Below are 144,179 nucleotides of genomic sequence, written 5' to 3'. Positions count from 1 at the left end.
GGGTATCTGACCTCAAGGTTTTTAGACAAATTAACATACCCGTAACAGGAATTCAGCATGCAGCATAGCAATCATCATTAGTGACTCCAGCTCAGCAATTCTCTCTTTACTAATTGAGCCATAGATAGTTATTTATCTACTTCAATTTTAAACCTGTGTGCACCGACGAAAGCATTTTGGCCAATAAGGGTAGACTCAATTAGGGGGGATAAACCTAGTCCGGACAAATATACTGAAGTAAAGTGGTGTAGCGCACTGATTTATGTGTATACACTGTTATGCATTGAGATTGGTTAATGTAAACTGAATTATTTCAAGAAAGTGTAATGAGAGATACGATTGTAATGTTGCAATGTGTTTATGTTATATGTTACAGTGGAGAAAAATGAATTTTATTCGGATTGCTGTATTTGCAAAATACCGACCTTTCAATTCCAATAGCTCCAGATCCGGAGTTCCAGTACAATAAACAGGTTTATTTATTGTGGGAATGTATTATAAATATATAAACGCTTGTTAGTTAATGTATTTTGAGAAGTTGTTGTTGTAACTGTGGTTACCCAAACTATACTGAGGAATCATATTTTAAAATAAATTTAAATTTATTTGGTAGCAACAGGAATAATTCTTTGTGTCTGAAGCAATCCTCCTTACCTCTCTGGCAATTCAAGAGGATAAAGAGAACCTACCCAGAGTGTAATAATCCATCCTTACTCAGTAAGGTTCAAGAACATACTATCACACTCAAACATCTATTAGCGGGGTATTACATTTTGGTGTCACGAGGACAGGATACCAGAGTATCAAGGTGCATACACACGTAAAGATTTTCTGTCCAACCATCCAACTAGTTGATTGGTTGGAATGAAAATCTGGTAACGTATGGGAGTAAATAAGGATCAGCAATTTGTTCCTAAATGCCAGAAAACAGATAAATGGTCGTCAGACAAGTTTGTTAAATGTTTGATCTAAACAATTTCTTCAAACAACAGTTTTTGTCCATTTTCCGGCATTTGGGAGCAAATTGCTGATTGTCATTTGCTTTCATACCTTACCAGATTTTCATTCCAACCAATCAACTAGTTGGATGGTTGGACAGAAAATCTTTACGTGTGTATGCACCTTAAGCCTCTGCTCACTCTCTGTAGTCAGCAAGGTGGACTCTTCTCCAATCGCCTGGGTGTTTTTCTATCGACTGTCTGCTTAGAGTCACAAGGCAGACTGCAGCAGCCAGAGCAGTCTCCTAGGGCTGTGGGGGGAAGTGATCACACTGATCGCGCCCCCCCCCTGCTTAGCTCCAGGCTGGGGGTTATACATTGCTCCACTCCCCAGCATGCAGCGCTGCTTCGCGGGGCTGCAAAACCTATTTTATTTTTATTTTTTGATCAAGGGGCATGGCCACACCTCCCCAATTAGGCCATGCCCCTCCTTTACCCGGGCTCGCATGGGCTCTCTACGACCCTGCCTATGGGGGCTCCATAGCTAAAATTTTTACAGGCCCCCCCTCTCAGCCCGCGGCCCCCCCTCTCAGCCTACCGCCCCCACTCTCATCCCATGGACCCCCCCTTGGCCTGAGGCCCCCCGCACCGTCCTCACTCCCCCGACTTACCTGATCCATGGTCGCACTGTGCTGGGCAGGCGCACATTCTCTGCAGATCGGCTCCATTTCACTGACTGATGCTGGGAGGAGGCGACCACTCCTTCTCCCAGTATCAGTCAATGGGGAGAGTCGGCTGTAGAGCTGACTGGGAAGACACGACCACGGAGTGGGGGGGGCGCGACCACAGAGCAGGTAAGTGGAGTAGAGGGGTGTGAGGAGAGTGATGGGAGTGAGGAGGGTGTAGAGGGAAGGGCCACGGACAGAGGCCCGGCACCTTAGGTGCAGGGGGAGGGCCAGGCCCCAGGTTGGTCTGGGCCCCATAGCAGCTGCACCCCCTGTAGTTACGCCACTGCCTATTTGTATGCATGGGCATAGGGATAGCCATCAGTGGGGTGTCCATCAGTGGATGTCATCGATGGGCCCATCAGTAATAACCATCAATGGTTTGCACCCCCTCGATGGTCACCACTGCCGGGGCATGTCGGGCCAAGGGCCAATCATAAATGGGGGTGAAGCTTAGTCACTGCCAGGGATGGGGCTAAGCTCAATCCTGTACAGAGAAATAGAAAACCATCGTCTCACAGTAACCAATGGTTCTCTGCCATCGATGGTAAAACTAGTTCACATTGGCCAGGAACCATCGATGTTTTGCAAACATCGATGTCCATCCCTACATGGGAGTAACTAGCAACGTTGCAAGGGGTGCATATGCTATGGGGCCAAGAGCTTAGGTGGGCCTATCTTCCTTGTCAGAGTTACATGTGTGATATACATTTTTCACCATTTGGTGATACTGTACATAGGGGCCCTCACAAACTTTTGTCTGGGCCTTCAAATGCCTAGTTACACCCCTGTGTGTATGTATACGTATGAGTGAGTATGTTTACGTATGAGTGAGTATGTATACTTGTGTGTGTTTGTGTGTTTCCAGTGCCAGCTGTGTTACTGTGCATGCAAGGTCTTCTAATCATGCATATGCAAGCAGAGAGTGCTGAGGAAGGATCATAGGACCCCTCTCCTGGATACTTTTGTGCAGTGTACCCTACAATGTCTGACGCTCTATGTAGATGGAGTTAGTTACCGGGGCCAAGCAACGGGATGCTTCACATACCGGGGTTTGGTAAATTTGGCAATTAAGCAGTCCCAATTGAAAACTATAGGGGCTGCTTTTTCAATAAAAAATGAGTTCCCCCATAGATACAGTTAGGGGATCCTTAATATTTGTGGATACACCTGCAAACATTCTTCAATAAATAGGCCCCTGATTGAGCTCAGTGCCAATGATTAGGTCATATCAAGTTTGTGTAAATCTGTCCTGCCCATATTTATAGTATTGCACATTACAGCTACAGTCTGCTGTCTGGTTCCATTGCTAACACTGCACACAATGTATACTATGTGGGGAGAAAAAGGCAACATGATCAGAGCTGCCTCAGAGGATTTCAGCAATGCTGTCTTACTGAGCTATGAAGTGTCACATAAGGGAGACGTGTTCTTCATCACTATTTTGTTTGCTGTAAGTTAGTTAACAATTGTGGAAGCTCATACGGAAGGGTTTCATGGCATTTAAGGGGAATGTGGCATTTGTATGTGTGTGTATATATATATATATATATATATATATTATATATATATATATATATATATAGGGGTGTGCGGCTGCACAGAGCGCAGCACTCTGTAAGCTGCACCACCGCCCACCCACAGCTCCTGCATCTGGCTATCAGGGTGTCTGCAGCAGTTCCTCCTGGAGTGTCCTTAGCATGTTCCAGATGGTCAGAGTGCTGCCCTCACAGAGCGCATTACTATGGCACTGTATATATATATATATATATATATATATATATATATATACAGCATATATATATATATAGTGTGTGTATATATATATATATATATATATACACACACCACTCCCCCGGTGCAGACCACACCTCCACAGCACTGGTCATGCCTTTCTACATCATTAGTAACACCCACTGAGGCAGCACATCAATTACATTATAAAAAGTTTTAGGGGCCTATTCATCATCGAAGGCCGTATGGCTTCCGATGATGAAAACTTGCTGTGAGAGATACTTTAGTATGCAACTCGCAGCGGGGGAAGCCTGACACCGGAACAATTCATCATTGCTCCGGTGAGGGGACAACTGCTCTGAAAAGCAGTTGTCCCTGTGGAAGGTATCGCAGCTACTTCTGTAGCTGCGTTACTTACCTGCTGCGTCACCCCAGGGCATCACTCTAATGAGAAAGGTGAAGTGTAAAAAAGGTGTTAAATAGATAAGAGCAGCTGCTGCTGCATATAGTAAGGTGAAAAATAAAGACGTGAAAATAATACATATATATTAAACAAACAAAAAAGGTGCTAAAAGTGCAAGAAAGGAAAATTGTGTTTATAATGCGATGCCCTGAAGCAGCCCAACCAAAGCAATCCAGGGGACCCATGCCCCAAAAATCAACCTATGGCTGCACTACAGTATATAAATATTTGTAGGACTTACCTAGATTGTGCCTCTTTCTAAAGTGCAGTCAAAATGCCAGATCCCTGCTTAAAACCAATAAGGGACAGGTGGGAAGGGGTGCTAGCCTAGTTTGAAGTAGGGGTGAGCGGGTTCGGATTTCTGAAATCCGAACCCCCCCGAGCCCCCCCGATCCGAGTCCAATCCGAGTCAGGCTCGACTTTTCCCGCCTGACTCGGATCTGAAATCGAGGCAAAACATCATCATCCCGCCTTCCGAGTCTCGCGGGTTTTGGATCCTATATAAGGTACCCGCGTCGGCGCCATTTTCTCACTCGGCTGTGGACAGTGAAGAGGGAGGGTGGGAGTTAGGGCTGTGTAGTGTAGTGTAGTGCTGCTGTTGTCCACTACTTCAAAGTCCATAGGGGCTGGCTGTGTTGTGCTGTGCTGCTGTTGTTAATAGGGGCTGTGTCCACTACTTCAAAGTCCATAGGGGCTGGCTGGACTGTGTTGTGCAGTCAGTTCTCCATAGGGGCTGTGTCCACTCCAAAGTCCTGTGCAGTGTCCCAGTCCTAAAGGGGTGCTGTAGTGTTGTCCAGGGGGTGCTCTGTCCATCAGGGGTGCTCCCCCCAAGTGCTAAAAAAATAATATATTTTCTGTGTTTGTGAATTGTGTGCGCAGTAGCCGCACGTGCATCAACAAAGTAGTGCCAAGCGTGCGCCTGTGTTATAAGTAAAGGGCCGGCTGGCTTGACCGTTAAAGGGTGCTGTAACCCCCGAAAGTACACTCCAGTCCAAAGTCTCCAAACCAAAAAAAAATTATTTTCTGTGTTTGTGAATTGTGAGCGCAGTAGCCGCACGTGCATCAACAAAGTAGTGCCAAGCGTGCGCCTGTGTCATAAGTAAAGGGCCGGCTGGCTTGACCGTTAAGGGTGCTGTAACCCCCGAAAGTACACTCCAGTCCAAACCAAAAAAAAAATTATTTTCTGTGTTTGTGAATTGTGTGCGCAGTAGCCGCACGTGCATCAACAAAGTAGTGCCAAGCGTGCGCCTGTGTCATAAGTAAAGGGCCGGCTGGCTTGACTGTTAAGGGTGCTGTAACCCCCGAAAGTACACTCCAGTCCAAACCAAAAAAAAAATTATTTTCTGTGTTTGTGAATTGTGTGCGCAGTAGCCGCACGTGCATCAACAAAGTAGTGCCAAGCGTGCGCCTGTGTCATAAGTAAAGGGCCGGCTGGCTTGACCGTTAAAGGGTGCTGTAACCCCCAAAGTACACTCCAGTCCAAACCAAAAAAAAAATTATTTTCTGTGTTTGTGAATTGTGTGCGCAGTAGCCGCACGTGCATCAACAAAGTAGTGCCAAGCGTGCGCCTGTGTCATAAGTAAAGGGCCGGCTGGCTTGACCGTTAAAGGGTGCTGTAACCCCCGAAAGTACACTCCAGTCCAAACCAAAAAAAAATTATTTTCTGTGTTTGTGAATTGTGTGCGCAGTAGCCGCACGTGCATCAACAAAGTAGTGCCAAGCGTGCGCCTGTGTCATAAGTAAAGGGCCGGCTGGCTTGACCGTTAAAGGGTGCTGTAACCCCCGAAAGTACACTCCAGTCCAAACCAAAAAAAAATTATTTTCTGTGTTTGTGAATTGTGTGCGCAGTAGCCGCACGTGCATCAACAAAGTAGTGCCAAGCGTGCGCCTGTGTCAAAAGTAAAGGGCCGGCTGGCTTGACCGTTAAAGGGTGCTGTAACCCCCAAAGTACACTCCAGTCCAAACCAAAAAAATAATTATTTTCTGTGTTTGTGAATTGTGTGCGCAGTAGCCGCACGTGCATCAACAAAGTAGTGCCAAGCGTGCGCCTGTGTCATAAGTAAAGGGCCGGCTGGCTTGACCGTTAAAGGGTGCTGTAACCCCCGAAAGTACACTCCAATCCAAACCAAAAAAAAATTATTTTCTGTGTTTGTGAATTGTGTGCGCAGTAGCCGCACGTGCATCAACAAAGTAGTGCCAAGCGTGCGCCTGTGTCATAAGTAAAGGGCCGGCTGGCTTGACCGTTAAGGGTGCTGTAACCCCCGAAAGTACACTCCAGTCCAAACCAAAAAAAAAATTATTTTCTGTGTTTGTGAATTGTGTGCGCAGTAGCCGCACGTGCATCAACAAAGTAGTGCCAAGCGTGTGCCTGTGTCATAAGTAAAGGGCCGGCTGGCTTGACCGTTAAGGGTGCTGTAACCCCCGAAAGTACACTCCAGTCCAAACCAAAAAAAAAATTATTTTCTGTGTTTGTGAATTGTGTGCGCAGCAGCCGCACGTGCATCAACAAAGTAGTGCCAAGAGTGCGCCTGTGTCTTAGGTAAAGGGCCGGCTGGCTTGACCGTTAAGGGTGCTGTAACCCCCGAAAGTACACTCCAGTCCAAACCCCAAAAAAAATTATTTTCTGTGTTTGTGAATTGTGTGCGCAGTAGCCGCACGTGCATCAACAAAGTAGTGCCAAGAGTGCGCCTGTGTCATAAGTAAAGGGCCGGCTGGCTTGACCGTTAAAGGGTGCTGTAACCCCCAAAGTACACTCCAGTCCAAACCAAAAAAAAAATTATTTTCTATGTTTGTGAATTGTGTGCGCAGTAGCCGCACGTGCATCAACAAAGTAGTGCCACGCGTGCGCCTGTGTCATAAGTAAAGGGCTGGCTGGCTTGACCGTTAAAGGTGCTGTAACCCCCGAAAGTACACTCCAGTCCAAACCAAAAAAAAATTATTTTCTGTGTTTGTGAATTGTGTGCGCAGTAGCCGCACGTGCATCAACAAAGTAGTGCCAAGCGTGCGTCTGTGTCATAAGTAAAGGGCCGGCTGGCTTGACCGTTAAGGGTGCTGTAACCCCCGAAAGTACACTCCAGTCCAAACCAAAAAAAAAATTATTTTCTGTGTTTAGCCGCACGTATATATCAAATCGATATAACATAAATGGAGGACCAAACTTTCTCCGATAAAAATAAAATAGAGAAAGATCAAGAACCACTTCCTCCTAGTGCTGAAGCTGCTGCCACTAGTCATGACATAGACGATAACATGCCATCAACGTCATCTGCCAAGGCCGATGCCCAATGTCATAGTAGAGGGCACATACAATCCCAAATGGCAAAGTTCAGGAAAATGACCTTGAAAAAGACATTTAAATCAGCTGAAGAGAAACGTAAACTTGCCAATATGCCATTTACGACACGGAGTGGCAAGGAACGGCTAAGGTCGATCCCTAGTATGTTCATGACTAGTGGTTCAGCTTCACATGACGATGGAAGCCCTCCTCCCACTAAAAAAATCAAAAGAGTTAAGCTGGCAAAAGCACAGCGAAGAACTGTGCTTTCTAAGAAGATATCACAAATCCCCAAGGAGAGTCCAAGTGTGGTGGTGGTTGCGATGCCTGACCTTCCCAGCACTGGACGGGAAGAGGTGGCTCTTTCCACCATTTGCACGCCCCCTGCAAGTGCTGAAAGGAGCACCCACAGTCCACTTGCTGATATGCAAATTGAAGATGTCACTGTTGAAGTACAACAGGATGAGGATACTGGTGTAGCTGGCGCTGAGGAGGAAGTTGGCGAGGAGGATTCTGATGGTGATGTGGTTTGTTTAAATCAGGCTCCGGGGGAGACAGTTGTTGTCCGTGGGATGAAAAAGCCCATCACGGTCATGCCTGGGCAGAAGACCAAACATTCCACCTCTTTGGTCTGGCAATATTTCTATCCAAATCCGGACAACAACTGTCTTGCCATATGTACCATATGTAAAGGTGAAATAAGTAGGGGTAGGGACGTCAACCACCTAGGAACATCCTCCCTTATACGGCACCTGCAGCGCGTTCATAAAAAGTTACTGTCAAGTTCAGAAACTTTGGCTAAGACCGTAAGCAGTCCAGGGACACCTAAATCCTGTTGTATCCAAGCGCCTGCAAACCACACCGTCAACTCCCTCCTCGTCAATTTCCTCCTTAGTCAGGATCGGAAGTAGTCCTGCAGGCCATGTCACTGGCATGACTGACTCTCCTATCCGGGATTCCTCTGGAGGATCCTGCATTGCTACGCCTACTGCTGCCGCTGCTGCTGTTGCTGCTGCTGGGAGTCGTTCATCATCCCAGAGAGGAAGTAGGAACACCACTACTTTTACTAAACAATTGACCCTCCAACAGTCCTTAGCGAGGAGGATGAAGTACGACAGCAGTCATCCTGAAGCAAAACGTATAACTGAGGCCTTGACTGCTATGTTGGTGTTAGACGTGCGTCCGGTATCCGCCATTAGTGCAGTGGGATTTAGACAATTGATGGAGGTAGTGTGTCCCCGGTTCCAAATCCCGTCTAGATTCCACTTCACTAGGCAGGCGATACCGAGACTGTACAGAAACGTCAGAAAAAGTGTCCTCAGTGTCCTGAAAAATGCCGTTGTACACAATGTCCACTTAACCACGGACATGTGGACAAGTGGAACAGGGCAGACTAAGGACTATATGACTGTGACAGCCCACTGGGTAGATGTATCACCTTACACAGCAACAGCAGCAGCGTCACCAGTAGCAGCATCTCAGAAACGCCAGCTCGTTACAAGGCAGGCTACGCTGTGTATCACCGGTTTCAGTAAGAGGCACACCGCCGACAACCTCTTAGAGAAACTGAGGGAAATCATCGCCCAGTGGCTTACCCCACTTAGACTCTCCTGGGGATTTGTGATATCTGACAACGCCACCAATATTGTGCGGGCATTACATCTGGGCAAATTCCAGCACGTCCCATGTTTTGCTCACACAATAAACTTGGTGGTGCAGAATTTTCTGAAAAGCGACAGGGGCGTGCAGGAGACGCTTTGGGTGGCCCGAAAAATTTCTGGCCACTTTCGCCATTCAGCGACTGCGTGCCGAAGACTGGAGCACCAGCAAACACTCTTGAACCTGCCCCGCCATCACCTGAAGCAAGAGGTTGTGACGCGGTGGAACTCAACCCTCTATATGCTTCAGAGGATGGAGGAGCAGCAAAAGGCCATACAAGCCTATACATCCACCTATGACATAGGCAAAGGAGGGGGTATGCACCTGACTCAAGCGCAGTGGAGAATGATTTCCGTGTTGTGCAAGGTTCTCCAGCCCTTCGAACTTGCCACACGTGAAGTCAGTTCAGACACAGCCAGCTTGAGTCAGGTCATTCCCCTCATCAGGCTTTTGCAGAAGCAGCTGGAGAAAGTGAAGGAGGAGCTAAGACGGAGCGATTCCGCTCGGCATGTGGGACTTATGGATGAAGCCCTTCATTCGCTTTGCCAGGATTCCAGGGTGGTCAATCTGTTGAAATCAGACCACTACATTTTGGCCACCGTGCTTGATCCTAGGTTTAAAGCCTATGTGGTGTCTCTCTTTCCGGCCGACACAAGCCTGCAGAGGTGCAAAGACCTGCTGGTGAACACACTGTCAGCTGAAGCGGAACGTGACACGTCAACAGCTCCTTCTTCATTTTCTCCCGCAACTGGGGCTGCCAGGAAAAAATTTAGGTATCCTAAGCAACCCGCTGGCGGTGATGCAGGGCAGGCAGGACCAAGTTTGGACATCTGGTCCGGACTGAAGGACCTGGCAACAATTTCTGACATGTCTACTGTCACTGCATATGATACTGTCACCATTGACTGGTGGAGGATTACATCGGTGACAGCATCCAAGTAGGCATGTCAGACAGTCCATACCTGTACTGGCAGGAAAAAGAGGCAATTTGGAGGCCCCTGTACAAGCTGGCTCTATTTTACCTGAGTTGCCCCCCCTCCAGTGTGTACTCCGAAAGAGTGTTTAGTGCAGCCGGGAACCTTGTCAGCGAAAGGCGTAGGAGGTTGCTTCCACAGAATGTGAAGATGATGTTCATCAAAATGAATTATCAGCTCTTCCAGGGAGACCAGCCTCCAGAAGGTACAGAGGGACCTGTGGTGGTGGATTCAAGTGGGGACGAGTTAATACTTTGTGAGGATGAGGATGTACACACTGAAGAGGGTGAGGAATCGGTGAATGAGGAGGATGAGGATGACATCTTGCCTCCGTAGAGCCAGTTTGTGCAGGGACACATTAATTGCCAGCTTGTTTTGTGGGGGCCCAAACGAACCAATCATTTCAGCCACAGTTGTGTGGCAGATCCTGGCGCTGAAATGATTGATTTGTTAAAGTGTGCATGTCCTGTTTATACAACATAAGGGTGGGTGGGAGGGCCCAAGGACAATTCCATCTTGCACTTCTTTTTTTTCTTTGCATTATGTACAGTTTGGGGCCTAGTTTTTCTAACTGCCATCCTGTCTGCCACTGCAGTGTCACTCCTAGATGGGTCACGTGTTTGTGCCGCCCACTCGTGTCGCTTAGCATAGTCATCCAGCTACCTCGGTGCAACCTTTTGGACATAAAAACACTATTGTGAGGTGTGAGGTGTTCAGAATAGACTGGAAATGAGTGGAAATTAAGGTTATTGAGGTTAATAATAGCATAGGAGCAGAGAAACCAACAAATTCTGTGATTTTAGCTGTTTTTATGCTTTTTTAAAAAAAAATACAGATCCAAAACACAAAACCCAGAACCCAAAACACGGAAGGGTGGTTTTGGCAAAACCAATCCAGATCCAAAACACGAAGAAAGATCCAGATCCAAAACCAAAACACAAAACACGAAAAGTGGCCGGTGCACACCCCTAGTTTGAAGGTGTCTCATTGCCTTCAGATGTGCATAGGAGCACTCTAAATAGAATATGTGGAGAGGGGCCCTAGACTGAACACCCTGAAAATATATATATAATGGGAGGTGCTACCTGTGGGCACTATTGTTGCAAACACAAAAAGAAGAATAACAGATGCATAACTCCAACATTACTCATTATATATATTATTACATAATGCAATAGAATTTAGCAAATAATAAAATAGAGGTTTTGGCATAATCATGGCCATGGTTATGGGCTTAACCATGGTGCCAGGTAACCTCTGAGGGTAGGTCCCTAACATACTGGGGTTGAAATCCAGAGTGCAGGGAGGTATCAGTATGTGTGGCAACACACATACTGATACCAGGTGCGTTGATCGGGAAACTCATTTTCAAAGTCCATAGATTAATGCGGAGACCAGCGACAGGATATAGGTGAGTATGCAATCTTTTTTGCAGGGACAGTCTTTAAGGATTCTACTGGAGAAGAGGCTAGAAACATCTGGTATAGGTAAGTATGTATTTGGCACAGATTCTTGTGCTACATCTCAATTATGTTATCCATCCAATGTCCTGTAGCATTATGTTTCAAGTATCACAACCAGGGCCGCCATCAGGGGGGGACTGCCGGTACTCGAGTACCGGGCCCGGACACTGGCAGAACGGGAGGGGGGCCGGGCCTGCTCCTGCAACATAGTCCTCCGTACTACCCCCTTGAGTGAAAAGGGAGTGGGGCGCTGCTACCAATCTGAGAAACCCCTCCCTCTCCTACTTCCTTCACGATTCCCCTACTTCTCTCTTCAGTCGGCTTGAAATGGGGGCGGAGCCAGTGTCAAGCCCCGTCCCCGAACACCCGCTAATCGTGTCGTTCCTTAGGGGCGGGGCCTAATAATGCAAGATGCCTGCCACCCATTAGCAACCAGCTGGTGTGCAGAAGTGTAAGTAATAAATATGTTTGTATGTGTTAGTGTGTATATATGTGTATGTACTGTATATGTCTGTGTTAGTGTGTATATATGGGTATGTACTGTATATGTCTGTGTTAGTGTGAATGTACTGTATATGTCTGTGTTAGTGTGTATATATGTGTATGTACTGTATATGTCTGTGTTAGTGTGTATGTACTGTATATGTCTGTGTTAGTGTGTATATATGGGTATGTACTGTATATGTCTATGTGTTAGTGTGTATATAATATATATGGGTATGTACTGTATATGTCTGTGTTAGTGTGTATATATGGGTATGTACTGTATATGTCTATGTGTTAGTGTGTATATAATATATATGGGTATGTACTGTATATGTCTGTGTTAGTGTGTATGTACTGTATATGTCTGTGTTAGTGTGTATATAATATATATGGGTATGTACTGTATATGTCTGTGTTAGTGTGTATGTACTGTATATGTCTGTGTTAGTGTGTATATATGGGTATGTACTGTATTGTCTATGTGTTAGTGTGTATATAATATATATGGGTATGTACTGAATATGTCTGTGTTAGTGTGTATGTACTGTATATGTCTGTGTTAGTGTGTATATATGGGTATGTACTGTATATGTCTATGTGTTAGTGTGTATATAATATATATGGGTATGTACTGTATATGTCTGTGTTAGTGTGTATGTACTGTATATGTCTGTGTTAGTGTGTATATATGGGTATGTACTGTATATGTCTATGTGTTAGTGTGTATATATGGGTATGTACTGTATATGTCTGTGTTAGTGTGTATGTACTGTATATGTCTGTGTTAGTGTGTATATATGGGTATGTATTGTATATGTCTGTGTTAGTGTTTAATATATGGGTATGTATGTCTGTATGTGTTAGTGTGTATATATGCGTATGTATATATCTGTATGTGTTAGAGTGTACATATGTGTATGTATGTTTGTGTGGATGTATGTGTATGTACGTACGTTAGCGTGGATATATGTGTTATATATAACATGTACATGTGTGTTATGCTGTATATATTATATGTGTACAGTATGTGTGTGTTTAACAAAACACACACACACATATATATATATATATATATATATATATTTATTTTATTTTTATTTTTTTATTAGAAACTACCCCCCCTCCCCCTCAAAAAATCCTGTATTTGCCCCTGCACTTGCTTAATACATTTTTTTTTCCTTTGGAGTTGGGGTGCATGACATCACGCCACTAGATGGGAGATCTCAGATGAGCCGCGGCGTGTGAGGAGCAGCGCCAGCCAGCCCTGGAGGAGAAGAAGCCAGAAGGAAGAAGCACAAGGCGATAAGGTAAGTCATAATTAATTAGACCTAGCAGTAGCGGGAGGGGGGGCCCAGGGGCCCTGCCTATTTTGTCAGTCCTGGGCCCCACAATATCTGATGGCAGCCCTGATCACAACCAATAGGCTTTTTAGTCTTTTGGTTGATCCAGTGTGTATTACCTTTATATTAGGAAGAAGTTATACTCTACCTGCCTGGATATAAATGTTATGCAACTTTACACCTACATCTCAGAAGCTATTTCAGGAATTTGATTATTATTATTTTTTAAGAAAATTGTATTCAAAGGACAATAGACAATATTCAAGAGGTCAATTATAACTTCAACACATCCATAGAAAACTAACAGCCATAGGTCACAAATGTTGATAAATAGTGATAGTGTTTTACATATTTAGGACTGTGAAGTCTGTAGGTTAGAATACAGATCTCACGCTTTGTAGAAAAGAGATATGAAATTCTACTATTACAATTTTCATAGTTTCTTAGAGGAAGTTGAAAGAAGAGAAAAAAAGAGAAAATAAAAGAAATGAGGGAAAATAGAAAACCACCCACAAGGAAAGAGGGAGGAGAGTCGGGTATAAGCCCAGCCCGACCTGCCTGAAGGCTCCAATGAGTATCCAATGTTTACTCATTTATACATAAATGTACAGTATAAGACCATTGGCGTTGAAAATGTATTAAAAAGATGCAGGAGGGATGTTGAAGAGAGAGGTCCATGGTTCCCACGTTTTAAATAAGGTCTTGGAGGAGCCACGCAGGATACTAATGATGTATTTCATTGTGTGTTTGTGCCAGACTTTAGTTACAATATCTTTGGACTGTTTGCTTACAGTGCGCCGCTAATTGACATGTGGGAGCCGATGTGGCTAATCGGTTTATGCTGATGGTATGTTGCATCTGGAATGCTTAGGGCCGTATTCAATTAGGAGCGAAAAGTCCGTTATCGGCGATAGTTTACAGCTGATGACGTAATTTTCGCCATTTTCACTTATTCCCATATTCAATTTCAAAGACTTTTCGCAGGTGCGAAAAGTCTTTGTGAAAAAACGGGGATAACTTTTCACCATAGAATAGGTGGTGAAAAAAATTGCAGAATTGGGGTATAGGGGTGCAAACTTTAAAAAAGTACCCTGCAGCCTTTGGAATGTCCCCTAAAAGTAATCTTTGTCAAAAAATTTTAAAAAAGTAGCCTAGAACACCCCAAAAGAAGTGGTTTCGTTTTGGGGGCGAAAAAATTAAAGTTGGGGGACAAACTTAAAATCTAGCAAAATAGACTCAGGGGGGGTCCCCAAGTATGCGACAGGTGTTTTCTAGAATGCGGTTGGTTGCGGAAGGTAGATTTTTGAAGAATTTTAAAAGTTCACTTTAGGAACTTCAAAATATGCTTGCACCCATTTTCATGTACCCCAAATTTGAAGGGACTAGTTGGTTTCCCCCCCAAATTTTGCTAAATACTATTCTTCACCACCTTTACAAAGACGCATAAAAGCACCTGCCGACACCGTTTAAAAACCCCAAATACCTTTAGAAGTCTAATTTGGGGGTACCCATAGTGATCCCCCATGTCAGACCATCTTTTGGGGGGGTCAGGCTGATTTCCCCAAAAGTGACAGGACTTTTCGATACTTACCTTTCCGCCGGGTCCCGATTCCTAATTGAATATAGGGATATGCAGGCACGCGCCCGATACTTTATCCCCAGGAAAAATGGCGATGATGCTGATGACAAACTTTTCGCCTCTAATTGAATATGGCCCATTGTGATAAAAGGAAGTGTTTAGGGTGGAGAGGCATGTTTAGGTCCACTACTGAGTTGACTAGGGATCTAATTTCAGTCCAAAGGGGGAAAAGCACTGGGCAGCTCCTACATGTATGCAGAAATACTCCCACTGCTGCACTTCAGGGTTCATTTTGTTTAATCTAGATGAGACTATGTACCAGTCATAGGGAAGCTAGTAGGCATTCTCCTTGATATGTACAGAGATTGTGCCAGTTGCCACATTGGCATGTCTATCCTCCCAGTCTCCATTGTCTAGGGCTTCCCCTAGATCTGCTTCCCAGGCCAACTCCTGTGGATATCTCGGCAGAGCCGTAACTAGACTTTTTGGTGCCCTGTGCCAGAAAGGTCATTGGCGCCCCCATCATTTTTCAAAGGTACATAATGCACCCAAAAAAGGGGAATGGCTTCATGGAGAAAGGCCAGGGAAGAGATAGGGGAGGCCAGGAGATGCTGGGGATGAAATAAGAGGAAGCTACAAGTGAGAATGATAATAAACAGAAATTTGACAGACCCAAATAGCGCCCCCTGACCTGTGGTGCCCTGTGCAATGGCACTGGCCGCACTACCCTAGCTACGGCCCTGTCTCTCAGATCTGGCCATATAGTTTCAGTTCTGCACACAGGATGGGGATAAGACTTGGGAATTTAATCCTTTTAGGTAACAAGGCACTCTTAAATCTGATATTAAAGGCCAATTGTGCGGTTCAGGTCTCCAGAAATCCGAATCCACCTGAAATTCGAAAATCCGGGTAAATACGGGTCGCGGTTCTGATTTTTTTTTGCGGTTTGGAATTCGGATTTTAAATCCAAATTTCGGGTTTTGGATTGCATAAATTACATGATTTTAGCTGTTTTTAAAACTTTTTATCTATTTTTTTTTTTTATTTTAAATCCAGATCCAAAACCAAAACCAAAACACTTGAGGGTGGTTTTGCAAAACCAAATCCAGATCCAAAACCTTGAAGGAGATACAGATCCAAAACCAAAACACGGTGGTCGGCGCACATCCCTAGTTTTTATATACTAGTTTTCATATATTGCAACAAAGGTCTGAGAAGTGTGAATCACTGCGGTTGTGAACAGGTTCTGCTGAATCACCGAAGAAATAGGCAAAAACAAATCACAGAAAACTAGATATAAGAAATGTTGAAAATACGCAATTTAATAGGCAAAAGGCTATACACAATTAATGAGGAAAAATATAAAAAACACAAGTATTAAAATGTGCACATTAATGTGACACAAAATATACAATAAGTACTAAAACAATTAATAGATGGAAGAAAATCCCACTTTCAGTTGTTTCAGGGAAACATTATCAAGGTAGATATAATCAATAAAAATCAAAGGATATAATGAAACTGCAAATCAGAAACTGAAGCAAAACATCTCTGCTAGCTGGGAGCTGGTGAGCCAGTGTAGTAGAGAGAACTGGAAATGTTGCTGATTAGCTGTAAATTCCTGTATTGTATCCAAAAAAACATAAAAAAAACAGAGACAATGTATCCAGGAGTCTTACGGCATGACTTATATACTTGGCAATATATCGCTTGTGCTATCGACGAGCCATATATCGCGAGTGCATCGACGGATGTGTACACCCGACATCGTTCACAAACATATCCTAACAGCCCTGCAGCACAGCTGATGCCGATGTATCTGAAAAATATATTGGAGCATCTGCAGGTGTGTTGGGGCGACCCGCCGACCGCCTGGATACTTGCTGCAGGGACCGTCAACACTGAAATCTCAACTGGGTGGACATATTTGAATCCCCGCCCAGTTGTGATGTCAGCCCAGACGTAGTGATTGGCTGACTGGTAAGTGTGTTTTGTTTACCAATCAGCCGCTCAGACAGTCGATCAGTCTGCTGACTGATCCGTCATCCTAGTGTGTACCCAGCCTTAGAATGATTGATATTGTAGCATGTTATTCAATAACCTCTTTCAATACTATATATATGGCAATCCAGCAGATGAACAGGTGACAAAATGATGGAGCATAGCAATATAGCTGAGTGCTCCCTGAAAGAGTACACATGAACACTCCCTACATGACATTCATGGGTTTCAGTACTAATCTGGACTGGACCCTTATCAGTCATATCGGGAGTTATAGCAGTCTCCTACTGCTATAAAAGAAAGAGTGCTCCCCAAAGGATTACACCTGAACCATACATAGAAGAGCATAGTGTATCTATTTGTAATAAACATAATTTTCCAACTACATATACCTCAGTTCCTTCATTCATATCCTTATACCTTTTGTCTTTTGGTCATAACACCAAAATCCACCTGTCACCAAAACGAACACCTTCCACCTCACCTGTCAGTGCTATTACCCTCCTCCCCCCATTTTGACAATTACTTATTTAGAGAGTAGGAACTCTCCCATAGGGTAATGCTGCAGCTTCACCTTCACTTAACATAAGTAGAGCGTGCAGTAGGTCTTCTCACTCCTTTTCTATAATATAGGAAATACACCAGTAATTCCAGAAATTACATCTTCTAAATCTCTACAGTTCACCGTGACCACACCTGCTGGCTGCTGATGGCACACAGGGGGAGGCGAGAGGCATGGAGAGATAAGTAGCTGGGGGACATAATGTGTAAGGGGCACTACTATTGTGTGGAATAATGTGTTATATGGGGCACTACTACTATATGGCATAATCTGTAAAGGGCATTACTGTGTGGTATAATGTGTAAGGGGTATTACTGTGTAGTGTAAGGGGGATTACTGTGTGGCATAATGTATAAGGGGTACTAATGTGTGGCATAACATGAATGGGCTCTGTGTGACATAATCTGAATAGGGTCTATGTGGGCAAATGCATGTGTTTTCTACCTCTGGGGGGCGCTTTCAAGATCTTGCTATGTGGCCCACAGAGTTCTAGTTATGTCCAGGGGCGCCGAGAGGGGGGGAGCCAGTACTAATTACCCAGGCCTGGGCTTGTTGGTCCGACGCTGCCCCCCCTTCCTCTTATCTGTCAGCAGCCCAGCACATGTTGCTGTGAGGTGGGCTGAAATGGGAGACTTCTTGCTGCTGTAGAGCAGCAGCAGTCTCCTCTGCCTGTAGGGGGAGCGATCACACTGATAATGCCCCTCCCCTGGATTTTCGCTTGGCTTGGGGGCTCACAGTGCCCCCCTCCCCAGGGCGCAGCGCCGCTTCACAGTGCTGCAAAAACATTTTTTTCCTTAAGGGGGCATGGCCATACCTCCCACAATTAGGCCACACCCTCTTACCTGGGCCCGGGGTGGCTCTCTACACCTCTGCTTATGCCCTTGCATGCAAACACGAAGGCTCTGGATTTAATATGAACTTGCATCATCAAGTGTTCTCAAGCCGCGTATCCACGTGTCGATATTAATGGACGACTGAACAATAATGACATCGTTATCATTCAGTCATCCATTAATCGTGCATAAATCGGGCACTTTAATGTCGGAAACGACCAGCGATGCCCGCTCCCGCTGGTCGTTTCCGACATCAATCATTGCCTGAACATGCCGGTCAATATGCCGATAACAACAGATTGGCCATGTTCAGGGATGAGGAAGGGTGTCTGCACTAAACGACATATTGTTCAGTGTAGGCACTACAGGGGATGAGTAGGCACTGTCTTTCCTAGTCAGCAAGTGGATGCGCACCTTTATGGTGCATACACACGGTCAGATTTTTCTTCAGATCTGAACGATAACGATCTAAAAAATCGTTCAATCGTTCATATCTGAAGGAAAATCTGACATCTATCAGATCTGTCAGATGAACGATTTGAACGATGCGCGTTCCCGATGGTCAGATAACAATATCTGACATCTGATGTGTTTGCAGTCAGACTTGAAAGATTCCATTCATTTTAATGCAGTCAACAATCGTTCAAATCTTTGGTAAAATCGTTCAAATCGTTCATCTGAAAGATCTGACAAATATGACTGTGTATGCTCCATAAAACTGAAGTTAAAAGAATACTTTTATAGCTTTCTCACAGGTTTTTGGCAAACTGCCAATTTCCACTGGAGCCAGCCCCGGAACCTGTGTAAATTAAGAGTATCCCCATTTTTTCGATTGTGTGACAGTGAGTGGCCCTGACCAGGGCCAGATTAACAATGGGGCGGATGGAGCTACAGCTCCAGGCCTCCACATAAAAATAGGCCCATTGTCATGACAACATGATGTTGATTGGCCATCTACTCTCCACACGGTCAGCCATAAATCATAAGTAGTAACATTGTATTTCTATTTACCTCACAAAATGAAGGATTTCTTTTCCTTTTACATATTTAGGGAGACATTGGAGCAGAGAGTATAGGGGTGTACACGCCCACATGGCACTGGCCACACCCACACAGCACTGGTCACGCCTCCTCTGCTTCTCATAATAGGCCCTTTGGTCATTTTCAGCTCCAGGCCCATGTGGCCATCAATCCGGCCCTGGCCCTGACAAAGTTCAAAGCAAGGCAAAAACCTAATCCTGATCAAACTACACTATCATGTCAAATTTGGTGGAGCTAGGTCCAAAACTCTGGCCGTGCATAAAGGACAAAAAGACAGACAGACTGACAGACACTCTTTCTCGCTTATTATATAGATTTATCTTTATGTTGCATACATTCTAGTTGTATCCTGAGCCACAAATATCTTCTATAGTCATCAATTTAACATTTTTAGGAAGAAGGCTCCCTCTAGTGTACGTTCAGAGTAACTGGTATTGTTGACTATTCTGTAGTTCTGCTTGTTTTTTTATTTTTTTAAATAATAGCAATAATACAATGATATCTTAGATGTTTATCCTTCAAAGATTCTTAATATAAATTGCAGTCATGTGCATAGTGATATAAAAATTGATTTACCTTTATTAGGAAATAACACGTCTTCTAGATCCATGGGCTACATTATTATAATAAGTATTGTTTTATTGACCCATTACTTAATTTAGTCACTTGTGGTCCAATAAATAAATAAATATATAGTACTCCATCCAGATCGCTTTGTACTTTGTTTATTGTGGAAGGCACCCGGTGTGGTGTTTAGACAATTGGTTTGCACCCGGTGTGGTGTTTAGACAATTGGTTTGGAGTGCCGAGCTTTGTGTATTTGTGTATATATATATATATATATATATATATATATACAGTAACTATATATATATACATATACTGTATATATAAAGAAAAGAAGATAGGTGGGTGCCATATCATTCGGATAAATACATAAAATAATAGCTCCAGCCAAATTTTTACATAGCTTGAATATATTGCGCTTATTTGAAATTTCAGTAGTAGTAATCCAAACAACCATTTCAGGTATGAATCTAACTGCTGGTTATATCTGTTGGATTATTAAGAAATAAAACTTTCACTGGTGCAATAAATCTTTAACATTTGTTGCTTTAATAAAACATATATAATGCTCACATTATGCAGATTAATTCATGCATATCATAGGCAAACGCAGAGGGGGTTTCCGATTGCCTGGAACCTCACCTCCCCAGCCCACACCATGACCACAATAGAAATAGTAATATAATAGAATTTTACTAGCACTGCATGTTCTTTTCAGTATCACAAATTAAATAATTAGTACCACCTGTGGATCTGTTAACATGTGTCAGCCAGTAATAAATACACCTATGCACCAACTAGGAGATCTTGAAAACATGCACTGTTAGGGGTGCACTGCTATAGACCATCTATAATCTTAATTAATACTAGATAATAATACACTATCCAGTGCATAACAAGACCATTATGTACATATATGTCCAGGGCAGTGCTAGGTTCTTCTGCTGCTCCCCCAGAGTCCCGGACTTGCTCCAATGCTCCGGAACGGTGCCCACATCTGAAATATAAACATTCAGCGCAGGCAGGATGGCCCTACTGCCGCATCTAATAGCTTTCAGTGATAGCTGGTCCTGTATACTGTATGCTGGAATTATGACACACAATACACTTTGTATGACGCAGAGATGGATAAGTCCTAATTATGCCCTCTTCATGGACTGGCCACACTCACTCTAAAATCAAGCATTTAGAAACCCCCCTCAAGAAGTCCTGCGTTTGCCACTGCATACAGTATATCAAAATACTGCACCACACAGATCCACACTTGGTGGGACAAACCAGTTATCCATATAATTCTCTAAATGACCATTCGACGGAGTGCAGGTCCCTAGTATACAATAACATGATTAATATCATATTCAATAAAGTACTGTAACTGTTGATGTACTGTAGATAAGGAGCTCATATAAAGCATATTAATCAATACATTTCATTAATGGGGCTCAAAATGTCTACACTTATTTCTGACTGTCCAAAACTTTAATGACTATGCAACATCCCACTACATTGAAACTCATTCACCAGGTTTTCATGCTGTGAAATAAAACATTTAACATACTGTGACTTCACTGTAGTATCTTCCGATATAAGATAGTAGTTCTGACTGTACCAATAATATTTAGCATGAATCCCTAGAAGTTGTTATACTCCAGCTGTGCATGCGTGTTTTCTTTTTTCTTCCCCTTTATTTCTTCCCCGAGCCAGGCTTCTGTGCATGCGTAATACAAGATTAGGGACTCTGAAATCAGCTGCAGCCCGGGCAGCCCCCAGACTGGGAAAGGTTGGAACCGCCACTGGTTATATACATTTCACAATTAGTGGTACATAGAGGCCCTTGCAAACTTTTGCTATGGGGCATTCAAATACCTAGTTACGCCCCTTGCTGCAAGGTACCGTTCCAGGCCAGGGGCGGATCTAGACTGTTCTTTTAGGGGGGGCGATGTGATTATTAATTATGACTCCTCCTCTTTCCTCTATTGGCACCTCCCCTTTCTTGTCCCAACGCCTCCCCTTTACAGTTTTTTTTTCTGGTCACATTGATTATAACAATGTATATATTTATGTATTCACTATGTGACTGTGAATGCACAGTTTTAGTACCAGCAGCCACCTCCCTGCAACCCCTTCCTGTCCTAGCCATCCTCCCCTTTGTGCAGGGGCAGAAGAAGCCATCTCCCTGCTCCCCCGACCATCTCCCTGCTCCCCCCTTCCCCAGCCATCTTCCTGCTTCCCTTCTTCCTCTGCCCGAAGGCAGCAGGAGCCATCGCCCCTGCCCTCTGTGTGGGGGCAGTATAGCAGCGGTGTAGGACGGATGCTGTAACGTCTCCCTGCACAGTGTCAGTAGCGCACAGACAGTGCCACTGTGCAGGGACGACAGTCTACTCTCCGTAGGGCAGGATTAAGGCTTGTGGGGGCCCTGGGGCAACTAAGTTGTGGGGGCTCCCACCAAGCCACATGGAACCTACCCTCTCCCCCGCCACATTTTAAACACGCACACACACATCTAATACATATGTAGCAAACATATATGTTTTCTATAACATACACACTAACACACATATGTACAGTATACACACACACTAACACATATACATACACAGTATACACACACTAGCACATACTGTATATACACATTAACACATACATACACACTAACACATACACAGTATACACACACTAGCACATACTGTATATACACATTAACACATACATACACACTAACACATAAACAGTATACACACACTAACACATACTGTATATACAATAACACATACACATACCCTAACACATACAATACTATATACAGTATACAATAACACATATACTGTATACACTTAAATACATACACATACACATAGTAAACTTACATTCTATGCAGCTGCTGCTACATTCATTAGGCCCCGCCCCCTCGCGATGTACTGACGCGATTCGCTTGTCATGTTGGCTCCACCCCCATTTCGGCAAAAGTAGAAGGGGGATTGGTCTTCAGGGGGGGGGGTTCTATGTACTTACTCAGTTCTGCAGCAGCAGGTTGCATGGAGCTGGCTGTACACTCTCCCTCCTCAGCGTGACACTGACACACCCCCCGGATGATGCACTGAGCTGAGCAGGCTGTGTTCAGCCTGTACTCAGCCTGTGCTGTGATGTGTAATGCTGCCCGCGCATTACACAGGCTCCGATCACAGCACAGGCTGAACACAAACACAGCCTGCTCAGCGCATAATCCGGACTGTGCTAGGGGGGGGGGCGATCGCTCCAATCGCCCCCCTGGATCCGCCACTGTTCCAGGCATCCTGCTAGCCAGAAGCAAGAGCCATTGGGCAGCAACAGTGCCACCCCAGGGGCCCTGCGCTCTATGCAGCAGCACTTGTTGTACACCCCTAGGGGCCACTAGATCTATTGCTAGGGCAGCATATTCTTGAAATCACTGCAGTGGCTATCTAGATGAACAGAAGAGGCTGAGAAAGGGTGTTAGTCAAGTGTGACCTGCCTCAAACACTGCAGATCTGGTGACACACAGAGAGCTCTCAAAGGCTAATGGCTAATTTATGTACAGCAATGAAATAGAGTTTAACCGGTCCCAACACGTTTGCCTAGCCACCCTGTTACCTTCCACAAATGCTGACTACCTTGCACTCACTTTGAATCCTCTGTGGGAGCATAATACAATAGCTGCATGTGCACAGTGCGGCATTCGTGCATGCGTAATAGCAAACAATTGCTCCATCTGCGTAATTATCGGCATTGGGTAAATCTCTGAATCAGTCCCTGTGATCAGTGTGGAGAGGAGGCAAAACTAACACCCAATTAAGTGTAGATGGGGAAACAACACTAGTTCACATGCATATGACTGTATCATGCCATCATGGACCAAGTATCACCCTGTTGAGAACTGATTGGAGAGCAAACCTTTTTAAGGAAAATGAGCCTGGCACTGCCTGTGCATATGAATACTTGGTAAGTTGCTTACAGTATGTTATGTTTATCAAGCTGTGTTACATTAAATTTGGTGACTTTGTTTGGATTAAGACCCAGCAATAGGGGGCGAACCACAAACGAATTGTGGCATATAATGTGAATTGGGGGCAGTGCGCCATGTGTTAAACCCGCCCCCTGAGTGCATGATGTCATGACATCGTGCTGAGGGTGCGGGTCCTGAGGAAGCCTGAGCTGCTGTACAGGCTACAGGGTGCATGTCTGGTGATACTGGCTGCAGGGTGTGATTCCAGGCACCCTGCTAGCAAGATGCAGGGGCTGTGGGGCAGAGACGGTTGTGCCCCCATGGGCCTATATTCTGTCAGACTGCAATTCTCTTACTCTTAGGGGTATAGTGTAGCATATAATGTGAATTGGGGGTACATTGTGGCATATAATGTGAATTGGGTGCACAGTGTGCTATATAATGTAAATTGGGGCACACTGTGGTATATAATGTGAATTGGGGCACAGTGTGATATATGTGAATTGGGGGCACAGTGTGATATATAATGTGAATTGGGGCACACTGTGGTATATAATGTGAATTGGGGCACAGTGTGACATATAATGTGAATTGGGTGCACAGTGTGCTATATAATGTGAATTGGGGGCACAGTGTGATATATAATGTGAATTGGGGGCATGGTTTTATATATGTGAATTGGGGGTACAGTGTGATATATAATGTGAATTGAGGCACAGCGTGATATATAATGTGAATTGGGGGTACAGTGTGACATATAATGTGAACTTTGTAGGTAGCCTAACATTCGACTCTTAGCTGGTGGTAGGAGGTAGGGTGCTTCCAGACGTTCACAACTTACATTCGAGAACAGTCTGTGTGCGCATGTGGTATTCATTCCTGTCGTATTGTCTTATTACCATGCACTCATGCTTCCCTTATTTGTGTTTCCAGTGTGTGTTTGAGTACAAATATACATACAGTATTCAGCAAGAATTTTAAAGAACAGTTTTCAAGGGGCATCATTCTCTTTATTTGTCCTGGGCATCATCAACCCTTGTTACTTTGGTCTGTTGAAAGGAGGACAAGAAGAAGCATAGAATTTTATGTGGGGGGAGATTGACTGGGACACAAGATTTCTGATTTCTGTATACACAGGGGGACAGCAAATGCTTCATCTAGTAATTCAGTGGTTCTCAAATCCGGTCCTCAAGTACCACCAACGGGTCATGTTTGTCATGTTTGTCAGGGCCGTAACTAGGGGTGTGCAACCGATGCTGCTGCACAGAGCGCAGGGCTCTGTGGACGGCACTATTGCTGTACCATGGCCCTTGCGAGACATCATGACGTTATGGGTTCAGGGGGCAGGCGGAACAGGGTGCTCAGAAGCCCTGTTATGGCATTGTGCTTTGCAGATTTTTCTAACCATGCACAGATGAGTTTATCTATTTTGCTAGGTCAGTAATTCTCCCACCAGCATCCACAGACAGAATTCCTCATAACATGACCTGTTGGGGGCACTTGAGTGTTGAGTTTGAGAACCACTGATCTATGTGAACTATCTGCACTTGGATTCATGCACTGCAGGCCTAATTCATAGATGTGCGGAAACCATATGGCGTTCTAGTCATTCTGTTAATTTATACAGTATTCTATATATACACAAGAGGAATAGAATAAACTATTCCACTTGAGGGTGCGCGATATCATAGATTAACTAAGACACAGATGTAAAAAATCATTAATATTTAATAATATAATATAAAAGTACCTAGTTCTTGGCTAGGCTTGCATAAAACCATACACCACACAATTCCAATAATACATATATATATAATTATAATGGAACAATATCCTGATATATCCCCACTTGACTGTTGATAAACAATAACGTGCCTAGAAACCACTAGAGCATGTATCCGATCATATTCTTTCTAGGGGTGTGCACCGGCCACTTTTCGTGTTTTGTGTTTTGGTTTTGGATCTGGATCTTTCTTCGTGTTTTGGATCTGGATTGGTTTTGCCAAAACCACCCTTCCGTGTTTTGGGTTCTGGGTTTTGTGTTTTGGATCTGTATTTTTTTGAAAAAAAGCATAAAAACAGCTAAAATCACAGAATTTGTAGGTTTTTCTGCTCCTATGCTATTATTAACCTCAATAACCTTAATTTCCACTCATTTCCAGTCTATTCTGAACACCTCACACCTCACAATAGTGTTTTTATGTCCAAAAGGTTGCACCGAGGTAGCTGGATGACTATGCTAAGCGACACGAGTGGGCGGCACAAACACGTGACCCATCTAGGAGTGACACTGCAGTGGCAGGCAGGATGGCAGTTAGAAAAACTAGGCCCCAAACTGTACATAATGCAAAGAAAAAAAGAGGTGCAAGATGGAATTGTCCTTGGGCCCTCCCACCCACCCTTATGTTGTATAAACAGGACATGCACACTTTAACAAATCAATCATTTCAGCGCCAGGGTCTGCCACACAACTGTGGCTGAAATGATTGGTTCGTTTGGGCCCCCACAAAACAAGCTGGCAATTAATGTGTCCCTGCACAAACTGGCTCTACGGAGGCAAGATGTCATCCTCATCCTCCTCATCCACCGATTCCTCACCCTCTTCAGTGTGTACATCCTCATCCTCACAAAGTATTAACTCGTCCCCACTTGAATCCACCACCACAGGTCCCTCTGTACCTTCTGGAGGCTGGTCTCCCTGGAAGAGCTGATAATTCATTTTGATGAACATCATCTTCTCCACATTCTGTGGAAGCAACCTCCTACGCCTTTCGCTGACAAGGTTCCCGGCTGCACTAAACACTCTTTCGGAGTACACACTGGAGGGGGGGCAACTCAGGTAAAATAGAGCCAGTTTGTACAGGGGCCTCCAAATTGCCTCTTTTTCCTGCCAGTACAGGTATGGACTGTCTGACATGCCTACTTGGATGCTGTCACCGATGTAATCCTCCACCATTCTGTCAATGGTGACAGTATCATATGCAGTGACAGTAGACATGTCAGAAATTGTTGCCAGGTCCTTCAGTCCGGACCAGATGTCCAAACTTGGTCCTGCCTGCCCTGCATCACCGCCAGCGGGTTGCTTAGGATACCTAAGTTTTTTCCTGGCAGCCCCAGTTGCGGGAGAAAATGAAGAAGGAGCCGTTGACGTGTCACGTTCCGCTTCAGCTGACAGTGTGTTCACCAGCAGGTCTTTGCACCTCTGCAGGCTTGTGTCGGCCGGAAAGAGAGACACCACATAGGCTTTAAACCTAGGATCGAGCACGGTGGCCAAAATGTAGTGGTCTGATTTCAACAGATTGACCACCCTGGAATCCTGGCAAAGCGAATGAAGGGCTTCATCCACAAGTCCCACATGCCGAGCGGAATCGCTCCGTCTTAGCTCCTCCTTCACTTTCTCCAGCTGCTTCTGCAAAAGCCTGATGAGGGGAATGACCTGACTCAAGCTGGCAGTGTCTGAACTGACTTCACGTGTGGCAAGTTCGAAGGGCTGAAGAACCTTGCACAACACGGAAATCATTCTCCACTGCGCTTGAGTCAGGTGCATACCCCCTCCTTTGCCTATGTCATAGGTGGATGTATAGGCTTGTATGGCCTTTTGCTGCTCCTCCATCCTCTGAAGCATATAGAGGGTTGAGTTCCACCGCGTCACAACCTCTTGCTTCAGGTGATGGCGGGGCAGGTTCAAGAGTGTTTGCTGGCGCTCCAGTCTTCGGCACGCAGTCGCTGAATGGCGAAAGTGGCCAGAAATTTTTCGGGCCACCCAAAGCGTCTCCTGCACGCCCCTGTCGCTTTTCAGAAAATTCTGCACCACCAAGTTTATTGTGTGAGCAAAACATGGGACGTGCTGGAATTTGCCCAGATGTAATGCCCGCACAATATTGGTGGCGTTGTCAGATATCACAAATCCCCAGGAGAGTCTAAGTGGGGTAAGCCACTGGGCGATGATTTCCCTCAGTTTCTCTAAGAGGTTGTCGGCGGTGTGCCTCTTACTGAAACCGGTGATACACAGCGTAGCCTGCCTTGTAACGAGCTGGCGTTTCTGAGATGCTGCTACTGGTGACGCTGCTGCTGTTGCTGCGTAAGGTGATACATCTACCCAGTGGGCTGTCACAGTCATATAGTCCTTAGTCTGCCCTGTTCCACTTGTCCACATGTCCGTGGTTAAGTGGACATTGTGTACAACGGCATTTTTCAGGACACTGAGGACACTTTTTCTGACGTTTCTGTACAGTCTCGGTATCGCCTGCCTAGTGAAGTGGAATCTAGACGGGATTTGGAACCGGGGACACACTACCTCCATCAATTGTCTAAATCCCACTGCACTAATGGCGGATACCGGACGCACGTCTAACACCAACATAGCAGTCAAGGCCTCAGTTATACGTTTTGCTTCAGGATGACTGCTGTCGTACTTCATCCTCCTCGCTAAGGACTGTTGGAGGGTCAATTGTTTAGTAAAAGTAGTGGTGTTCCTACTTCCTCTCTGGGATGATGAACGACTCCCAGCAGCAGCAGCAACAGCAGCAGCGGCAGCAGTAGGCGTAGCAATGCAGGATCCTCCGGAGGAATCCCGGATAGGAGAGTCAGTCATGCCAGTGATATGGCCTGCAGGACTACTTCCGATCCTGACTAAGGAGGAAATTGACGAGGAGGGAGTTGACGGTGTGGTTTGCAGGCGCTTGGATACAACAGGACAACGGGATTTAGGTGTCCCTGGACTGCTTACGGTCTGAGCCAAAGTTTCTGAACTTGACAGTAACTTTTTATGAACGCGCTGCAGGTGCCGTATAAGGGAGGATGTTCCTAGGTGGTTGACGTCCCTACCCCTACTTATTTCACCTTTACATATGGTACATATGGCAAGACAGTTGTTGTCCGGATTTGGATAGAAATATTGCCAGACCAAAGAGGTGGAATGTTTGGTCTTCTGCCCAGGCATGACCGTGATGGGCTTTTTCATCCCACGGACAACAACTGTCTCCCCCGGAGCCTGATTTAAACAAACCACATCACCATCAGAATCCTCCTCGCCAACTTCCTCCTCAGCGCCAGCTACACCAGTATCCTCATCCTGTTGTACTTCAACAGTGACATCTTCAATTTGCATATCAGCAAGTGGACTGTGGGTGCTCCTTTCAGCACTTGCAGGGGGCGTGCAAATGGTGGAAAGAGCCACCTCTTCCCGTCCAGTGCTGGGAAGGTCAGGCATCGCAACCACCACCACACTTGGACTCTCTTTGGGGATTTGTGATATCTTCTTAGAAAGCACAGTTCTTCGCTGTGCTTTTGCCAGCTTAACTCTTTTGATTTTTTTAGTGGGAGGAGTGCTTCCATCGTCATGTGAAGCTGAACCACTAGTCATGAACATACTAGGGATCGACCTTAGCCGTTCCTTGCCACTCCGTGTCGTAAATGGCATATTGGCAAGTTTACGTTTCTCTTCAGCTGATTTAAATGTCTTTTTCAAGGTCATTTTCCTGAACTTTGCCATTTGGGATTGTATGTGCCCTCTACTATGACATTGGGCATCGGCCTTGGCAGACGACGTTGATGGCATGTTATCGTCTATGTCATGACTAGTGGCAGCAGCTTCAGCACTAGGAGGAAGTGGTTCTTGATCTTTCTCTATTTTATTTTTATCGGAGAAAGTTTGGTCCTCCATTTATGTTATATCGATTTGATATATACGTGCGGCTAAACACAGAAAATAATTTTTTTTTTGGTTCGGACTGGAGTGTACTTTGTGGGTTACAGCACCCTTTAACGGTCAAGCCAGCCGGCCCTTTACTTATGACACAGGCGCACTCTTGGCACTACTTTGTTGATGCACGTGCGGCTACTGCGCACACAATTCACAAACACAGAAAATAATTTTTTTTTGGTTTGGACTGGAGTGTACTTTGGGGGTTACAGCACCCTTTAACGGTCAAGCCAGCCGGCCCTTTACTTATGACACAGGCGCACGCTTGGCACTACTTTGTTGATGCACGTGCGGCTACTGCGCACACAATTCACAAACACAGAAAATAATTTTTTTTTGGTTTGGACTGGAGTGTACTTTCGGGGGTTACAGCACCCTTTAACGGTCAAGCCAGCCGGCCCTTTACTTATGACACAGGCGCACGCTTGGCACTACTTTGTTGATGCACGTGCGGCTACTGCGCACACAATTCACAAACACAGAAAATAATTTTTTTTTAGGTTTGGACTGGAGTGTACTTTCGGGGGTTACAGCACCCTTAACGGTCAAGCCAGCCGGCCCTTTACTTATGACACAGGCGCACGCTTGGCACTACTTTGTTGATGCACGTGCGGCTACTGCGCACACAATTCACAAACACAGAAAATAATTTTTTTTTTGGTTTGGACTGGAGTGTACTTTCGGGGGTTACAGCACCCTTAACGGTCAAGCCAGCCGGCCCTTTACTTATGACACAGGCGCACGCTTGGCACTACTTTGTTGATGCACGTGCGGCTACTGCGCACACAATTCACAAACACAGAAAATAATTTTTTTTTTGGTTTGGACTGGAGTGTACTTTCGGGGGTTACAGCACCCTTAACGGTCAAGCCAGCCGGCCCTTTACTTATGACACAGGCGAACGCTTGACACTACTTTGTTGATGCACGTGCGGCTACTGCGCACACAATTCACAAACACAGAAAATAATTTTTTTTTGGTTTGGACTGGAGTGTACTTTCAGGGGTTACAGCACCCTTTAACGGTCAAGCCAGCCGGCCCTTTACTTATGACACAGGCGCACGCTTGGCACTACTTTGTTGATGCACGTGCGGCTACTGCGCACACAATTCACAAACACAGAAAATAATTTTTTTTTGGTTTGGACTGGAGTGTACTTTCGGGGGTTACAGCACCCTTTAACGGTCAAGCCAGCCGGCCCTTTACTTATGACACAGGGGCACTCTTGGCACTACTTTGTTGATGCACGTGCGGCTACTGCGCACACAATTCACAAACACAGAAAATAATTTTTTTTTAGGTTTGGACTGGAGTGTACTTTCGGGGGTTACAGCACCCTTAACGGTCAAGCCAGCCGGCCCTTTACTTATGACACAGGCGCACGCTTGGCACTACTTTGTTGATGCACGTGCGGCTACTGCGCACACAATTCACAAACACAGAAAATAATTTTTTTTTAGGTTTGGACTGGAGTGTACTTTCGGGGGTTACAGCACCCTTAACGGTCAAGCCAGCCGGCCCTTTACTTATGACACAGGCGCACGCTTGGCACTACTTTGTTGATGCACGTGCGGCTACTGCGCACACAATTCACAAACACAGAAAATAATTTTTTTTTTGGTTTGGACTGGAGTGTACTTTCGGGGGTTACAGCACCCTTAACGGTCAAGCCAGCCGGCCCTTTACTTATGACACAGGCGCACGCTTGGCACTACTTTGTTGATGCACGTGCGGCTACTGCGCACACAATTCACAAACACAGAAAATATATTATTTTTTTAGCACTTGGGGGGAGCACCCCTGATGGACAGAGCACCCCCTGGACAACACTACAGCACCCCTTTAGGACTGGGACACTGCACAGGACTTTGGAACTGACTGCACAACACAGTCCAGCCAGCCCCTATGGACTTTGAAGTAGTGGACACAGCCCCTATTAACAACAGCAGCACAGCACAACACAGCCAGCCCCTATGGACTTTGAAGTAGTGGACAACAGCAGCACTACACTACACTACACTACACAGCACTAACTCCCACCCTCCCTCTTCACTGTCCACAGCCGAGTGAGAAAATGGCGCCGACGCGGGTACCTTATATAGGATCCAAAACCCGCGAGACTCGGAAGGCGGGATGATGACGTTTTGCCTCGATGTCAGATCCGAGTCAGGCGGGAAAAGTCGAGCCTGACTCGGATCGGACTCGGATCGGGGGGGCTCGGGGGGGTTCGGATTTCAGAAATCCGAACCCGCTCACCCCTAATTCTTTCACAATCTCACTCTAGGTAGCAATGCTACAATGCTGCCAGGATTGTTCATATATCTTATCCAATATCAATTGATGATCTCTTATTCATTTATAGAGAGAATATGAAAGGTCCTTTATCAAATGAGGAATAGAACCTCTTAAGTGGCTTCTTCTTGTGGAAAAAAAAGCAACAAAAAGCAGTAGGGTATAATGGTATCAACTGCTCCGATATAATAGAGCTCTCACTGGCCGTATCCCGTTTTCAATCCGACATCAGTCTTCACCGCTGTTAGCGCAACACCCGCCGTATTTTGCCAAGGAGTAATGGATATTTACTATCATTCATAAGTCATGTATCGCCCCATATGGAATAATAATGGGCGTACTCACAGTCTTGTATCAGACACTCCTGGCTGGCTCCGGTATTTAATCTTTTTATAAATGTCCCTATAAATGTCCTTGACGCGTTTCTCTGCCTGGTTCAAATGGCAGTTTCTTCAGAAGGTCATTACTGATCTTCTGAAGAAACTGCCATTTGAACCAGGCAGAGAAACGCGTCAAGGACATTTATAGGTACATTGTTTGGACCAGTCCTGACCCCTGGCATATCTGTGGATACTTACTGGATGATATTCGTGGAGACTCAGATGCTGGATGCGATTCCCTTTATACACGCTATACGCTAAAAAGATTAAACACCGGAGCCAGCCACAAGAAGAAGCCACTTAAGAGGTTCTATTCCTCATTTGATAAAGGACCTTTCATATTTTCTCTATAAATGAATAAGAGATCATCAATTGATATTGGATAAGATATATGAACAATCCTGGCAGCATTGTAGCATTGCTACCTAGAGTGAGATTGTGAAAGAATATGATCAGATACATGCTCTAGTGGTTTCTAGGCACGTTATTGTTTATCAACAGTCAAGTGGGGATATATCAGGATATTGTTCCATTATAATTATATATATATGTATTATTGGAATTGTGTGGTGTATGGTTTGATGCAAGCCTAGCCAAGAACTAGGTAGTTTTATATTATATTATTAAATATTAATGATTTTTTACATCTGTGTCTTAGTTAATCTAGATATCGCGCACCCTCAAGTGGAATAGTTTATTCTATTCCTCTTGTGTATATATATAATCTCTAACCATTAAGTAGTAACAGATCTACTTTATTGGGGAGCGGCGTACTATAGATTACGATATTATTAACAATCTAACATCATCAGATCAATTTAATAGCGCCTGGAGACTGAGTTTGTGGTTAACTCATTGTTTGTTCTAAATTATACAGTATTCACATATGTTATTTTTCTTTGTTCCTACAGAAATTATTTTATATGATCATTGTTCAAAGGCTGGAGGGCTTTAGTTTCCTGAAGTACCAAAAGTCATGGGACAGCAGTATGTAAAGGTAACGGTAGGTGGCGGCACCATACTTTGACATTTTTTAAATGCCCAGACCTGCATCAATTGTAATCTGACATCTTGTGAGTCAGACTGAACAATGGCTAGGCTGCTCATGGAATAAAGAAGAGAATTATTGGAGTTCGAACGGGACAATTTAGTGGGTACCTGACGGACGGGACATTCCATTTCCGAAATTGTGCAGACATTCAACATTCCTCGATCTACAGTGTCATGTGTGTACCAGGAATACCCCATGGAAGGCATAACCACCCACTGTGGACAGCGCAGTGGCCGACCAAGGGTGCTTAATGATCGTGACCTGCGGCACCTGGCAAGAATTGTCCATGGTAACTAACAACTGACACTGGTTCAAATCACATCCATATTCAATGCAAGAGATACCAGATGCATATCCAGCACGTCAGTGAAGTGTTCTTTAGCTATGGGAGCAGAAGACCCCTTATCCCATCCCTGTGTCCCTGTTAACTCTACGACACTGAACACAGCGCCTCACCTGGGCTTGTGACATTGCTAATTGGATCCTGGGGGACTGGCAAAATATGGTGTAGTCCGATGAGTCATGGTTCCAGTTGTTTCAGGCTGATGGTAGAGTTCGGGTGTGACACAGACCCCATGAGGCCATGGACCACCCGCTGCCAACAAGGTACCGTGCAGGCTGATGGTAGTTCCATAATGGTTTGGGGTGTGTTCACATGAATTGGGTTGGGTCTGCCTGAACACGTAATTAACCGCTACATTGCATTGCTTGATGACCATTTGTAGCCCTTCATGGACTTCATGTACTCCCACAACGATGGAATATTCCCTCAGTATAATGTGCTGTGTCATCTCTCCCAAATTATCCAGAATATGTTTGAGGAGCATTCTAGCAAATTCCAATGAATGGTGAGGCCAAAGCATTTATGGGATGTGGTGGAGAGGTCTATTCGCACCCAAGATCCTGCACCTACAAATATCAGGGAGCTATGGGAAGCTATCCAGATGGCATGGGCCAACATCTCTCCAGAGATCTTCCATCCACTAGTGGAATTGATGCCACGTTGAGTTGATGCACTTTGCAGGGCTAGCATGGGTCCTACACAATACTAGGCATCTATCCCATGACTTTTGGCACTTCAATGTAAGATAGATTGCAGCATTCAGCTGTGGGTTACAGGTGTGGACTCGCTGGGCTGCCTGTTATCCACCACTGTTATAATGCTGGGTGCCTACTAGGCAATACATCATTCGTACAGCCAACGAACGATATATTGTTCAGTCTATCTGGCAGTATGTACACACAACAGTCCAAGCTAGGAACTAGCGATAATGACATCACAGTAAGTGTGTATGCATAAAGTTGTTGTGCATAACTACTGTATGTCAAATCGTTACATCTGTTGACAGGTCGGCCTATCTAACGATTTGTCATTCATGTGTGTACCCCACATAACAGATGAGTGACACACATATATTCATGTCCTTCCCTTCCCATTACTTTGGACAAATCATGAGTCTAGGTTGAGACAATATTATATTATTTCAATAATTGATATAAAAATAATTTAAAAAAATGTAATAGTTAGATTTAAGGAGCACTCAGCATGTTACCTTTATTTCCTGAGACTTTGTACTGTGTATATTACTCCTCAAGCAAGATTAGTAAAGACTACAAGCAAACAGGATATAAGTATATTTTTCACAATTGTCACAGCGTTATTTTATTAATCAAAGTGAATGTTTTGTACTAATGCTCATAAGCACACACTAAACTTGAAGTGATCCGATAAAGGAAAGGTAAACTTCAAAGAAAGCAACGTGATGGTGATTTGCCATAAATGAATAGGTTTTCCTTGCAGGTCTACTTGGTGATGGTGATGATCTTTTCTGCAGATATCCCCTTGATTTGCTTGGAAACAAGCTCAGCCACAATTTTCTTTTCCCCGACTTTCTTTGGGGCACATATGATCTTAGAGCGAAAGATTCCTCCGGGTCTGACATCTCTGTTTATAAATTGAGAACATCGTCATTTAAAAATGCTCCATATTATTAGGGGTGAGCGGGTTCGGATTTCTCAAATCCGAACCCCCCCGAGCCCCCCCGATCCGAGTCCGATCCGAGTCAGGCTCGACTTTTCCCACCTGACTCGGATCTGAAATCGAGGCAAAACGTCATCATCCCGCCTTCCGGGTCTCGCGGGTTTTGGATCCTATATAAGGTACCCGCGTCGGCGCCATTTTCTCACTCGGCTGTGGACAGTGAAGAGGGAGGGTGGGAGTTAGGGCTGGCTGGGCTGTGTAGTGTAGTGTAGTGCAGAGTAGTGTTGTGCTGTGCTGCGCTGCGCTGCTGTTGTCCACTACTTCAAAGTCCATAGGGGCTGGCTGTGTTGTGCTGTGCTGCTGTTGTTAATAGGGGCTGTGTCCACTACTTCAAAGTCCATATGGGCTGGCTGGACTGTGTTGTGCAGTCAGTTCTCCATAGAGGCTGTGTCCACTCCAAAGTCCTGTGCAGTGTCCCAGTCCTAAAGGGGTGCTGTAGTGTTGTACAGGGGGTGCTCTGTCCATCAGGGGTGCTCCCCCCAAGTGCTAAAAAAATTATATTTTTTGTGTGTTTGTGAATTGTGTGCGCAGTAGCCGCACGTGCATCAACAAAGTAGTGCCAAGCGTGCACCTGTGTCATAAGTAAAGGGCCGGCTGGCTTGACCGTTAAAGGGTGCTGTAACCCCCAAAGTACACTCCAGTCCAAACCAAAAAAAATATTATTTTCTGTGTTTGTGAATTGTGTGCGCAGTAGCCGCACGTGCATCAACAAAGTAGTGCCAAGCCTGTGCCTGTGTCATAAGTAAAGGGCCGGCTGGCTTGACCGTTAAAGGGTGCTGTAACCCCCAAAGTACACTCCAGTCCAAACCAAAAAAAAAATTATTTTCTGTGTTTGTGAATTGTGTGCGCAGTAGCCGCACGTGCATCAACAAAGTAGTGCCAAGCGTGCGCCTGTGTCATAAGTAAAGGGCCGGCTGGCTTGACCGTTAAAGGGTGCTGTAACCCCCAAAGTACACTCCAGTCCAAACCAAAAAAAAAAATATTTTCTGTGTTTGTGAATTGTGTGCGCAGTAGCCGCACGTGCATCAACAAAGTAGTGCCAAGCGTGCGCCTGTGTCATAAGTAAAGGGCCGGCTGGCTTGACCGTTAAAGGGTGCTGTAACCCCCAAAGTACACTCCAGTCCAAACCAAAAAAAAAAATATTTTCTGTGTTTGTGAATTGTGTGCGCAGTAGCCGCACGTGCATCAACAAAGTAGTGCCAAGCGTGCGCCTGTGTCATAAGTAAAGGGCCAGCTGGCTTGACCGTTAAAGGGTGCTGTAACCCCCAAAGTACACTCCAGTCCAAACCAAAAAAATATATATTTTCTGTGTTTGTGAATTGTGTGCGCAGTAGCCGCACGTGCATCAACAAAGTAGTGCCAAGCGTGCGCCTGTGTCATAAGTAAAGGGCCGGCTGGCTTGACCGTTAAAGGGTGCTGTAACCCCCAAAGTACACTCCAGTCCAAACCAAAAAAATATATATTTTCTGTGTTTGTGAATTGTGTGCGCAGTAGCCGCACGTGCATCAACAAAGTAGTGCCAAGCGTGCGCCTGTGTCATAAGTAAAGGGCCGGCTGGCTTGACCGTTAAAGGGTGCTGTAACCCCCAAAGTACACTCCAGTCCAAACCAAAAAAAATAATATTTTCTGTGTTTGTGAATTGTGTGCGCATTAGCCGCACGTGCATCAACAAAGTAGTGCCAAGCGTGCGCCTGTGTCATAAGTAAAGGGCTGGCTGGCTTGACCGTTAAAGGGTGCTGTAACCCCCAAAGTACACTCCAGTCCAAACCCAAAAAAAAATATATTTTCTGTGTTTGTGAATTGTGTGCGCAGTAGCCGCACGTGCATCAACAAAGTAGTGCCAAGCGTGCGCCTGTGTCATAAGTAAAGGGCCGGCTGGCTTGACCGCTAAAGGGTGCTGTAACCCCCAAAGTACACTCCAAACCCAAAAAATATATATTTTCTGTGTTTGTGAATTGTGTGCGCAGTAGCCGCACGTGCATCAACAAAGTAGTGCCAAGCGTGCGCCTGTGTCATAAGTAAAGGGCCGGCTGACTTGACCGTTAAAGGGTGCTGTAACCCCCAAAGTACACTCCAGTCCAAACCAAAAAAATATATATTTTCTGTGTTTGTGACTTGTGTGCACTGTGGCTGCACGTGCATCAACAAAGGAGCAGCGCCAAGCGTGCGCCTGTGTCCCATAAGTAAAGAGCCGGCTGGCTCATTTCTTAAAGGGTGGTGTAACCCACAAAGTGCACTACTCTCCAGCAAAAATAAAAAAATATTTTCTGTGTTTGTGTGCGCTTTAGCCGCACGTATATATCAATATAACATAAATGGAGGACCAAACTTTCTCCGATAAAAATAAAATAGGGAAAGATCAAGAACCACTTCCTCCTAGTGCTGTTGCTGCTGCTGGGAGTTGTTCATCATCCCAGAGAGGAAGTAGGAACATCACTACTTTTACTAAACAATTGACCCTCCAACAGTCCCTAGCGATGAGGATGAAGTGCGACAGCAGTCATCCTGAAGCAAAACGTATAACTGAGGCCTTGACTGCTATGTTGGTGTTAGACGTGCGTCCGGTATCCGCCATTAGTGCAGTGGGATTTAGACAATTGATGGAGGTAGTGTGTCCCCGGTTCCAAATCCCGTCTAGATTCCACCTGCATCCTCAAAGCAGCAGCGACAAGCATGCGTCTGTCTGTTAAAGGGTGGTGACACCCTCAAAGTGTGCTACACAAACAATTAAAATATTCTTCTTCTTTTTTCTGTCTTTGTGAATTGTGTGGGCTGTAGCCGCACTTGCGTCCTCAAAGCAGCAGCGACAAGCGTGCGTCTGTCTGTTAAAGGGTGGTGACACCCTCAAAGTGTGCTACACAAACAGTAAAAATATTGTTCTTTTTTTTTCGGTCTTTGTGAAATGTGTGGGCTGTAGCCGCACCTGCATCCTTAAAGCAGCAGCGACAAGCGTGCGTCTGTCTGTTAAAGGGTGGTGACACCCTCAAAGTGTGCTACACAAACAATTAAAATATTCTTCTTCTTTTTTCTGTCTTTGTGAATTGTGTGGGCTGTAGCCGCACTTGCATCCTCAAAGCAGCAGCGACAAGCGTGCGTCTGTCTGTTAAAGGGTGGTGTAACCCTCAAAGTGCGCTCCACAAACAATAAAAATATTCTTTATTTTTTTTCTGTCTTTGTGAATTGTGTGGGCTGTAGCCGCACTTGCATCCTCAAAGCAGCAGCGACAAGCGTGCGTCTGTCTGTTATAGGATTACATCGGTGACAGCATCCAAGTAGGCATGTCAGACAGTCCGTACCTGTACTGGCAGGAAAAAGAAGCAATTTGGAGGTCCCTGTATAAACTGGCTCTATTTTACCTGAGTTGCCCCCCCTCCAGTGTGTACTCCGAAAGAGTGTTTAGTGCAGCCGGGAACCTTGTCAGCGAAAGGCGTAGGAGGTTGCTGATGATGTTCATAAAATGAATTATCAACTCTTCCAGGGAGACCAGCCTCCAGAACGTACAGAGGGACCTGTGGTTCCAGCGGGGACAAATTAATACTCTGTGAGGATGAGGATGTACACACTGAAGAGGGTGAGGAATCGGTGGATGAGGAGGATGAGGATGACATCTTGCCTCCGTAGAGCCAGTTTGTGCAGGGACAGATTAATTGCCAGCTTGTTTTGTGGGGGCCCAAACGAACCAATCATTTCAGCCACAGTCGTGTGGCAGACCCTGGCGCTGAAATGATTGGTTTGTTAAAGTGTGCATGTCCTGTTTATACAACATAAGGGTGGGTGGGAGGGCCCAAGGACAATTCCATCTTGCACCTCTTTTTTTTCTTTGCATTATGTACAGTTTGGGGCCTAGTTTTTCAAACTGCCATCCTGTCTGCCACTGCAGTTTCACGCCTAGATGGGTCACGTGTTTGTGCCGCCCACTCGTGTCGCTTAGCATAGTCATCCAGCTACCTCGGTGCAACCTTTTGGACATAAAAACACTATTGTGAGGTGTGAGGTGTTCAGAATAGACTGGAAATGAGTGGAAATTAAGGTTATTGAGGTTAATAATAGCATAGGAGCAGAAAAACCTACAAATTCTGTGATTTTAGCTGTTTTTATGCTTTTTTAAAAAAAAATACAGATCCAAAACACAAAACCCAGAACCCAAAACACGGAAGGGTGGTTTTGGCAAAACCAATCCAGATCCAAAACCAAAACACAAAACACGAAAAGTGGCCGGTGCACACCCCTACATATTATTATATATTTTCTAACCGAAGAAACCTTTTAGAATTATTCAAAGGATAATTACACCTAACGTTTATTTATGACTTTACAGCCCTCCATATACCAACATACTAGGAACCCTGACAGTTTGAGAGAACATTGTCAAAGGATTTACCCTTCTACTGCCTGTAAATGAGGGGCAACAAGTGTTTGAGCACTGGAGTTTGTTAGAAGGAAGGATATTGGCTGCAAAATATAATTAAAGTGGAAATATGCATTAATTCCGCAGATTTCTCATCCTGCTTACCATGCACAATTTATCTTACCATGCAACGGCATATTCAAAGTTCTCAGCAAGGTGAACTAGTATAGAGCTACTTAAAAATATCACACAAAGAACTGCAAACTGCACAAAGGAGTGTGATGTAAGTTCCCACAGTACCACAGCCCCATTTCACTCAACACTGCCCTAAACTGCCCACTTTCCAAACAGCCTTGGTCCCTTTCTGGTGACGTCTCACCCACTACCCTATATGTCCAACTTCTTTCAACGTCTGCAAATCGGCACTGTCTCACCGAAATTAGGACAGTTCAGAAATATGTACTTCCTCTAAATTAACTTTTGAACAATTGTAAAATACTTTGATTGGTAACAATCAATTAATTGAGCCCAAGGTGTACATTTAATAGAGCGGTGTGGACCGTGGTATACACCATATATAGACCTGTATCTCTGCATGCAATTTGTCTATTACTGAACCCATTTATGTCTGATACATACCGTACCATCAAGTGCTTCTGTAATTTAGGGATTGATGCTACAGAATTATTAGGTTGTATACTGCCCAGTGGCGTAACTACAAGGTGGCTGGACTGGCAAATGTCCAAGGGCCCACAAGGTGAAGGGGGCTCAATGCCATGCACCCTGCAGGTTGTACAGCCGTTCCGAGCGTTGTCAAACTCATCTGGGAGTGCGTAGCCGGCGCCCACGATACACACTCGCTGCTGCAAGAGGCCAGAAAGCAACAGTGCGCGCCGCTGATTACACACAGGGATGCCTAGTGAGCACAGGGAGAGGTGATTGGCTGGCCGCCGTATCCTGAGCTGAGTGAGGAGAATATGAGCCCAGGCATGTAGGACGTTGCAGCTGCTGCTGTGGATGGAGATGATGAACGAGGTGTTAAACTTAACCGTTCTGGAGCCTAAGAAGGAGATTCAATTAGCGGCAGTAATTTACTGCGGGCTAATTAATCGACATGGGCTATTATATTAGACCCAAGAAGAAATCCCTGATAACTCTGCTCTTAACGGTGATAACAGCCAGTTAACGCACGAATCGGTGAACTTTTTAAGGATTTAGGGGTCTATTTACTAAGCAGTGTTAGGAGACAGAGTGAAAAGTGATAAGGTGTCAGCCAATCAGCCCCTAACTGCCATCTCATAGGCTGTGTTTGAAATATGACAGTTGGGAGCTGATTGGCTGGCACCTTATCACTTTTCACTCTGTCTCCTAACATTGCTTAGTAAATAGACCCTTCAGTGTGTTATGTCCTTTAACACATTCATTTAACAGGTGTTAACACAGGTGATAAAGCCCGAGGCTGTCTCCCTTTTTTCATCCCCGATAATTTATCAGGGCTAATTGAATCTCCCACTAACTCTCTGCTAATTGTAAGTGATACTGATCTTCTGCATAAAGCCGAATATTTTGCAGATACATACAGCAAGGACATTTCCCCAGCATTTTCGTGAGAGATTCTATGTATGCGATCGGCACTTGGTGTTGAGATCACAAAAGTCAACAAACAGTGAACTCGCCTGTCTTGTTATAGTAAAAAATTACTTTCTTTTTCCAGTTTTCCTGAACTTTGTACAGCTTTGATGTTGTTTTTGACCATTCCTGTCACAGCTGCCCGTGCGGAGCGTTCTTTTTCCAAACTTAAAATCATAAATAACTATCTGAGAAGCACCAAGAGTCAGGAAAGAGTGAAAGGTTTAGCACTCCTATCCATCCAGCAGTACGTGGCTAGGAAGCTGGATTTCGAAGAAGTTATAGATAACTTTGTCAAGGTCAAAGCCAGAAGGAAGGAATTTTAAGGTATGAAAAAGCTATACAGTAATAACATTTAACATGTAATCAATTCTGATTATTATTTATTTTGCATATACAGTAAAAGCTCATTTCTTTAGAATGTACTTGACTGAATGGGTTCACATATATTGTGTTGTACATGTTGATCAATGAATTGGAGTTTCATTGTAAATTGTATTTCTAATATGCATGATACAGAAATTATTCAGATATAATAAAACACGTAGGAGTAAATTTACTAAAGTAAGAGTTTTTAGAAGTGAGTTTTGGAAGAGATGTTACCCATAGCAACCAATCAGATTCTGGCTATTGTCTTCTAGAAGGTGCTAGTTAAATGTTAAGTAGAATCTGATTGGTTGATATGGGCAACATCTCTTCTAAAACTCACTTCTAAAAACTTCCACTTTAGTAAATTTACCTCATAGACCTAAGGGTTTATAGAAATCAAATAGAATTTGCCAGCGACCTCTAAGTCTCTAGTTACGCTCCTGATACTGCCTGCACATTTTACATCATGAATATTCTTTACTCACCCTTGATTGAATTTCTCCAGTTTGAACATGCCAAGTCCTTCCACGTGTAGCTCACATTTCTCTAAGGGAAAACTCAGAGTATTCTTAAAGGTAAAGGTACAAGTGAAATCTTCATTAAGCTTTCCAGTTTCTGGCATCTGCATGGGAACAAAGGGCCTGATTCAGACCCACTCGCGAGCGGCTGTCCGCTCGCAAGTGGGTCGATGGTGTGCACTGCGCATGCGCACGATGGAGGGAGCTCCGTCGTGCGCATGCGCGAGACGCGACGAGCGAAGGACTTTCCTTCGCTCGTTGTGTCTGATCAAAGGGGGCGTGCTGTCGATGTTGATTGACAGCATGCCCCCTTTGGTGGGCGTGCCGGGGGCATGCCTCCCAGACGGGGGCGTTCCCAAGGGAACGCCTACCGTCAGAAGCCGGCCCCACTGACATCACTAGTGATGTCAGTGGGAGTGATTTTGGCTCTGATAGAGCCAAAATCACTCCGGGCCTTGCGGTTGAGAAACTCAACGGCAGGCTCCGGCTCGCAGTGGCGATGTTCGCGATGGTCAAAACCATCACGACCATCAACCTGCACGCTCGTATAGGCTGTGGGTGGTGACCCACAGCTATACGAGCGTCCAGGAGGACGCTCCATAATTATGGAGGTGGGCCCTGATTCAGAGCGAGCGCTCTGGTCAGAGCGTCCGGCTCTGAATCAGGGCCAAAGTACAATCTCAGTCTCATGTGACTGCTGTCATTTTCAATAGCTGAAGATTAGCGATCGTCAAATATCTTGATTCAGATTCAGTGACTGAATCTTGGTAAAACCATGCTGCACTGCAGGTGAGGCAGATGTAAAATGTACAGAGGGCCTGATTCAGAGCCGGACGCTATTTGCGGACGGTTGTTCTAAAAAAGGGGCCGGATACTTAAATTGAGCGCTCGCTCTTTGCGGTGTGTTGATGCCTCTATGTCTGAGTGAGCGTCCGAAAAATGCACTCGCTATTTTGTAAAGACGCCCCTTTGCTGTTCGCATCACACGTCATCTCCGGTATTTATGCTAATGCAAAAGCAGCCAGTATTTACCCCACGTGCAAAAAAATTATGTATTTGCACCCCTTGCATTGCAAGTTGCAACATGGTTTGTCCAGGTACACAGTTACTTGTTCTTATCCACACCATGACCACAATAGAAATAGTAATATAATAGAATTTTACTAGCACTGCATGTTCTTTTCAGTATCACAAATGAAATAATTAGTACCACCTGTGGATCATTTAACATGTGTCAGCCAGTAATAAATACACCTATGCACCAACTAGGAGATCTTGAAAACATGAACTGTTAGGGGTGCACTGCTATAGACCATCTATAATCTTAATTAATACTAGATAATAATACACTATCCAGTGCATAACAAGACCATTATGTACATATATGTCCAGAGCAGTGCTAGGTTCTTCTGCTGCTCCCCCAGAGTCCCGGACTTGCTCCAATGCTCTGGAACGGTGCCCACATCTGAAATATAAACATTCAGCGCAGGCAGGATGGCCCTACTGCCGCATCTAATGGCTTTCTGTGATAGCTGGTCCTGTATACTGTATGCTGTATGCTATGACACACAATACACTTTGTATGACGCAGAGATGGATAAGTCCTAATTATGCCCTCTTCATGGACTGGCCACACTCACTCTAAAATCAAGCGTTTAGAAACCCCCCTCAAGAAGTCCTGCATTTGCCACTGCATACAGTATATCAAAATACTGCACCACACAGATCCACACTTGGTGGGACAAACCAGTTATCCATATAATTCTCTAAATGACCATTCGACGGAGTGCAGGTCCCTAGTATACAATAACATGATTAATATCATATTCAATAAAGTACTGTAACTGTTGATGTACTGTAGATAAGGAGCTCATATAAAGCATATTAATCAATACATTTCATTAATGGGGCTCAAAATGTCTACACTTATTTCTGACTGTCCAAAACTTTAATGACTATGCAACATCCCACTACATTGAAACTCATTCACCAGTTTTTCATGCTGTGAAATAAAACATTTAACATACTGTGACTTCACTGTAGTATCTTCCGATATAAGATAGTAGTTCTGACTGTACCAATAATATTTAGCATGAATCCCTAGAAGTTGTTATACTCCAGCTGTGCATGCGTGTTTTCTTTTTTCTTCCCCTTTATTTCTTCCCCGAGCCAGGCTTCTGTGAATGCGTAATACCAGATTAGGGACTCTGAAATCAGCTGCAGCCCGGGCAGCCCCCAGACTGGGAAAGGTTGGAACCGCCACTGGTTATATACATTTCACAATTAGTGGTACATAGAGGCCCTTGCAAACTTTTGCTATGGGGCCTTCAAATACCGAGTTACGCCCCTTGCTGCAAGGTACCGTTCCAAGCCAGGGGCGGATCTAGACTGTTCTTTTAGGGGGAGCGATCTGATTATTAATTATGACTCCTCCTCTTTCCTCTATTGGCACCTCCCCTTTCTTGTCCCAACGCCTCCCCTTTACAGTTTTTTTTTCTGGTCACATTGATTATAACAATGTATATATTTATGTATTCACTATGTGACTGTGAATGCACAGTTTTAGTACCAGCAGCCACCTCCCTGCAACCCCTTCCTGTCCTAGCCATCCTCCCTTTTGTGCAGGGGCAGAAGAAACCATCTCCCTGCTCCCCCGACCATCTCCCTGCTCCCTCCTTCCCCAGCCATCTTCCTGCTTCCCTTCTTCCTCTGCCCGAAGGCAGCAGGAGCCATCGCCCCTGCCCTCTGTGTGGGGGGCAGTATAGCAGCAGTGTAGGATGGAGGCTGTAACGTCTCCCTGCACAGTGTCAGTAGCGCACAGACAGTGCCACTGTGCAGGGACGACAGTCTACTCTCCGCAGGGCAGGTTAAGGCTTGTGGGGGCCCTGGGGCAACTATGTCGTCTATAACATACACACTAACACACATATGTACAGTATACACACACACTAACACATATACATACACAGTATACACACACTAGCACATACTGTATAAACACATTAACACATACATACACACTAACACATACACAGTATACACACACTAGCACATGCTGTATATACACATTAACACATACATACACACTAACACATAAACAGTATACACACACTAACACATACTGTATATACAATAACACATACAATACTATATACAGTATACAATAACACATATACTGTATACACTTAAATACATACATATACACATAGTAAACTTACATTCTATGCAGCTGCTGCTACATTCATTAGGCCCCGCCCCCTCGTGATGTACTGCCGCGATTCGCAGGTCATATGGGGGCGGGGCTTGTCATGTTGGCTCCACCCCCATTTTGGCAAAAGTAGAAGGGGGATTGGTCGTCGGGGGGTTTCTATGTACTTAGTCAGTCCTGCAGCAGCAGGTTGCAGGGAGCTGGCTGTACACTCTCCCTCCTCAGCGTGACACTGACACACCCCCGGATGATGCACTGAGCTGAGCAGGCTGTGTTCAGCCTGTACTCAGCCTGTGCTGTGATGTGTAATGCTGCCCGCGCATTACACAGGCTCCGATCACAGCACAGGCTGAACACAAACACAGCCTGCTCAGCGCATAATCTGGACTGTGCTAGTGGGGGCGATCGCTCCAATCACTCCCCCTGGATCTGCCACTGTTCCAGGCATCCTGCTAGCTAGAAGCAAGAGCCATTGGGCAGCAACAGTGCCACCCCAGGGGCCCTGCGCTCTATGCAGCAGCACTTGTTGTACACCCCTAGGGGCCACTAGATCTTTTGCTGGGGCAGCATATTCTTGAAATCACTGCAGTGGCTATCTAGATGAACAGAAGAGGCTGAGAAAGGGTGTTAGTCAAGTGTGACCTGCCTCAAACACTGCAGATCTGGTGACACACAGAGAGCTCTCAAAGGCTAATGGCTAATTTATGTACAGCAATGAAATAGAGTTTAACCGGTCCCAACACGTTTGCCTAGCCACCCTGTTACCTTCCACAAATGCTGACTGCCTTGCACTCACTTTGAATCCTCTGTGGGAGCATAATACAATAGCTGCATGTGCACAGTGCGGCATTCGCGCTTGCGTAATAGCAAACAATCGCTCCATCTGCGTAATTATCGGCATTGGGTAAATCTCTGAATCAGGCCCTGTGATCAGTGTGGAGAGGAGGCAAAACTAACACCCAATTAAGTGTAGATGGGGAAACAACACTAGTTCACATGCATATGACTGTATCATGCCATCATGGACCAAGTATCACCCTGTTGAGAACTGATTGAAGAGCAAACCTTTTTAAGGAAAATGAGCCTGGCACTGCCTGGCAATGTGCATATGAATACTTGGTAAGTTGCTTACAGTATGTTATGTTTATCAAGCTGTGTTACATTAAATTTGGTGACTTTGTTTGGATTAAGGCCCAGCAATAGGGGGCGAACCACAAACGAATTGTGGCATATAATGTGAATTGAGGCCAGTGCGCCATGTGTTAAACCCGCCCCCTGAGTGCATGATGTCATGACATCGTGCTGAGGGTGTGGGTCCTGAGGAAGCCTGAGCTGCTGTACAGGCTACAGGGTGCATGTCTGGTGATACTGGCTGCAGGGTATGATTCCAGGCACCCTGCTAGCAAGATGCAGGGGCTGTGGGGCAGAGACGGTTGTGCCCCCATGGGCCTACATTCTGTCAGACTGCACCTCTCTTACTCTTAGGGGTATAGTGTAGCATATAATGTGAATTGGGGGTACATTGTGGCATATAATGTGAATTGGGGCACATTGTGGTATATAATGTGAATTGGGTGCACAGTGTGGTATATAATGTGAATTGGGGGCACAGTGAGATATATAATGTGAATTGGGGGCACAGTGTGGTATATAGGGGGTCACTCAGACCCGGTCGTTAGCGCCGATGCGCTAGTGATGTCAGTGGAGAGCTTCCGGCTCAGACAGAGCCGAAAGCTCTCCGGGGCTTACGACAAGGGAGACCCTACCGTCTCGTCGTAAGCCGAGATGGTCGTGATGGTCTTGGAAAATTCAAGACGTCCTCCCCTCATTCAGACCGACCGCACGCTCTGTGCGACCGGGTCTGAATGAGGTCCATATTGTGAATTGGGGCACACTGTGGTATATAATGTGAATTGGGGGCACAGTGTGATATATAGGGGGTCATTCAGACCCGGTCGTTAGCGCCGATGCGCTCGGACCGGGTCGATGGCCCCCCACAGAGCATGCGCACGCCGGCGCCGTCATGAGCATGCGTGAGACCCGCTACGACCGTCAGCGCTGGTCGTAGCTGGTCTCGATCCAAAGGGGGCGAGCTGTCGATGTTGATTGACAGCTCGCCCTGTTTGGAAGGCGGGCCGGGGGGTGGCAGCCCAAACGGGAACGCCTACCGTTTGGGGGCGGCCCCACTGACATCAGACAGAGCCGAAAGCTCTCCGGGGCTTACGACAAGGGAGACCCTACCCTAGGGTCTCGTCGTAAGCCGAGTTGGTCGCGATGGTCTTGACCATCGCGACCATCACCTTAGGCGGTCGTAAGGCTGTGGGTGTTAACCCACAGCCTTACCACCGCAAAGGAGGACGTCTTGAAAATTCAAGACGTCCTCCCCTCATTCAGACCGACCACACGCTCTATGCGACCGGCTCTGAATGAGCTCCATAATGTGAATTGGGGCACACTGTGGTATATAATGTGAATTGGGGCACAGTGTGACATATAATGTGAATTGGGTGCACAGTGTGCTATATAATGTGAATTGGGGGCACAGTGTTATATATAATGTGAATTGGGGGTACAGTGTGATATATAATGTGAATTGGGGCACAGCGTGATATATAATGTGAATTGGGGGTACAGTGTGACATATAATGTGAACTTTGTAGGTAGCCTAACATTCGACTCTTAGCTGGTGGTAGGAGGTAGGGTGCTTCCAGACGTTCACAACCAGTGCCGGATTAACAATGTGGTGGATGGAGCTGTAGCTCCAGGCCCCATAATCAAAATAGGCCCACAGCATTTGCTGTCCTGCTGTGGACAAGAAATGTATTTTCCTGCTACAGCTAGTGGCCGTCTGAGATGCCGCTCCCCCCAACCCCCCACCCCCATTCCTCCCGTGAGGCGGATCAAATATTGGCAGAAATAGCACATTGCGGCTCAGAGGAGGACTTTTCTAGCCCTCCCTGCTCGGCAATACACAGCCTCAGTGCCGCGTGACGTCGCCATGTGCAACGTCACAGAAGCGTCACCCTATCACGGGCCTGCGCCCAGAAAGAAGATGCCCGGCCATAGCCTACATGTGAGCACCGTGAGGGCTGCCCGACCGTGGTGGACTGTACTCCTGAGGAGTTAGACTGGATCAGTCCTCCTGTTGGCTGCTGCTAGTCGGGGTTACAGAGCGGATGTGTTGCTGGTTGCTACAGTGCTGCAGATCAACAGGTACTGGCAAGAAGATTTTAATGCAGTCACTGACAAATTTTATATATATATATATATATATATATAGTATATTGGTATATTGGTGTGTGTGTGTGTATATATATATATATATATATATATATATATATACACATACACAATATATGTATTAAATGTGTGCATATATATATATATATACATATTTACACATATACAGTATAAACACATATTTACATACATATACAGTATATACATACATATGTATATTGTGTATGTATATATATATATATATAAATATGTGTGTATACTGTATATGTGTAAATATATGTATAAATATATACTATATATATATATATGCACAGTATTTTTGTAGTATGTATATAAAATATAAATGTGTTTATACTGTATATGTGTAAATATATGTATGTATGTGTATATATATATATATATATGTATGATCAAATATGGCCCTGCACTCATAAAAAATATATATCTTCGCCCGGTGCAACCACAAATATCAACAAATAGGCATACCAGAGGGTGCGGCACTCAGGGCATATCCAAGAAATTTCGTGGAAATGCCCGGTGTGCCGCACCCTCTGATATATATATATATATATATATATATATAATGTGTGTGTATATAATGCAGCCGATTAGGCATCCTGTGGACTTCCGGTCCTGCCATAGAGGGATCTTGCATACTCTCTCTGGTTGCTGCAGGATTGCCAAAAATGCTTTGTGGCTTTTGGCAAAAGAGGAAAGCAAGAGATATATCCAGTTTTCCATCCTCCTGCTCACAAAGCATCCATCCCCATAGTTTTCTATGGGGATGGATGGCTAATTCCGCACATCCACTAGGCAACTGTGAAACGAGAGCATGATTACGACATTGTAATCGTGCAGTCGTTTCACAGTCTGTGATGTGCCTACACTGAACGTTCAGTCGTTCAGTGTAGGCACATCAATCATCCCCGAGCATGGTCAACCTGACAAAGTCGTCAGGTTGACCAGCATGTTCGAGCGATGATAGATGTCAAAAACAACCAGCGGGCGTGCGCATTGCTGGTCGGTTTTCACTTTAAACTGCCTGATTTGCGGTCGATTAACAAGTGATTGAATGATAATGATGTCGTTATCGTTAAATTGCTCTGTTTAATCGCGTACTGGATACGCGGCATAACAACTTCTTCACCTGCTATGGGGCTGCCCTGCTGGAGAGGGATTTTGTAATTCATTTTTCTTGGGCTGCTGGACATCCCGAAGGGCGTCACATCCACGATTTGCTTCCTACTACGGCACCCTTGCAGCTACTGCACATGTGCAGCCTTTCAGTAGCCGTAAGGCGGTCCATAGATAGAAGCAAAGTGATCGCGGATACGTTAACTTTAATTATTCCTAGTCGCCTGGACAGGCTCTTATCAGAACCCTTGTCCCAGCGATTAAAATGGATACATCCGAGCGGAACAAGAATCCTTATTGCTGCGATTTGCAGCAATTAGGATTCTTCATTTGCGGGGACAGACAACATAATTTAAAAGATATGCCCCTAAGGTAAGGTCTCTCTTTTTTTTATATAGAGAGATTTCCCATTCATTACATCACTAAGTTACCTGTATGTTATATAGTAGAGGGGTTACACATTTACATCAACAAGAAACATTTTTCTTTTTTGTTATATTATGGTCACATTAACAAGGTTTTTTTCCCTTTGTATACTATCACATTAAGTGAAGAGGGGAGGGAGATTGTTGTTTTTAAAGTGAGGTGCTAGTCACCTTCATCGGCACAGGCCACACCCCCTCTAGAGACCATACCCCTCAACATTGCCCCCCCCCAATACACTAGTAACACTTCCACAGCGTTGATCACACCCCCTGTGGAGGCACACAGTAGGCCCTTCATAAATTCCAGCTCCAGGCCCATGTGGACTTTAATCTGGCACTGTTCACAACTTACATTCGAGAACAGTCTGTGTGCGCATGTGGTATTCATTCCTGTCGTATTGTCTTATTACCATGCACTCATGCTTCCTTTATTTGTGTTTCCAGTGTGTGTTTGAGTACAAATATACATACAGTATTCAGCAAGAATTTTAAAGAACAGTTTTCAAGGGGCATCATTCTCTTTATTTGTCCTGGGCATCATCAACCCTTGTTACTTTGGTCTGTTGAAAGGAGGACAAGAAGAAGCATAGAATTTTACGTGGGGGGAGATTGACTGGGACACAAGATTTCTGATGCCAGGCCTGTATACACAGGGGGACAGCAAATGCTTCATCTCAGGGGGCAGGCGGAAGAGGGTGCTCAGAAGCCCTATTATGGCATTGTGCTTTGCAGATTTCTCTAACCATGCACAGATGAGTTTATCTATTTTGCTAGGTCAGTAATTCTCCCACCAGCATCCACAGACAGAAATCCTCATAACATGACCTGTTGGGGGCACTTGAGTGTTGAGTTTGAGAACCACTGATCTATGTGAACTATCTGCACTGGGATTCATGCACTGCAGGCCTAATTCATAAATGTGTGGAAACCATATGGCGTTCTAGTCATTCTGTTAATTTATACAGTATTCACATATGTTATTTTTCTTTGTTCCTACTGAAATTATTTTATATGTTCATTGTTCCTGTTTGGTTTTGTACAAGGTGTTTGTATTAAAATTATTGTTATTGTTATCCTTAGCATAGTATATTATATATTATTGTGTAACACATAGATGGGCAACTTGATACACTTCATGTGTGGCCCTCCAATCTTTTGAAAGAGCCATTTTCAAAGGCTGGAGGGCTTTAGTTTCCTGAAGTACCAAAAGTCATGGGACAGCAGTATGTAAAGGTAATGGTAGGTGGCTGCACCATACTTTGACATTTTTTAAATGCCCAGACCTGCATCAATTGTAATCTGACATCTTTTGAGTCAGACTGAACAATGGCTAGGCTGCTCATGACATAAAGAAGAGAATTATTGGAGTTCGAACGGGACAATTTAGTGGGTGCCGGCCGGACGGGACATTCCATTTCCGAAATTGTGCAGACATTCAACATTCCTCGATCTACAGTGTCATGTGTGTACCAGGAATACCCCATGGAAGGCATTACCACCCACCGTGGACAGCACAGTGGCCGACCAAGGGTGCTTAATGATCGTGACCTGCGGCACCTGGCAAGAATTGTCCATGGTAACTAACAACTGACACTGGTTCAAATCACATCCACATTCAATGCAAGAGATACCAGATGCATATCCAGCACGTCAGTGAAGTGTTCTTTAGCTATGGGATGGGATATGGGAGCAGAAGACCCCTTATCCCATCCCTGTGTCCCTGTTAACACTACGACACTGAACACAGCGCCTCACCTGGGCTTGTGACATTGCTAATTGGATCCTGGGGGACTGGCAACATGTGGTGTAGTCCGATGAGTCATGGTTCCAGTTGTTTCAGGCTGATGGTAGAGTTCGGGTGTGACGCAGACCCCATGAGGCCATGGACCACCCGCTGCCAACAAGGTACCGTGCAGGCTGGTGGTAGTTCCATAATGGTTTGGGGTGTGTTCACATGAATTGGGTTGGGTCTGCCTGAACACTTAATTAACCGCTACATTGCATTGCTTGATGACCATTTGTAGCCCTTCATGGACTTCATGTACTCCCACAATGATGGAATATTCCCTCAGTATAAGGGGCTGTGTCATCTCTCCCAAATTATCCAGAATATGTTTGAGGAGCATTCTAGCAAATTCCAATGAATGGTGAGGCCACCACGTTCACCCGACATGAACACAATCAAGCATTTATGGGATGTGGTGGAGAGGTCTATTCGCACCCAAGATCCTGCACCTACAAATATCAGGGAGCTATGGGAAGCTATCCAGATGGCATGGGCCAACATCTCTCCAGAGATCTTCCATCCACTAGTGGAATTGATGCCACGTTGAGTTGATGCACTTTGCCGGGCTAGCATGGGTCCTACACAATACTAGGCATCTATCCCATGACTTTTGGCACTTCAGTGTAAGTTAGATTGCAGCATTCAGCTGTGGGTTACAGGTGTGGACTCGCTGGGCTGCCTGTTATCCACCACTGTTATAATGCTGGGTGCCTACTAGGCAATACATCATTCGTACAGCCAACGAACGATATATTGTTCAGTCTATCTGGCAGTATGTACACACAACAGTCCAAGCTAGGAACTAGCGATAATGACATCACAGTAAGTGTGTATGCATAAAGTTGTTGTGCATAACTACTGTATGTCAAATCGTTACATCTGTTGACAGGTCGGCCTATCTAACGATTTGTCATTCATGTGTGTACCCCACATAACAGATGAGTGACACACATATATTCATGTTCTTCCCTTCCCATTACTTTGGACAAATCATGAGTCTAGGTTGAGACAATATTATATTATTTCAATAATTGATATAAAAATAATTTAAAAAAATGTAATAGTTAGATTTAAGGAGCACTCAGCATGTTACCTTTATTTCCTGAGACTTTGTACTGTGTATATTACTCCTCAAGCAAGATTAGTAAAGACTACAAGCAAACAGGATATAAGTATATTTTTCACAATTGTCACAGCGTTATTTTATTAATCAAAGTGAATGTTTTGTACTAATGCTCATAAGCACACACTAAACTTGAAGTGATCCGATAAAGGAAAGGTAAACTTCAAAGAAAGCAACGTGATGGTGATTTGCCATAAATGAATAGGTTTTCCTTGCAGGTCTACTTGGTGATGGTGATGATCTTTTCTGCAGATATCCCCTTGATTTGCTTGGAAACAAGCTCAGCCACAATTTTCTTTTCCCCGACTTTCTTTGGGGCACATATGATCTTAGAGCAAAAGATTCCTCCGGGTCTGACATCTCTGTTTATAAATTGAGAACATCGTCATTTAAAAATGCTCCATATTATTATACATTTTCTAACAGAAGAAACTTTTAGAATTATTCAAAGGATAATTACACCTAACGTTTATTTATGACTTTACAGCCCTCCATATACCAACATACTAGGAACCCTGACAGTTTGGGAGAACATTGTCAAAGGATTTACCCTTCTACTGCCTGTAAATGAGGGGCAACAAGTGTTTGAGCACGGGAGTTTGTTAGAAGGAAGGATATTGGCTGCAAAATATAATTAAAGTGGAAATATGCATTAATTCCGCAGATTTCTCATCCTGCTTACCATGCACAATTTATCTTACCATGCAACGGCATATTCAAAGTTCTCAGCAAGGTGAACTAGTATAGAGCTACTTAAAAATATCACACAAAGAACTGCAAACTGCACAAAGGAGTGTGATGTAAGTTCCCACAGTACCACAGCCCCATTTCACTCAACACTGCCCTAAACTGCCCACTTTCCAAACAGCCTTGGTCCCTTTCTGGTGACGTCTCACCCACTACCCTATATGTCCAACTTCTTTCAACGTCTGCAAATCGGCACTGTCTCACTGAAATTAGGACAGTTCAGAAATATGTACTTCCTCTAAATTAACTTATGAACAATTGTAAAATACTTTGTTTGGTAACTATCAATTAATTGAGCCCAAGGCGTACACTTAATAGAGCGGTACGGCCCGTGGTATACACCATATATAGACCTGTATCTCTGCATACAATTTGTCTATTACTGAGCCCATTTATGTCTGATACATACCGTACCATCAAGTGCTTCTGTAATTTAGGGATTGATGCTACAGAATTATTAGGTTGTATACTGCCCAGTGGCGTAACTACAGGGTGGCTGGACTGGCAAATGTCCAAGGGCCCAAAAGGTGAAGGGGGCTCAATGCCATGCACCCTGCAGGTTGTACAGCCGTTCCGAGCGTTGTCAAACTCATCTGGGAGTGCGTAGCCGTTGCCCACGATACACACTCGCTGCTGCAAGAGGCCAGAAAGCAACAGTGCGCGCCGCTGATTACACACAGGGATGCCTAGTGAGCACAGGGAGAGGTGATTGGCTGGCCGCCGCATCCTGAGCTGAGTGAGGAGAATATGAGCCCAGGCATGTAGGACGTTGCAGCTGCTGCTGTGGATGGAGATGATGAACGAGGTGTTAAACTTAACCGTTCTGGAGCCTAAGGAGGAGATTCAATTAGCGGCAGTAATTTACTGCGGGCTAATTAATCGACTTGGGCTATTTAATTAGACCCAAGAAGAAATCCCTGATAACTCTGCTCTTAACGGTGATAACAGCCAGTTAACGCACGAATCGGTGAACTTTTTAAGGATTTAGGGGTCTATTTACTAAGCAGTGTTAGGAGACAGAGTGAAAAGTGATAAGGTGTCAGCCAATCAGCCCCTAACTGCCATCTCATAGGCTGTGTTTGAAATATGACAGTTGGGAGCTGATTGGCTGGCACCTTATCACTTTTCACTCTGTCTCCTAACATTGCTTAGTAAATAGACCCTTCATTTAACAGGTGTTAACACAGGTGATAAAGCCCGAGGCTGTCTCCCTTTTTTCATCCCCGATAATTTATCAGGGCTAATTGAATCTCCCACTAACTCTCTGCTAATTGTAAGTGATACTGATCTTCTGCATAAAGCCGAATATTTTGCAGATACATACAGCAAGAACATTTCCCCAGCATTTTCGTGAGAGATTCTATGTATGCGATCGGCACTTGGTGTTGAGATCACAAAAGTCAACAAACAGTGAACTCGCCTGTCTTGTTATAGTAAAAAATTACTTTCTTTCGTCCAGTTTTCCTGAACTTTGTACAGCTTTGATGTTGTTTTTGACCATTCCTGTCACAGCTGCCCGTGCGGAGCGTTCTTTTTCCAAACTTAAAATCATAAATAACTATCTGAGAAGCACCAAGAGTCAGGAAAGAGTGAAAGGTTTAGCACTCCTATCCATCCAGCAGTATGTGGCTAGGAAGCTGGATTTCGAAGAAGTTATAGATAACTTTGTCAAGGTCAAAGCCAGAAGGAAGGAATTTTAAGGTATGAAAAAGCTATACAGTAATAACATTTAACATGTAATCAATTCTGATTATTATTTATTTTGCATATACAGTAAAAGCTCATTTCTTTAGAATGTACTTGACTGAACGGGTTCACATATATTGTGTTGTACGTGTTGATCAATGAATTGGAGTTTCATTGTAAATTGTTTTTCTAATATGCATGATACAGAAATCATTCAGATATAATAAAACACGTAGGAGTAAATTTACTAAAGTAAGAGTTCTTAGAAGTGAGTTTTAGAAGAGATGTTGCCCATAGCAACCAATCATATTATGGCTATTGTCTTCTAGAAGGTGCTAGTTAAATGTTAAGTAGAATCTGATTGGTTGATATGGGCAACATCTCTTCTAAAACTCACTTCTAAAAACTTCCACTTTAGTAAATTTACCTCATAGACCTAAGGGTTTATAGAAATCAAATAGAATTTGCCAGGGGCCTCTAAGCCTCTAGTTACGCTCCTGATACTGCCTGCATATTTTACATCATGAATATTCTTTACTCACCCTTGATTGAATTTCTCCAGTTTGAACATGCCAAGTCCTTCCACGTGTAGCTCACATTTCTCTAAGGGAAAACTCAGAGTATTCTTAAAGGTAAAGGTACAAGTGAAATCTTCATTAAGCTTTCCAGTTTCTGGCATCTGCATGGGAACAAAGTACAATCTCAGTCTCATGTGACTGCTGTCATTTTCAATAGCTGAAGATTAGCGATTGTCAAATATCTTGATTCAGATTCAGTGACTGAATCCTGGTAAAACCATGCTGCACTGCAGGTGAGGCAGATGTAAAATGTACAGAGGGCCTGATTCAGAGCCGGACGCTATTTGCGGACGGTTCTAACAAAGGGGCCGGATACTTAAAGTGAGCGCTCGCTCTTTGCGGTGTGTTGATGCCTCTATGTCTGAGTGAGCGTCCGAAAAATGCGCTCGCTATTTTGTAAAGATGCCCCTTTGCTGTTCGCATCACACGTCATCTCCGGTATATATTAGATTAATCAGGAACATCGAAAGGCATCTGAACTGCTCGCAGTGGTTGTGGTAGGATTTTCTTACCGCTATCACTGCGAGCAGTTCAGGCTAAAAGACAACCAAGTGACGTGGTCGATGACGCTCCTTTAATAATTATGCACTCCCATTAAACGCCCTTTTGACCGTTAGGCACGCCTGCGTTCGGATCTCCACTCCCCCGTTTTCAAGCACCTTCCCCTGTTACCACCCACAAACGGTACATTCTGTTAATCAAATTAGCAGCCCCTCGCTCTTTTACGAGTGCACGATTTCTGACCGCAATGACTGTTTGGCGCATGCGCATTAAGACCCATACGCATGCGCAGTTGTGCGAACATCGCTCAGAGCGAACGAGCGGCCGCTTACGAGCGGCTCTGAATCAGGCCCAGAGAGAGTTAGATATGGGAGGGGTGTGTCCACACTGACATCTAAATTGCAGTGTTTGTGGGCTACATGCAAAAGCAGCCAGTATTTACCCCACATGCAAAAAAATTATGTATTTGCACCCCTTGCATTGCAAGTTGCAAAATGGTTTGTCCAGGTACACAGGGCTTCATTCAGACCCACTCGCAAGCGGCTGTCCGCTCGCAAGTGGGTCGATGGTGTGCACTGCGCATGCGCGCGACGGAGGGAGCTCCGTCGTGCGCATGCGCCAGACGCGACGAGCGAAGAACTTTCCTTCGCTCGTTGTGTCTGATCAAAGGGGGCTTGTGTCGATGTTGATTGACAGCACGCCCCCTTTGGTGGGCGTGCCGGGGGCGTGTCTGCCAGACGGAGGCGTTCCCAAGGGAACGCCTTCCGTCAGAAGCCGGCCCCACTGACATCACTAGTGATGTCAGTGGGAGTGATTTTGGCTCTGATAGAGCCAAAATCACTCCAGGGCTTGTGGTCGAAAACCCCGACCACAGGCTTCTGGTCGCACTGGTGATGGTCGCGATGGTCAAGACCATCGCGACCATCATCCTGCACGCTCGTATGTGCTGTGGGTGGTGACCCACAGCTATACGAGCGTCCAGGAGGACGCTCCATTTTTATGGAAGACGGCCCTCATTCAGAGCGAGCGCTCTGCTCAGAGCGTCCGGCTCTGAATGAGGGCCACAGTTACTTGTTCTATCGTAAGGCCCCCATACATCAGCAATTGATTGCAGCAATCGTGCAATTTGCAATCGATTGTGTATAAAAATCTTTCCTTTTTTCAATCGATTGTGGCATCTCTGCAATCTGCAATCGATTGAAAAAGGGAAAGATTTTTATACACAATCGATTGCAAATTGCACGATTGCTGCAATCAATTGCTGATGTTACAAGAATTCACAGGTAGCTTGAGGGTCCTTTTTCAATAACGTAATGCAATTAACTAATTTTCAATTGTAAATTAAACAAGCTACAGTAGCAAGAATTAAATTTAGTTTTCAAACATACACATATTTGCCCACAATTCTATAACTTTTTTTAATTGAGTTGTCATTTTTTAATGAACTTTTTTTGTTTTATTGACTAAACAACAAAACATCTCTATAATAAGTGAAAAAGTCGGTCTGTCTGGGTTTTTTTTGTCCTTTATACACAGCCAGAGTTTTGGACCTAGTTTCACCAAATTTGGCATGGTGGTGTAGTTTGAACAGCATTAGGTTTTTGCCTAGGTTGAACTTTGTCAGGGCCACACTGTCACACAATCCCTAAAAATGGGGACACTCTTACATTACATAGGCTCCAGTTGGAATTAGCAGTCTGCCAAAAACATGTGTGAAAGCTACAAAAGTATTCTTTCAACCTCACAGGCTGAGCAACTGTCAAACTTTATGACTCATACAAGTTCATATTAAATAAGGAGTTAGTTCTGTTTAAAGTTACCATATATATTAGTCAGCCATCTGTGTTTGCATGGAAGGGTGTAACACATGCATTTGCCCCCACACAGAGGCTATTAATTATACCACACAGAGCCCATTCAGGTTATGCCACACAGAAGTGCCCCTTATGCACATTATACCACACAGTATTAGTGCACCTTATACATTATGTCACACAGTAATGCCCCTTACACATTATAAGTTATAACACACAGTAATGCTCTTTACAGATTATGCCACAAAGTAGTAGTGCCCCATATAACCCGGCCCGACGACAGGGGGGGACAAGGGGACACATGTACCAGGCCCCGAGATTGCGAGGGGCCCCGGTCCCCCAGGAATCTCAGGAGCTCAGTTCATGTGTCCTCCTTGCCTCTACTGTATTTAGCAGGGCACAGAGACAGAGGAGAAGGAGACCGGCTGCCAGCATCTTGGAACAATAAAGTTTGTTGTGACCTGGCGCAGCGTGCGCGATGTCATGACGTCACGGCGCTGGGTCGGAGAGGAGCCCGGTCTGAGTTGCCAGGGAAGGGAACAGGAGCAGGCTGCAGGTAAGTGGTGCTCAAGTGGTGGTTGTCGGGGCTGGGGAGACACGGTTCGGGAAGCAGGAGATGAATTGGCAGATGGGATGGAGTGGAAAGCACAGGGCTGGAGAGGCACTGGGGTTGTGAGACACCAGCTGGGGTTTTGAGACACAGACACTGGGGCTGTGTGACAGGTGCTGGGGCTGTGAGACTGGATCTGTTAGACACTGGGGCTCTAAGGCACAGGGGCTGTAGGGCACAGAGGCTGGGGCTATGAGGTACAGGGGCAGGGTGGCCAACCTGCCAGGTGATGGGGGGGCCCCGAGATTTCTGTTGCTGGCCCTGCATAAAACACATTATTCCACACAACAGTAGTGCTCCTTACACATTATGCCCCCGCCCCCAGCAACTCACCTTCTCGTGTTCCATCAGCAGCCTCTTGCCTCCCCCTGTGTGCCATCAGCAGCCAACAGGTGTGGATTTGGTGTTGGGCTTCCTAATTACAGCTGGTGCACCGGCAACCAGCAGCAGACATGGACAGACAGCACTGGCGCAATTTGAATCTGGCGCTGGTTGCAAGCCACTTGGAGTTCGAGGACCAGCAGCCAATCAGGAGTCATCACTGCTGATTGGCTGCCGGTCCGCAAGCTCTGATTGCCTCGTGACCGACGGCGCTGTCTTTCCATGTCTGCCTGCCAGTGCGCCAGCTGTAATCAGCTGGTGGACAAGCACCAAATCAACACCGCTGCCACCGGGGTCCCCCTGGCTGCCCTGACTGGACAGGCCCAACTTTTGTATGTGACTGGGTGCAGGGGGAGCGGCAGGCCACTAAGGTAGCTCGGGCACCATAACAGCTGCAACCCTTAGACCCACGGTTGTTTCGCCACTGTTTGCATGCATGTTTGTAAACAGTGACATCCTTTTCAGGATCAATGGAATGGGGTTATAGGTGAGGACAATGTAAACAAATAAAGGCTGCAGGTGTACTTCAGGGTCCAGGCTTCAACCCCTGCAATGCCAGTTATCCCAGTTAGTGTAAAATAAATATAAACTGACATTAGCTCACTATACACACTGGTAGCACTAAGGACAGTGAGTCAGAGATAAGTAAGCTGATCATATTTAATATACTGTATTTATGCAATATACTTTAATAAGATAACTATTTTTACTCTTCCAGTCATATAATAAATGTTTTCTATACCTTATCCTAACGGAATGGGATTGAAATTCCGACAATATCAGCCAGACAGGAGGAAATCCCGACAGCGGCAGGTAAGTCACATAAGCCTTCCCTCACCCCCCTAACCCTAACCCTCCCTTAGGGATGCCTAACCCTAAACTCACGGGGTGGTGCCTAAGTCTCCCCGGGGGTGCCTGAACCTAACCCCCCCTCCCCATGCACCCTAAAAACCTCCCCGGGGGTGCCTAACCCTAAGCTCCCACCAAAGGCGCCTAACCCCCCCTTCCCCTAGCCTAACCCTCCCCGGGAGGTGCCTAAGTTTCCCCCGGGGTTGCCTAAACCTAAACCCTGCCTCCCCGGGCCAAGTGCTAGGGACGGCCAGACTCACCTTGATCGGTCCGGAGTCCTTCGGCACTCCGGCGTCGGGATGAAGATAGGTATTTCGCCTCCTATCTTCTGTCCCTTGCCAGTCTTCTGGTGTCAGGATATAGACCAGCAGCATTGAGTCTGCCGGTCTATTAACTACATCCCATCCTAACAACCTTTATGCTTCTATAAGAATCTGTATGTCTGAATGATCTAGTTTTTACTCCATTCAGAAATGGTTGCCAACACCGGTATTATCCAGTGATAGGCTATATTTTTCCATGCTATAAATAACCATTACAGAACAGCTATTTCTCCAAACCCAGAAATGTCCATGGCAACTTTTGATCATTTTCACTATCTCCTTAGTACCAGAATAGTTTGGTTCAAATGACTTATTCCTAAACCCTGCTCTATATGTGCAGCATATAATATAAGATTGCTTATAATAATAAACAAGGTCAGCCTATGATGTGCCTACAATAATTAAATGTATATTTCAGATTTTTATACTTTAGTTAAAGTAGCAATAGTAAAAAAGTACGCAGTTGAGTGATTATCGGCCGACTGTGCATGCGTAGCAGTCACACTGCACATGTGCCAAGGTACCTCACAGTGAGGATTTCTCTGCAAAATGATTGACTTTCAGAGGCCATTTGGGGGCGGTTATGGGGTGTGGCAGCAGGGGTGTAGCGGCCGTTTTTGGTGCATGTCTCAGCATACTACTGTGATCCCATAAACAGAAAGCTTGGCACCAGTGTCTCAGTTGCCGCGGTTATTCTGCGAGACCATAGGGTTACTCAGATGATCGATTATTGAAGGATCTGAGACCATGGCTGTTTGCACACACTTTCTTGGATCTACGAAGCCACCGGTGGGCATCTCAATTTATAAAGGATCTGCTTTATCTGACCCATGTGCCCATTCTGCAGAAAAACACTATTATGGTGTCATTATTTGATAAACAATAAATGACTATTGGACCTCTTGTGCATTTCTAAAGCTGGGTCCACATTTACCTTCCTAGGTACTAACGTACAATTCAACATCACAAGTTCTCTCTTCTAGTCACCTTTGTAAGTGTTGTCTAGTTTTAGTTATGTCCTATATTATGTTGATGAGCAGGTACTTAATTTAAAGATGCATGGCAGTCTCTGATCATATTAACCATCTCTAGCAGAGTCATTCCTGTAGTTTAGGCCATGTTCCCTCATTATTGCCAGCAAGATCTTGTATGGCCAGTACCTGATGGCCAATGATTGAATCTCTTGACTTTGAGCTTTTGGTCTAGGCTCCTGGATAGTAACCAATGCTTTGGGCCTCTTGTGGTAATATGGTTACTGGTCTGAAATTACTATGGAAGCCATTTTTTGGAATACTAGTGCATCAACTGCAATAAACATGTTATAGTATTAATATATATATTAGAGTATATTCAGTGACACCTCTCTGACAATTCTTTGTGTTTGGTGTCTCAGAAATGTTACCTAGGATATTAAAATTGCTTCCCACTGCAAGAAGCCTGTTTTCTATATGAAAAAGGGAACGAAAGCTCTGAAATGTTCCTGCTCACATAGCCTAGCATGCATTAGCATCCATTATACTGTTATTTGTTTTATTAATTTAAGATAGGAGTGTTACAAATCAAAGTTGGTTGTCATCAGCTTACGGATGGTATTGGAGACTGGAGGAGCTGATGAGCACTTCAAGGGAAAAGTTATAGAAGGAGAAGAGGGAAAGGGGACCAAGGACAACAACATCTGGAAGGAAGAGGGGAGATGGAGTTAGACCTAGACACAGAGAAGGAGCATTTGATCAGATAAGCGATAAACCACAAGAGTGCAGTGGATGTCGACAGCGTCAAAGGCATCTCCGAGGCCAAGGACAAGTAGAACAGAGAAGTAGCCCTTGAATTTAGCAGTGAGGAAGTTGTTGATGATCTTGGCAAAGTGAAACACAAAAGAAAAAGAGCCTATATGTGGCCCACTGACCAAATACAATAAAATATAAAATGTATTCTATTAATTAAAATTATACATAGCAAACATTGTATAGCAAAAAATAAAAAAGAAAAAAGTTAGAAGAAATCGTGACAAGGTTAGAAATTGTGCAAATATAAAATCACACTGTGGGCCTGATTCAGAGCCGGACACTCTGACCAGAGCGCTCACTCTGAATCAGGGCCCTCCTACCTAAACTTGGAGCGGCCTCCTGGCAGCTCGCATAGCTGTGGGTGACCACCCACAGCATATGCGAGCGGCCAAAAAGATGGTCACGATGGTCAAGACCATCGCGACCATTGGGCTTGGGCTCGGTGACCACAAGCACTGGAGTGATTTTGGCTCTATCAGAGCCAAAATCACTCCCACTGACATCACTAGTGATGTCAGTGGTGCCGGACCCAGACGGTAGGTGTTTCCATGGGAACGCCTCCGTCTGGCAGCCACGCCCCCGGCACGCCCACCAAAGGGGGCGTGCTGTCAATCAACATCGCCAGCATGCCCCCTTTGGTGCGAGACCCGGAGCGACGGCTTCCCCGTCGCTAGCCGGGTCTCGCGCATGCTCACGACGGAGCAGCCTCCATTGTGCGCATGTGCACTAGGGCACCATCGACCCGCTTGCGAGCGCTCACGAGCGGGTCTGAATCAGGCCCTGTATGCCTTATAAGGAATCTTCCGTGATAATAGTAAGTGTCAATGTCTTCGTATATATTCATATTGGTATAGATATTGTCGGGGGTAAACCCTGAATTTAGAAGTATGATTCTGATAATTAAGTCGTCTATTGCAACCTTAAGGCCTACGTATCGTCTCCCTAATGTGTCTTAATGGACAAAGCCTTTACATACCTTGATTGATATTGGTCACATGACCAGCTCCTAGAAATAGTAGTTTATCATTAAGCATTAAATATGTAATTAACAAAAGCTGTCTTTAATTGGCCGTGCAATACCCACTGCGCTGTGTCTGATTGGCAGTATATTATTACTGCGTTGTTATAACAAGGTTATTTCAAGGTAAAATACAGATGTATATAAGGGGAGTATTTTTCAATCAATATATACAAGGAGACTCAAATATGGAAAAAATAAATTGCAGTAAGCACTGGGAAGTAATCCTCTAATGTAGTTCATCCACTACATTAATAGGAGAACCTTCCCTGTGATATCGCTGTAATAAGATTTCTGCTTTATTTACACATTTGGTAACAAAGTTGCCTTTAATACTGCACAACACATATTGTAACATTCCACTGTGCTAAATTACACCTTATTTTTGACATAGTTAATATATTTGTATTCCTATTCAGCAGAGTATCTCCCTCTACCTGAAACTATATTATTTCAATCAATGCGATATTTTAAACATAGTATCTAATAGCAGGGCTAAGAATATGTTGTGTGCCCCTTTGTAAGTATTTTACCACGCTATTCGGTACACAAGCTGCATCAGAGCGCCGCCGTGAGTCTGCTATATAGTGGACTCCAGTATTTGGAACCACGCGGCTATCGGCAGAGTATCTCTCTCTACCTTGAAATATATTATTATAATCAATGCAGTATTTTTATCAAAGTATCCAACAACAGGGCTAAGAATATTTTATGTGCCCTTTTGTATATATTCTGCCAGGCTATTCGGTACATACGCCGTATCAGAGCACCGCCATTGGTCTGCTATATAACGGACATCGGTATTTGAAACTACGAGGCTATCATCTGACATAAATTTTAAATAGACATTTCAACAGTTTTTGTAGTAGATTCTTAGCATACAGCGATCACACCGATACGCGTTTCGCTATCATAGCTTTTACAGTATGAGTATTGACCTTAGCATATTATATTCTAAAATGTTGTTAAGCTTCTCAGGCTATATACCCCTGTGAAGTAGGATTCCACGTACATAGATAGGTTGGCGATTGAAGTTTTCTCCACCCATTCTGCTCTGCTGTATACTACAACCTCTTTCAGGTCATATAGATGTTATTCGCCCTTACATGAGAACTTCCCATATATGGGTGGAGGAGAAGAAGTGATGCCCACTCAGCCCATTTCAAACATATTTTAGGGCTCAGGGCAGAACAGCATAAGACCATTACCATCATTCAGCAAATGGTGCATACAAGGTATGATCTTGTTATTTATTTTAACTTATATTTTATTTGAACTCTAACTGGATTTTTCATTGTGCGTGGTTATGTTACAAGAGCTAAATAAATACGAGATAAAATGAGTAGAGTAAAATAGACAGATTTAGCACTAAATGGGTGGAGCTTACCTCAACTACAATGGGTGGATATATAAATGGTATCACCAGGCACTCGCTAGTTTTCTCAGGTGTCTCCTTGGTTTCTGCTATGACATTGACTCTGACCATGAGCTCATCATCCACTAAGGTCATAGACTTTATATACAGGTCACCAGCAACATTCAAAGGGACAGAAGCAGCTATAAATGTGATATGTTGCAGAAAAAGAAACAATTAAGATAAATACACATATAATATAATACATGTTAATCTATTACAAATATATATATATATATATATGCATTCTACAATAATTACAAAGCAGCTGATCAAAGCCTCAACTCCATCTGTGCCACTTTCTCTGTCTCTGCTTACTGTGGACTCTGGGCCTGATTCAGACCCGCTCGCGAGCGCTGAGCGCTCGCAAGTGGGTCGATGGTGCCCTAGTGCGCATGCGCACGACGGAGGCTGCTCCGTCGTGCGCATGCGTGAGACCCGGCTAGCGACGGGGAAACCGTCGCTCCGGGTCTCGCACCAAAGGGGGCGTGCTGGCGATGTTGATTGACAGCACGCCCCCTTTGGGGGCGTGGCTTCCAGACGGAGGCGTTTCCATGGGAACGCCTACCGTCTGGGTCCGGCCCCACTGACATCACTAGTGATGTCAGTGGGAGTGATTTTGGCTCTGATAGAGCCAAAATCACTCCAGGGCTTGCGGTCACCGAGACCCTACCGCAGGGTCTCGTCGCAAGCCCCATGGTCGCGATGGACCATATTTTTGGCCGCTCGCATATGCTGTGGGTGGTCACCCAAAGCTATGCGAGCGGCCAGGAGGCCGCTCCAAGTTTAGGTAGGAGGGCCCTGATTCAGAGTGAGTGCTCTGGTCAGAGCGTCCGGCTCTGAATCAGGCCCTCTGTGTACTAAGCCTTGGAGAATGATAAAGTGGTCTGAGATAAAGTATTAACCAATCAGCTCCTAACTGTCACTTTACAGGCTGTGTTTGAAATATTGTTAGGAGCTGATTGGTTGGTACTTTAATGCTCCCCACTTTATCTCTCTCCAAGGCTTAGTACATCTCCCTCACAGTGTGGGCTTTCATGTGACTAGTAAATATTGCACCTGGCAGTATGTGGCCACAGATTACCAGCAGATCACTGTTCCATGCTCTAAGATACCATACACCGTATGAGAACGCTGTTGTTTCAGGAGGGGTGTAGTCTGGCTATTTGTTTTGAATCTTCTACTTATAAATGCTTTATGTGAGAATTCACAGCACAGACGACAATATGTTATGTCAACAAACAGATTGGCAGCTATTATGTTGCCTAATTTATAACTCAAGTTTTATTAACAACATGGGGAAAATAAAAAATGCTATGTATATTCAACAATAGCAAATCAGAAATGAATTAACAGTTTGGTTTACGAAGAGTTGTAGTTTTTCTTGCTACAGTCTAAAATAAATTACTGGCTTTTGCATTCATAACAATAACTGTCTTATTTAAAACCTGTCTTTAAGATTAATTTACATTTTAGAAATGAATTATAGATACAGTTGTTAGGGGTGAGTTATTTATTTACAGTACCTTCCTTCCCTGGCACCTCCACTGTCTGTATGACAGATGTAAGTGAGGCAATGGCTTTGCCTGTATAGGAATGCAGCTGACAGCCAGCAGTGATAGTCACTGTCTTTGCCTCATTTGATTCATTTTCAACCAATATGTTCAGAGACAAGGTGTTCCCGGGCAGTAATTCCTTGTCTCCTGTGATCTGTAACTTAATGCCAGGCGGAGGGGCTGGTGGAGGAGCTGCAAACACTAAGCAAGTGTCTGACTTCAGGTAAGAGCAGGCGGTTTTGAAAGTCTCTCTCTCTTCTGCAGAACCTGAAAACCAAACAATACATAATATATTAAATAAAACATATTTCAGCAAAGTAATTACTAGTTGTACATATTGTATAATATATGTTGCAGCAACTGATAAACTACAAAGATATATAAAATGTGCCTTTTCAGGGGCCTATTTATCCAATAAGTATTTGCTTTTAATGATGCAGAGACACTGGGCCTGATTCAGACCTGCTCGCAAGCGGGTCGATGGTCTCTTACTGCGCATGAGCCACCTCCGACGTGCGCATGCGCGAGACCCATCCAGCGACGGCAGCTCCATCGCTACGGGTCTTGCTACAAGACAGGGCGGCTGTCTATGGTGAGTGACAGCTCGTCCCGTTTTGTAGGCGGGGAAGGGGGGGGGGGGGTGGCTGCACAAATGCAGGTGTTCCCTTAGGAACACCTGCCGTTTGTGGGTGGCCCTACTGAAATCACTAGTGATGTCAGTAGTGGACTTCCGGCTCTATTAGAGCAGGAAGTCCACAGGGTCTCGTCGCAAGCCCGATGGTCGCGATTATAGCGATGGACTCCAGGCCGCTCGCACAAACTGTGGGTGGTCACCCACAGCTTTGCAAGTGGGCTGGAGAAGAAAAAAAAACACGCCCATCGGACCAGCGAGCTGCCTCCGGCAGTGAGCGGGTCTGAATCAGGCCCACTGTTTCCACGTGATTAAGGCAAATATTTATATTAGGGCTATTTAACAATACCTTTTTCAGGAGATATTGCAGAAATCTACTACTATGACCAAATAAATGCTTAGTACCCCCATCCCCATAATTTTTTATGGGATGACAAACAGCAGTAAAATAATAATAATAATTTTATTTATATAGTGCTTTTCTCCTAAAGGACTCAAAGTGCTTTACATTTGCTTTTACAGTACTTAATACAAAACAAGGGACATTAGTGAAATGCTTGGGTGAATAGGTGAGTCTTGAGTCTATTTTTGAAGGATTCTAGAGTGGAGGCCTCTCGAACTGTGCGGGAAAGTGAGTTTCATAAGGTTGGAGCAACAAAGCTGAAAGCTCGACCCCCAGACAAATTCCGGGAGATTCTAGGTACTGTTAATAGTCCTTTGCCAACGGATCGCAGTAATCGAGTAGGACAGCAAGGAATCAGAAGCAGCTTCAGGTACCTTGGGCCATGGTCATATAGGGCTTTGAAAGATAGTAATCCAATCTTGAAAACAATTCGCTACCTGACAGGCAGTCAGTGAAGGGAGTCGAGAATGGGTGTTATGTGGCTGCAATGGGCCTGGTTGGTTAATAGCCTGGCAGCTGCGTTTTGTACCATCTGCAAGCGGTGCAATTCTATTGCTGGGAGACCAAGGTAGAGGGCATTGCAGTAGTCTAGGCGTGATTAAATAAATGTATGTATGACTTTAGGCAGATCTCCTGAGGGAATTAAGTGCTTGATTCTGGCTATGTTCCTCAGATGAAAGAATGAGGATTTGATTGTGGCTGACACCTGATGTTTAAGTATCAAGCCACAATCCAGGACAACACCAAGATTCCGCACATGTTCAGTGTTTTGTACCCCCAAGCATAAGTCCTGTTGGTTGGCTATGCTGTAGCCCTGTACTGTGACCTATAATATGGACCTCTGTTTTATTAGGGTCCAGTCGCAGCCAACTGGCACTCATCCACTCCTGGAGCTCAGCTAGGTAGCGATTTAGGGTTGTTATGGGGTCCTTTGTACCTTTGTTACCAAGCAGCCAATACATACTGTGGGTATGTGCTGTCCAATGCCCACACATGCTCAGTAGGTAAGCCTGGAGCAAACCTAGCAATAAATTGACAGCAATAACTATCACTCCAATGCCTGCACAGTATGTAAGCCTGTGGCAAACTTAGGGGGGTTATTCAATTTGGTGTGAACAGTCTGGGCTTTTCGCATGCTGGACTTTTCGCACCACATCGGAACTTTTGACGGAGATAAAGTATCGGGCGCGTGCCCGCTTATCCCCGTATTCAATTCCAGAAGCTGCGGAATCGGGACCCGGCGGAAAGGTTAAGTATGGAAAAATTTTTTGGGGAAATCATCCAACGACCTCCCTAATGATGTCCTGACATGGGGGACCACTATGGGTACCCCCGTTTTGGCCTGCGGAAGATCAGTAGGGTTTTTAAATAGCCACGGCAGGTGCATAAATGTGCCTGTGAAGAAGGGGTGAAGAATAGCACAAAAAAAAAAACAAACTAATTGCATCAAATTTAGGGTACATGAAAATGGGTGCAAGCATATTTTTAAGTCCCTAAAGTGCATTTTTAAAATTCTTCAAAAATGCACCTGCCGCTACTACCTGCATTCTTCAAAACACCTGCCGCATACTCGGGGACCCTACCTGAATCAATTTCCCTACTTTAAAACTTTGTCCCCCAATTTTTTTTTTAACCCCAAAATTCAAGTTAATTTTTTGGGGTGTCCCTATTTTTTTAAACGATTTTTGACACACATTAATTTTAGGGGACATTCCCAGGGGTGGAGGCTATTTTTTTTTAAGCCTGCACCCCTAAACCCCTATTCTGCATTTTTTTCGCCACCTATTGTGTGGAGAAAAATTATCCCCTTTTTATTACAAAAACTTTTTGCATTGGGGAAAAGTCTTTGAAATTGAATACGGGGATAATTAAAACAGGCGAAAATGACGTTTTTTAACGGGTTTTCGCCTAAAACTGAATACTGCCCTAAGCAATAAAGTGATAGCAAAAAGTATCACTTTACTTTTTATACTTGGTGGAGCCGCTGTCTTGGCAAGAGATTTTTTATATATAGCCCCAAAACGTTTGTTTTATCACTGCAATGGGTAATGACAAGCAATGACACTTGGGGGCGAAAATATTTCCCTTAGAATTTGGGCTGTGTTCTCCTTCCTCTTGCATCTGTGCAAATGCTGTAACTCTCAAATCCATATAATAAACGTTATGTTCTACTGCTTGTATAAAGCACTTCTGGAGATTTAGACCCGTATTCAATTTGAGCTCAGCCGCGATGCTTTTTCGCCTCCTGGACTTTTCGCCTACACCGTGTGTTTTGCAGGCGGAAAAGTATTGCACGCGTGCCCGCTTAACGCTTTATTCAATTTGAAAGTAGGCGAAAATGGCACCTGGCGACACTTAAACAAGTGGAAAGTCATGTCGGGTTTGGGGAAATCAGCCTGACACTCCCCAAAAGATGCTCTGACATGGGGGTTCAATATGGTAACCCTCGATTTGGCTTGCTGACGGTATTTGGTGTTTTTAAACGGGCTCAATAGCTGCTAAATAGTGTTTTTGTATAAGTGGTGAAGAATAGCATTCTGGGGGGGTTTTTTTGCAGAAAATAACTTATTTCAGCAAATTTGGGGTACTTGAAAATGGGGGTCAGCATATTTGAAAGTTGCTAAAGAGAAGTTTAAAAAATTGTGAAAAACCTGCCGCAAGCACCTGCAATGAAAAAAAACACCTGGGGCATACTTAGGGACCCCCCAGAGTCAAGTTGGCTAGTTTTTATCTTTGTCCCCCAACTTTTTTTTTTTCGCCCCCAAATTAAAAGTGATTTTTTTGGGGGGGGGGTTAGGAATAGGTTGGAGTGTTAGGCAGCAGAGGGTGGGGTAGGGATTATCAATCTTAACTGGCATGGTTTAAATAATACAAGGTTATACTATACTAAAAATGTGTGGCAACTTTAGGTCGTCTAATTTGCTTTGCAGTTTTATTCTAAATGAGGAATTTGCAGGTGTCTCCAGTTCAGCGTTGCTTCACCAACGCTCATTTTAATTTGAATGTTTATTCATATTCATACAATCCTGTTATTCTGAAGCCTCAGCATAGTGCCTGTTTGTCAGACAATTCTAACCTATCTGTAATTCCTGTAATCCAGCCTCATGCTGGATTCTTTGAAGTGTACTTGATTCTTCTGACTAGTGTGGCCTTACCTTGTCCTGCCCTGTGATTAGATCCATCTGGCCTTAACCTGTTTGTGACCATTTCTCCTTTTCACTAGTTTATCTCCTGTTACCTGTTGTACTTTACGGCTTCATTTCTGTTTCAGGTTTCCTCTATTCCCAACCTACTATTATGCTATTGTTAACAAATATATAGTTTAATATTTTTTTGTTAACATCACTTTTTGATTATTTTATGAAAACATTTTCAGACTGTAAGCTTTATTTTTACAGCTATTTCAATGTCAGCATTTCTGAAATTCCTTTGGGGGAAAATATTGGTCCATACACTCCCCTATGGCCACTACCCCTCCCCTAGGTTTTACATAACATAGTTCTCATAGGACTTTGCTGTTCCTTGCTACCCCATTAAACTCTGCTACCAGGGGTGCCGAAAGAGAGTGAACGGGTATAAAGTACCTGGGCCTGCCTGAGGGCACTGGCTGCCAGAGAGGTACAGCCTCTCCCTCTTCTGCAGGCAATGCAGCATGTAAAGCGAGCCCCGGTGTACCCAGGGGATGAAGCGGCACAGTCAGGGCGATTCCCCCCCCCTAACACTTGTCTACTGCCAGCAGCTGCACATCAGGCAGGGACAGAGCAGAGACCGCTCAGTGGCAGCAGCCTCCCTCCCCAGCACACACTGTTGAGAGCTGGGCTGGGGAGGTTCTGGGGAGGCTGCTGCCACTGAGCAACAGTAGTCTCTGCTCTCTCCCTGTCTGATGTGTCCCTGTCTGATGGTAGTGGGCAGGAGAGAAGTGTTACATGGGGGGATGGGGTGCCATGTTTGCCCCCCTCTCTGGATCCACCACTGACCCAGTGGGGTGAGACTATGCCCATTCAAAGAGAAAAAGTGTGGGAGTGGAGTCTCACAGTGAAAACCTCCCTTCAAGAATGGCAGTGCACCTGCAAAACAAGTCTCCTCAAACCCAAATGCAATGTTTGTATTCAGAAAAGAGCAAGGCTACACGCCCATAGGTTCTTGAATTAAAATGCTCATTAGAGCTATTTTTATGAAGCAAAACAGACATGCATCTTAAAAGAAGTAGACATATTGGGGCTGAAAAAATGCTTGGTCATGTCTACTAATACCATGGATAGATCTCCCACTGCCCCTGTCCACTACTGCTGGGCCCAGGCCCTAATACTGTGTTATGTGTCTCTTTATGTAGAAATGGCACTATCAGTGATACAGATACTAGTAGTTCTCTAATTTACTATTCCAGGGTTCCTTTTGGAGATCCTGGGAACACCCCCACACCTCTACAAGGGTTTTCTGTACTTCACCAGCAGGCTAATGGTGCCAACAAAGGGTCAGTGTGAAATGTGAGGCCAGCGGCCGCTCATGTACAGTTTAGTTTAAACTGGTGAGGAAGATGCAAAACGCTTTCCGGCTTCACAGGTCCCCATTGTTGGGAATAGAGTAGCACGATCAGTGTCGGACTGGTGCATGAAGGGCCCACCGGGGGAATGCAGTCGTATGGGCACATGCTTAAGGGGTGTGGTCATGCACCAGAGGTGGTGTGGCCAGCCACCACGGATTTCCCCTGTGCCCCTGTTGGCCAGTCCAGCCCTGAACACGATCTCAATCAAAGCTTTCACTCATTAAATAGCGTTAAGTCTCTGTCCACATGGAGGTCTATGGGTACATTGCAAAGTGGTGCTAAATAGGTAACACCAGAGAAATCAGGGATTTCTCTAGTGTTAATTATTTCATAACAGAAGAGAAAGTAAGAAAAGCCCTTTCTCCAGTAAAAATGCCAGGGAAATAGTTTTTCTCACTTCATACAGAAATGTGCCCATTTCGTGTATGTCACAAAAACATTTTTGAAAATGTATCTAAATTATGAGCATTCTTATAATAAATAAATAATTACTATCTCACAGGGTGGGGGAAAAGCCTATGACAGGAATAAGAAATGCCAGGATTTTCCCTTATTACTAAACTTGTGGATTTGTACCATTTGTGGCTACAACCCGGAAGCTGATCACTGGTGATGCTCTGTATTGGATATACGTATCTACTAGCACTTCTAGCCTCTGTTACTAGTAATATATGTAAGTCAGAGGTTGGGGGGATGGGTATTCTGGTGGAATGAGAGTACATTGAATGCACTGGTGTATGTAGTAAGTATAATGAATTGGGTAGGGTTGCTGTGTGTAATGATTTTGAGGTTTGCACATATAAATGTTTTTAGTGTTTAATTCTCATTTCAATAAGTTGTAGCAAAGCTTGCCAGCTGTTATTGCACTACAACTTACATCCGCTATAGCAATACAAGTGTGGCATCTATTATCTGGAAGACTTAGAATTAAGGTGTGTTATGCTGTAGTGCGCCATGCCTAAAATATACCTACATGAAAATACCCCTAGTATTACCCCCCCTTATTTAACTACAAATATGTCCTTTTTCATCTAGACTCAATACGCAATGTAGTGTGATATGCCTGGCGTGAGTGAGCTGCCAGGTGCAGTGGGCGTCTAAGTAGGACGCACCAGGAGACTGTGCTGATTAATTTGATATGTGACACTTGTATATCTGTGTACACGGCCGGCGCTACCACTAGACAGCTTTAGGCAGCTGCCTAGAGCGCCGGCCACCAGGGGGCGCCTCAGAGTCCCCTCAGCAACAACAAAAAAAAGTTTATCTTGCATATTAATGATCGCAGCGGCCGCTGGTCTTCAGCCGCACACGCCGCTATGCCCTACCCCACTGCTGGGCTGTAACAAGGTGCCAGCTAGACTCTATCCTCCGTCCAGTTTGACACCACAGCCCTACAGTATCTCCTCTACTTCCTTTGGAGAGGAAGGCAAGGAGCAGACTGCCAGGTAGGCATTAAAATATCATACTGTGTCTAAATATATATAATATATAATGGTGATATGGGTAAAACCCTTTCCGCATACGTTGCACACGTAAAGCTTTTACACACACACACACACACACATATATATATATATGGGTTAATGGGGGGGAGAGGCAGTGTGATGAATATTTGCCTAGGGTGCCGAGATTCCTTGCACCGGCCCTGTGTGTACATCTGAGGGGTCTATTTATCAAGCAGTGAAAAGTGTGGAGAAGTGAAGTAGTAGAGAAGTTGCCCATAGCAACCAATCAGGTCCTACCTATTATTTTATAGACTGTACTTGATAAATGCTACTTAAAAGCTTATTGGTTACTATGGGCAACTTCTCCACTTGTTCACTTCCCCATACTTTTCACTGCTTGATAAATAGACCTCTTAGTCTGTAAACTGAATTTGATATGGAAAAAAGCTGTGGCTTGCATCATAGCATTTCAAATGCTGATTGAGAGTAGTAATTGTCACGAATCAGCACAGTCTCCTGATGCATCCTAATCGCATCGCATTATGACTTAAACATATTTTCGGCAAAAAAAGATGCAAAAAAGACAACCAGCACTAGTAGAGTCTCATGGGATCAGGCACACCAGGAGGGGCTGTTAGGCGCGACTGCAGCAAACATGAGTGAGGACACATCTGTATGTAGCAGAACTCCTTATAGTAATTGTAGCACAAATCACACATGTATGAAGTGTGTTTTACGCATTAATAAGGTACTAGTATTTTGGGCCCATAATTTTCCTGGTCACTGGCTATCGTGCAGAATTTTTCCTCTCTTTGTTCCCCCACCTTCCAATCTCTCTCCCCCTATTCCTTCTGCTACTCCCTATTGTCCCTCTTCTTCCTGTTTCCACCTATTGTGGCGGAATGGTTTTGTAATGCCGGCGGCTGATTAGCCACCAGATAATAAACAGATACCGGAAGACCGAAGGCTCTACATCCCGACTGGGGCTGGTAAGTACCCTAACCCTCCTCAGCCCCATCCTCCCTACCCCTCCCTTAGTGCTGCCTGAACCTAACCTCCCCCAGGAGATGCCTAACCCTAACCCCCCTTCCCCTAGCCTAACCCTCCCTGGGGGGATGCCTAACCCTAATCTCCCACGGGGTCCCTAAACCTAACCCTCCCCCCCACAGCTAACGCTAACCTGTCCCAGCTTACCTTCATTTGGGATGCCGGCTGTCTGGATGTCGGGGTCTGGCTAAAGATAGGTGTCAGTATTTCGACGCCTATCTTTACTCACAAGTCCCAAGTCAGGCTTTCCATGACGGGATTCTGGCGGCCAGCATTCCAGATGCCGGTGACATAACTACATCCCATTCTTGCTACTATTCCTCTCATCTCCCACTATTTATGCTCCTACTCCTCTCATTCTTCTTTATTCTTGCCCCTATTGCTCCGTTTCCCTCTATTCTTGCCCCTATTCCTCCAGTTTCCTCCTATTTCTCCCCTATTCCACCTGATTCTCCCTATTCTCTCTATTCCTACCATTTCTCCCCCCTTTTCCTCTCAGTCTCATCTCCCCCTATTCTTCCAGTCTACTCCTATTCTTGTCCATATTCCTCCCCTATTCCTCCTGATTCTCCCTATTTATCCCATCTCCCCGTATTCCCCCTTCTCCCTTTTTACTACTGTTTCTGTGCGTATATTACCTCATTATTGGTTTCCATTTCCTCTCTCTCCTTTCTGTCTTCTCTGGCCCCTACTCCTGTCTCACCTGTGTCTCCTTTTCTCTCTGCAGCTGCTGGTGGGGTGTGCACACCAGGTCACTAGCTGTTTTGGTCGGCGTTGCTGGTTTCCCACCCGCCTTATTTTCTGTATATTGCCCCACTTTCCATGTCTACCCCACATCTCTGTATCTCACCCCATGTCCTATCATTTATCTGACTCTCTTCATCCCCCCAGTATCCGGATGGTAGATAGACAGTAACTAGATAGACAGTCAATAGATAGACACCAAAGGTAGACAGTGAAAAGGTCGACAGGGTTAAAAGGTCGACAGGTAAATTATCGACAGTACATAAGGTTGACATGGTCAAAAGTTCGAAATATAAGCACACAAAAAGATTGACACATGGTTTTTCATTATTTTCCATATTTTTTAGGGACTTGGTGTAGGGTTAGGCAATAGGGGGAGGGTAGGGTGAAAAAAAAAAAAAAAACCATGTCTCTCCTACCACCATGTCCCTCTTCCCCCCATGCCCCTTTCCCACTGTTTTCTCTTTTTATAGTTGTCTTTGGGGGCAATTCAATTAAATGCGATGGTGAATAGCGCTGGTAATGAGTTCCTGGAGCTATTCAATTGGCCGTGCTGTTAACCCAAGACTAGAGGATATCTGCTCGCACTCTCCTAAGTGCGAGCAGAAATCCCACTAAACTAGTGCTGCAATGCTAGTAGCAGGCTTAGCGCATGCGCTAACAGCATCGTAGCCGGTGCTTAAGATGGAGAATACAGTTTACCTCGAATAAACACCCATCATTAGGTGCATTAAACTTGTGTCGACCATTTGTGACTGTCGCCCTTTTGTACCTGTCAACCTTTTGCACTGTCAACCTTTTGTACCTGTTGACCTATACATTGTCGACCTATTACCTTTTGATCTCTCATACCATCACCCAGTGCAGGAGCCAGAAGGCGGAGCTCCAGCCCTGCTCCGGCAGTGGGCGCAGTAGCCAATGAGAGTCTGTCTGACTCTCATTGGTTGCTGAAACACACACACCATCGTCGGGTAGTATGAATGTACTACCCAGCGCTGACGGTGATGTGTGTTTCATTGTGTAGTGGGGACCACACTCACTGTGGTCCACACTCCACCGACTTTACTGGCAGACTCGGACTATGGCTGGCGGCCCGCTGCCAGTCCCACGGCGCCCAGGGCATGAGCTCCGGCTCTGGCCAGATTTATAGTGGTGAGTAGAGGTGAGAATGGAGCTGGTGCAGCGCCCTATGCTTACAGGCGGGAAGGACGTGGAGCAGGCCCACTATGCTGTGCTCCAGACAAATTAACAGGGACAGCTGGAGATTAGGAGAGAGGAAGCTGTTGCAGTTCTCTATGTGCATATAGCCTGGATGGATTGACATGGGTGGACAGGCGTTCAGGAAGGAGAAAGGTGGTGAGAGCTGTGAAGGGGGAGAGGGAGCACAGTCTCAATTCTGTGTGTGTGGCAGTTATGTCAGCCAATCAGAGGACAGTATTCCTCTGTATGACAGCTTTCTTTCCCAGCCCATTGGCTGTGCTGCTATGAGGGCAAGGAGTGGCCACTCTCTTAGCAGCATTAATATATAGATCCTGTACATGTATTAAGAGGATAAAGCAGCAGATCTCAGCAATACAGTATCTGCTGCAGCCCCTCAATTACTCAAATGCAGCCCTCATAGGTTTATATTGGGACAGCAAAGCTGTCCCACAGCTATACGAGCGTCCAGGAGGATGCTCCATAATTATGGAGGTGGGCCCTGATTCAGAGCGAGCGCTCTGGTCAGAGCGTCCGGCTCTGAATCAGGGCCTCTATCCGCTGAGCCCGGCTACTTTCTATTATAAGGAGAGTCAGAATGCAATGGGGGATTTGGTCCCTCTGCCCTTGCAGTGAGGATGTGTGAGCTAAAGTCACACATGTGCAATAACACTGATGGGTCAAACCCACAAGTGTAAACATTTGCTGATACTAATTAGTGGCGAAAGTGTGGATGATAGGCATTGCAGGGCTGTTGGATTGCTTCTGTAGATTTTAATCTGCTGCCACAAATCGCAGCGAGTTAGTTACATAAATTAAGCTGGACTATCAGAGGGCCTGATTCAGAGCCGCTCGTAAGCGGCCGCTCGTTCGCTCCGAGCGATGTTCGCTCATCTGCGCATGCGTATGGGTCGTAATGCGCATGCGCCAACCAGTCGGAAAGCGTGTGTTCGCAAAATTGCGAGTGCCTGCTAATTTGAGTGACAGGATGAGGCGTTTGTGGGTGGTAACAAGGGAAGGTGCTTGAAAACGGGGAGTGGAGATCCGAACGAAGGCGTGCCAAATGGTCAAAATGGGCGTTTTAAGGGTGTGCATAATTAACAAAGCAGTGTCATTGACCACGTCACTTGGTTGTTTCTTAGCCTGAACTGTTCACATGATTGCGTTAGGAAAATCCAACCACAAGCACTGCGAGCAGTTCATACGCCTTTCGATGTACTCGATTAATCTAATAAATAGTGGAGATGACGTATGATGCGAACGGCCAGGGGGCGTCTTTACAAAATAGCGAGCGCATGTCTCGTTCGCTCGCTCAGACATAGAGGTGTCAACAGACCGCAAAGAGCGAGCGCTCAATTTAAATAGCCGGACCCTTTTTCTGAACGAGCGAGCGCAAATAGCGTCCGGCTCTGAATCAGGCCCAGATTTATTAATGAATATAAAAAATCACCAGATAGCAGCAAAAAAGTACTATTTTTTCCTTTTCTGATAATTCTAAAAAAGATCAATATCCTGACCATGGGGATTCTGGCGCTCAGAATGCTGGCGCCAGAATCCCAACACATGTCAGAATCCCGGTGCCGGCATCCTGACCACCGAATTCCCGAAGATAAGTAGCGGGTTGGGGGGAGGTCTAGCATTAAGGGTTAGGGTTAGGCACTAGGGGAAGGGTTAGACACTAAGGTTGGAGGGTTAGGTTTAGGGTGCGGGGAGGGGGGGGGGAGGGGTAGGTTAGGTTTAGGCACTAGGGAGGGGTGGTTAGGGTCAGGCACCAGGAAGGGTTAGAGTTAGGGTAGGGAGAGGGGGAGGGTTAGAATACTGACAGACAAGTGTCGGTAATGTAACCCTGATGGGATGCCGGCATCTGGATTCTGACCGCCAGGATCCCGAGTACCAGCATCCCGCACCCATCTCCATATTAGGATAGCCAGAGATTGCCTGTCTCTAAAAGTGATAAATGTGATTCTACATGGAGACAGTTTACATTCTTACATAGTCATTGTACTTACCCTCTTTGTATTTGTATGATGATGTAAAGTCTTGTTTCATAGTCATTGTACTCACCCTCTTTGTGTTTGTATGATGATGTAATGTCTTGTTTCATAGTCATTGTACTCACCCTCTTTGTGTTTGTATGATGATGTAATGTCTTGTTTCATAGTCATTGTACTCACCCTCTTTGTGTTTGTATGATGATGTAATGTCTTGTTTCATAGTCATTGTACTCACCCTCTTTGTGTTTGTATGATGATGTAATGTCTTGTATCATAGTCATTGTACTCACCCTCTTTGTGCTTGTATGATGATGTAATGTCTTGTTTCAAGTTCTTATTGGCCGCCTTAGTACTGATGCATTTTCCAATGGAGTTTTTCTCCTCCCGTATCTGGTCAATTTGTTCATCACCATTTACGTCCTTTACCATCCACTCAATCCTATCAGCATTTACTTCAGCAAATACAAACTTGGCATCATACGGCAGATAGACATCTCCATTTTTTATGGCTGTGAGAGAACAAGGGCCACACTGGAAAACACCTGAATATACAATATATGTGCAGTGAATATTATTAGATTATTAGATTATTAAGTGAGAACAGCAAATAAAGATTATTATACTTATGTAGCTATTTACAGAGAACAATATAATAATTTACAAGTTGCCGGGTTGCCACGCACACTAGTGTATTAAAGGTGCTTCAGATAATTTGGTAAAGGGAGTCCTACAACTCATGATCACATAATGAAGTAATACTATTTGTACAATATGCTTTCTTGAGCTAGACAGTTTCCTGGATGCCTTGCTAGACTATTATGAAATGGCTTTTTTCATTACATGCAACATTGTCATTAACAGAAAGAACAGAAATACACACACACACACTTATAAATATGTATATATAGGGAGTTTAGCTAAACTAAACATGCAGTGGCGCAAATTCCCCCTGACAGGTGATTTATTATTCACAATGGCCATGGGAGCAAGCGCCATGTTATCAGGCCCCGTACCCTCATGGAAAAATGGCGCAATTCGCAGGTCAGTGGGGAGGGGGTGGGGCCAATATGACCAGGGGTGTAGAGAGGACGTGAGCAGGTACTAATTACCCAGGCCCATGCCAGTTGAAGGGGTCAAAGTCAGCTGCTAAGGGGGGACATAGGGGGGGCGTGCAGGATGCCGACAGTCTAAATACCGGCATTGGGATTCTGGCTCCAGTATCTCAACTGCCGGCATCCCAAAGGTAACTATCGGGGGTTAGGGGAGTGTTAGGTTTAGGGTAAGGCACTAGGAGGAGGGTTAGGGTTTGACACTAAGGGGGGAGGGTTAGGTTTAGGGTGCGGGGGGGAGGTTAGGTTTAGGCACTAGGGGTTAGGTTAGGTTTAGGCACCTAGGAGGGAGGGTTAGGGTAGGGGTTAGGGTTAGTGATGGTATACTTACCTACGGGTGTCGGGATTCTGACTGTCAGGATGCCGCTGTCGGTATTCTGACCGGCGGCATCTTGACTGCCGAACCCGGCATACCCAACATACCCAACCCATCTGGAGGATAGAGGAGACATGCCTGAAGAGGACCTGGACCACAGACATGCTCCCATGGTAATGCTAACAGCTGCCGCCGCCTCTCACGCAGTCCCTGCCACCGCTGAAGGAGAGAACACAGACAATCACTCCACCAGTGGCAGTGAAGGATAATTCAAACATCTTTTGCAAAAGATGTTTGCATTGTCTGCACATGCGCCAATCAGCGTTGATGGCGTCAGACTGATGCTGATCAGAGAAGCGGCTCAGGGTGGGGGCAGACTGAAGAGAAAGCCAGCGGGGCAGCGATAGCTACCGGGTGAGCAGAGGTGGCGGAGACAGCCGGGGCAGTGGAGGAAGCAGGTAGAGAATGCCTCTTACCTGCTTTTCTCCATTTCTACAGGTAAGAGGGCACATAATGCCATCTAGAGCTGGTGTTCTGTTTCTCAAAAAGATTTCATCTACAGAAATACCGTTCCTGCACAGACCCAATTATATCCAATGGGGCATGCAGGAATGTGTAAGGAGAAATGAAAAGGTGGAAAAATTAGTGATTTCTCCACACTTTTCACGTAATTAAATACAGAGAAATCAAAAGTATGGCTTTCTCCAGCTAAAATGCTGGATAAAAAACATTTTTGTTTATTCAATAAACTCCTTAGTTCTTTTTTCCCCTGAGAAAGTCCATAATCACCTTTGCAGAGGTAGGTAACTTGCAGCTCTCTAGCTGTTAAGAATTTGCACAACAGATGTAAAGCCACATATACCTACCAATTTCACATTAGTTAATTTTCCCCTTTCTATAGGTAAATAAGGATATATGTTGGCTCCACTCTGTTCCCATGTGCATCAGGAATGGTGATTATTTTTGAAGGCTTAAAACTAAATCCTATCAAACAGATAAATGAAGAAGCACACAACTAATTACATATTAAATAACATTTTGAGAGCCCAGTCTTCACTCTCTTTAATTTATAATTAATTAGCACTGGTTATCAGATTTACATTTTGACAATTATTTTGCAAGTCATTATATATCTTACCCTGACTTGGTTCCTGTGGGGTGGCATCTATAGCCTGCCAGCCGTCATATCCACTAGGGAGATCAGGTCGTTTCATCCATACATCATTCCACACATGGAAATTCCTGGATATGGAAATCCCTTGTTAGATGTAATTCTATTGGAGCACTAGCTGTGACACAGACTGTCTCTGAGCCTATGAAGGGTCTACAGGTAGTATACACATGCACTACAATTTCATATGTTCCAAACACTGTCTTATATCGTAATTGTACATATTTATTTGTGGATATTATAAAATGACTTTTCATACATGATAACATTGTAGCTTAGATTTAGTGGCATTTGAAATGATTGCATCAGATTTACACCAAATGTATTTTATAAAGAACACGCCACTGATCTTAAAATGTCCCATTTCACCACTGATCTTAACATCTCCCATTTCACCCAATTATGCCCTTAAATCATACTTGTACTGTAGTCACTCCCCTACTTTACTATCAAGTCCACATTGACTAGACCACACTTTTTTTTAAGTGAAAAAATTGTACAGTCACATGAAATTTAAGTCAGTTAAATGGTATGTGGATATACACAGTCCGATTCAGTTAAAAGCAAAACTTGAAATGTTGTAGGCACCATATATTGTGGATATGTGTGCAACTAATATATTTATGTGTGTAGCTAAGCATTGCGCAAAGCTCATCAGCACATACTATCCTGAACTGCTCCTTAGTCCTCAATTCAGCGTCACAGACGTAATGTGTCACATGACGCGGATTAGGGGTTTCGGGAGCCGCTATGTGCTGTATGCTGCAGAACACAGAGCCGAGGCAGCTGAGCCCCCATCCGGGAACAGGTGCCAATGGACACCTGTTCTCGGCAGAATCACACTGACCCTGTATGGGGGCCCCCTGTGTGTGGTAGCCCTGGGGCAATCACCCCTGTCGTTGAACAGAAATGCACATGGTGAGAATCTGTGAGTGAAATGTGTAGCCAATAACTAATCCGACAGGGTATAGTTACATGCTACACAATTGTCCGCAACTGGAGTGTAGCCAAAACTTTGTGTGCCCAATAGCAACATATTGAAGGGGCCCCTCCCCATTACTTCTATAGAGACTCCTCTCCCCACAGTGGTTGTTAATTTTATGTCTCATAATATTGACCTAGTTAATTTATTGCAAGTTACAGTAATAGTCCCCTAATTTAGTGTATGCCCCATAGTAGTACTGTACCTTAGTTTATTTTATGTCCCATAGAAGTGCCCTAGTTCACATGATACCACACATTGCCACCAGTTCACAATATGCCACACTGTAGTTCTGCCAGTACACATTATGCCCCAAAGTGCCTCCAGTTTACATTATGCCATACAAGGGGCAGGTACAAACCAGCTCCTTAGGGGGATACTTCCTAATGGAGGAAATCCCACTTTGAGTGGAGTTCTTCTTAATTTGGGCACAATGTACCTTTGTGGGACAGTCCTAACCCCAGAGCTTAATTCCCACCCCACCAACTTCACAAAGACTTTAAAGAAGGAGAAGCCTACACTCCATCAGTGCTGGGCTTACTGATTACCTCAGCTGTGTCTGTGAGAGGGAAACAGAAGTGTGGGAGATGGATCATATCAGTGTGGAGCTTCACTATGAGGGATAGACAGAGATCGCCACTGACGAGTCCCCGTTTTCAGTCTCGTACAATGGCCCAGACACAGTTTCTTAGTAGGTAATTTTCGGAACTTGGTAGACAACTATATAAACTGGGTCTGGGGCCCTCAAAGCTTTTGGGTCCCCTTGCACCCACTATAGCTAAACCCATGGTCCGCACTACCTCCATTGTAACTGTAACTTGGTTTAGCAATAAATAACATGCATTCATTACGGCCATACAAATAGCAATAAATAACATGCATTCATTACGGCCATACAAATAGCAATAAATAACATGCATTCATTACGACCATTTATGCTTGACATAGCTGAGTTACAAATGCGTGTCAGCAGGCTCAGACGGGTCACAGGTGCACTTCACTCACCAAATCGAATCACTGGAGAAATCCTCTAACTTCTCTCCTCTCTCATTCATGTAAACATCAATTTTAAGATTCTCCTCAGTATCATGAGCTGAAGAAAAGTTAGTGACACTTCTTGCTGGGATTCCTATGCAGCGCATAACTAGAGCATGGAAAGACCATATTATAAGAGAGACATTCCAACATAATATTGAAAAAGATTTTTAAAAATATATATTGTTTTCTAATACGTTGGAAGGAATATTAGCATTCCAAAGCCCACAGCAACCAATAAGATATCAGATTTCATTAGCCTAAGTAAATTAGACTGCTAAAAGCCGATATCTAATTGTATGCTATGGGTTATAGGCTACAGTGGTTCCCAAACTGTGCGCCGTGGCACCCTGGGGTGCCTCAGGACACTTGCAGGGGTGCCTCAGGTTGGTGGTCCAGCACCAAATCAAATGTGGCAAACAGAAGTGCAAACCTGTCCACCACCACATAACTGAACCTAAGGATGACAGGTAGCACAATTACTTCACTTTACTACTTTACTTAATTTTATTTTGAATTTCTCAATAACAAACTTAAACTTAGGGGTACCATAAAAACAATGCTGATACTCTAGGGTTCTGTGATTCAAAAAAGTTTGGGAACCACTGGGCTAGCACATAATTTCTTTGTGTACTATCTTTCTAAATAATCATCACTGTGTGAGTATTGTGAGGAAGAAACTCAATTCTTTACAGGTCTATTACCGTATAAGATGTGTCCAAAAACACCACATGAATAATGAGCAGCTTCTTTCTTTATAACATTTTTTTGAAACTTGGGCCTCATTCAGAGGTGGACACAAATCACGCAGCCGCTGCATCTTTGTAGACACAGTGGCTTTGTAGACACAGCGGCTGTGCAATAATATGCTAGTGCTTAGGGGCGGTGGCCCGCAGCAGACTGACGGATGACCGCAGCAGCAGTAGACTCTGGGCACTAGTCTGTGCCCAGAGTCTACTATGCATGCGCAGGTCACTGGGAAAATGGCGTGGCCGCCATTTTCTCTGCGATTTTTTCAATGCGCATGCGCAAAACACCAGGTAAATGGCCGCCTCGGAGAGGTAAGTATTAGAAAATATGGATGTATGGTGTGCGGTTTAAATACACCCCTGCCAGTGCCGCAGGAGGCTTCACTGATCCACTCCTATGTACAAAGACGCAGGGACTGGCTTCAGTATGCCCAGAAAGCAGGGCAGACAAGCCCCCATTTTCTTTAACTCTGCCTTTCGTCGCCAACTCCAGCAGCATGTCAATCATCGAAGCCCTGGATCTGCACATGTGCAGTTTGTCAGTTTTAAGTACATCTCTGAATTAGACGCTAAGTATATTACTATTTTGTTTAAAGGACGCAGCCCACCAGTATAAAAATAGATGTAACAGTTCTAATTCCTTTCAAACTACTGTATGTTGTAAGAACTTATATATATATAGACAGTCAGGTCCATAAATATTGGGACATTGACAGAATTTTCAGATTTTGGCCTCTATTCACCACCACAATGGCTTTGAAATTAAACAAACAAGATGTGATTCAACTGCAGACTTTCAGATTTAATTTGAGGGTAATTACATCCAAATCAGGTGAACGGTGTAGGAATTACAACGGTTTCTATATGTGCCTCCCACTTTTTTACGAGCGGCTCTGAATCAGGCCCTGTGTGCGCTGTAGCCGCACGTGCATCAACAAAGGAGCAGCGCCAAGCGTGTGCCTGTGCCATAAGTAATAGGGCCAGCTGGCTCGTCTGTTAAAGGGTGGTGTACCCCCCCCCTAGTGCACTCCAAAAAAAAAAAAATCATCTTTTCGGTGTTGTGAATTGTATGCGCAGTAGCTGCATGTGCATCTACAAAATAGCAGCGCCAAGCGTGCGCCTGTGTCATAAAACTGTTAAAGGGTAATGTAACCCCCAAAGTGCACTCCAAAAAAAAATTCTTATTTTCTGTGTTTTTGAATTGTGTGCACTGTAGCCGCATGTGCATCAACAAAGGAGCAGCGCCAAGCATGCACCTGTGTCATAAGTAATAGAGCCGGCTGACTTGTCTGTTAAAAGGGGGTGTAACCCCCATAGTGCACTCCAAAAAAAATTAAAAATTCTTCTTTTCTGTGTTTGTGAATTGTATGCACTGTAGCTGCATGTGCATCAACAAAGGAGTAGCGCCAAGCGCGCACCTGTGTCATAAGTAAAGGGCCGACTGGCTCGTCTGTTAAAGGGTGGTGTAACCCCCAAAGTGCACTCCAAAAAAAATTTAAAATTCTTCTTTTCTGTGTTTGTGAATTGTGTGCACAGTAGCCTGTGTCATAAATCTGTTAAAGGGTGGTGTAACCCCCAAAGTGCACTCCAAAAAAAATAAAAAATTATTTTCTGTGTTGTGAATTGTGTGCGCAGTAGCCGCACGTGCATCAACAAAGTAACAGCGCCAAGTGTGCGCCTGTGTCATAAATCTGTTAAAGGGTGGTGTAACCCCCAAAGTATACTCCAAAAAAAAAACTTATTATATTCTGTGTTTGTGAATTGTGTGCGCTGTAGCCGCACATGCATCAACAAAGGAGCAGCGCCAAGAGTGCTGCTGTGTCACAAATCAAGGGCCGTCTGGCTCGTCTGTTAAAGGGTGGTGTAACCCCCAAAGTGTGCACCAAAAATAAATAAATAATTTTTCTGTGTTTGTGTGCGCCTTAGCCGCACGTATATATCAATATAACATAAATGGAGGACAAAAATTTGTTAGATAAAAATAAAATAGGGAAAGATCAAGTACCACTTACTCCTAGTGCTGAAGCTGCTGCCACTAGTCATGACATAGATGATAAAATGCCATCAACCTTGTCTGTCAAGGCCGAAGCCCAATGTCATAGTGGAGGGCATATAAAATCCCAAATGGCAAAGTTCAGGGAAATGACCTTAAAAAAAACATTTAAATCGTCTGAAGAGAAACGTAAACTTGCCAATATGCCATTTACGACACGGAGTGGCAAAGAACAGCTAAGGTCTTTCCTTATGTTCATGACTAGTGGTTCAGCTTCACATGACGATGGAAGCCCTCCTCCCACTACAAAAATCAAATGAGTTAAGCTGGCAAAAGCACAGCAAAGAACTGTGCGTTCTAAGAAGATATCACAAGTCCCCAAGGAGAGTCCAAGTGTGGCGGCGGTTGCGATGCCTGACCTTCCCAACACTGGATGGGAAGAAGTGTATTTTTCCACCATTTGCATGCCCTCTGCAAGTGCTGGAAGGAGCACACACAGTCCATGTGCTGATATTCAAATTGAAGATGTCACTGTTGAAGTACAACAGGATGAGGATATTGGTGTAACTGGCGCTGAGGAGGGAGTTGACGACCAGGATTCTGATGGTGATGTGGTTTGTTTAAATCAGGCACCGGGGGAGACAGTTGTTGTCCGTGGGATGAAAAAGAACATCACGGTCATGCCTGGGCAGAAGACCAAACATTCCACCTCTTTGGTCTGGCAATATTTCTATCGAAATCCGGACAACAACTGTCTTGCCATATGTACCATATGTAAAGGTGAAATAAGTAGGGGTAGGGACGTTAACCACCTAGGAACATCCTCCCTTATACATCACCTGCAGTGTGTTCATAAAAAGTTACTGTCAAGTTCAGAAACTTTGGCTAAGACCGTAAGCAGTCCAGGGACACCTAAATTCCTTTGTCCTGTTGTATCCAAGCGCCTGCAAACCACACTGTCAACTCCCTCCTCGTCAATTTCCTCCTTAGTCAGGCCATGTCGGAAGTAGTCCTGCAGGCCATGTCACTGGCATGACTAACTCCTCTCGTACAGTGCCAGATTAATGTCCACATGGGCCTGGAGCTGATATTTATGAAGGGCCTATTGCAGAGGTTCCCAAACTTTTTTTGAATCACGACACCCTAGAGTATCAGCATTGTTTTCACGGCACCCCTAAGCCAAACACTTGTTATTGAGAAATCCTGAAAAAATGTAGTGAAGTAGTGAAGTGAAGTAAATTGTGCTGACCGGTCCTTAGGCACAGTTATGTGGTTGTGGACAGGTTTGAGCTTTTGTTTGTCCACATATTTACATTACATTGACCATAAATAATTTGATTTGGTGTGAACCAGCAACCTGAGGCACCCCTGCAAGTGTCCCGAGGCACCCCAGGGTGCCACAGCACACAGTTTGGGAACCACTGGCCTATTGTGTGCCGCTGCAGGGGGTGTGACAGTCGCTGCGATGGTGTAACTAGAGATGTGAGGGCGTGAGCTGCGAGGTGTGGTCTGCACAGGGGGTGTGGCCAGTGCCATGGGTGTGGCTATAGTGGAGCAATTACAAGAAAAAGTTGCGCTCTGTGTGAAATGGTATGACCTCTATTGTCTGTCTTTCATTAAGTGCTAGAATAGTTTAAATAAAAGAAAAAAAAAATCAAAATTGTTCACTGATCATTGTCATATTTCTGTAAGTGTTCATCCCACATCCCTAGTCACTGCTGTAAATTAATAAATGAACGGCCTTCTTTAGCTGTTCCTTTTTAAAAAATAAATATCTTCAATGGTAATACTGGACTAGGGCAGTAAGGGCTACCTTACTGTACAGCTGTGTATGCATGAGTTTGTTTGGGCATTAAGTTTTTTTGTTAATTAAAAAAAAATAAAGTTTAAAATAAAAAAAAATATTTAAAATGATAAAAAAAACTCAGAAGTCTTTACATATAAAAAATATATCTTTTTTGTTAGTTTGTTTTTTAAAATGTAATCTGTTATTGCCATCCTGAGATAGTGCTAATAGAACAGGTAGGACGAGGACGGGATGTACTAAAGGGGAAAATGCGGTAAAACCCTGAAAATGCAGTTTTTGGGGGTTTTACCGCATTCCCCATATGTACAAAGCACCAATGGGTAATGCCATCTTCAGGTGGAGTTACCCAATAGAAGCCTATCGGCTTCTTATCGGTACGCTCCCCCTTGGGAGGGATCCGATCGGATGCACACATATTAGCGTTCCCACTAGGCTGTTTTAGCGGGGCGTGGCGCCCTGCCCTCTTTCTGGAAGGCAAAAAGCGCCCTGCCCTAACAGCCTGCGGGAACTGTCTTCACCCGCGGGTCGCAGCGTCCCGCGGGTGAAGAAATGTGCGGTGACCCGGTCACCACCGGTGAATAGACGCCGGGCGCATGCGCCCGGCATCTATTCTCCCTGTCTGCAGGGCTTGGGGGCTGCCCGGCGTGTCCGTGAGTGCCGGGCACGCCCCCAAGAGTGACGTAAAGGGGACGCGTCTTATAGACACGCCCCCTTGTCGATGACCACGCCCCCTGCTCGGACACGAACGTGCCCTCTCTAGCTCCGGCGCCCTGCCTCGCGCCGGAGCTAGAGTGAACACTACATATACAGAGTGACTGTGCAGTATAGCTGGGAGTCGAAGGAGCTGTGAGACAGAACTGCACAGCACAGTGCAAACTGGACGGACCAGCAGAGGGGATGGGATGGTGAGCACAAGGGGGGGGGGGGGGAATCTTAGGGATCTTCATAAACCAACTTTCTGGGGCCCCTATACACCTTAATCCAGGGCCTGTCGCTCTTCCTGTTTGTGCTGACACTGTCCCTTTGGGAACGATGGGGTGGGTGTGACATCACACATGTGCAGAGGTGGTACTCTATACAACGCAAGGAGGGCTTCTGAAGTCTTCCAAATCGCTCGCCGCTCCTTGCACTCCCAGCTCTGGGTCCAAGTCAAGAATCGGTCCCCTTATGTGCACCTCAAGCTCCTGTACCCTCTTAATTTACCACTTGCGGTTAAGATGCCAGTGGACGGGATGTATACCAAAGCTGGAATCCTGACTCCCGTCAGGAAGCCGATGCTGTGATCCCAAAGGGATCAAGATACCAACGTCAGCATACCGAACACCGGCATCCCGGAGGTAAGTATACGGGTAAGGGTTAGCCCAGTGTTGGGGGGGATAGGGACCTCCCGGGGAGGATTAGGCTGCGGGGAGGGGGGTTTAGGGTTAGGTACCACCAGGGGGAGTTTACGGTTAGGCACCAACCCGGGAGGGTTTGGTTTAGGGTGTGGGAAGGGGGGTTAGGGTTAGGCACCACCGGGGGAAGGTTAGGCACCGCCAGGGTAGGGTTAGAGGAAGAAAGGGGGAGGGGTACGGTACTTATATTGGGATGCTGCTGTCGGTCTTCTGACCGGCGGCATCCTGTCCAGCCAGGAGCGTTGTAAGAGAGGAGGGGGCCCCTCCTCTCTCCCTGGTGGCTGGCAACCGACTGACGCGGCTAGCCAGCCACCGGAGCCTTAGTAGACTCTGGGCACTAGAGTGTGCCCGGAAACTACTGCTCATGCGCAGAACACTGGAAAATGGCAGCGGTGGCCATTTTTCCGGTGAAGCGCCCTGCCCTAACATCCTGCGGGAACTGTCTTCACCCGCGGGTCGCAGCGTCCCGCGGGTGAAGAAATGTGCGGTGACCCGGTCACCACCGGTGAATAGACGCCGGGCGCATGCGCCCGGCATCTATTCTCCCTGTCTGCAGGGCTTGGGGGCTGCCCGGCGTGTCCGTGAGTGCCGGGCACGCCCCCAAGAGTGACGTAAAGGGGACGCGTCTTATAGACACGCCCCCTTGTCGATGACCACGCCCCCTGCTCGGACACGAACGTGCCCTCTCTAGCTCCGGCGCCCTGCCTCGCGCCGGAGCTAGAGTGAACACTACATATACAGAGTGACTGTGCAGTATAGCTGGGAGTCGAAGGAGCTGTGAGACAGAACTGCACAGCACAGTGCAAACTGGACGGACCAGCAGAGGGGATGGGATGGTGAGCACAAGGGGGGGGGGGGAATCTTAGGGATCTTCATAAACCAACTTTCTGGGGCCCCTATACACCTTAATCCAGGGCCTGTCGCTCTTCCTGTTTGTGCTGACACTGTCCCTTTGGGAACGATGGGGTGGGTGTGACATCACACATGTGCAGAGGTGGTACTCTATACAACGCAAGGAGGGCTTCTGAAGTCTTCCAAATCGCTCGCCGCTCCTTGCACTCCCAGCTCTGGGTCCAAGTCAAGAATCGGTCCCCTTATGTGCACCTCAAGCTCCTGTACCCTCTTAATTTACCACTTGCGGTTAAGATGCCAGTGGACGGGATGTATACCAAAGCTGGAATCCTGACTCCCGTCAGGAAGCCGATGCTGTGATCCCAAAGGGATCAAGATACCAACGTCAGCATACCGAACACCGGCATCCCGGAGGTAAGTATACGGGTAAGGGTTAGCCCAGTGTTGGGGGGGATAGGGACCTCCCGGGGAGGATTAGGCTGCGGGGAGGGGGGTTTAGGGTTAGGTACCACCAGGGGGAGTTTACGGTTAGGCACCAACCCGGGAGGGTTTGGTTTAGGGTGTGGGAAGGGGGGTTAGGGTTAGGCACCACCGGGGGAAGGTTAGGCACCGCCAGGGTAGGGTTAGAGGAAGAAAGGGGGAGGGGTACGGTACTTATATTGGGATGCTGCTGTCGGTCTTCTGACCGGCGGCATCCTGTCCAGCCAGGAGCGTTGTAAGAGAGGAGGGGGCCCCTCCTCTCTCCCTGGTGGCTGGCAACCGACTGACGCGGCTAGCCAGCCACCGGAGCCTTAGTAGACTCTGGGCACTAGAGTGTGCCCGGAAACTACTGCTCATGCGCAGAACACTGGAAAATGGCAGCGGTGGCCATTTTTCCGGTGTTCTGAGCAGCAGTGACACCCGACGCGAGACCTCGGACAGGTAAGTTTAAAAAAAATATGGGTGCAGTGTGTGCGGTGCGGGGCCCCCCTGGACACGGGGCCCGTGTGCCCCACACACACTGCACCCATTATAGATACGCCCCTGTGTCCAGCGGTATATCATACAGGTCCTGTGTGTGTATGTATGTGTATATATATATATATATGTGTGTGTGTATATATATATATATATATATATATATATACACACACTGTACATACATGCATATATATATACACACATATATATATATATATACTATAAACACATATTTACACTTACATATATACACATTTACATACATATATATTATATACACATTACAATATATCTATCTATATATATATATATATACACAGTATATATATATATATATATATATATATACATCGATAGGTAGATAGATAGATAGATAGATAGATAGATAGATAGATAGACAGACACAGACATTACACCCACCTCTGGTTATGTACACTTTTCTGAGTTTTCTCACTTAGTGTCCGGCTGCAGTGTAACAGCTCAGTTGCCAAGGAGGGGTGAGGGGTCAATGGCTGGGCTTTAGAAAACCCCGGGGCAGAGTTTTTAGCATCCCCGTATACAGATGAAGGGGCGGCGCTTAACACGATTTGGGGTCGGGGCTTAGCGAGATTCGGGGGCGGAGCTTAGCACAACTCAGATTGCACTGTCGGCCTGCCCGGAGGCGGAGTTTCGGACAGTCTGGGGGCGGAGCTATGAGCAGGCCCGAGGATAACCGGGGATTCGGGCAATGGGGCCGGGGGTGGAAGGAATGGGAGATAATCCTGCAGAATGGACGGGGCTTTGGAACGCTGTAGTGGACTGGTGACAGGAAAAGTTTTTTTTCCTGTCAAAACAGCATGCACTGCAGTAGGTCCTGTGGGCCTATTTTCATGGGGTGGCCTGGAGCTGCAGCTCCACCCGCCCCATTGTTAATCCGGCCCTGCTCTCGTATCCGGGATTCCACCGGAGGATCCTGCATTGCTACACTTATTGCTACTGCTGTTGCTGCTGGGAGTCGTTCATCATCCCAGAGAGGAAGTAGGAACACTTTTACTAAGCAATTGACCCTCCAACAGCCCTTAGCGAGGAAGATGAAGTACGACAGCAGTCATCCTGAAGCAAAGCGGATAAATGAGGCCTTGACTGCTATGTTGGTGTTAGACGTGCGTCCGGTATCTGCCATTAGTGCAGTGGGATTTAGACAATTGATGGAGGTAGTGTGTCCCTGGTACCAAATCCCGTCTAGATTCCACTTCACTAGGCAGGCGGTACCGAGAATGTACAGAGACGTCAGAAAAAGTGTCTTCAGTGTCCTAAAAAATGCGGTTGTACCCAATGTCCACTTAACCGTGGACATGTGGACAAGTGGAACAGGGCAGACTAAGAACTATATGACTGTGACAGCCCACTGGGTAGATGTATCGCCTTACACAGCAACAACAGCAGCATCACCAGTAACAGCAGCTCAGAAACGCCAGCTCGTTACAAGGCAGGCTACTCTGTGTATCACCGGTTTCAGTAAGAGGAACACCGCCAACAACCTCTTAGAGAAACTGAGGGAAATCATTGCCCAGTGGCTTACCCCATTTAGACTCTCCTGGGGATTTGTGATATCTGACAACGCCACCAATATTGTGCGGGCATTACATCTGGGCAAATTCCAGCACGTCCCATGTTTTGCTCACACAATAAATTTGGTGGTGCAGAATTTTCTGATACACAACAAGGACGTGCAGGAGATGCTTTGGGTGGAATGAAATATTTCTGCCCACTTTCGCCATTTAGCGACTGCGTGCCGAACACTGGAGCGTAACCAAACACACTTCAATCTACCCTGCCATCACCTGAAGCAAGAGGGTGTGGCGCGGTGGAACTCAACCCTCTATATGCTTCAGAGGATGGAGGAGCAGCAAAAGGCCATTCAAGCCTATACATCCACCTATGACATAGACAAAGGAGGGGGTATGCACCTGACTCAAGTACAGTGGAGAATGATTTCTGTGTTGTGCAAGGTTCTCCAGCCCTTCGAACTTGCCACACGTGAAGTCAGTTCAGACACTGCCAGCTTGAGTCAGTTCATCCCCTCATCAGGCTTTTGCAGAAGCAGCTGGAGAAAGTGAAGGAGGAGCTAAGATGGAGCGATTCTACTAAGCATGTGGGACTTGTGGATGAAGCCCTTCATTCGCTTTGCCAGGATTCGAGGGTGGTCAATCTGTTGAAATCAGACCACTACATTTTGGCCACCGTGCTAGCCTATGTGGTGTCTCTCTTTCCATACAACACAATCTTGCAGAGGTGCAAAGACCTGCTGGTGAAAACACTGTCCGCTGACGCGGAACGTGACACGTCAACAGCTCCTTCTTCATTTTCTCCCGCAACTGGGGCTGCCAGGAAACAACTTAGGTATCCTAAGCAACCCACTGGTGGTGATGCAGGGCAGGCAGGACCAAGTTTGGACATTTGGTCCGGACTGAAGAACCTGGCAACAATTTCTGACATGTCTACTGTCACTGCATTTGATACTGTCACCATTAACAGAATGGTGGAGGATTACATCGGTGACAGCATCCAAGTAGGCATGTCAGACAGTCTGTACCTGTACTGGCAGGAAAAAGAGGCAATTTGGAGGCCCCTGTACAAACTGGCTCTATTTTACCTGAGTTGCCCCCCCTCCAGTGTGTACTCCGAAAGAGTGTTTAGTGCAGCCGGGAACCTTGTCAGCGAAAGGCGTAGGAGGTTGCTTCCACAAAATGTGGAGAAGATGATGTTCATAAAAATGAATTATCAACTCTTCCAGGGAGACCAGCCTCCAGAATGTACAGAGGGACCTGTGGTGGTGGATTCCAGCGGGGACGAATTAATACTCTGTGAGGATGAGGATGTACACAACACTGAAGAGGGTGAGGAATCGGTGAATGAGGAGGATGAGGATGACATCTTGCCTCCGTAGAGCCAGTTTGTGCAGGGACAGATTAATTGCAAGCTTGTTTTGTGGGGGCCCAAACGAACCAATCATTTCAGCCACAGTCGTGTGGCAGACCCTGGCGCTGAAATGATTGGTTTGTTAAAGTGTGCATGTCCTGTTTATACAACATAATGGTGGGTGGGAGGGAGCAAGGACAATTCCATCTTGCACCTCTTTTTTTTCTTTGCATTATGTACTGTTTGGGGCCTAGTTTTTCAAACTGCCATCCTGTCTGCCACTGCAGTGTCACTCCTAGATGGGCCACGTGTTTGTTGCGCCCACTCGTGTCGCTTAGCATAGTCATCCAGCTACCTCGGTGCAACCTTTTGGACATAAAAACACTATTGTGAGGTGTGAGGTGTTCAGAATAGACTGGAAATTAGTGGAAACTAAGGTTATTGAGGTTAATAATAGCATAGGAGCAGAAAAACCAACACATTCTGTGATTTTAGCTGTTTTTATGCTATTTTTCAAAAAAATACAGATTCAAAACCCAGAACCCAAAACACGGAAGGGTGGTTTTGGCAAAATCAATCCAGATCCAAAACACGAAGAAAGATCCAGATCCAAAACCAAAACACGAAAAGTGGCCGGTGCACACCCCTAATACATCTATATATATATATATATATATATATATATATATATATATAATCATTTTTGTGCATTTTATGTAAAAAATCAGTTAATGCATAATTATCTAAATTAAAATCAACGACATTTTCCTATAGCTGGCAGTTGTATTGGTGTGACATGATTTCCTTTTTCATACCTGTTGTAAGAACTCCTGAGAACACCCAACACTGCCCAAACAGGACAGGCCTTTTGGTTTTGTAAAATTTCTGCAGAATGGCACTACTTCCTGTCCAGGTTGTGGGAGAAACACCTGCTGAATATTGTCCTGACCAATTACCTGTCAGGATGCCATTGTCATCATTAGAATTGACCTAAGGAAAAGTATGAAAAATTGGTAAATATGGTCTTGAACTTCAGTTATCACTATATACATTTCCAATATACAGTACATCAAACATATACCCTATGAATCATACTTGCATTTCAGGGAGATTGTGAAAGTAACTCATATGAGCACGGCGGTAAAGTGGGCGTGTCCTGCTAAATCTGAAAGGTGTGTCATAACACTGACTTACATCCAAATGTAAACGAGCCCTAAAGCAGTTAGTAAGATCTACTTATTGACGGATACACACTGATACCTTTCACAAAATGCATGTAACCATAGGGATCACTGTGCCTTATAACCAATGCAGGGAATTATACTAATGATCCCATTTAAATATATATATATCTGGGTTGTTTTTTTTATATAACAGCTTCATAATGGGGGTAAGGTAAAATCAGGGAGATTGCTAGACTGTTCAGGGAGAAGGGAGTTTGTTACTATTTCAGGGAGAGTTGTTAAGTATGCTATCAATGCGTTGTTATTATTATATGTTTTTGCTTTATGCCTTTTTAAAACAATTGCCTGGAAATAAAAATAGCATGTGTATAGACAGGGACAACAGCCTGTGAGGTTGAAAATCTGGAAGACTTTTGTAGCACACAAAGGAGCTGATTGTGAGTCTCATGCCGCAGCGATATTGGACGTAGTGGAGCCATGTTTTTTGCCTGCACATGCATCTGAGTTGCACCGCGCATCCGTCCCAAGTACTGTACAGAGTTGCAGTACAGATTTGGACGCCCGGTAGCAGTAATGTGAGGGGCGTTTCTGGACAGTGGCTAGGAGGAAACATGGGTGGCTGAAAATACAAGGTGTTGCTCCTTATTAGCGTGTTAGAGGCGTGCCACAGAAAGCGGGTGCATACAAAGATGCTGAACTGCTCACATAGGAGGCCATAGGGCTGGTGCAAGTTTCGATGGTGACGTCTAAAGATGCACCAAGTGGTATTTCTAAGTCTATGGATGCTGACATTTCACTTCTTGCACATTCAGACACACAGGTGTATTCCAGGGAAGATGTTTGTAGCGGCATTAGATGCAGATGTGGCTGCAACATAAGACACAGCCACGGACATGTTTGCGTCCATAGAATCAGCACCAATGAGTAGTACATCAAAACTCGAGCAGCAACAGCAGTGTGGGCGAGGTTTGTATAACGCGGGCATGGTTTATGTGTATGAAAAAGTAGCTCCTATAATAAAATGCAATAATTTATATATAAAGGCTATTCAAAATATTGCCCAATATAATACAGAGGATTCTAGGAACCTAAATCAGGGCCGTAACTAGGGATATGTGAGCAGTGCCACCACCCAGGATACTGACACCATTGCTGACACCTGCATATGGCTTGTCTATAGAGCCACTGCAGCCGCACCCCCTAAGATAAGAAGATGGCTGGTATAAGACTGATACATACCAAAGCAGAGAATTTCCTTGATAAAATCACTGGATCCCTTCTTGCTGCAGGTTTGAGTTCACTGCGATCCAAGAGAAACATGCAACAGTCCAGCACATCGACTTCATGCTAAAAATCATAGGAAAGACATCTTTAGCTACAAATCACATTCAACTATCATCAACCTCCCCTAATACATTCACATATCCATAGTGTAGCAGGTAAATTATTTTCTCAGAATGTAAAAAACAAATTTAAAGACAAGGGGGAGATGTATCAAAACTTTGTGGGGGACAGGGGCGTATCTATAGTGGGTGCAGGGTGTGTGGTGCACACGGGCCCCCACCTCGCACCCTGCATCCATTTTACTTAAAACTTACCTCTCCAAGGTCCCTCACCGGGTGTCAGCGCTGTACAAAAAGCCAGAAAAATGGCCACCGCGGCTATTTTTCTGGGGTTTTGCGCATGCGCAGTACACTCCGGGCACACTCTAGTGCCCAGAGTCTACTAGTGCTCCAGTAGCTGGCCAGCCTTGTTAGTCGGCTGCCGGCTGCTGGGAAGAGTGGAGGGGGCCCCGGACGGGGAATGCACACGGGCCTCCTCTTCTCTAAAGACGCCCCTGGTGGGGGAGATGTATTAAGCCTTGAAAAGTGCTAAAGAAGAGAGTAATAAAGTACCAGGCAATCAGCTCCTGTCACTTTACAGGCTGTGTTAGAAATATGGCATTTAGGAGCTGATTAACTGGTACTTTATCACTCTCTACTTTATCAATTTTCAAGGCTAAGTACATCTCCTCCAGTGAAAGATAAAATGGGGAAGATGTCCATAGCAGCCAATCAGCTTCTGTCATTTATCTGCACAGTCTATAAAATGACAATGTCAAAGTTCATTCTCTTCCCCTAATTCTCTCCTATATACACAGGCCCTCATTCAGAGCCGGACGCAAGTGGCTGCTCGTTCGCTCCGAGCGATGTTTGCCCAACTGCGCATGCGTACGGATCGTAATACGCATGCGCGAACCACTCAGTGCGGCCGAAATTCATGTGCTCGCAAAATAGCGAATGCCTGATCATTTGAGTGACAGAAAGAGGCGTATGTGGGTGGTAACAGAGGAAGGTGCTTGAAAACGGGGAGTGGAGATCCGATCGCAGGCGTGCTTAAAGGTCAAAACGGGCGTTTTATGGGTGTGCATATTTAAAACAGCAGCGTCATTGACCACGTCACTGGGTTCTTTTATAGCCAGAACTGCTCGCAAAATTGTGGTAGCAAAAACCAACCACAAGAATAGCGAGCAGTTCATACCCTGGTCCATGTACTCGATTAATCTAATAAATAGCGGACATGACGTAGGATGCGAGCGGCCAGGGGGCGTATTTTTCCAAAAAACGAATGCAAGTTTTGTTCGCTTGTTCAGACCTAGAGGCGTGAACAGACCGCAAACAGCGAACGGGTCATTTGAATAGCCACCCCTTGTTTTAGAACGAACGACCGCAAATAGCGAGTGGCTCTGAATGAGGGCCACTGTCCCTTAATCTTGGCTGCATCCTTAACACAAACTAATGATAACATTGGTATTCATGGGGTGTGCACTATAAAAGAGATACGTTGTCACTATCATCATTATAATGATATAATACAACTACTGGAAGTACAGTAGGAGCATGTACATCGCCCGAGAAACCCAGTTGGGAAAAACAATTACCTCAGTCTGCCTCATTATCCGTCCTCACGTTTTGCATTAAAAAGGAACTGTCTCCTCTAAAGGCACCCATACATGGTGCGATATAGCAGCCGTTCCGATGGATTGGTACGTTATTGCTGCTATATCGTACCGTGTGTGGGCACGATATCGGCAAGTGCACGCTCCCATGGGATCGTACATCACACCTCCAGATCTTACATGCTGCACATAAGATCTGGTGATGCGATGTACGATCCCATGCAGCACTATGTTGGGGGGGAGGGGGTGCAAGCATATCGGGCTGTCAGGCAGCGGATCGCTCCGTGTGTGGGGACCATCCTATATGTCAGCCATTGGATCAGCTGTCGCGTTGCAAGGTGTCTATCGCACCGTGTGTATGGGGGCCTTAAGACCTGTGCTTTTATAACTAGAAGATATTAAAAGGTAGAGGGTCAGTTAAGAAGGAGTGCTCATTATTCTAATCACAGGGCAGGGCACCCTTCCTACACCTCCAGACCTTGTTCTGTTACACCTCCTCTCACTGGTCTATAAGTAGTATGAGCACTGGGCTGCTTTATCATGGTAGCTGGCTGATTACCATATTCAACAACCTTTTTTGCATACTAAACACACAACTTTTTATATATATATATATATATATATATATATATATATATATATATTGTGATAGGAACACTGGTAAAGTGGTCAGTGATAGATACATTTGTCCTAGGTTTTTGACCTATGTGTTCTAGTGTTGTCCAGGAATGATGATGTTTGTCCATGCAAGATGACGTTTATCCTCTTTCTGAGTCCTGTTTTTTGGAGGAAAAAATCCGAACTCGGCGTGCAAACTCGAACCTATCCGAGCCTGCACATCTCTAATATATATATATTTATATATGAAGTTTGAATTAAAGAGGCCAGCTAAAATATGTAACAAGTATGATAGTAGATATCTGACAGGATGAGCCTGATATGATAATAAGGGGTGTAGTCTTTACAAAATAATAAACATTACCACTTTATGCCGCGTATCCACTTGCTGATTAAAATGAGCGACTGAACGATAACAATATCATTCAATCGCTCATTAATCATACATGAATCAGGCCTGAAAATGTCGAAAACGACCAGCGATACGCGCTCCCGCTGATCGTTTCCGACATCAATCATCGCCTAAACATGCTGGTCAGTCTGCCGATAACGACAGATTGACCATGTTTAGGGATGAGGGAGGGTGCCTGCACTGAATGACATATCGTTCAGTGTAGGCACTGCAGGGGAAGAGGAATGACTGTACGATTACAATGTTCTAATCGTACTGTTGTTCCAGTATCTGCTAGTGGATATGCACCTTAAGTTAGTTTTGGACCACTGATTGATAAATAAGCCCCTAAATGTAACTTGCCCTGTGTTTCTGTTCTACCTCGTAATATACTGTCTTACATACACGTACTTGTGATTGGTTAGTTAAACATATACTGTAACTATAGCAGCTCACGTCCTTCTATTCAGGAATCAGGTCTAGTCATTGGAATTTATGGGGAAGGTGGTACCTGGGATTCACCATCACACTTTTTTAATCAACTTGCCAAATTACTGTATACTATTTGTATATGCATAGCTTACATATAATATAAACTGAATCCCTAAGATTTCCTAATGGACATCATCTAAAAAAATATAACGTTAGCTTGTCAGACTCTGGTGAGAACGTTCTGCTTCAGAGCCACCAGAGAGGCAAACATTGTTTTAAAAAGCTATTACGTGTAAAGCTGTTCTTGTTTGAAATACTCTATATTGATGTGATTGTTTAACATGTACCAACATAATACACTATTACCTCAAGGAAACAGTTCTTACTCAATGTTGTTGATTAACATTATTATCTTTGTACCTATATCTACAAGCAAAAATGACCTAGTGACCTAACACGGGTCGTTCCCGTGTTAAACCCTGCAGGTTACCTGGGTTGGATTGCCGGGTCACTCGACACGGGAATCCAACCCTGGACCCTATTACACCTAGAAGCAATCTGGGTTAAGCCTGCAATAACCCCGGTTTTAGCTCTGGTGTAAAAGGAGTATAATATATATGGGATGTAGTCATGAGACTGGCGGCCGCCTGGCCGTCGGTCTCAATCCTGACAGCGGAATCCCGACAAGGGATTTAACATTGGCATCGAAATACCGATGCCTATGTAAATCCCGCCGCTGAGGACGCCAGCCCGAACTAAGGTAAGTCTGGGGTGCCCTTAGTGTTAGCCACGCGGGGGGGGGTTAGAATTAGGGACTCTAGCGGGGTTAGGAATAGGTTTGGGGGGGATTCGGGTTAGGCACCCCTATGGGGGAGGGTTACGGTTAGGCAACACCGGGGGAGGTTAGGTTTAGGCACCCTCCCGAGAGGGTTAGGTTTAGGGTGCGGGAAGGGAGTTTAGGATTAGGCACCCCTGGGGGGAGGTTGGCGATGTGCAGGAGCGCGCATCATCAGTGTCATAGTCTGTACACACTGGACTATGTGGACGAAATGTCATCTGATCCGCCGGATGGGACAACATATCGTCTGTATAACGTCTAGTGTGTAGCCAACCTTACAGTTTCTCCCACTTTATGCCAGGCTACTGTTGACTGTGCTGTATCCTGGTGTCATTTATATGTAGTGTATAATGCTTGCTTTCAAATGTCATATTCCCCTGGTATTCCTTCGCCCTTCCCTTTTTTCATTCTGTACTCCATGCCCTACACTTCTGATTGAAAAAATCAATAAAAATTATTGATGACCTCACAAAAAATCCTAATACAGCAGGTACAACTCTCTTCTCATGTACGATAGTCAATCCTTTCCCACCCCCGTCCCACCTCTCCAGGCATAGCGGGTGAAAGTATCAGAGTTATGCAAATGTACATGTATGAGCCCTCTGTTCTGGGTACTTTGAAGAAATATTTTGTGTATTACATTCTACGCAAACCAAGTTTAACTCAACATCAGCCCCAAAGTGGGCTTTGAAAATGATCTAATATATTTAGTACATAGCTGCCTAACCAGTTAAGCAGCATTTCCTGATTTGCCTATTGTTATTTAAATCATCCTTAGATAGCCCAATACTGACTCACAATTTATTGCAGCCGAGTTTGTGTAGTTTTCTCGACTGTACAAAAGTCTATACATTCCCACTTTTATTTGATTGAGTCTTTCCTTACATAATTTGTCATAACCTATACCGTCTGCAGTGCTTTTCTCCTATGAATAAATGTGTAGTTGCTCATCTAAAGTTACAGGTTGATACAAGTTATAGCAGCTTTCACACATTTGACAATGCTCCAGGCACATGTTTTATTCATTTCTGAATGATTTCACTGATTCCTTGCTGTTTCCAATACCAAAAAGAAAAGGTGTCGGTACTGTGTACCATTGATCGCCATCAGCAGAAAAAGCACTGCTTATATATTTGTTGTAATACCACAGACAATACTTACATTGTTTGACTTTGCTAGCTCAAGAGGGAATATTGCTTTGTAACACACTGGCACAAAACTACACTTGTCATTAGCACCCTTTGCTAAACACCTGAAGAAATACAATGGCATCTCAACTCTTATCACAGACTGCTTGGCACAAAAACACTGTTGTTTTGTAAAAATACCCAGGTTACCCATTGTTACAGAATGTCAACTATCTATTCATTAGATGCAGCACTCAATGCCGCAAAGCACATTTGTTGCTGTTTTAGGGGCCTTTGTTATAAGCTTGATGAGAGAGTAAATTGTGAGATATAAATCACAAACCAGTCATTTTCTAACTTACATTTTATAGGCTGTGTTTGAAAAATGACAGTTAGGAGCTGATTGGTTAATAGTTTTTCTCTCACAATTTTATCGCTCATCAAGCTTTGATCATAGGCCCCTTAATCCTTAGTCAGTCTCCAGTCTTTCTTTTAAAATGTACTTTTCAGTTACAATATCCAGTTTGGGGTCAGATACTGTAGGTGCCTTTACCTCTAAACCACCATTACTTTATATCTATTGCTACCTGTTACTCTCCACAATTGCAAAATTAGTGACAGTAATTCCCAGAATGAATTATATGCACTGTGAATCACAAATGAAGTAAAAATTGGTATATTGGCATGATGCTTTAAATGTCAAAATTATTAATGTTGTAGCGATGTGCAAATCATCAGCTGACATTAGTCCATGCTGTAATAAACAGAACTCACGTGCTATGTGGCGTTAGGTAGTATGGATAAAGGATTGCTAATATATGTATATTTATTTAGTTCTAGATACATATTTGGTAAAATATTTTATTTTTCATGTTCCAATTGTTTTCAAGTTTCAAATAACACTGAAAATTATTAGGATACTGGCACATGTCGGTAGGTATCCTAAACCTACCACTATCACTCCCTCCCTGGTGCCTAAACCTAACCCCCCAGTGCCTAAACCTAACCTCCCCTTCCCGCACCCTAAACCTAACCCTCCCCCTAGTGCTTTACCCTAACCCCGCTACTTACCTTCAGAATGGCAGTGGTCGGGATGCCGGTGCCAGGATTCTGACAGATATTGGGATTCCGGTGCTTAGAATCCCCTCTGCTGGGATTGCGACCAGATCCCTGTCATATTGGTCCCTCCTCATTGTCCCATGATTTGCGGCATTATGCCGCACACCTTGTCCATTTCAACAGGAAGTGAGAGGGTTGCCTACTCTTCCAGGATTCCAAGGGATTCCCCCAAAATTTTGTGATTCTCCCAGATGTTTCGGGTGAGTAGGTAAGTATGGGATATTCCTACTCACAGTGACATAACAGTACAAAGTTCTGAAGCATGACTCCAGACTACAAATTACTAGAGATGTGCGGTTCGGTTTTCTTGAAAACTGAACACACCCGTACTTAGCGTTTCCGAGTCAAATCGAGCCTGGGCTCGGATCACTTTTGGGGTTCCAAGTAGAACAGAGTCCCGGCTCGGGTCTGCTGTAAGTTCGGAACTCAGATTTAAAAACGGAATCTGGGTTTTGGATTGCATGTAAACAGGTCCAAATTACATGATTTTAGCTGTTTTTAGCAATTTTAAAACAATCCAAAACCAAATCCGAACCAAAACACTTGAGGGTGGTTTTGCCAAAACCATAACATTTGAGGGTGGTTTTGGCAAAACCAAAAGCAAGACACAGGAGTCCACGCACATCTCTACAAATTATACACCTAACCTGAGCAAATTAACTTAAAAAAAGGAATGATATGGACCTGCTAACATTTTTAGCACTTATTACTTTTGTAAATGTTTGTATATGATGAAATGGTTACACTCCGAGCATTTTGGCCGTGTAATGTTGAATGTCTGGTACCCAAAGAAAAAACATTGCCTACCTATGATCTGACTAATGATTTGATTTTAACATCCTATTGTTACTTGCTATACTTCAGGTATGATGAAGATGACTTTTTATTAGGTCCTATTATGTTATTTTTTTAAGTACTACATAATGCCTTGAGTTGTGAATTGTGATGTATACAACCAACCCCTGAAGGAGCACAGTGCAGTCTTAAAGCTCTATTAGGAAATTGGGCCAGGCTGCACAATACCCTATATTGTAAAGCAAAAAATAACATTAGAGGACATTAGATCCTCTAACAATTCATTATTTTCCAGTATAATGTTGCATATATATCAGTAAAATGTTACATACCTGTCCAAAATTCCATGGCCTCGCAGAGATTTTATGGCTTGATCCCACATATATATAACCTGTGTCATTTAGAACATATTCTTTCCGCTCATCCTCATCTGGCATATATACACTGTCATCTAATAACATAAAAAATACATTCAGACTCATTTTTACTATACTGTTTTTAAATCAGTTACTGTCTAATGGATTGTCTTGGTTCACTGTATTGCAAAGCAAAGGTATTGTGTAGTTATAGTGTTGTTTATATAACTTATACGTATACAAATAGATAAATAATATAGTATATCTCCAAGTGAGACCTAACCGGTGTTCAAAGGTGTTGTTATTGTTTACCAGACACTTTAATGCTGGGTACACACTGGAACGATATATATCATAGCGACGAACAATATATTGTTCTATCATCGGTGGGTGGGTGTACCCATTTTGTCTGTGAACAATGTAGTTCACATACATATCTGATCGGCCCTGCAGCACAGCTGATGATGATATATCTAGCAGATATATCGTTTCATCTGGTTGTCTGTATGGCCGACCTGCCGACATGTCTCCAGTAGAAGTAATTGAATATGACAACACAAGTGGGCGGGCATAGTCAAATGACTCTGCTGGCCACACAGATCAGCCAAACGATTGGTAAGTGTGTATGCACTTACCAATCGTTATATAGGGCAGCGGGTTGGTCAGGTGTGTACCCAGTTTAAGTCATTCTGTATAAGAAAGTGCAAAACATGGTTTCGATGTTGCAAACGTATCTGCCACACTAGTGCATTCATAGGTCACATCAATATCCCAATTTTGGGAATTTTTCCAGAAAATAGACCAATATCTGCTTGCAGAATTACGGGTCCCACTGGAAATGCACTTATTGCAAAGAGTAAATATATCACTTTACAGTACAGCCGACCGCCACTTAGGGCCACCCTATAGACTTAGCTACAGTTTTAAGCTTTCTCCTAATATACTGCTTGGTAAAGTCTCCTTTATGTCTTACATTAATCCCAACAGTGTCACTTTTGTATGTTGGAATTTTTTTTTTTACATATTTCAAAAAGGGTCTAAAATGTGATTTACTGTATAACTGCAATTGGAGCAATACAATTCTTATTGAGAGTGTAGGCTGATGCTTATCTCAGAGGATGTGTAAAATTGAAGTCCTTTCCTGTGGAGAAAACAACCCGAAAAGGGGATGCGGTCATAATATCGACCGTAGGAATTGTGGCGCTCAGAATGGCAGCTCCAGAATCCCGACACCTGTCAGAATCCTGGCGCCGGCATCCGAAAGTAAGTAGCGGGGTTAGGCGGTGGGTTAGGGTTAGGCACTAGGGGAAGGCTTAGGGTTAGGCACTAAGGGGTCTATTTACTAAGCAGTGTTAGGAGACAGAGTGAAAAGTGATAAAGTGCCAGCCAATCAACTCCCAACTGTCATTTTTCAAACACAGCCTGTGAGATGACAGTTGGGAGCTGATTGGCTGGCACCTTATCACTTTCTTATCACTTTTCACTCTGTCTCCTAACACTGCTTAGTAAATAGACCCCTAAGGGTGGAAGCAGAGCCTCCCCTAATGATTAAAATAATACAAAGAAGATATTTATAACACAGATTCTGTGTCATAAATATCTGCTTTGCACTATTCTATAGTAAAAATCTGTCGGGAGGCAGTGAGAGCGCTGCCTCCCGCTGACAATAGAAAAGCAGGCGGCGGGGCGATGCCACGGCTTGAAAATGTAGGGGAAAGTGGCACTGATAGAAATGCCTCATTGACAGGGACGTGCTTTCAGCCCACATGAAAGTTTGCCGCTGTCAGTCAGACAGATGTGATTGGACAGCAGATCCAGTGATGGATCCGCTGTCATCACTAGATGAGTATGCGGTGGGGATACGGCGGAGGTGCGGGCGTTAGTGACGGCGGGACCTGGCAGAGGTGAGGACATTAGCGGCGGCGGTACCCAGCGGAGATAGCTGGACTGGCGGCAGGCCTGGATCCGAGAGGATCCAGTCCCAGCTGACTGGAGCATATAGGGCCCGCAGGGGAATGCTATAATAGAGGCCCACAAAGGGGTGTGACCAGTCACTGGAGGGGGTGTGGCCAGCTATAATGGGAATATTTTATAGCCTTCTATTTTTATATACTAAAAATATAACACTATAAAAAAATCTCTATTAGTGGGAGAGGTCAGTGATCTACTCTTGTGCATGGCAATCAGATATGTGGGTAAGTAAGTGGTGGGCATCGGGGGCCATGTAGGCAGTGCAGTTTGGTATCGAGGGTCAAGGGATAGTGCAGGTAGTGGTGAGTATGGAGGAGTTAGGAAGGTACAGCAGTGAGATAGTGTTTGGTAAGGAGGGGCCAGGAGGGTAGCGCAGATAGGTAGTGGTGAGTATGGAGGGGTCAGGGAGGTAGTGTTAAGCATGAAGGAGTCAGAGAGGTAGTAGTGAGCCACCCAGTAATCCTTGCAATGCTGGTCAGTTGTGGGTTAATGAGACCACTACACATGTACTAACATTATGCCACACTGTAGTGCCCTCCATATTATACCACAGTGTATTGCATATACTTTATACCACACTGTAGTGCCAGCCCATATTATGCCACCTGTAGTGCCCACACATTATGCCACCTGTAGTGCCCACACATTTTGTCACACTGTAGTACCCACACATTATACCACTGTAGTGCCCACACATTATGCTAAATTTAGTGCCTACACATTATGCCACCTGTAGTGCCCACACATTATGCAACCTATTGTGCGCACACATTATGTTACCTATTGTGCCCACACATTATGCCACACGATGGTGCCCCACATTATACCACACTGTAGTACCCCCAAATTATGCCACCTGTAGTGCACACACATTAAGCCACCTGTAGTACCCACACTTTATGCCACACTGTAGTGCCCACTCATAATGCTACCTGTAGTGCCCACACATGCCACCTACAGTGCCCACATTATGCTACAGTGTAGTGCCAACACATTATGCTACTCTGTATTGCCCAAACATTATGCCACACTGTAGTGCCCTCCATATTATACCACAGTGTATTGCATTTACTTTATACCACACTGTAGTGCCAGCCCACATTATGCCACTGTAGGTCCCACACATTATGCCACACTGTAGTACCCACACATTTTACCACTGTAGTGCCCACACATTATGCTACCTGTAGTGCCCACATATTATGTCACACAGTAGTACCCACACATTATACCACTGTAGTGCACACACATTATGCCACCTTTAGTGCCCACACATTATGCTACCTATTGTGCCAACAGATTATGCCACACTACAGTGCCCACACATTATGCCACCTGTAGTGCCCACACATAATGCCACCTGTAGTGCCCACATTATGCTGCACTGTAGTTCCAATGCATTATGCTACCTGTAGTGTCCCCACATTATACCACTCTGTATTGCCCACACATTAGGCTACACTGTATTGTCCACACATTATGCTACACTGTAGTGCCCACACATATGCCACACTGTAGTGTGTGCACATAATGCCACCTGTAGTGCCCCCCACATTATGCCACACTATAGTGCCCACACATTATGCCACACTATAGTGCCCCCACATTAAGCCACACTTTAGTGCTCACACATAATGCCACCCGTAGCACCCACACATTATGCCACCTGTAGCGCCCACACATTCTGCTACACTTTAGTGCCAACACATTATGCCATCTGTAGTGCCCACACAATATGCTACACTGTAGTGCCCACACAATGTACTCACCAGAAGCACAGAAGCCTCAGGCAGCCGGCAGAGCAGCCAGCAGAGCAGCAGCCTCACAATGAGTCACACCCATAAGGCTGCACTGCTGCTTGGTTAGTGGAGCATATGATGGGCTCATCCAATCAGAGCTCAGCACATGCTCCTCTGACCCCTTTGCAGAGACTACTGAAATTTATTATCCAGTAGTGCACCGGAGTGTTGAGTCTGACAGCAGTGTGTGTGTAGCTGCCAGCCGCTTCAGTCACAGCTTTGATGACTGCCCGGCAAGCAGCTGCACTGCACCTACTATAAACGAATTGCAACATAGGACACGCCCTCCTGCGATAGAGGGCATGACTACATATCACCAGGGCCCACCAGGGATTTCACCGAATTCCCAGCAGCCCAGTCTGAGCCTGCCTCCCACGTCACCAGGGGCATAACACTGGGCTTTCAGACCAGTGCTGGTAGTTGCTTGAGCGGGGGGGACCCATTTTATTTTTTTTAAATCCCCACTTTACTAGGAATTCCAGCCCTGGGCTGACTAGTTTAAGGGGGGTTAATGTGATGGCAGGGAGAACCCACACTGAGTGTACCCCCTGCTATGGCATTAGCCTCTTGACTGGTTCAGACTGGTGCTGGTTACTGTTATATAGGGGGAACCCTATGCTGGATTTTATTTTGTTATAAGGGGGGAGGTGTTAATCAGCCAGTGCTTCCCATGCCATTGACATCACTGCACATCACTGGGTTAGGGGTAGGGAGAGGGGGAGGGTTAGGATACCGACCGACAGGTTTCGGTATCCTAACACTATCGGGATACCAGCGTTGGGATTCTGACCGCCGGCATCCTGCACCCAACCAGGAGAAAAGTACTCCGCAACCTATGCAAGGTGCAGTTCATCTTGTACCCAGCTAGGATCATCTCTTATTCACAAAGCTCCTCCCACAGAGTGGCTCCACCGACATTGACATCTTGAAACACACAACAATGAGCTACCCTGTAAAAACAAATGCATTTACACAAATATTGGAGCACTGTCCTCTCTGGGAGGTGCTTGCCTTCCACTTTCATAAATTACTTTAGTATTCTAATGAGTTTTCATGACTCTTCACAATGCTCTAAATCCATTAATAGGTTGCATGGTACAGTTTATTTTGCTTTATAAGTGAGTGAGTTTGAGTTCTTAGTACCTGTTCTCCAGGGGTGTATCTAGGGATCTGAGCGCCCCTGGCAAAGTAATGGACTAGCGCCCCCCATAATTTCAGCAAGTGCCGCCCAGTAGTAGTCCCCCCTATGCAGTGCCCACAGTAGTAGTCCCCCTATACAGTGCCCCCAGTAGTAGTCCCCCTATACAGTTCCCCCAGTAGTAGTCCCCCATAAACAGTGCCCCCAGTAGTAGTACCCCATACAGTGCCCCAGTAGTAGTCCCCCTATACAATGCTCCCAGTTGTAGTCCCCTATACAATGCCCCCAGTAGTAGTCCCCCTATACAGTGCTCCCAGTAATAGTCCCCTATACAGTGCCCCAGTAGTAGTCCCCCCTATACAGTGCCCCCAGTAGTAGTCCTTCTATACAGTGCCCCCAGTAGTAGTCCCCCTATACAGTGCCCCCAGTAGTAGTCCCCCTATACAGTGCCCCCAGTAGTAGTCCCCCATATACAGTGCCCCCAGTAGTAGTCCCCGTATGCAGTGCCCATAATAGTAGTCCCCCTTATGCGTTGTCCCCGGTAGTAGTCCCCCCTATACAGTGCCCCCAGTAGTGGCCATCCCCCCATAACGTGCCCCCAGTAGCGGCCCACAATACAGTGCCCCAGTGGTGTCCATCCTCCCCATAACATGATGTCTTGACGTCTCTCGTCTCTCCCATAACTCGCTGTTGGGGGAGCCTGAAGACGGAGCTGGCAGCTATGTGTGTTTGTTACTATGTAGGGCAGACATCTATCACTGCGGTCTGCCCTACACTTGGGGCCCTGGGGACTAGCAGGGTAGTCCACCCATTGGCTGCTGGTGGCACTGCCGGATGGCGCCCCCCCTTTGGCCGGCGCCCCTGGCGAGTGCCATCCTGGCCAATGGGTAGATACGCCCCTGCTGTTCTCATTTTGTTTATTATATAAAATTAGATTCATGGAGGAAAATTTTACATTATGATCAAGTTGAGTGTGAGCTGATGTAGTGCCCAATGCCCACCCACAGTGAATTCAGCATTACATGTAGGTGTACATGATCAGTGGCAAATTGGTTATGTACATAATAGTAACGGTACATAAGTTTGTCCTACCTTAACCAAGAACAGAAGGATGAGAATATTTTACCTTTACACCAAGGGTTACACAGGACGTAAATGGGACAATCTCCTGCCATGTAAACGAGTCCTCTTCCTGTTGTTACACTTAGATAGTATTTTCCAATAATTGCATTGGCAGGAATATTGACAGCTATTATATACTAAAAAAAAAACAACAATAATTATTATTTTGCTGTAAATGTAAAAAGATATATAGTGGAGGTCTAGTTTGACTGAAGGGACTTAGGGGTCTATTTACTAAGCAGTGTTAGGTTACAGAGTGAAAAGTGATAAGGTGCCAGCCAATCAGCTCCCAACTGTAATTTTTTCAAACACAGCCTGTGAGATGACAGTTGGGAGCTGATTGGCTGGCACCTTATCACTTTCTTATCACTTTTCACTCTGGGCCTGATTCAGAGCCGGACGCAATCAGCCGTTTTCCCGCAGTAGGTACGACCGTCCAAATGTCAAACCAAGCGCTCGCATGGGTGGTCGCTCGTAGCGAGTCTTCCGCCTCATATTTCCACAACCCCTCCTCTAGCTAACGAGCGTCCGAAATAGCGAGCGCACTACTCGTTTTTGGATGAAGTGTTCACTCGCACAAGTACGACCGGAAGTAGGCCTGTCATTTGTCAATTGCCTTGTTTCTCCTTCATTAAACATCCGTAAATCGATTGGTGGCAATCATTACCTTAATTGACTTAATTGTTGGTCGAAAGTTTTCAATCTTGTTTCTTTTTTGAATGTCAATAAACTTTATTGTTTGTTTTGTGTTAATTTTGGTCCGTAGAATCCGTCCGCTTTTAACGGCAAACTTGTTTTTTTTCAATCCAAAGGCAGTTTGTTTGCTTTTTTAATAGTTTTTATTTTGGTTTATAATTTTGAAATTGTTTTATTTCCGGCTTGTTGCTAACGCATCTAAATGCAGCAAGCCAATCATAAGTCACAATATATTTTTAGGGGTTGTTCACATGACTCACACATTAACCAATAGAATTCTTCATGTTATTTATGAAAGTACATTAGCCAATCAAAATTTAGGGGTCCCTGTAATAAAACTGATTTGTGTAAAAAAAACAAAACCATTGCCATTATGAGAGCCAGTGCTTTTACACGGCGTGAGCTGCTGCTGCTCACTGAAGTGCTGGATCGCAGAATTACCAACATGCCGCCCCCCGTCACCAATCAACGCAAGCGCCGGGCGGAGGTGCGGCGCAGGCTGCGGGCCATGGGATTTACGAGGACCATCGGCCAATTAGAACGCCGGTGGTCGGATTTATGACGCTGGTCCCCACACCTGCTTGCGCATCTTCGGATGAGGATCCTCCGGCGTAAGTGGATATTTGAAATTTATATATCTATGACAATCTGTTGTTACTTTTTGTCTTTGCTAATGTAATTTTGCATTAATGCGTGTGCATGTGTGCAGTATGCGTTTTTTTCGGGCTAAATGAGACCTTGTTAATGTTTTTTTTTTTAAATTAATATTTTCTTTTGGGTTAATGTTTTACATTTAAAATGTTTTTTGGTATACATATTTGCTAATATTACAAACTATACATCATTTAGGTCAGGAGCGGATCCAGAGACAGAGTCGGAGGCCTGCCCGACCCCTCTCCCCAACTCCCACCATCTCCTCCCCTGCCCACTCCTCCCAAATTTTGCCACCCTCCCCTGACCTGGTCATCCCTATTTCCCCTCCCTCTCCTGCTCCCCAAATCCAAATAATCCCTTCCTCCCCTGTCCTACCCATCCACAGTCCCACACCCTCCCCTGATGCACCCACTCCTGAATCCAACCCCTCCCCTTTGTCCCCCCCGGACATTTTGCCACCTTCTTTGCCCATCCACTGGCCCACTTCGGAGGAAGAGGATTTTTAAAATAGTTTTTTTTTAAGTTTTTGGGAGTTTGTTAGTTAGTTTCATTGTGCTTTTTTAACTAAAATCAATATACAAATTGTGTAAGGATTATTTAAGATCCCAAAGTGATTGTTCAAACCACTATTCTCATGTTCATGTTTTGTTATTTTTTTTTTGGTGCCAATTGGTAATTTAGGCAAATTTATCTTACCACTATAGTTTAGCACCAAAATTAGCATGGTATGTAAACTTTATTTAAGTGTAAATCATACTGTTTTTCTTGTATGTTTTTCTTAAAAAATTCACATTTAATTAAAACTCATATTGTCTTTCTACAGACCCAAGGAGGCAGGATCAAGCAATTTTGGGCCAGATAATGGTGATGAGGGACATTTGGTCCAGCTGCTGGTCGCAATGGACCATTTAATTGTGTTTTTGAGAAATTAATTTATTATGTTATTATGTTTTGTTAATAAAAGCTGTTTCTTTAAACAAATCTCATTTATTGACTCCAAAATTAGCTCACAAGGTCAATAATTTATTTTTTTTGGTAAACATTTGGGTTTATGGAATTTGCATATGAAAATGCAAACAATGTGGTACACTAAATTTTTGGAGTAAGTATTCTTTAAAATTTTAACTTTAAAAAACAAAGAGTGGTTTCCAAGACTTTAAAGACATATTTGGAAATTCCAATAATTGGGCCAATTGACATTAACTCCATAATGTTTTTCTAAAATACCCTTATGCAATTATTTAATTTATTCAAAATTATCCATGCAACTCCCAAAATAGGAAAATAAATACGAAAAAAGGTAGGCCAAACTATGCAAACATGTTGTTAATTGTTATGTTGTTTTTAAAATTGTTTGGAAAAAAATTTAAAATAAAATAAAAAAAACACTTGTAAATTAAGTTAAAAGGTACTGTCCATTTGCTGGTTTTTCATGTAAAAAAAATGAATAATTTTAAAATTTGTTTATTATACAATATCTCACAATAAAAACCAAATACACACAAAGATTGTAAACAAAAAATCAAGAACTGGTTGAAGATGGTGCATGCCAACATGTTGTCCAAAAATCAGGTAAGAAACACATTTGTCCAGGTGTAAAGGTCATTTGTGAGTCATTAATGTCACAGGCGAGCATTTTCAGGAAGTAAGAAGGTTGTTGTTTGGATTTTGCACAAAAAAAAAAGTTAAAATTCGAAACATAGGATAGTAAACACACATAATTTTCAGTCTTCACAATGTCAACAAATCTAAAACCAAGGAAATTCAAATACCTTAAAAAGCGTGAAACAACCTCATCATGTATGGCCCCCCCTGACACTCTCCTCCGACCAACCTCAGGGGGGCCATCCTCAGGCAAGGCATCCTCTGGCTGCATTGGGACACCACTCCTTATGGCGATGTTGTGAAATATCCCACACAGGACCACAATTTTGGAAACCATAGCCGGCAAATACATGAGGTCGCCACCAGAGCGGTGGAGGCATCGAAATCGGCCTTTTAAAAGGCCAATACAATGCTCCACCACCTGCCTGGTGGCAGTAAGTGCAGAATTATATTGAGTTTGTGGCCCTGGTGTAGGAACCTAATACGGAGTGAGCAGCCAGGGCGTGCAAGGGTAACCACTGTCTCCTGTGAAAATAAAAAAAACATTCAGTACCATTTCTAAGTCAACAGTGTTTAGTTTAAAAATTAGGGGTACCACTTACCCAGAAGCTACGCGTCACCAGCTTGTAGGTTGTTTAATTTGTGCCAAAGCCCTGATTGCCGGATGACAAATGATTCATGTGCACTTCCTGGAAATTTGGCATTCAGGGACAGGATCTGGAGGGAGGCATCACATACCGCCATCACATTCATTGAATGGAAATGTTTGCGGTTCCTAAATATGGCCTCCAGCGCTGCTGGAGGCTGAAGTGGTATGTGAGTGCCGTCCACAACCCCTATGATGTGTGGGAAGCCTGCAATTTCGAAAAATTTCTGCTTCACCACATTAAGGGAACCCATATCCAATGGCATATTAATAAAATGATGGAGGTGCTTAAAGAGTGCATCCATTACCGCCCTCAGGATCCTTGAAAAGGAGGATTGGGAAATGCCTGCAACGATCCCAACTGTGGTCTGGAAGGATCCTGAGGTGCAAAAATGTAACACCGACATTAACTGCGTAAGTGGTGGTATTGCTGTTGGATTGTTAATTTGCCTTTCAAGATCACTCTCTATTAATGAAAGAGTGTCTAGGATGATTTGGGGTGGTAGGCGATACAGCCGTAAAACCACATCATCAGGCATTCCAAAAAGGGTGACATGTGTTCTAAATATCTGGGGCCTTGCACGCCTACTATGCCTAGGAGGATGTTCAGGTTGGTCGGGGTCGTGGACCATCGCCACTATAATTCGCCCAACATCAATATGAAATGTTAGACAATATAGTTATTTTTACAACATTTAAAAATAAGAAAATATACTTATCTTTTTTACACATTAAGAAGAATCTTACAGGGTTAGGCAGTGACATCTTGAAGTAAACCTACGAATTAGATTTAACATTAAAAAAAAAAATTTAAATTACCACAAAATAAAGATAGGCTAAGGCAAAAATATAAAGAATGCATGCACTACACAGATGATGTTAGTGTATGTGTTTATTCGAATAATCCAATGTACGCTAACGCCACAGACAGGAGATGTGCAAAATATACACAATAGAGGATGCAAAATACTGCTAAATGGTACGCTAACGCCACAGACAGGAGATGTGCAAAATATACGTAACAGAGGATACAAAATACCGCTAAATGGTACGCTAACGCCACAGACAGGAGATATGCAAAATATACACAATAGAGGATACAAAATACTGCTAAATGGTACGCTAATGCCACAGACAGGAGATGTGCAAAATATATGCAAGACATTTCGCATTTTTGATGGCCAAATAATCATTTGGGAAAAAAAAAAAATGCATAGTGAGACCCCTAAAAAAAAATGATAAATGTTAACAATAAACAGGGTCTAATGTATGTCAATAAACACTTACCATACAAAGACGATCCCGAAAATATAAACGCAGTCCACAAGACGAAAGGAGAGGAAAAAAAAAAAAACATAAAAAAAACCCAAAAAAACTTTAAAGCACCCCAAAAAGCGACCCACCAAACTTACCTCAACACCAAAAAAAAGACTTAGTAAAAAAACGCAAAAATGTGAAAAAAAAAACAATCGACAACTCGCACCAAATCCAAACAACAACTTCACAAACCACTACTCCGCACCTATAACAACCTCCAACCACTTCAATCAACCCACCCCGAAAGAAGGCCACAAAAAAGCCTTAAATAGACCTAACTTTCCCGCTCAAATCAATGACGCACAATAGATGCGCTCGTATAATGCACTCGCATCTATAAAAACGTCACGAGAGGCCACAATGGGTCTGCTGAATTCAAGGGTTTAATCATGTCCACTGAACAGCAGCAAAGCCAAAATCCAGGATCGAACAGTAAGTACAAACAATAAAATAATTATTGTTTTATTTTTTGTAAGGTGTTGAGACTGACAATGAGGAGGCTGCGGGGCCTAGCACCCAGGTCAGGGCCAAACGAAAAAGGCAGCCACAATTCACAAGAAAGGAGATAGAGGCTTTGGTGCAAAAGTGCGTGGATAACCTGGCACAGGCACCCCGAAATATGGGTGCAAGCCAGAGATGGAAACTGTGGGAGGAAATAGCCAGTACTGTCAATGGTGTTGGTGATTTTGTCCGTTCAAACAAAGAAGTCAAACGCCGGTACGTAAATGCTGTAACCTATTTCCACAATTCTAAAAACTTAGTTAAAAAACTAAACATACATTTTTAAACAACAGATGGAGCGACTTCAAATATCGGCTCAAACAAAAACTGGCTGATAGGGCTAGGCATGCAGGGGGGACAGGTGGTGGGCCAACCCCTGTGTCATTGGAGTTAACCGATTTGAGGAACTGGCACAGGGGTGTGTGCAGGAAGAGGAGGTGTTTGGCATGTCCAACATGGACACAGACGTGCCAGACTTTGCGGCTCCACATGTTGCTGCAGGTAATTTAGTTAAAAATGTTTGAACAACTTGTTTAAATACAAAGACAAATGTACTAATATTTTTATGATCTCTCTGTTTCATACAGGCACAGAAGAGGACGAGTCTGGTCCAGAACTGAGGTTTGGCCGCAGTAGATCTGCTGGCTCTGCAGGGGAGGAAGCAGTATTTCCAGCTGGGGACCCTGTTCCCCTCGCAGGCAGTGGCCCTTCTCACAGATCTCAATGATAAAACGGATAAAAACACCGAGATTCTGATGAGGATGGACGCCAATCTGCTACGGGTGGCGGACGCCCTGGAGGCAAATGCTGTGGCCAATGTCAGAATAGCTAATGCCCTGGAGCAGCTCGTCCACCTGCGCATGTTGGAGCCGGCCTACCTTCCTGCCGGAACATCAGGGCCCTCCACCTCTGGCGCAACATCGGCCATCCCTCCAAGTGTGCCTAGCCCTATGCTTAGCCCAGGGGAAACACCAGCTACCTCTGCCCAGGCACGCCGTACAACCAGACAGACAAAATCATGCTCCCTCCAACATCAATCCAAGCGGGGGAGAAGGCGTTGACAGCACTGGCTAATTTCCCCAAATTCCATCTTGGTGTATGCCCCATATTTTTGCTACACCAAACCTCCCTCTCCTTTCTTGTGAATTGTTTTTATTTTTACATTAATTTATTTTTGGGATGTAAAATAAAAAAAAAATTGGCTGAAAAAAAAGCCACATTTGTAAAAAAATGTCAACATTTAATTTTGGAAAAATAACAATCCCTTCAAAAAAAAAATGTGTGTCAAAATCATTAGCAAATGGCTAAAAGGGACTGGAACAAAGATACTTAAATACATAACAAAGGTCATATACTTAAAAAAATGTTTCCATCCAAAAAACATAAGGTAACAGGTAGGTAAACAATAACACAAGCAAAGTAATTAGTAGCTGATTGTCTTTCTGTATTGTCACCAAAATGTAAACAAAAATTTTACCTTTCCAAAAAATGTGTTGGGCTTTTAAAAAAAAAAAAAAAAAAAATGACAACAACATGCGTAGGGAATAGAGCCAAAAAAAAAAAACATTTTTACCTTTATTTTAAAATTTATTTTGTGATTGCTGTGATTACAAAACACAAACAAATAGGAACACAACATGCGTTCCAAATTTAGCTAATAAATCATGGCCATTGAAAATCACCTTTTCGCAAGTGATCCAATTATTAGGTGATTGGTCTTGTGCCTTGTAAAGGAGAATAGCAAAACATTGATTCGCTAAGGGAGCTACGAAGAGACCATCATCTTTGCGAGATCCAATACCCTACCACAAGCTGAATGAGCAGTCATAATGAAAACTGGATCACACAGTGACGTCTCCAAAATAACGTCCAAATTGGACGTTCGCACAAGATAATACATGTACGCCCAAAAAACGGCTTGCCACGCCTGCGTTTTCTCATCTCCACCCCTGTTACCACCCATAAACAGAACATTCTGTCAATCAAATGACATAGGTCACTTCCTGTTCGCTGTGTATACGAGCGAACGATAAATGACCGGAATGATCCGGCCGCACATGCGCAATGAGAACCGGACGCATGCGTGGTTTAAAACAATCGAATGCGTACGAGCGAACGGCTGATTGCGTCCGGCTCTGAATCAGGCCCTCTGTCTCCTAACACTGCTTAGTAAATAGAGCCCCCAGACATCAATTGGCTGATTTCCCTGATTTACTGATGCGTGATTAAATTTGTTTATTCCCAATCTCTGATAATACGATCATTTTTGGGTCGGAATCTGCAAATTGAGATTTTCCAACATGTTGGATTGTGCCTTGTTTACATAATCTATTGGCAAAATGGAGCATTGTGACGATAATTGTTGATGTATTGGCTCTATTAGTCATTAACTAACTGAATTTAAATGATTTGTAATTGCAGTCTTTTCAGATATTTTCCTTAGAAACAATACAATTTATACAGTATAGCTGCTGAAGGAACATGACATGAGATCATCCTAGTGAAAATCTCATTTATTTATAATGTAGCAATATGAAATATTATGCAGCGTAAAGGTTCTTTGTCCCAATCTAGAGCAGAAAGATTAGTTCACATTTGCAGACACTTTGGCCAAAATGTACTAAGCGGTGGATTCTGAATCCCGGTGGTTTGGTGGTGGTTTTTCTATCCGCAAATCTACGAAGGCAAAAATCGCCGAAGTTTAGAACCCACCGTCAAACTGCCACCAAACTGCCGAGGTTTAGAACCCGCCGCTTAGTAAATTTTGCCCTTTTTTTACTAAATATGCTAAAATCTATGAGTTTTTCCATAAATAATTAGCGCACAAAACAAATGTTGGATTAAAACTGTACAAATTACTAACAGTTGCAATCACCTCATTACAGTTATTCTGTCGGATTGCAGCACTCCAGTTGTTGGTGAGGCATGAAGGACTCAGCTCAAAAAGCACAAGTGTTCCATTCGATTTCATTGGACGATGGCCTAAAATGAATGCATGGAATATAGTTAATGAGGACTAATTGAGGAAGGATCTTCAAGATTTACATTCCTATATTAAATCCGTTAGGGGCCCATTTATCAATAATTGCAAGTTGCAATCGCTAATTATCTGTCCGTATCACCAGTTGAACAAAATGAGCTTAAGATATCTCAAATTTTTCCTTTTTAATTGCTTTTATAAATAGAGCTGTTACTTAATTATGCTTTAAACACACAGAAGCAGCTCTTTCTGAGTGCTATAAGGACAGAATCACCATAGTTGCCAATAGTGATTGCATGTGGAAATATTTGTTCTTAGGAATGTTCCTACTGTTCAATATTGACCAACAGTAAAATGAAACTCCTTGTTTTCTGCATGTAAGGTGCAGTTCTTGTCATCTACCTATTCAGAGAGCTTTCGTTTAATTAATATTATTTTTTTTTAAAAGGATTATTTAAAATTCGGTCAATTTGACATGATGAGGACTGAAGTGATCTGTTGTCTGCAGAGAGAGAATGCTACTTGGCATGCATAGAAGCACCAGCTCTGCCTGCATCTAGCTTTACCTGCATATCACTAAATACATAGTAATTAAAATCTGGCTTCCATGCATCTAAAACACATGAAAACTGCAGATTTGAGAACTAGCCTTAAACCAATATGAATTCTTAGATTTCTTCAACACGGCCTGGGGTATTAGTCAAGATAGAAACATAGAATTTGACGGCAGATAAGAACCACTTGGCCCATCTAATCTGCCCAGGTATACCCCTGTGTCACAATATTTAACACCAGTAGCTGATGTTATGAATTCATACTCTCACAAATATTGGTGCATCACACAGAAGGGGCCTCCATTGTCTGTAAGTGACGAATGCTGGTTATAATCTCATCTCAGTTAACCACACAATTGGCCGATGTTTTAAGTCTGCACATATGTCCCAGTCACACAGAGGTTGTGTCCCGATTGTTAGCGCTCAGAGAGGCAGAACAGAATCGGACGCACAGTCTGTGGAATTCGGTGGGCATTCCTGGGCGGTAACGGGGGTGGCTGAGCAGATGCGAGTGTGGCGCTGTAAGCGGCTGCATCCAAAGCTGCACAACCGCTCACACATGATGCCATACTCGGACGAAGATACTGCACCTGTCAAAGGGCTGGTGCAAGTTTCAGTGGTGCATCCGATGGTGCATCTAAAGACGCACCGAGACGGAACTGTACGGCTGCAAGACGCTACAAGTGGGCTTCTTAGTATTAATTAAATCAGCTGCGGCATTAGCATAAAGATGGAGGAGACATATCAAAAGATGGCAGCCGTGGCCGCATCTGCGTGCGATTCAGAATCAGCCTCTTAACGTCAATAACCATCAGTTGTATTAAGATGAATGATTACCAGTAGTGAACTGCAACATTATTTTATCCTTCTTGGTCACTTCCCTGCTAAAGGAAACCTTAAGAGAGAACTCCTGCCCTCGTCTCAGAATTAGGTGTGGGCTGTCAAACTCAGCCGTGTTGTGGTGACAGGCATTCTCCTGCTTCAGGAAGTCTACCTTTGTGGTTCTTAGTGCCATTTCTGGGAGACAAAATAGAAACAGATATAAGTATACTTATATACTTCAGGAAGCCTACTGTAAGTGAGGTCTAGAATTTATAAACAGCAACTAAGTTTTTTTTAGAGGACAGCTGAGTAAAATATTTGTATCCATTACTATAAATTCTATTATACAGATGGAACAGAAAAACACCAGGACTAATATATAATATTTAGAGATGTGTGCGGACCCTCGTGTTTTGCTTTTGGCAAAACCACCCTTAAATGTTATGGTTTTGGATTTGGAAAAACCACCCTCAAGTGTTTTGTTTCGGTTTTGGATTTCTGTAAAAAATTTATAAAAACAGCTAAAGTCATGTAAATTGGACCTGTTTGTGTTCCTATACTATTATTAACATCAAAAAAAGTAATTCCCAGTTAATTTTGACCACCTCATAGCACCTGAAATCACAAGGGAGGGACTAACATGCAATCAAAACCACATGGGATCTGCTTTTTAGATCAGAGATCTGACTTGCAGAAAGACCTGAGCCGGAGGTTGGTTCTACTCAGAATAACAAAAGTGATCCAAGCCGGGACTCGGTTCGACTTGGAAGCCCAGATTTTGGGTGTGTCTTTGGTTTTCAGCAAAACCGAACCACTCATTTAGTATATTAGAGCAGGTTTTTAGAAGCTATTATCTTCTAGAAGGTGCTAGATAAATGATAAGTAGAATCTGATTGGTTGGTATGGGCAACAACTCTACTTCTAAAGACCCACACTTTAGTAGTAAATATACCCCATGATTTTTTCATGATTTTTAGGGTTAGGGTTAGAATCAGTTTTAGGCTAAAATAACAAAAACAAGAATGTGTTGACATTTTAGTGTGGACATGTTAAATGTCAACCTTTTGAATGTCGACCATTTAACCTAAATACATGTCTACAGAATGATAGTCGACCTAATGACCATGTCGATCCACTGACTGTCGACATTCAGAAACAGTCAACCTTTTGGTGTCGACCTTTTCACTGTCAATCTTTTACACCACACCCATCCGCTCAACAAAAACGAATCTGATCCAATGTATAATAATTTTTCATGTACTTTTAAATGAACTCTTTGTCATTTCATTTTTATATCTTCGTTACTGGTGTCTACAGAGGTTGCATCACAATTAAAAAATGTAGTGACAAATTGCCCATGTATCATAGTTCAAAAACATTTGTTCAGCCTGTTCCTCAGGGGATGATCTACTGTATATTGTGTAGAAACTGGGAATTCTAATATAGTGATCTGTTCGGTTTAGTTATATAGTAAAGTATATTGAAGTGATATTGAAATATACTAGGGAAATAAAAATAATACACTCCACCAAAAAGTACTGAATAGTAAATAACACAGAAAATAACATTTATGTTTATAAGACTGATCATAAATAACTTATTAATAATACTTGATATTACAAAGAGAAAAAAGTAAAGTGAGCAACTTCACTAGTTTCATGATTTAAATAGTACAATACATTTTGGTCATTTGGGTAACTAATTAGTCTAAAGACCTACACAGAGAAGACTGCCGGTTATTACAGCTCAAGTTCTGCAAATGAATTACATTTCTAATAATATCCATATTAATTTCTATTTCCTCTGACTCTAGAGACCAGTATTAGTTATGCCTCACTGCCATAGATTGCAGGTATACATATATGCCAACACAATCATCTTTATAATCTAAAATAAACACTCTTTGGAAGGTGCTGACAGAAGAGCATTATACAGTTATAAAGTCACTACAGTTCTGAAACCGCCGATGCAGAGAAGGAAAAGACACAGGCTTAATGTACAATAGTTTTTCAGACACAAGCTTTGCTTAAGATTTACTTTTACTTATAATTTGAATGCAATTAATAGGTAAGTCCTGGTAAAGGCAGAAGGTTGGTAGCTATGCACTGCATATGGGAGGGCACATTTTTGGCATCTCTATAATGTGGATGCTATTTTCCTTTATATTTTTTGTTAGACATTATTATTATTATTATTATTATTATTATTATTATTATTATTATTAATAATAACATTAATAGTTACTTATATAGTGCCAGCATATTCCATTTCACTTTAGTCACAGTATATAACCCATTATGTACATGAAGATAGCAGGCACTGTATTTATTTGTGAAAGAAGACATATGTGCATCAAAACACAAGCAGACAAATAATTACCACTTCTCTTACCTATTTAAAACTACACTGATCCCATTTGAATTCACATCCATAAAAAATATAGAATTACTTGGAAGCTGTATTAATTCACATCTGTCTAACCGGAAACATTGGAAACATCAAACGCAGATCAGGCGGCCATCAGCCTTCTGAGTAAGGGCCTGATTCAGAGCCGCTCGTAAGCGGCCGCTCGTTCGCTCCGAGCGATGTTTGCCCAACTGCGCATGCGTATGGATCGTTATACGCATGCGCGAACCACTCAGTGCGGCCGAAAATCGTTTGTTCGCTAAATAGCGAATGCCTGCTAATATGAGTGACAGGAGGAGGCGTATGTGGGTGGTAACAGGGGAAGGTGCTTGAAAACGGGGAGTGGAAATCAGAACGCAGGCGTGCTTAAAGGTCAAAACGGGCGTTTTATGGGTGTGCGTCTTTTTCAAAATTACAACCGCAATTTTTGTTCACTCGTTCAGACATGGAGGCGTCAACAGACTGCAAACAGCGAACGGTTCATTTGAATAGCCACCCCTTTTTGTTGAACGAACGACCGCAAATAGCGACCGGCTCTGAATCAGGCTCTAAGTCTCAGCTGTCTCACACACAGCATGCCTACAGACACCCAGAGGGCTGTCCTGCTGTGGCCAAGGACGCAATGGCTAATTTATGGACACCCAGAAAACAGTGTTAAAACGCCACACGTCTGTGTTTCTCTAGCCACCCCTGTTACCTCCTCCAACCGCTAACTACCTGTCATTCACTTTGCGCAGTGGCTAACAATCGCTGAAATTGCATAAATATCGGCACTGCTTGCGGATCTGATCTATCTTTTATACTGCCTATTTTGGTATCTATATATCTAGCCATCTATTTCTTTTAGGTTGTCTATCTTTTCACATCTATTTTTTATATTGTATATATAATTAAAATCTGTCTATTTATACTGCTTTTTTATATATATTTTTATACTGTCTATTTTACATCTATCTATTTCTTAATATACATTTTATATTATCTATCTATGTCATATTTTAACTTTTTGTAATTAAAAGAAAAACACAACCCCTTCCACTACTAAATACTATTAAACTGTAACAGATCACACTTATAGGCATTGCATAATCGCCATATATGACACTAATAAAACTTTGTGATTATCATACTTAGAACACACGGTACTGTACATATTATAGCAGTTACTATGGAATTCTGTGTCTTTGTAAAATACTGCATTTATCCCTGAGTTATTTACTATTGGATACCTTGTCATGCTATTGTGCTGCAAATATATATTGGGCACTTACCAGCAGTATTATACCACTCCTCCTATTAGGTACCTTTCAGCTATGGAAAGTACAGGACTGTACAAGCTCCATCCAAGTGCTTTTATTAGACCTCAGAAACTGGCGTCAGCAAGAATTCACCAATGAAGCACTATTTACCTAACACTGACACAATGAATGGGGTAAACAAGATATAAAACAAAAGAATAAAAATAAATCATAGGAGTAGCTTAGTGTTTAGGGCGCTAACTGTATGATAATGATTCAGGCTTAAACCCAGTGTCAGAGCTATATAATTTGGATAGTTACTTTGGTTCCATGTGTTTTAGGCAACATAAATTACATGTGTGTGCTCAAACGGTAACAAAAGCAATTTCACGATCATTTTGCATATGCAATATATGAAAACAATAGACATAACACAGTGGTTAAATGAAGTAGCAAAATACATTATTTTTCAATTTCCTATCCCTAGTACCTCTCTGCAGCATATGAGCTGACCCTAGGCATATGCATTATAGGCAAATGCCTAGGGCATCTGGAATGCCCTAGGGGCATCCCAATTTCCAAGATTAGGTGCCGGCGGCATAGTGACGGCTAATGTGATTGCAGTTCAACTACAATCGGGCAGTGGTCAGAATGAGCTTCTGTGCATGCGCAAAATCTTATTATGGCTATGAGCAAAATGCCAGCAGGGGGGCATGCTAAGCATGCCCAGCCGCAGCCATTCCTTCCATGGGCCTTTGTGGAGCTTGTGAGTCACACCTCATCATGACTCCACCTCCGTCAGCCGCCCAGTGCCCACCAAGTCCAAGGACGATATTACTAAAAGAATGAGAACTGTCCGGGCGCAATAGAACACAAAAGCTGCCTGAACCTAGACAGGGGAATGTTCCTCCCCATGCACTAACTAATATGTATGATATAGAGCCAGGTTCCTGGCGCTGGGTCTAGTGTTCAACAACTCTTATTCACTATTCATATGGTGAAAATACATTTAAACATTCAACATATTCATATATAAAAGCCAATATAGCATATACTCAATTACTTCCCTTTAGGTTATGATTCTCCTCTTATCACCTTGGGAATGGGATCAGTTTTGTAACATGAAAAATAGAGAATAGAAAATTTTCATAGTGTAAAATGTAACAAGAAATGTATTCATTCCATCCAAAACATAGCATTCATATACTATGCATAATAACGGTTTCCATAAAACAATCATGTACAAAATTCAATCACAATGGTGCAGATGGGAACGTTACCAGGTTCATGTGATTGATTTAGCAAGTAAGTAGATCTTTCCTTGGATGGTTGCTCCTGAACCACCAGACTTCACTTGTATCAGTCTCATGCAACTCCAACGTTACCCCACTGGTATTGCGACCACTCTGATGTCTCCTGTCATAGGCCAATGCACATTCAGCTTAACTGTTCGCCAGAGCATGCCCAGCCACAGCCATTCCTGCCATGGGCCTTTGTGGAGCTAGTGAGTCACACCTCATGACTCCACCACCATTAGCCGCCCAGTGCCCACCAAGTCCAAGGACGGTCCAGGAGCTGGAGAACTCCCTGTTTTGCCAGCCTCCTGTCTTTCTAGCTTCCTGTCCCATGTCTCTCCAGCCTCCTGCTCTGTCACTCCAGCCTCCTGCAGTGTCACTCTAGCCTCCTGTCTTTCTAGCTTCCTGTCCCATGTCTCTCCAGCCTCCTGCTCTGTCACTCCAGCCTCCTGCAGTGTGTCACTCTAGCCTCCTGTCTTTCTAGCTTCCTGTCCCTTGTCTCTCCAGCCTCCTGCTCTGTCACTCCAGCCTCCTGCAGTGTGTCACTCTAGCCTCCCGTCTTTCTTGCTTCCTGTCCCATGTCTCTCCAGCCTCCAGCTCTGTCACTCCAGCCTCCTGCAGTGTGTCACCCTAGCCTCTGATCCCCTGTCACTCTAGCCTCCTGCCTTTCCAGTCTCCTGTATCACCTAAAGAGTCAAATCCCCTCCCGGGCCCCTCCAATTTACCTTCCTTCCCAGAGGAGATCTAGTATCAGTGGTGGTGGGGTAAAATAAAGCAATATGATCCTGGGGGGGGGAGAGGGGGGGGGAAATAATATAATAAAAAAAAATTACACTGGTCACAGGGTAGGAGGAGATGTTAGGGGGTTGCAAACAAATCAGGCTTTTTATAGGTGTTGGTTTATAAAACAGTGATTTTTCTACTACTAATGGGTGTGGTGGGGTACTGTTATTAGAATTTAATGACCACTGGGAGGGTCTATTGGCAGTGGGGGTGGGAAGTTATTTTATAATGGGGCCTATGGACTCGGGTGGTGCGAGACACCACACAAGTGATTTTTTGGCCATTCTTCTATGCTCCAGGTTGTGCAGGTTGGTTGGATGATGCTTGTGGGCTGCAATTTTTAAATTGTGCCACAGATTCTCAAATGGATTGAGATCTGGACTTTGACTTGGACATTGTAGAATATTCAAGTTTTTGTTGTTCAACCATGCCAATGTCCAATGTTGCTTTGGTCTTGTGATTGGGATCATTGTCCTGCTAAAAGGTGAACTTTCTTCTAAGCTTTAGTTTTCTAGCAGATTGATGCAGGTTGTCTTGCAGTAATTCCCTGTATTTTGCACCATCCATCGGTTCTTCAATTTTAACAATATGACCAGTCCTTACTGAGAGAAAGTATCCCCACAACATTATACTACCATCCCCATACTTCACTGTTGGGATGGTGTTTTCAGAGGAATGGATAGTGTTAGGTTTTTAAAAAAACACATACTGTAGCATTTTGACTTGGGGCTCATCTTACCACAAAACCTTAACACACATTTTAGCTGGGTCACTGTTATGGTGCATGTCACTTATTGGTTCTGTTCAACAGAAACCCTAAAACCTCCTTTTTATAGCAACTTCTCAGACACATACTGTATTAACCTCTCTTATCATCTGCTGTCTTTCAGGTGAAGCACGACAGAAGCAGTATTTATGTTTGAACTTCCTGCTCTCTAGGACCATAAATAAAGACATTCTCTTTGTTTTTGCTTACAAAAATATAATACTTCTTTATGTACTTATTTATTATTATTTTTTGTTTTTTATACTTAGGGAGAGATTCATATAATTTATTAACATTGCTCATAGCCCCATTTATTTGCTATAACTATGCCAAGTTTCAGATAAACATGAATAATAAATGACTGCACAAACCAACCAAGCAGAGGAGCAGTAGAAGTGACTCGCCACACCAAAAGCAAGCACAAGTGTTATGCAAACTGAAAAGGGTGGTGAGAAGGTTCGTTTAAATTGTAGGTCAAATATTGATATTTAGATTATAGAAATGATTATGTACTAAGCAAAATACAATATGTCCCAGTGACACCCAAACTGTAAGCATTCCCTTCTATGACATCACTTTATTCTTTATCAGTGTAGACCCTTACATAGGCACAGTGGTATAGTTATTATAATTATTATCATTTATTTATATGGCGCCACAAGTGTTCCGCAGCACCTTACAAAGTACATAAACAAATAGGTCGGCTAGTGACTTACAGTACAATACAATAAAGGACGAGGACAAGGATAATATACATTGCTACATGGTGCCCTAATGGGGAGTAAGAAGTAGATGAAAGTAAAGTAGGAAGAAGCACAAGAGGGTAGTTAGTTGATGTAATAGTAAGTGTCGACAAAATATACCAAACCCATAGTTAGAGGACACTTGGTGACAATGCAAAAACTAAATTATGGCTGCAACCATGTTCTGGTTAGATTCCCCATCTGATAATGTTATACATACAGGGCCTGATTCAGAGCCGGACGCTCTGACAGAGCGCTCGCTCTAAATCAGGGCCGGGCATTTTTTTTTCAGAACAGCCTTCTGGCCGCTCGCATAGCTGTGGGTGACCATCGCAACCATCGGGCTTGCGACGAGACCCTTGTGGTAGGGTCTCGTTGCCGCAAGCCCCAGAGAGCTTTCGGCTCTAACAGAGCTTGTGATGTCAGTGGGGCCGGCCCCAGACGGTAGGCGTTCCCATGGGAACGCCTCCGTCTGGGCAGCTACGCCCCCGGCCCGCCCACCAAAGGGGGCCTGCTGTCACTCAACATCGACAGCACGCCCCCTTTGGTACAAGACCCGGAGCGACGGAGTGCTCCGTCGTGCGCATGCGCACTGGCCTTCCTTCGACCCGGTTGCGAGTCCACAGCGGTTTCGACTGGGTCTGAATCAGGCCCACAGTACATACATCTGCAGCAACTGGCCCAAGTTAGCTAATACCACTATGGGCCAGTATTGCAGGGTACTGCTTATCTGCCCAAGATATATATTTTTAATAATTTGTGGCAATAAAGGTGTGATTAAAAAAAATGCATTCTTAATACTACACTGAGGCTGGCAATAATAAAAACCCTACATATATGAAAATATAATTCTAATGTAATTTCTTTTTAATTGTGAGCATGCCTAGCACAGGGTAGTGTTTGGATTATCAAATGCTGCACTGATGGTCACCATTTCTACTTCCTTCCAACCAAATTCCATATGTACGTTAAGCATTATTATTTTTAATATTATTTTTTAAATCTGAATGGTCCAGTTAGTCTTCAGTAATTGAGTGTGTGGCCCATATGCAGATAGAACAAACACAAGGGAGATTTCAAAAATACAGGATATCACCACAAAATGATCCTCAGGCGCTATGTGAAAACTTCATACACTTCATATGATCAATAGTGGTCTTCACAATAAGGTGCCTCCTTCCTTGGGCCAAATTCTCATATTTCTCAAGCCTTGAGAAAGATAAAGACATTATAGAAACGAGTTGGTGGGGAGGACCATTTGGGGATATTCTGGCTTGTTTCACTAAGAATTTTTGCAGTGGTTTCCAGGGATGCCTGTCTGACTACTTTAACATGCTCCATTGTCTACTTTTTCCAGAGTGGACAATAAGATCTGTGTTTTCCATCTATTTATATACACCGCACCTGTGGCCTGAGACAAAGAAGGTTTGAGAAGGAACTATATGAGATTGGGCGGCTCATTTACCACCAAAAGCTTCAATGTCTACTTTTGTGTGTAGACCACAACATCTGGTAGGGAGCCATGACTCATATGTATCTTAGATCCATCTAAGTTTTGATCATACCACCCTATATTTGTTTTCTGTTGTTTCTCTCTTTTTGGGAGCAATATGAGAATTTGGTCCAAGGAAGGAGAAGTGAGGTGAGGACCACTATTGATCATATGAAGTGTATGAAGTTTTCACATAGTGCCTGAGGATCGTTTTGTGGTGATATCCTGTATTTTATGTGTTAAGAGAAGTGTTATTGGTGACATCTTCACACCAAACAATCCCTCGGCTGCTCATATAGTGCGCACCAGTCTCCACCCATACTATTTCTGATAACAGGGAGATTTCTGTACAGCAGTGTCCCTCCAGCTGCTGTGAAACTAAACATCCCAGCATGCCCTGTCACGGTTTTAGCATGTTAGTCTAATAGCAAAACTGTGGTAGGGTATGCAGGTATGTGTAGTTCCACAGCAGCTGGAGAGCCACGTGTTGAATATCCCTGCTGTACAGTATAGACTAGTGCCAGCAGTGGTTGATATAATTACCCCATATTAGTGGCATAACGTGGGGGGGTCGAGTGGGGCACATGCCATGGGCGCCGTCTGACCAGGCAGTGCGGTGGTGTGTGTGTGCCACCAACCGCCGGCCGCAGTCCAGGGCAGTGCAGTCCGCAGCACTGTACCCTAAAACAAACATGCTGGTCATGTGTTTGTTTTAGCACTGCAGCCAATAAGAGTCAGGCAGACTCTTATTAGCTGCTGAACCCACTGTCGGAGCCCACTCATGAGCTCCGAATTCCAGCTCCTGCAGTGGTTGACATCATGACGTCTCTCCCATACTGCCGAGTGGGACTGGAGGAGTTTTACAGCGGCAGGCGCAGGAGCAAGGTTTCTGGTTAGTAAATTATGTGTCTATGTTGTGTGTGTTTTATGTGTATGGGGCACTACTGGGGGACTGTATAATGGGCAGTGGGCACCACTAGGTGCACTAATGGAGGCACTGTATAATAGGCACTACTGGGGACACTACTGGAGGCACTACTGAGGGCACTGTATAATGGGCACTACTGGGGGCACTACTGGAGGCACTGTATAATGGGCACTATAGGGGACACTGTATAAGGGGCATTACTAGGGGCACTGTATAATGGACACTACTAGGGGCACTGTATAATGGGCACTACTGGAGGCATTGTATAATGAGCACTACTGGAGGCACTTTATAATGGGTACTGTATAAGGGGCACTACTGGGGGCACTGTATAATGGGCACTACTGGGGCACTGTATAAGGGCCACTATTCTGCCCAAACCAGACACGTCTCTTCAGAAAGATAGACGGTGCAATACGTTAAATCCAGCGACGTGCTTGCCATCAAGATGCACAAAGGGTGGAGGGAGGTGATTCGTTGGTTGAAGGTGAATTTTGCAGGTATACTGATACACAGGATTGTATGGAGTATTTGAATCAAACCTTTACTGCAAGACCTGACATATGTGATACATCAGTAGAAAATGCAGATTTGATGGTTTTACATGGATGGGAGTTGTCATAGACAAACTGACACAGGAGAATATGCACAGGATTATGTTGTTGTAAATAACGAAGAACAATCTCTTTATACTATCATGGCTACATTACCATGAGACCCCACACACGCGCACATACATGCACCAATAATTATTTTCTCTGATAGATTGTTTTCCACAATTTATCTATAGACGAGTAGTCGGACTGGAAGTGCAGGTGAATAATTAAAAAAAATTCCCTTCAAATAAATATACAGTATATCATATATTCCTCCCATACACACACGCATGTACACTTCACACACATACATTCATGGTATATCATTAAATTTTTATTGTGTTCCATTTTTTTCTGTTTAATAAATCCTGCAGTGATAAAACTTATGTATGCTAAGTTACAAAAGGCAGTAGCTGTCATCACGTGTAAAGCCCATACATGTGAAGAAGACCCGGTATCACTGGGCAATAACAGACGAAGCTGCCAAATGGGCAGCAGGGTTAAGAATTAACATGCCAGTTAATCAAATTATGGATTTTCAGGCAATTGATACGCAGAAGTTAATTGAGTTGCAAAATTTGTGTTCCATTCAGGAAAAGGCAGTCTGGAGATCAAAGGGATGTGGACAGGAGTCCTCTGGACTCTGGAGAGATGAACAAGGTAAACCGTTGGCACCCAAGGCATACTACCCAAGCTTGGCTGAGGCAGCGCATGGTCTGACTCACCTGGGAAAGCAAGGTATGTGCAAGTTGGTCAGAGCGTATTGGTGTGCACCGGGCTTCTCTTCCCAAGCTGAAAAGAGGGCAATGTCCTGCTTGACTTGCTTGAGGAAAACGTTGGAAAAACAATACCAACCGAGCCATCCCACATCCCTCTGATAGATGGACCTTTTCAGTTAATACAAATTGATTTAATCCAATTACCACTCTGCAGGAATCTCTAGTATGTATTAGTTTGTACAGATGTGTTTTCTAATTGGGTAGAGACATTTCCAGCTGCCACTAATACTGCTGCGTTTACTGCTAAAAAGATTGTTCAGGAGTTTGTATGCAGGTACGGTATTCCTAGAATCATAGAAAGTGATAGGGGTACTCATTTCACAGGCGATGTCTTCCAGAACACGTGTAAGTTAATGGGTATTAATAGTAGGCTTCACACCCCTTACCAACCGCAAGCCAGCGCCAAGGTGGAGAGGATGAACGGTACTATTAAAAACAAATTGAGTAAGATCATGGCTGAAACTGGATTGAGATGGCCAGAAGCCTTACCGCTCATGCTCCATAGCATCAGGACCACTTCTAGATCCCCTCTTAATCTGTCCCCCTTTGAGATACTGTTTGGGAGGCAAAGTCATTTGATTATAAGCCCACAGGATAATTTAAAGAGTAATAACGAAGTTACTGTGAGGTATCTTATAACAATGAGTAAACAACTGAAACAGCAGCAGAGATTGAAAATTATGTTACCTGACATGCTTGAGACAGACTGTCATGATGTTGAACCTGGAGAATATGTTGTGATCCGTAGTTTTTACATTCAGGTTGTTTGACAGACCGGTGGGAAGCGCCGTGTCAGGTGCTGATGACAAGTACGACATCAGTGAAAGTGGCAGAGAGAGATGCCTGGGTCCATTCCACCCACTGCAGAGAGGTTAACTACCCGGGGGAGATACACAGTGGAGTCGAGGCAGATAACGTGGACCTGTCGATTGAGAGCCTGTTTCGGGAGAGGAACACCTGAGCTAGAGAAGTATACAGACCACAAGGCCAGCAATGGAGTGGCGGGCTGTGATTATGTTTGTGTTTCCTTCCAGGGTTCTTCTCATTCTAATTTGTTTCGGGATGTCCTGCTTCTGTAAAGGAGGGCGGATGATGGAAAGGGAGGCCGGTAGTGGTACTGATGGAGAAGGGTTGAGAGAAAGAGCGACAAAACAATCAGGGCAGTATATGATCGAATTCAATACAGGAATTGTTAAAAGATCTCTTAGCCTTGACTCTCGGAGTCAGTGTGAATGTCTATTGTCTGAGGAATACTGTATGGTGCGACCTGTGCATCCCAAATTGAGGAGAAGTGCATCAACGATGCCAGTCCAAGATTAATCTGTAATTGGGTGAGCATCCTTTAGAGGATTACCATTCCTTAGTGGGTAAGGTCTTAAACCAGACTGAATGTTGGGTTTGCACTCACGTGCCTCAGGGACAACATAATGTAGGATTAGTACCATTCCTGTTAAATGTCTCTGAGGTTCTTGAATTACAGGGGGGAAAGCGGTGGACAAGAAATTTAACATATCCAATCCTCCTAATTTAAAGCTCCACCAGTATCAGTTATGTTTCAATTTCAACAATTTCAATAAACCTGGAAATTGGGAGGTGACCGGAATGAATCAGACATTGACCTTCTCACAAAGAGCTGATGATGTACCACTAGATTTTGAACTTTTACACAAAATTGTTACAAGTGGGAGGTACTACAGGTACAGGTAAATGCGTAGTTATGTTATTGTAATGGTTGGAAGAGTACCACCAGGGTACTGTGCAAAGATCATACAACCAGAAACTTGTATAAGCCAAATGGAGGAAATGGGAACCGGAACCTTTGTTGGAACAATGTGTACAGGAATAATGATGCATTCTATTCCTTACATTCTCCCAGATGATATGTATTATATATGTGGAAGGAAAGCGTATAAGTGGCTCTCTCTGAGTTCAGAAGGTTTATGTTTTATTGGTAGAGTGTTACCCGAGGTTATGACCCTTACACATAATGAAATGCTTGGTATCCATAATAACATACCATCACCATATCTTCATACACAGTATGAACACTGTGACAAGAGAAATATGATACCTGGTGAAGTACATAGAGCCACACAGTTGATTAGCGAAACAACTGGCTTCCAAATTTTGGTAGCATTAGATCCCACCAGGATCGCTCGGGGTACTTTAAATTTTAGATACATCCAAGATCTTGCTAAATTAATAAATTATATCATAGAGATGTATGATGACACATTCAGGTACACAGGTAAGGAGTTACAGGCCTATAAGAAAGAACTTGTGCAACATAGACTAGTGTTAAATTATTTAACAGCTATTACTGGTGGGTATACTGTGTGACTCTGGCCACCCAATTTGGTGTTAAGTAAGGATACTGCCTTTGAACCTCTATATACCCCTGCCTATACCTTCTAATATCCTTCCTATAAACCTCTAAGGATGACGCTAATTTGCGTACGCAGTCATCCAGTAAATAAAGACTCCAGACTTAGAACATGTGGTTCCAAAGCACAAAGTATTATTCAAGTAAAAGTACAGCAGTTACATGCTATGATCCTCATATAATCTTAGCACAAACAGATTATACAGACCCAAGTACAATTATACATACGCAGCGCTCTCTGGTCCAGATGTTAGGCATCAGCAAGAAACCCCTCGTCAATCAGCATTCAGCACAAAGACTAGGAACCCATGGTCAGAGCATATTTATACCCCCCAGAAATAAACAACACAATAGAGAAGTTTGTTGCTAATACCATTGGTCGTAACGGAGAGGGCATATGTTACAAGGCATTTAACAGGTTGATTCAAATAGACACAACCCAGCCTCTAACAACTGGGGGTCTCTGGTTTCCTGCCTCATGCAATCATCCTAACAGTTGTTCATATTATGTACATTTTGTTGCTTGAAGTCTCTGCGGTCCATAAGTTGAGAATGCATGATGCGATCTCCACACCGATGGTACCGGAATACTGTTGAGAGAGTACGCATCAGTACAATTCCAAACGTGGCTTACTTATCACGTATAAAACCTTAGTTATGAAATAACCTTTATTTCATAGCAATTATAGTAAATGTGCATACTTGAATCTTATACCTTAAAGCTTATTAAACCTTTTATGTGAATATGTAATGTGTAAGTATGCGGGGTGTGATGTAAAGACGCTAGTTAACTTGGGGCAGATGCGTGCTCATGAAGCTAATAAACAGTGTTTTCATACAGGATCTTATGCATTCGCTAATATGCGATTAGTTACCAGCGCAATTGTGCATATTAATGTGTGTATGAGAAATGGTGCACTTAAATATCACTTAAACTAAGTGAACACCTAGCACTGTGGAATGCAGAGCCTTATAGTTCCACACGCCCCCCTCTCTCAGCAGCCCCCACCCTTCCCAGGCTAAAAAGTACAGTCCTTTGTTCTCCCAGATTCTTGTGTAAATGCAAATTAGCAGAGCTACAAGACCCAAACCTCAGAAAACACTCTTGGCTTTGAAGGTATTTTATTGCAGGAAGCCTGCTAATGTAAGGTGCTACAAACGACCCTCTTGCTGTATTCGAGCAGGGCCACCTGGAGTGAGAGCAGACGTTACATCCAGGAAGCTTGTCTACACAAGCTAGTTGTCAAGTGGCCATTTGCTCTGTTTAGCTAATGCAATCCAATTTTCCAGCCATTTCTGAAATATATCCTTTAGGAGAATTATAATAATATACACTTTATTCAGAGCACCCAAACTACATAAAGTCATGAAATGGGCTTTTGGTGAATCGCCGTAACTTATGGTGATGGTCACAGATGCAATCGCATGATGCTAATAGTAATATCGCCACATGTACTAAAGTGTGAGTTTATCTAAAATGGTGCTTAGGCGGCCATTCACAAAATGGCGTCTTGCGATCTCATTTCCAAGATGGCGTCTTGCGGCCACTCGCAAGATGGTGTCGCTGCGATTCAATTTTAAACTAATCTTGTCTCAGCCAATAATCCAGCTTCGACAGTCCACCCTTTGATAGCGAACAACATGCTATCACAATCTGATTTTAAAATATAATTTAGGCTTACATTTATATACTAAGTGTTATTATGGGATGACACAAGTTGGTTCTTAATCCATCAATAATGTGTCTCTGAGTGGGGACATAAAACTACTATTATACGCACACCGCAGATCTTGGAAGATCATGTGCAAGGTGTGGGGATACACCAGTCCTATAAAGGCAGTCTTGAAGAGGAATTGAGTCTTTACATTATCTGAGGTGTTTTTAAAAATAACATTTCAATAATACATTCTATGCATGTCTAAATATAATACATTAAATGATGGTACTTCCTAGTTAAGGGTTGTAATGCAGTTCTGTATTTACCTCGGTATTCATACTGACCATCATCATAATTTCGTTCTTTTGTTTTACTCTAGTTTTAAATTTTCCACACTTCAACACAATAGGAACACACCGGACACATATGCCAATTATTATGATGATGATCAGTATAAGGATTAAGAATTTGCCTATACTGGCAATCATTTCCTGGACCCATTCCCCTAGACCTGAGAACCATTTCACTGGGTTCAGCCATGAAACCCATCCTTCTATCTTCTCCCTTACTTCAGCCACTGAAGCGTTATGGTTCTTACAAAACTCCCATTTTAGCTGCAGAATTTCATCCATCTTCCAGTTTATCACCTCCTTGGGGTCGCTGGTATCATTGGTGACATAGGTGCAACATTTTACTCCAAATTGGGTGGCCAACGTTACTGAATACCCTCCAATAACAGCAGTTCAATCATTTAACACTAGCCTGTGTTGCACCAGTTCTTTCTTGTACACTTGCAATTCTCTCCCTGTATACCTGAATATGTCATCGTACATCTTGGTGATATTATCTATCAATTTAGCAAGTTCCTGAAAATATCTAAAGTTTAATGTACCCCGAGCGATCCTGGTGGGATCCAATGCGACTAAAACTCGAAAGCCAGTTGTCTCACTAATTAACTGAGTGGCTTTGTACACGTCACCAGGTATCATATTTCGTTTGCCTCTGTGTTCATATTGTGTGTGAAGATATTGGGACGGTGTGTTTTTATGTATACCAAGCATTTCAACATGTGTGAGGGTCATAACTTCTGGGACTACTCTTCTCAGGTAACACAAACCTTCGGAACTTGGGGAGAGCCACTAATACGCTTTTCTTCCACATATAAAATATACATTATCAGGGAGAACATAAGGAATGGTATGCATCATTATCATTAAGCACATTTTCCTTGCAAACAATCCTATTTCTGGGTCTTCCATCTGGTACATGCAAGTTTCTGGCTGTATTATTTTAGCACAATAACCATCTGGCACCTTACCAATAATTTCTTTGGTGGAACTCAATGCATACCGGTACCTAACATGTCTCCCACTAGATTTAATTGAGCGTAACAGATCATGGTTTATGGACTCATTATCAGCTCTTTGTGAGAAGGTCATCATCTGATTATTCCCTGTCACTTCCCAACTCCCGGGTTTATTGGGGTTGGTTATGTTTAAACACAAAAGTGATCTATCTACTTGGAATTTATATAGTTTGAAATGAGGTGGTTTGGATGAGAGAAATTTTCCATCCAATGTTTTCCCTTTTTGTAATTCTAAAATTTCCGTGATATTCAGCGGAAATGGCACCAACCCTTCATTATGCTGTCCCTGTGGCACATGTGAACACACCCAGCAATCAGTTTGATTTAACACTTTGCCTACCATGCTATGATAATACTCTAAAGGATACCCACCCCAGTACGGGTTATATTTAGATTGGCACCGTTGGATACAGTTCTCATCAACTAGGGACCCACAAAGCTCACAAATACAGGAATCTTCAGACGATAAACCTCCACACCGTCCCCGAGTATCCGGAATGACAGCTCTCTTAACAATAACAATACTAAGATTGGTCAGACACTCCCCTGATTGGCATTGCACTCCTCCTGACTCCACTCCATCAGCACTGCCATCAGCTCCCATTTCCTCAATCGGTCTCCCATCACAGAAACTGGATATTCCCGAACCAACCAGGATGGTGAACACTCTAAAAGAGAATATGAAAATGAACACAGCAGGCCCGTCCATTGTCACAACAAGACCTGCAAATTTCTCTTAGTTCAGGTATCTCACTACGACCTTTTCAATCCTCCCGGAACAAACTCGCGAGCGACAGGTCCACGCTATCAGCCTTGTCTCCGACTTGTTTCTCCACCTGTTGATTGACCTTTTTGTAGTGTTGGAATGGACCCAGGTATCTCTCTCAGCCACCTTCAAAGATGTAGTACTTGTCAGCAGCACCTGGTATGGACCTTCCCACCGATCAGTCAAACAACCTGAACGCAAGAAATTTCTGATCATAACATATTCTCCTGGTTCAACATCATGACACTTAGTTTCAGGCATATCATGGGACAACAATTTCAGTTTCTGCTGCTGTTGCTTTAATTGCTTACTCATTGATATAAGATACTTTACAGTTACCTCATTGTTACCCTTCAAGTCTTCCTGTGGACTTATAATCAAATGAGGTTGTCTACCGAACAGTATTTCAAATGGGGACAGATTTAGAGGGGGTCTAGGAGTGGTACTTATGCTATGTAGGACCAAAGGTAATGCTTCTGGCCATCCTAGTCCAGTCTCTGCCATGATTTTACTTAACTTATTTTTAATAGTCCCGTTCATCCTCTCTACCTTGGCACTGGCTTGCGGTCGGTAAGGGGTGTGAAGTCAGCTATTAATACCCATCAGCTTACACATATTTTGAAAAACATCACCTGTGAAATGAGTACCCCTGTCACTCTCAATGATTTTAGGGATACCGTACCTGCATACAAATTCCTGAACTATTTTCTTGGCAGTAAACGCAGCAGTATTAGTGTCCGCTGGGTAGGCCTCAACCCAATTAGAAAATACATCAGTGCACACTAATACATACTTAAGATTCCTGCAGGGTGGTAATTGGATGAAATCAATTTGTATCACCTGGAAAGGTCCATCAGTCGGTGGAATGTGGGATGGTTTGGTAGGGGTCGCTTTCCCTATGTTCTTCCTCAAGCAGGTCAGACAGGACATTGCTTTCTTTTCTGCTTGTGAAGAAAAACCTGGTGCACACCAGTATGCTCTCACCAACTTGCACATACCTTGTTTTCCCAGATGAGTCAGACCGTGTGCTGCCTCAGCCAGGCTGGGGTAATATGCCTTGGGGGCTACTGGTTTACCTTGTCCGTCCCTCCAGAGCCTGGAGGACTCTTGCCCACATCCCTTGGACTTCCAAATGGACTTTTCCTGAATTGAACACAAATTTTGCATCTCAATTAGTTTCAGCATATCAATTGTTGAGAAAACATTTTTAACCCTGCTGCCCATTTTGCAGCTTCATCGGCTCTGTTGTTGCCCAGTGACACTGGACCATCCTCACATGTGTGGGCTTTACATTTACTTACTGCCACCGCTTTGGGCAGTTGGATTGCTTCTAAAAGATGTTTTATGTGTCGGGAATGTGAAACTGGTGTGCCTGCTGCTGTCATAAAATTTCTCAGACGCCATAGAGGCCCAAAATCGTGCACCACCCCGAACGCGTACCTCGAGTCAGTGTAAATGTTAGCAGATTTGCCTGCGGCCAGTTCACATGCTCTAGTCAGTGCTACTAACTCTGCCACCTGGGCTGAGTGAGGAGGACCAAGAGGTTTAGCTTCTATAATGTCTGTGTCATTTACAACAGCATAACCTGTACATAATTCACCTGTGTCTGTTTGTCTATGACAACTCCCATCCGTATAAAAAGTCACATCCACATTCTCTAAAGGTGTGTCGTGTATGTCAGGTCTAGCAGTAAAGGTCTGATTGAGATATTCCATACAATCGTGCGTATCATTATGTCCACTGAACTCACCTCCCGCCAGCAACTTGCCTCCTTCCACCCTTTGTACATCATGTTGTACATATGGTAAATATGTTGCTGGATTCAGCGTGCTGCAATGTTTAACAGTGATGTTTGCGGGTGCGATTAGAGCTAGTTCCCATTTGGTAAACCTAGCCGAGGAGACATGTCTGGTTTGAGCTGAGTTCAACAGAGCAGATACAGCATGGGGAGTGTAGACAATCATATCATGACCCAATACTACGTCCTCACTTTTACTCACCAATAAAGTGGTAGCTGCTACACTTCTCAAACAAGTGGGGAGTGATCTTGCCACAGTGTCCAATTGGGCACTGTTGTATGCTACGGGCTTACTGGCATCACCATGCTTTTGTGTAAGGACACCTGCAGCACAACCATCGGCTTCCGTACAATACAAATCAAAAGGTTTTTCATAATCAGGTATTCCCAATGCAGGAGCTTTTGTCAGACTATCCTTAAGATTAAGAAAAGCCTGTTCTGTTTCCTCTGTGTGTATGACACGATTGGGATTTGAGGAAGAGACTAATTCCTGTAAAGGCAAGGCCAAAATAGAAAAAGCTGGGATCCACATTCTACAGTATCCACACATTCCCAAGAAGGTACGAATTTGCTGTTGATTCTGCGGCAGTGTCATGTTCTGTATGGCCTGGATTCTATCATTTGTAAGATGTCGTAACCCCTGGGTTAGGCAGTGTCCCAAATATTTTACTCTGGATTGGCACGGCTGTAGTTTGTCCTTAGCCACCTTGTGTCCTGTATGCGAGAGATGAAGCAACAAAAGTTTAGTATCATTCAAACATGACATAAACGAGTCAAAACATAGCAATAAATCGTCCACATATTGAATTACAAAAGACCCATTGGCAGGTTGAAAAGATTGTAAACAGTCGTGCAATGCCTGGGAGAAGATACTGGGGCTGTTACTTGGGGTAACCGTGTCCATGTGTATTGTACACCTCTGTATGTAAATGCGAATAGATACTGACAGTCAGGGTGGAGAGGCACAGAGAAGACAGCAGAACAGAGGTCAATGACAGTGAAATGGTTTGCATTTGGTGGGAGCTGCATCAGGATGACAGCTTGATTTGGCACTACAGGGAATTGGCTCTCTACTACCTTATTAACACCTCTAAGGTCTTGTACCAGCCTATAACCCCTCCCACCACTCGTCTTCACCGGGAAGATGGGACTGTTGGCTACACTAGCTGTACGAACTAAAATTCCCTGTTGCAATAATCGCTCAATTATTGGATAAAACCCTAATTCTACCTCCTGTTTTAGTGGGTACTGGGGAATTTTTGGAGCTTGCCTACCGCTTTTTAAATTTACCATTACAGGGCTTATGTTTGCCATTAATCCAGTGTCCTGTCCATCCTTAGTCCAAAGGGAATCTGGAATTTGGGACAACATTTCATCTACCTGAGATGGATTTTCATTTAAACTTGTAGAGTGATACATTATCCTTTGGGGAGTGTCCAACATATCCCGCACCTCGTGTGCAACTCTCTCTGGGATACCTAAAAATACAACATCAGGGGTGCAATATATAACACATCCCATCTTACATAACAAGTCTCTACCCAGCAGGTTAGTAGGAGTCGCAGCAGCCAGAAGGAAAGAATGCCTGGTATGCAACGGCCCAATAGTAACCTCTGTGGACTTTGTTAAAGGATAATGTTCCACTTTACCTGTTACACCCATTGTTGGTACTGTCTCGTTGGTCACCTGCAAATTAATGGGAGATTTTATCACTGACCTGGTCGCCCCTGTGTCTACAAGAAAAGGATATTCAGTACCAGCTACATCAACCATCATGACCGGTTCTTCCCTAGTATTTCCCGGTAACCTGACTATCTGTAGACTACAGGTATGACCTGACCCCTAGCGTTGGCTACCATTCTCCAATAAAGCATTTACGGCCACAATTGGAGCTGGTGCCTGCTGGACATTTGCTGGTCTGTGCATATCCCTTATGGGGATGTACAGGTCTTCCCTGATTTGGGGTTTATACTCCTTTTACTGTACAGTTTCTACTTAAGTGTCCTGTTTGTTTACAATTAAAACATGTTCGTGGATCGGGTGAAGACATGTGTTGTTGTGAGGTTTGAGCAGAGGGTAATGGTGGTGGATATGGGTAAGGATAGGGAGGGTAAGGGTATTGTGGGGGATATGAGGTTTGTGAGTAGTATGGGACCTGTGGTTGTATAGGGTTTGTGGAATAGAGCTGTGTTTGTTGTTGCGTGGGGTTAGTGAGGGCATATAACTGTTCAGGTGTAAGTGTGTGTGCAGATGCGAGTGTGTCTGTTGGCTGTGATGTTACCGTCATTCCCTCCAGAGCTTGTATACTGACAACCATTAGTTTTTCACTCTGGGTCTCTCTCTTCTTTGAGATGTTTTTATCATGTTCTATGGCAGATTCTATGAGGGTATCTATTGTGACTCCCCTCCAGCCAGGTTGTGAGGTCTGAACCCGAGTCTTTAAATTCTCTTTCAGACCGTCCATGAGTACCGTGACTATCATTCCCCTGTGGTGAGTGCTATCTTTAATATCTTCTAACCCAGTGTACTGGGTGATAGCCTGCAGAGCCCGGTCGCAATAATCTTCTGCAGATTCACTCTCCTTTAGCTTAATGGTGAAAATTTTGTTCCAGTTAACTACTACCGGAAAATATATACCCAATTGAGTTACAATGCGGGAAATGTTACCTTGGTTTACTTGGTCTGTTAAGGGAACCTCACCATCCAATACACAATCCGTGATAAATTTTGTCACGTCGGTATTGCGTGGTAGACAGGCCCTTAACACCACATGCCAATCTTTATTAGTTGGCTCATGAGAACTACCCAAATTTCTCCAAAATCTTTGACATTTGGCTAGTTCCTTTTTGGGATCAGGAAAATCATTTATGATGGAATTTAGTTCTGCTCTTGTCCAGGGACAATGCATTACTACTTCCCTCGTGGGCACTACACCGTTTGCATCTGCATTTCCAGTCGGAACGGTTATTGTCCGAATGGGATGCAGACTGGCAGCGCTGCTACCTTTGACTTTGTTACCTGGCTGGGGGTTTAATCTGTTGCTGCTACATATGGTATTAACAACTTCCTCTATGGGTGCAGAGGGTGTTAGCACTTCCCTTGCTGTTACCGATGGAGATGGCGGCACCACTCGTGATTGTGGTGATGCAGCATCTATCATTTGCACAGCATGGGATATGGCAGACATTACAATAGGCTCATCATCCACATCATAAACATTTTCTTTATGGTTGCTTAATAGAGGGTACAAATTGCTTGTTACATTTGTATGGGTATTTTTGGTAACTGTACTTGCACCTCCATCCACATAAGGTGGGGGTGGTGAGCGTGAACTGCTGGCAATACTCTCCACAATGCTACCTTGCTGCACGTGTGCGCCATTTTGCGGCTCGCCCGTATTGCAATTCAGCGTCGCAGATGTATTCTCTGGCAATGCGCTCGCAACGCTAATTTGCGTCGCTTGCACATTTTTAAGCCACGCATCCCCTTCATGCTGCCACAACTTTAAACATTCATAATATTTTACCTTTTTCTCTCGGGAGAGCATCAGACTGATGTGATCCCGGACATTATCTAGTACATTTTTATCAAAACTACCAATTCTGGGAAACGTTCTAACACTCTTCATCGTCATTTTAAACCATACATCACAATACCTTATCGCATAAGTACCGTACTTAGTATGCATAATACGATGGGCCGATCCAAACGGCGCTTCCATTAGCAGCACATCATTGTCTAACATCTCTATTGTTTGCATGGCCCCCATTCTGAGACAACTCCTATGCTTTTCAATAAAGATTTAAACTGGTGAAGGCCAATCAAGATACTTTCACTTACCTGTGGACGATTTAAACGGCAGCGCCCACACACCTGGATAAGATTCGAAAAAGGCAACTTCCACACCCGGATAAGATTTACTAAGGCAACTTCCACACCTATGGAAGTTTAAGTAGGCTACTTCCACGCACCTCTCTACAACAAAGACAACATGTACACCTGCTACTGTGTATAGAATGGTAAGCTGCTTACCGAGGGACTGGCACTTAGCCCTTAAAGGTCATATGGTACCTGTATGCTAACTGTAGGTAACAAGTTACCCCTACCAACAAATACTCACTGTTACACACTTTTTCCTGCGCAGAAAAATACATGTTAAGCCAGATATTGATAACAATTGAAAAATGTAAACCTCAACGGCTTTATTTAAACACGTGGCAGCACAACCGGAAGTACGTATACGCTATTGTGCGACCAGTCACAAACACAATAATGCGACTACCACACAACCGTTTGACAACTTTTTAGCTGCATACGCAAAAGTGCGTCTTTACTGTGCGCAAAACTGTGACTCAGACACGTGCTCAATACTGCGGCACCCCTTTAAACGTTAGGTTCTATCAACAAAGGAAAACAAACTTTTTAATCTCTTGTCCCTGGATTCTAGTCAGCTTCCTTGGCTCACACGAAAACGGATTGCGATCCTTCAGCACAAAGCGGTTGCAGGTAAACCCTGCATGTGGCCACTCCACCCTTTGCTGAGATATCGATAACCATATGTGCCGTGTGAGTAGGTAAGTGACTTCACTATGAGCACCCAACTAAGGATACTGCCTTTGAACCTCTATATACCCCTGCCTATACCTTCTAATATCCTTCCTATAAACCTCTAAGGATGACGCTAATTTGCGTACGCAGTCATCCAGTAAATAAAGACTCCAGACTTAGAACGTGTGGTTCCAAAGCACAAAGTATTATTCAAGTAAAAGTACAGCAGTTACACGCTATGATCCTCATATAATCTTAGCGCAGATTATACAGACCCAAGTACAATTATACATACGCAGCGCTCTCTGGTCCAGATGTTAGGCATCAGCAAGAAACCCCTCGTCAATCAGCATTCAGCACAAAGACTAGGAACCCAGGGTCAGAGCATATTTATACCCCCCAGAAATAAACAACACAATAGAGAAGATTGTTGCTAATACCATTGGTCATAACGGAGAGGGCATATGTTACAAGGCATTTAACAGGTTGATTCAAATAGACACAACCCAGCCTCTAACAACTGGGGGTCTCTGGTTTCCTGCCTCATGCAATCATCCTAACAGTTGTTCATATTATGTACATTTTGTTGCTTGAAGTCTCTGCGGTCCATAAGTTGAGAATGCATGATGCGATCTCCACACCGATGGTACCGGAATACTGTTGAGAGAGTACGCATCAGTACAATTCCAAACATGGCTTACTTATCACGTATAAAACCTTAGTTACGAAATAACCTTTATTTCATAGCAATTATAATAAATGTGCATACTTGAATCTTATACCTTAAAGCTTATTAAACCTTTTATGTGAATATGTAATGTGTAAGTATGCGGGGTGTGATGTAAAGATGCTAGTTAACTTGGGGCAGATGCGTGCGCATGAAGCTAATAAACAGCGTTTTCATACAGGATCTTATGCATTCGCTAATATGCGATTAGTTACCAGCGCAATTGTGCATATTAATGTGTGTATGAGAAATGGTGCACTTAAATCTCACTTAAACTAAGTGAACACCTAGCAGTGTGGAATGCTGAGCCTTATAGTCCCACACGCCCCCCTCTCTCAGCAGCCCCCACCCTTCCCAGGCTAAAAAGTACAGTCCTTTGTTCTCCCAGGTTCTTGTGTAAATGCAAATTAGCAGAGCTACAAGACCCAAACCTCAGATAACACTCTTGGCTTTGAAGGTATTTTATTGCAGGAAGCCTGCTAATGTAAGGTGCTACAAATAACCCTCTTGCTGTATTCGAGCAGGGCCACCTGTAATGAGAGCTGTCGTTATGTCCAGGAAGCTTGTCTACACAAGCTAGTTGTCATGTGACCATTTGCTCTGTTTAGCTAATGCAATCCAATTTTGCAGCCATTTCTGAAATATATCCTTTAGGGGAATTATAATAATATACACTTTATCCAGAGCACCCAAACTACGTAAAGTCATGAAACGGGCTTTTGGTGAATCGCCGTAACTTATGGAGATGGTCACAGATGCAATCGCATGATGCTAATAGTAATATCACCACATGTACTAAAGTGTGAGTTTATCTAAAATGGCGCTTAGGCGGCCATTCGCAAAATGGCGTCTTGCAATCTCATTTCCAAGATGGCGTCTTGCGGCCAGTCGCAAGATGGTGTCGCTGCGATTCAAT

The 144,179-nt window shown here is 44.1% G+C and overlaps 1 protein-coding gene across 1 annotated transcript; it reads right to left on the bottom strand.

Annotated features, from left to right (window-relative positions):
- Positions 1-53,068: 53,068 nt before the first annotated feature.
- On the bottom strand, positions 53,069-119,184 carry TGM4 (transglutaminase 4). The gene is made up of 13 exons (XM_088463920.1): positions 119,007-119,184; positions 117,511-117,617; positions 109,221-109,353; positions 103,163-103,281; positions 95,812-95,919; positions 94,204-94,378; positions 82,703-82,841; positions 80,683-80,786; positions 78,410-78,661; positions 66,083-66,379; positions 64,530-64,699; positions 55,824-55,960; positions 53,069-53,210 (listed from the first exon to the last, which is right to left on the bottom strand). Exons 1-13 carry the CDS (start codon positions 119,182-119,184, stop codon positions 53,069-53,071), a joined length of 2,061 nt encoding a protein of 686 aa, XP_088320046.1.
- Between the last annotated feature and the right edge of the window lie 24,995 nt (positions 119,185-144,179).

The sequence above is a fragment of the Taudactylus pleione genome, unplaced genomic scaffold (assembly GCF_031769625.1).
Source record: "Taudactylus pleione unplaced genomic scaffold, aTauple2 ptg000053l, whole genome shotgun sequence".
Taxonomy (NCBI): Eukaryota; Metazoa; Chordata; class Amphibia; order Anura; family Myobatrachidae; genus Taudactylus; species Taudactylus pleione.
Note: the sequence above shows the minus strand (reverse complement) of the source record. Positions and strands in the feature narration are given on the sequence as shown.

Bases quoted from the DNA above. Each gene is read 5' to 3' on its own strand.
- TGM4 (XM_088463920.1), bottom strand. From the start codon at position 119,184: ATGGCACTAAGAACCACAAAGGTAGACTTCCTGAAGCAGGAGAATGCC. The intron at 66,380-78,409 runs GTGAGTACAATG...TTTGGTTTTCAG, and splicing joins ATCATACAAGCACAAAGAGG to GTTCTGCAGAAGAGAGAGAG. The intron at 53,211-55,823 runs GTGAGTAAAGAA...ATTTATAAACAG, and splicing joins CTGGAGAAATTCAATCAAGG to AGATGTCAGACCCGGAGGAA.